The sequence below is a fragment of the Molossus molossus genome, unplaced genomic scaffold (assembly GCF_014108415.1).
Source record: "Molossus molossus isolate mMolMol1 unplaced genomic scaffold, mMolMol1.p scaffold_m16_p_4, whole genome shotgun sequence".
In the NCBI taxonomy this organism is placed as follows: Eukaryota; Metazoa; Chordata; class Mammalia; order Chiroptera; family Molossidae; genus Molossus; species Molossus molossus.
Window position 1 is genome coordinate 94,313,693 of NW_023425377.1, and position 141,248 is coordinate 94,454,940.

Genomic DNA, 141,248 nt, shown 5'->3' on the forward strand with positions numbered 1-141,248 from the left:
TAGAGATGAGTATACCTTCATCACTGACACGTCTGTGCCATTTGGTGCTGATGTAGATGGTACAGAAGACTTGGACATCACATAGTTGCACAGGTCTTTCTAACTGTAGGAGCTTGCACTTCCCATATAATGTATAATCCAAGTCAAACACTTTTGAGAGTACAAGAGGATTCCAAAGTAATTGAAATGATATAACTCATGAAATGTTTCATTTCTTTCTAAGAAGATGGTTTTAGTGTATAGTGGATATGCATTTATTTTCAAAATATGTCTATCTTCAAAATCATTTTTTTCTTCAATTAAAATAATATTCTGTAAAAATTAAAGCACAATGGTAGTTTAGTCTTTTTATATTGAATGTCTTGAATATAACATAAGTAGAACTTATGGTTTCAACTCTGACATGTAAAAACTTGGAAGTTGCCACACCCACCTTTACAAGAAGGAAAATGCTGGACAAACTGAAAATCAACTACTTATTTTCATATTTATTTTATCTAATTAATTGATTTTTGGAGAGGAAGGGTTTGGGGGGAGAGAGAGGGGGATTGATTTGTTGTTTCACTTATTTAGACATTCACTGGTTGATTCTTGTGAGTGCCCTGAGCTGGGATCAAACTCACAACCTTGACATATCAGGACGACACTCTAACCAAGTGTGCTACCCGGCCAGGCCTGCAACTACTGTTTAGATCCCCCAGATAACTGAGTGGCATAGAAAACCACAATCTAGAGAGATGGGAGAATCCAGAGAATCAGAGCTAAGATCTGATTAACAACAGCAGAAACCACTGCAGACATAAATGGTAATTTGGATGAATTTCTGGATGCTGACAATAGACAGGGCTGAGAGTGAGAAACTCCTGCAGACCACAGTCTTAGAAGGGGCCCCACACTTTTGTGGATTTTACCTCCAGTAGTCCTATCAGATTCTCATAGTAAAGATCCAGAAATAATGCCCCCCTAACTGTGGTTGGGGGAGATGCAAAGAAACTGAACAAAAGACATTGAGAATTAAACAAACACAGACACACATACATATGTAAATATAAATGTATGTTATATATAACAGAGTAATATGTATTATAGATAAAGTTATATGTTTACATATATTGAATTATGTTGTGTTATGTAATACATTATGTTTTATATATAGTGTGTGTAGAGATCAAACTGTCATTTCATTGAAGATGAACTTAGTTTTTTTCTGGTCACTTTTAAGATCTGTTTAACTTTGGCTTGGTCATTTTATCAAACACATTTATGAGTAGGTTTTTAAAATTATTTGTTTATCCCTCTTATGAATTTTGAGCAAACAAGAGGATGGATGATTCAATTAAGTTCTGAAAAATCTAAGGTGTTGTGCCTTTCAATATTGTCTCTCCACTAAATCTCTACTCTCTCCATAGTATCCTGCACACATCTTAACCTATCCATATTTCCACCCAACTCTATCTAAATTGTGATGATTTCTTTAAACCAATTTTCCAGTTTATTAATAGTCTCTTTCCTTGTATTTAATCGGCTATTTAACTCCTCCATGATATTGTATTTCTAATTTTATTTTTTATTTCTAGAAGTTCTCTTTGGTTACAGTTTCAAGCTGGTCAAGTTTTAAATTGTTTCCTTTTTTATACTGTACATACATTTTGTTTTAAAAATATATTAAACACACTTATTGTATATTCTATTTTGAATCATTTCTACTTTTGTAGTCCTTGCAGGTCTGACTTCTGCCTAATTTTCTTGTTTCTGTCATTTATGGTGGCATTTTTCCACATGTATCGGGTGATGTTCTTATTACAGTCTCATCTTATCTGTAGAGATTATCTGTAGACTTTCCGAGAAGTGGAGTCCCTAGGGAGGATTTGTTTGTTTCTGCCAGCCTCCTGCAGCATTTCCAACACATGACCACTTTAACATAAAGGTTCTGCCTATGGATTTTCAAGCCACTGAATTTTTAGGAATTTTCAATCCAAAATAGTGGATTGAGATCAGGAAAATGCAGGAGATATTTGTTCCCTCCCCTGCCTCGTTCTCAATCGATACCTAAGGAGAGAAAGTGCCTTGTGTGAAAATAACCCCCTCCAAGATTTTTACTAACTGTGTTGTCATTTCCTATTTGTATTTGGTTTTGCCTTCTTTTTTTGTATAAAATTTTCTTTTTTAAAAAATATGTGTTCATTGATTTTTTTAGAGAGAGAGGGAGAGATGGATAGAAACATTGATGTGAGAGAGATACATTGATCAGCTGCCTCCTGCACACCCCCTACTGAGGATTGAACCCTCAACCTGAGCATATGCCCTAACTGGGGATCTAACCGGGACCTCTCAGTCCTTGGAACAATGCTCAATCCACTGAGCCACACGGGCCAGGCGTGTTTTGCCATCTATCTCCCCTGCACCTGTTGCCCAGTATGCCAAGCTCCTGCCCACCAGCTATAGGCAGGTGACCTCAAAGAAGTTGTGGCCACTGTGCTTGTTTACCAGTGAAGCCTTCTTAGTCATTGTTTCTAGTCTCACCTTCTCACCCTCAGTGGACACCAGCCTGGTGAAGCCTTAAAATTATGTGTCAATGTTTACCCAGCATCATCAGGTACTCTCTCCTGGGGAGTTTCTCTGCACATCCGCCACGTGTTGGAAAAGGAAGAACCCTGTTGTTACTTGCATTACTTTCATAACCACTCCAAAATAAAATACTCTTTGAAGTAAGAAGAAAGATTGGGTAAGACACTAATTTCCCTTAGGTGATATTGTCAATGGTGCAAACAAAATATTTTATAAATAAAACAGCAGCAGCCATAATAGTCTTTTCCATAAAATGAGATTCCAGCAAGTCTGTCTCTGCATAATTTGCCTTTTCTTTATGTCAAAACAGAGTTATCTTTACTATGAAGAAGCTTGAATCAGTTTTTTTTTTAAACCAAGATGCAGGATATGCCATTTGGGCCCCTCATGGAAGAGCATCTCAATCTCCTTGGCTGCCTTTTAGTGTTAGGATCTGTGCGCCCCACTTCTCCCAGAAGGAGAAGCATCCGTGAAACCCTTTTATGAGCAGGGCTCAAAGGAAGCATCTCGACTGGAATTCAAGTGAAAACCGAATGCCAAGTTAATACCCGTGAATGAGACGTTTCTGGCACAGACTCATTAGCTCATTAGCTCAGCACATCCCCAGTTCCGTCCCTCGTGAAGAATAATGAAAACCGCCAGGCCTTCCTCCTACCGGGCTGATTAGTGTGTGTGTGTGTGGGGGGGGGGGGGATTCTTATACCAGCTTTAAATTATGAAAGTATAACAGGAAGCAGAAAAAGTTTTATCTGCTACAATATTTAAAAGGAGAGTGGGCACTTTATTAACATACACTTCACATTTCTTTCACTTGAAACATTGCAAACGTGTCTTTTCGCGCAGATGTCTCTCTCTTCTGTAGATCAGTAGGCAATGTTGCCTTGGAAAGCTTCTCGTGAAACGAAAGGATGCATAGATGGTCACATATTTGTATTCACATACAAAAATTCTTCTCATTTTGATGAAATGTTTTCCTCTAAAAGTGGTATTCTACTAGGGCTGTGGGTTTTTTTTTTGTTTTTTTTAAAATCCTATTTCGACTCAGTTTTGCTAGGAACCCCTGAAATAGTAGACTGCCATCCTATTAAGTAATATGCTTAGGGACTTCACCTACAGGAGTTTTGGGGTTGTTTGTAAATCCAGTGCCTAGAAATAGAAAGTGTTAAACATTTTTTAGCTCTCTAGGCATACATTTAATCAATAATTATTTTTGAGCATGTTTTACCATGAAAGGAAGGAGGAATAAGTAAACCTTTATGACATTTGAAGAATAGGGCAAAAGTTACCTGAGTGTATTTCCTAATATTTTCATCTATAAATAGCTTTATTGACTATACTTTCAATGCTTTGTCTACCTGCTTCAGTAATCTTCCTTCTTTCCCTCCCTTCCTTCCTTCTTTTATTCTCTCTCTCTCTCTCTCTGCATCACTAAATAAAAACACACTACCACTATTTAGTTAACCATTCTATGAGGAAATAAAGCTAGTGAAATTCACATTCTCCACTGCATACTTGGTAGCTTCAAGTAATGTCAAGCAAAGAAATTAAGAGAATATATAAATAGTTCAAAGTGCAAGCATTGAAAACCCAAGCCTGTTACATAACGGTGTCAGGAATGTGTACCTGCCAAGGAGTTTCTCAATAAGACAACTTTACTACCTTGAAATATTTAGTGTTTCTGAGTATGATCCTCAACCATCAGAGTGATTTACAGAGGCTAGTTAAAATGCAGGGTTCTGGGACCTGCCAGTACACAAAGAATCTGATTTAATAAGTCTAAACTGGGACTCTTTATTTTGCATAATTAATAAGCTCATTGCAGAATAACCGGAATGATTCCTACCCTAGGGTGATAGGACAGACGGCCCGAGTTTGAGTCCTGCTATTGCCACTTACTAGTTGTGTGATTTTGGGAAAGTTAGTTGAACTCCCTATATCTCAATTTTCTCATACGTTACGCAGATATTATAATAGTGCTTACTCGAGGAAGCAAATGGTATAACACATATCATATTTAGAAGACTGTCTGGCACTTAATTAACATCCCACAATGTCAACAATTATAATTTTTTTGGCAATTAAAATGTTAGAACCTCAGAAAATAATTCATTTGTCTTTCTAATAACCTGGGATGTTGTTGTTGATGTTGATATCAACTCTTGTTTTAAAACCAACTTTACTGATATAATGCCCATCAATATACCCATTATAAATGTGCAGTTCAGTGAGTTTTTTTATTATTATTTTTTTTCTGTATTGATTTAGAGAGAGAGGAAGGGAAAGGGAGAGAGAGATAGAAACATGGATGAGAGAGAACATCGATTGGCTGCCTCCTGCATGCCCCCCACTGGAGATTTGTCCCACAACCTGTGGCATGTGCCCTGACCAGGGATCAAACCAGTGACCTTTTGGTGCATGGGTCAGCACTCAACCACTGAGCCACACCAGCAGGCATGTTTTGATAAGTGTATATACCCTCATAACCACCACCACAATCATGAGACAGAACAATTTCCATCACACAAAGTGTTCCTTGGGGCCATTTGCTGGTAACTCCCCACCCTGGCTTCAGGCAACTACAAATCTGCCCTTTGTTATTACAGATTAGTTTTGCTCTTTCTAGAATTTCATATAAATGGAATCATGCAGTATATACTCTTATACTGTTTTTTTTTTTTTCTTCAGCATAATGTTTTTGAGATTCATCCATATTACTGTGTATATTAGTAGTTCCTTCTTTTCTGTTGCTGAGTAGTATTCCATTGTACAGATGTACCATAATTTGTTCACCCACTCATCTGCTGCTGGATATTTTAGTTCTTTTTAATTTGGGCCTGTTATAAATAGTCCAAATAGTTTATTTCTTGGAAGCTAGTGTTAGTTTTCTATTTTAAAAAATACTAATGTCAAGACTCAGGGTGTGTTCTCTCTCCCGGGAGCATGCCCACACCTTTTTCCCCCTCAGGCCTGCATCTCCTAAGCTCTAAGGGTCCTCAGGAAACTTGCAACCAGGGGAGCAATGGGCAGAGGCTGGCCCCAGGTTAACCCCCTGCAGCTGTCTCCAAGGCCCCCTTTTCTCTGACTTCTCAGTAGCAGCTCCGCCCTGGCTCACATCTGTCACTGTGAGTCTGATTTCCCAGTGAGCCAAAGCCACCCCACCTCGGCTCCCCTTCCACTTCTTCTTTCCTAAGCCCTTCCTCATTTCACGGTCCTCGGCTTTAATAAATGTAGTCTCAAAATAAGAAATTTTAAAAATTGCTTCTCGGCCTTTTGGTTAAGATCAAGTGTAGTGTCTATTTTTTCCCCCTTTATTGACTTTAGAGAGAGAGATAGAAACATCAATGAGAGAGAACATCAATTAGCCGCCTCCTGCATGCCCCCCACTGGGGATTGGGCCCACAATCTGGGCATGTATCCTGACCAGGAATCGAACCAGTGACCTCTTGGTGCATGGGTCCATGCTCAACCACAAAGCCGCACTGGCCAGGTGATATTCTTAATATCTGATATGTCCTCTACCCGAGGACAATATATTCGATGTTTGGAATTGGGAGGTGGGATGGGAGCTTGCTACCCCATTCTGCACATTGACTGGGATTGCAGTTCTTCTCAGACAGTGCACAAAAAGAAAAAAAAAAAAAAAGACTCGAAATGTGTCTCTATATGGCCAATTATTTTGGAATGACTAGAAATCTTGTAAAAGCAGGGTGGGGTTGGAGGACTAAGCTAGAGATGGAAAAGCAACACTGAAGACTAAGTGTGTTTTTGACAGAGCCTTTTTTTTTTTTACAGACTTCATTTCTTTGCATACTTAAACTGTTCTTTCTTTTTTATTTTATTTTATTTTTTCTTTGTTGAATTTAGAGAGAGAGGAAGTGAGAGGGAGAGAGAGATAGAAACATTGATGAGAGTGGACATTGATTGGCCACCTCCTGCATGCCCCACACTGGGGGTCAGGCCCACAACCTGGGCATGTGCCCTGACCGGGAATAGAACCAGTGACCTTTTGGTGCATGGGTCCATGCTCAACCACTGAGCCACACAGGTCAGACTAAATTGTTCTTTTTAAACTTGTCAATTTGTATTCATGTGAAATATCTTTAACCGGATAGAGAAAACATTTTTATACTCAACAAATACCTTTGCACAAGGTTCACACATCTTTATTTTGCAGTATCGATTAGCCCCTTCATCTTAGGGGCTTTTTATGTCATTGTCTCATGGTATGCTTTTTTTTTCCTCCAATTTTCTGAAGTCAATGTAGTTGTAGGTTATTCCTAGCAGGAAGCCTTTTACAACCATCATTAAATATTTTCAGGTCTATAGGATACCAGTATGCTCTTCTTTTGAAGCAAAAGTTATGGAATGCCAGTGCTATGTAATGATATTAGGGATAAAGGTATCAATAGAATTACTACTTTAGGACATAAAATAAAAATATGGGGATCTGTTGTATTTTTTAAACGTGAAAATCAATAACATCTCCCAGTATTGCCACAGTACAAGGATGTTATGCTTACCTGAATAAGGATGGCGTGGCATCTTTTGCAATCTAAATAAGCTGAGGCTTTTCTAAATCACCAAGCCCTGGCTCCTTTTTGCTTAATAGTTCTTCCTTCAATCTGTTTCCTCTCACTTTTTAAAATAAGCAGAAAGAGGAAACCAGGCAATGCCTTCAACACTTTGCTTAGAAAGCTTCTCCTTTAAATATGCAAATTCATCATTTCTGCATATGGCAGACTACAATTCAGCGAATATCTGCCACTATATAAGGAAACCTTTTCCTCCAGTTTCCAATAATGGGGTCTTCGTTTCCATCTGTATCCTCACTTCTAACATTCACATGTCTATCAGCAGTCTCTTTATGACATATTAAGTATTCTCTAAGAGATGTGGGTGTTCTTCTCCAGGGCTTCCAATTCTCTAGCATGCTTCTGAATCCTTACCAGCAGAGTTAACATCCATGTTCTTTCCAACACTGCATCCAAAGTAAGTAGGGTTTTAAGCCCTGGCCAGTTTGGCTCAGCGGTTAGAGCGTCGGCCTGCGGTCCGGAGAGACCCGGGTTCGGTTCCCGCTAAGGGCACGTACTTCGGTTGCAGTTTGTCCCCGGCCCTGGTTGGTCGTGCGGGTGGCAGCCACTCGATGTGTCCCTTCACGTCGATGTTTCTCTCTCTCTCTCCCTTCCTCTCTCTCCCTCCTACTCTATCTGTACAAAAAAAAAAGTAGGGTTTTAAAATATCATGCTCCACAAAATTTGTCTAGCCTTTGCCAATTCCCCATCCCAAAGCTTTCACATTTTGGGTACTTGTTGCACCAGCACCCCACTTTCCAGTACTAAAGTCTGTATTAGTTTCCCATTGCTGCTATAACAAATAGCCATAAACATAATTACTTAAACCAACACATGTGTATTATCCTACATGTCTGGAGGTCAGAAGTTCGAAATGACTTTCTCTGGACTCAAATCAAAGTGTTGGCAGGGCTGTGTTCTTCCTGGAGGCTCAAAGGGAAAATCGGTTTTCTAGGCTGATCTGGCTTCTAGAGGCTGCCCACGTCCTCTGGGATGAACTCCCATCTTCAAAGCCAGCAATTACAGATTAATTCTTTTTTTGTATTGCATCACTCTGACTCTGACCCTGACTCTCCTGCTTCCATCTTTCATTTATAAAGATCTTGTGGTCACAACGGGCCCACGTGGATAATCTGGGGTAATTTCCCCATCTCGAGGTCAGTTGGTAACAATCCCAATTCTATGTACAACTTTAATTCCCCCTTGCCATGTGCCACATAACATGATGTATTCACATGAGGTTTCAGGAATGAGGACATGGACATCTTTGGGCCAAGGGCTGCAGGACATTATTCTGCATACCACTCTATTTAGGTTTAGCAAACACCACTTGTTTTGAGAGAATATAGTGGACAACATTTCTATCACCATTAGAATTTCTTCAAGTCCAAGTTTCTTCATGAATGTCCTACCAGGAATAGAAATTTAGGGACTCCAACCTTACATGGTCTGCATTTTCTGATTAAAACTTCACATTCCAAAAGAAACATTTTGGTGTGCTAACACGGTCCCAATAATTACAAGTTACCAGTGTAAAATGTATCTAACTAGGTGCATTTAAACCAAATTGAAAGCCAATAACTTTAAGAAGAGGAATATAAAAGAATAATAAAGAGGAAAGAAGATAATGAAGTTTATCTAATCTTTCTTGTGTCTGACAAGTTATCCTGATTTAATAAATAGTTCAATCAGTGGTTTGTTAAAAAATAAAGAGAAGTTCTGCCCCTGACATATTAAAAAAAAAAAAAAATCAATAGTGTACAATGTTCCTCTCATTTCTTCCTTTCTGCTGCATTGCCCCTCACCATTTCTCTCAACTCCTTTTGGTTTATAAACTCGTGCTTTTGGTTTATAAACTGCACCAGGAAGCCAATAAAGATAAATCCATTAATCATATAACTTTATTTGAACTGATGTGGCAATAATATCCCAGGAAAAAGAGAAAGAGAGAGAGATGCTGGTTCTAAAAATCCCTAGGATTAAAAAAATTCATGCAACCCACTCCCAGCATTAGCATATTTTATGAGTTGATTGCAGATCAGTTCTTCTCAAACTTGAACATGCATTGGAATCAAGGGAGGATTTTGTTAAATGATTCAGTAGGTTAGGGTGAGACCCGATGGTCCACATTTCTGACAAGATCACACAGGTCATGCTGATACTGCCGTTACATAGACCACACTCTCAGTACTGAGTGTTAGATCACATCTCTGGTTGGCATTGTCATTGGTAAGTGTGGCATTTGTACTCTTGTCATTGTGCGCACAGGAATAACAATGCATCTTTTTTTGGCCTGGGCTGACAAATTGACCCAGGATTGCTTTAAACTGAATACTTGTCCTTGTTAACATTTTTGTTAAATTGGCATGACAACTCTCCTATTCTCAATAAAGTGGAGGAAAATAGATTTCAACCTACACATCATCTATAAGGCAGAAGAACGGAGCTGGAAAGATGATGACATTCAGGTATTCATTTATCCACTCTACAGTCATTCTACTGAATCCTTAGGCCACTGAGGCGGCAAAGATTATGAGTGCAAAAGATTACTTTTCTAGTGCAAAAGTACTGTCAGTACTTTTTCAGGGCATATCAAATATCCAGATGAGGGAATGTGGTTCACAATCACCTTTTGTTGGTTCCAGCCACCCTTAACTCTCGATGGGTTGCTTTCCCTATATACCCCACACTCACAAAGGATGTGAGAACACAAAAGTGTCTCTAGCTGACAGTCGACCCTTTGTAAAACTGAGTAGCCCCTGGCAGAGATCACTGAGGTTAAATGCAATACTAACGAAGAATTTGGGGGTGTGCTACAGAATGTGAAAATGGTAAAAACAGAAATTAACAGCTTTAGCAAATCTCATTCCAAGATGAAAGCAATATTGACAAGAGTAATGCCAGTAGAGAAACACCAAAACAAAAACAAACCAACAAAAAAACCTTTGCCAAGCCTATAGTGCATGACAACTAGAGGCCATTTGGACCCAATGGATGTTTGCACATTATCTTCCTATATTTTAAAAATTTACTTTGTATTTTTTAAAAATCTTTTTTTACTGATTTTTTTTTTTTAGATAAAGAAGGAAGAGGGGGAGAGAGATAGAAACATTGATGAGAGAGAAACATTAATTGGCTGCCTCCTGCACACCCCTGACTGGGGTTCAAGACCGCAACCTGGGCATGTGCTCTGACAGGGAATCAAACCAGTGACCCCTGGGTGCACAAGATGATGCTCAATCCACTGAGCCACACCAGCCTGGCTACTTTGTATTTTTCATCAAATGGTACCACTTCCTGTTTCTTGAATACCTATGTCATGGCTTGCCACCTCCATGCCTTTGCTCAGACTGAAAAAAAACTAAGCAAAATAAAAACAGTTTTGCCTTTTTCCAAATGTGACCAACTTTTTAAAGCTTAACTCTACTGCTGCTCCCTTATTAAGTATTTCTCCTGTCAAAAAATATCTCTTCTTCTGTGCTTTCATATCATTTAATTTATTTTTAAAATATAGCATGAGATTCTCTTTCAATTATGTGTTAGTGGGTATTTCATTTTCTATCCTTCTAGGTTTAAAATTCTAAGTACCTTGAGGAGAGAAACCCTACTGACCTAAGAGATGATCATGGGTTGCTGGGTTGGGAGTAGAGGAAGATCAGGTTTCAGAGGTGGCAGAACCAAAACATGCAAACTTATAGTTGCAAACTTTTGGCTGCTAATAGGGCAAAGTTTATTGAAATGCCCTTTTTCTTATTTAAATGTCTTTGCTGCTGTTGTTGTTGTTGCTTATTCTGACTGATGTTTGCCATAAGAAGAACATAGTAGACAAAAAGGGGAGAATAATTTGCAAATGTGATGAATCTATAATGGGACCAGATGATGTGGTAGGTTTGGGGAGAAATATAAGGATTGGAGATAACTATAAACAATTCATATTAGAGTTCCTGAGTTTAAAGAAAGATCACATAATCATGATTAATTGTGAATTCACAGTGAAAAAGCATAATTATATGTACATATATGTGTGTGTGAGTATATATAAATATAAATATATATATATATACATATATATATATATATATATATATATATATATATAATTAGGAAGATGACTCAGATACATCAGAACTTATTTTTCTGTGCTGGAATACACACCACATGTACACCCCCCCCCCAAACAACAACAAATAGAACTAAATATACAGAACCAAGCAGAATCGGGACCTTACTGGAAAGAAGTAAATGTCTGCAACCATAGGGCTGCATTTGCAAAAGAGGAAATGGACTTCAAACGGGAAAACCAAGTCGAGAAAACCATCCATTCAGATATCAACTTCCCAGCAGAAATGTTGGTCTGGTAAACTAGTTTTTTGGGACCAGAGTATAGTGGAGAAGATTTCTTTTCTTTTTTAAAGTAGGCCAAAATTTTCCTGAGTTCTTTCTTTTTTTTTTTTCTTTTTCCTTTCTCCTCTTTTGTCCCATCCCCTTTTCTTTGTCTCCACAGAGTAACTGCTGGGATGGCGATTGGGTAGCTGCAGGGGCCAAGACTCAATTCCCCTGCACTAGCCGGGGCGTAGTGGGTGGGACTCAGCCCAGAGTTGGTTTTCCACAAGCAGATTTCTTTGCAGTTTTCCTGCACTTTCGCCCAGCGAGACCCAAGGCAAAAAGCAGACAGCAGCTGGGGAGTCGTCCCTGGCGACCTACCCCTACGGGGAGAGGGAACGCAGCGGGCTGCCGAAGGACCCTGAGTGACCTCGCCATGGTGGGTTACAGCCGCTACTTTCTTTTTCAGTTTTTCCCCGCAGGGAAGGGGAGGGGTTCTGAAAAGAAGTCGAATGCAGTAGGGAAAGGAACTGCCCGGGTTCTTCTGGGGTCATCGGAGAGAGAGTCGGGAGACGCAGGGAGGGACCGCTACCAGAACCGATTGGATTCTTCGGTGCAGCGCGGGATCGGGCTGGCGAGGCAGGTCCTGCCCAGCCTGTTGAGCAGGTAGACGGGGGTGAGCCCAAGGGGAGCGCTGCGGCCGCGTGTGCGATGGGTGCACGGGCGCAGGGACCGACAGGTGCCACCGCAGGGTCCCCTTTCCCACCCACCCCCTCCTGCCCCTGATGCCCACTCTTTCTGCGTTCACAGTGCGGATCTGCAAGGCGCGCCCTGGAGCTACTGGAGATCCGGAAACGCAGTCCCGAGCTCTGGGAGGCCACCGAGTAAGTGGTCGCTGCACACCCATGCAGGTCGGGGCTCCCCAAAGGGGCGGCTGCCTTCTCCCGGCCCCCCAGCCTGGGCTTGCCCTCCTACCCCTACCCCCACCCCGGGAAGCCTTCCTGGCGCTCCAAGCTGCCCGGTCCCAGCGGGCGGGGGGCGGGGGTGGTGGCTGGGGCCCGGTTCCCACGCTAGGGAGGAGCAAGGGAGCAAAGGAGACGGCGCCCGGGGGCCCGGCTGAAGGCCCGGGGGACCTACGACGTTCGAAGGACAAGGGCTGACGGGGGTGGGCGCCGGGCCGACCGCGCAGGCGGCTGCACTCGTGGAGCGGGGCCGTGGGAACGCGCGGGGCGCGTCGGGGCCGCTGCTCTCTCACGGCCGGGGTGCTCGGGCCGCTCAGTCGGCCAGCCCCGCGCCACCCGGTGCAGCAAAGGGACACTGGGACCTTAGCGCCTGGGCTTTACCGCAACTTCATCCCGCTTGCTACGGCGGGGGTGAGCGATTCGCCCTCCTCGAGAGCAAGCAGCTGCAGTTGCAGGATTGCTTAGAGAAAGCAGCCAGGAAACTTACAGTGGGCTGCTCAGGGGCTCGACCAAAGTAAGTGTGCGTGTGTGTGTGAGTGTGTGTGTGTGCATGTGTGTGTGTGCGCGCGCGCGCCCATGTATTAATTACTGCTTGGCAGTCCAATTTTCGTTTTCATTATGACTGCCACACCTGGGGAAACTGTGGGCAAGGGGTCATCGTCGTCTGTGCGCGTGGGGTCTGTGCCTGGAGCCTGTATTCAGTGGGCTGAGCCGCCTCGCTGTGACACTGGTGTGAGGGGCTGCCATGCAATGTGGTCATGTGATTTCTGGCTTTGCATTTTAAGCGTTCTTCTCTTGCTCACTTGTTTTCGCATGTTGGTTTCTTCATTTGCACTTGATAAGCAGTTTACATCTTCTGAAATAAACTAGAAGGCAATTGTACATCTCGCTTAATGGTGACTGGTGGAAGGCATCTTGGTGTCTAATGTATTGAAAACCCCTCTGAGTGTGTGTGTGTGTGTGTGTGTGTGTGTGTGTGTGTACATACATATTTCTATTTGAAACTGTATGTTAAATTAGAGCTTCATTTTAAAAATATAAGCAGTGATTTTTCAGGGTTAGTTTTCTGATGATTAAATGTCTACCTACTTAATAGAACTGAGCTTGATAAGAAAATTGTTAACCCTCTGGTTACATACATAAAACGTTGAAGCACTTAATGATCGATATAGACATTTATATCTTGGCTCATAAGGTAGAATTAATCTGTTGCTTTTCCTAATATGGTCATATTTTTTTCCTTCAGCTGTGGTATTTCAGGTACTATATTTTGAAGAGTGGTAAAAACCATTAACAACATAAAAACAGCATGAATGTCTAAAATTCCAAACCCAACCTTATTTGTCGAAAATCCATATAAATTTTATTACTTTTTCAGTGGAGGTTGTCTGTGTAGGCTAGCTTTGTTCAGTTACCAAACAACTTGTTCTGTGGAGTTGCTTCAAGGGGTCATGAAGTTCCTGGAATTGTGTTCAAACATCTGAGTTACTGCATTTTTAGGGAAATAGTCTAAAGTCCTCAGATAGCCAACGAGATCTGTGACTCAACAGAAAAATAAGAACCACGAAATTAAAATATATAAGGTACACTTTTTCTTGTCAAAAGAGTAGGCTTTCTACATAAAGCCTTGTGATAGAATAGTAGGGAAAAATCTAGAATAATTAGTGTTACAATAAGAAACATGTTATAGAAAATAGACCCACTTGTATGTTTTTAAACATACCAGATAGGACATTTAGGTTGGTGAAATGTATTTAGTAGAAGCTTATAATGAATAAATGGGTAGCTTCTGTTTCTTCTTGTTCTGTGAAATCTCTTTCTAGTGTATGACAAATAAATAAAATTATATTTCTCTCTTTGAAACCCAACAAAAATTTAATGCACTTATGCTTGCTATGGTGTTTCATAGTGTTTGAATGTAAATAGTCCCGTCAAGGCCTTGTTTTTAAATGTCCAGAGAGAAAATAACGGGTCTGAAAGAGCTGTCATTTACAGAGTGCAGAAGGAAATGCAAAGATATTTTGGTTATACCTGGCAACACCAAAGGAAAGAGAAATGTGGAAAACTCCCCAATACTTAGCACTAATATCTCTTGTAACTATGGTTTATTTAAATGATCGTGCTTTATGGTGTTATTTTGAAAACTGTCGTAGTTAATATTATATTATACTAAAACTAAAGGAGTATTAACTAAAATTAAAATTATGAATATGTCAACAAAATATTTTATGACTAAATGTCAACAGTTTGTCATAGACTGTTTCAAACAAAAAAACCTTTAACATTATTTTTTTTATATAAAGATACTGTATAACCTTAAATTTTGTCTGAAACCATACTAGAGAAATTAAATTCTACATTTACATTTGTAGGTTGCATTTGCCAACAGTTAATGTGACTATAGGGAAGAGAATACTGATTTTTTTTACAAGTTAGTTTAAAACAACATATGTACCCACAAAGTTTCTATTTAAACTTTTTTCAGAAATAGGTAAAACTCAAATTAGCCTTAAGAATGAATTTCTCCAGGTAAAGAAAAATGGAAATTTAAAGCAATATTTGAAAATACCAAGCCAAAAAGTATGTTATTGATGGAACAAAATTTTGGAGAGAATTGTTTATTCAGAATATATTCTATATGTCAGATTTTCCAGATAGTTTCTAAGCTTTTCTTTTATTTGCTACAATGTATAACTTTTATGTCACTGATTTTTATACCACTTAAATTATAAATATTTGCCCAAGCAACTTTTCTTAAACATTACTATTTATTACTTCTCTGTATATTTGTAAAAACTGATATTTTTAATTCTAAATTATCAATAATTTCAATGCGTGTTAGTCTCTAGACAATCTAGATTTATTCAGTAGGTATTGATCCAGTGCCTGTGCAATCGTTTTGTTTTGGATATCTTCATCTTGACCTGATAGATGAAGAGGTTTTGACAATTTTTAGGTCTTTGGATGAACAAATATAATTGCCTATAAACTAGTTGACTTAATTGGGGTTGAAGTAAGTTTTCGGTTAAGCTGACTCACATGTGCTTCTATTTCTCTCAAACAGTTTGGAAGTATCTGACCTATTTCATGTTTTTTCTCTCTTTGCTGGATTCAGGCCAATAGGCTTTATCTTCCTATGGCCTTGAGGCATATAGAGTATGGGTAGAATTTTTTGGAAGGAGTGAAGCACTTTAGTCTACCTTATAACACTTGAGGGTCTCTGGGGATCTCTCCCCCAACCCTTACCATAAAAAGGTGATTCTCACTACCCTTAGTTACTAACTTTACCAACCTGGAATGCTTTCTGGCCATTGATAATCTTTTATTAAAATGAACCCCCCTTTTTAGAAAATCAGAGGCAACTCAAATTAATTAACCACCTCTTTCTTCTCACCATAGCAGGAATTAGCCAGAAGCCAACCGAAGACAATGGCTTTGGGGAGTGAACATCCTGGGGAAAGAAGTTGGGCAGACCAAGGAAAACTTCTTAATCCTAAAATTAGTCCCAGGTCTGACCTAACCTCCATATTTCTTTTGGCTATGCTACATTACATTAAAAATACCTGTTAAGGCATCTGTATCTTTGACCAAACTTCAGTCTCCCTCAGGATACTCGTCACTGGACTCAGTACCAGGCACGAAACAGGTGTCTAATATGTTTAATCTTGTGGTCTTTGTAATTATTGAATTACATGTTTTATGCCTTGATGGTATATGTTGTCCCAGTCAAGAATACATTTTTAAAGAACAATATTCATTTTGCAATGACCCTCCGTGAAATATTATGGTTTTCTCTCAGATGCCTTGCTGCCCATTCAGAACTGCTTGTAACATATTTCTTTCATTATCTCCCAATTACCTACCCTTTGTCTTTCTAAGTTCACGTCCTTCACCAGTGTGATCTATCTTCTCCCCATTCCCAATGCTCACTGACCTGAGCATTCCACTTGCATTAGGAATCTCAATAATGGAGGTTTTTCTTTCTGCATTTTAGTCAGCTGACATTGTTCAGGACTTCATTCAACACCTGCATGTTCGGCTTTCACAGGACCTTAACCGGCTGCCCTTCCCTTTGGGAATCCACCGGTATTCACCTACTTGGGCCTTCACATCAAAGAACTGTCCCGGCTGAAAAAAACAGAGCATCTCACATGCTCTTTCTGACCACAGCCGCCTATCCTTCCCACAATTTCACTCACTCACCATGACCTGACACCATCCTCTTCCTTTATTTTTCTTTGGCCTCCTTTAATTTTCTAATTTTTCTCTCTTTTTGCTTATCACAATGATCTTAGACAGCTCCAACTCTGCTCCAACCCTCAAATATCTTGTCACTAGATCTTGATTCACTGCCACCTGATGCAGTTGGAGGGATGGTTAACAGTGCTAGGAGTTTATTTTATTCTTTCTTGGGTAATTACATATCAGAATCTCCATATACATGGTCCAGATTTTTCCATGTTTTCCAGTCCACTAAAATTATCCTTATTCTTTTCTTCCTTAGCAGATAACTTTATTTCTGAATTCATAGAGAACATGAAGATTAATTTAGGCAAACTATCAAGATTGATCTACAATCTAGGAGGTTTTTTTTTTGCTCTGTTCTTAGCATAAGAACTCATTTCTTATATTGAACTATATAATTTGCCTCTATAATATTCATATCTTGATTTTTACCTCTTAGAATACCTGCACAAATGCTTTTACTTATGACAGTTCTTCTAGTCCTTATGGTAATATTCGGTTCCTTCAAATCGTCCTGAACTGGCTTGGTTTGAGAGTCTCATTATCACCAGGGAATTTCTCCTTTGGATGCATTCCTGTTTTTCTTAAAGTGTGGTCCTCACACTGGACCTAGAGGAGTGGACTAATATCATTGGATATATTGGGTTTTCTCCTCCAGTTACCACATAGTTAACCATCCTAAAATTTAATCTGTCCTCTCCACATTTATTTTTTGCACCCACACTACACCGTTTAATTATGCATCACTTTGCTTCGTGTTGTACAAATATACTTCTTCTCCACAGTTGTATATTTGGCCATTTGATTTGTGACTTCTAAAAATACGTACTGCAATTAAATTTAATCTTTACCTTTGGTTAGACTTTTGTTTCGAAAGGAAGGTCAAGGTATTTTTGGACTCTGATTCTACGATACGGATTAGCAATTCTTCCCAATGTAGAGGCAGATTTGATCAGGACACAATCAATAGCTTCATCTGAGTAAATGTGTAGAATAGAATGCAGAACTGAAGGAACATTTGGCATGATCCTGGCCACCTTCCTATTGCTTTTCATGAGTTCATGAATTAGTCTCTTTTATAAGGCTGTTCAACCAGTTATATAGTCAAATAACTCTCTTTCCTCCGAATTTACATTCTTTTGTGTGGCCCAGGAGTATACTGTGACAGACTCCGTCAAATTCCTTGCTAAAATACATTTCCACTTTCTGCAGAATGGATATCAAGTAACCCTATTAAAACCAAAAGGAAATAGCACTAACTTGTGGGTAACGACACTTCACATTTTGAATGCTCACATTCCATAGTTTTAAGAATCTCTTGGGAATCATGCCTGGAATGAATGTCAAGCTCTCTAGACTAGAGTTGTTGGAATCCACCTTCTCTATTTTGAAAATTGGGGAAGTGGCTGGATTCTCTGTTCTCTGTCATCCTTCTGTTCATCATAGTATCTGTAAAGGCAATTTTAGCGATTCACTTACCTTACCTGCAAATGCTTTCAGTACTTTGCAGTATCATTTCTCCAAATTAGTGCATTCAAACTCATTTAGAATATTTAATGTCATATTATATCGTGTGCCTTTAAATTTGTTATTTTGATTTTTGTCTTACTTTTGCCAGTATGAGTATTATTTTCTTAGGAATGGAAATAAAACAGAACAAGAATAAAGCAGTTCTGCTTGTGTGGTCCTATACTATTATTTGAATTTTTTCATCCTCCATCAGTGAAATGTTTTTTGTTTTTGTTTTTTTTTTAATATGTTTTCACTGATTTTTAGATAGAGAGGAAAAAATCAGGAAAGAGAGATAGAAACATCAATGAGAGAGAAACGTTGATCAGCTGCCACCTGCATGCCCCCTACTGGGGACCTAGCCCACAACATGGGTATGTGCCCTGACCTATAATCAAACCTGAGACCTTTTGGTGCATGGGATGACACTCGATCCACTGAGACACACTGGCCAGACTGAACTCTTTCTTTATCTAATAAAAATGTCATTATTGCCACTTTGTCTAGCAATATTAATAAGAATTAAAAGAACATTCTTTTGAGCTTGTAATTTTCAAAAACTTAGCTTGCTTTATGTTTTATGACACCCTTCTCAGAGGTTTAGTCACCTTATTGTACTTCTCGCAATAAAGTTTATAATGGATTATGTTTGTCACTGACGGAGATACAAGCAAAGTTTACAACACAGTCCCTGAATTTCAAGTCTGCCCATGGAGATAACAGAACCCAGAAAGAGTCTTAGAATTATACACGTCAGCAGTTAACAATCAGCTTAATATTTTTGGTGCAGTTTTGATAACTTCGAAGCAACTTGAAAGAAGGGAAAGAGTTCTGCAAGATGAAGATATTAAAGGAGGCTTTCCAGAGAAGGTAGAAAGCCTTGCTGACATTTAAAACAGGACCAGAGTGTTGGACGTTGCAGAACCTGTATAGGATTTAAATATAGAGAACAGTGGAAGAATGGTCTAGACAGAGGAAAGGAAAGAGGCACACCAGAAAGCTAGTGAGAGGGGCGTGTGTGTGTGTGTGTATGTGTGTGTGTGTGTCTGTGTGTGTGTAGGCGTGTAACCAAGGTATGGAAGGAGAAAGAGCAACACCGAGTCTTCTTAAGCCACAGATCGGAACTATTCCTTTGTGGAAAATACTACCACCCCTCCCCCTTTCCTAGACGTCCTTTTCCCCTTGCTGGACCGTCCTTTAAATCTGAAACTAGGCTCTACTTCTCAGGAACGTTTCCTGATCTCCCAAGTCTGAATTGACGGCCTTCTTAGGTTTTCCTTCAACTCCCTGTACTTCCCGACCACATTATTCTGTTCTATTACAATTGCTTGCTGAATTGTCTATTTTCCTCCGTGAGCTTGCTACTCTATGGGAGGAAGGACTGTTTCTGTTTAGTTCTCATTCTCTTCAGACACCTAATAGAAATGCTCCATGAATCATAAGCACTCAATAAAAATGTGTGAGATGATACGGGCTTGTTTGGAGCAATAAGGTTATGCTGGAGAATATTTATAAAAAGACTGAAAGCGAGGAGGGGTTAGATTACAACAAGACCAGCATGTCAGGCCAACTCTGCTTTATTAGGTCATGTGGAACCAGTTTGGTTTTTGAGTTTGCAGGAAGGATATGGCATATATATTACTTTTAATTAGACCTTCATAAATCAGTTCTAACTATCCAAAGTTTGATAGGCATTCCTAGATGTAACCAGGAAATTATTTGGCCCCTTACCTGTATCAGGTGTTTCTATTCGAGAGGTCGAGAAACCCTATAACTTAAAACACTGCAAGTTTTTATTAGTAGATGATTTATTTTGCAAACCTAATTTTATATATATGCACTGAAATTGTTAGCTGCTTATTTTTCTCAACTTTTAATCATTGTGCATTCAAATGTGCTTTGTTATAAGTAGTTAAACATGTGGTTTATATATTTAGTTAATAAAACAGGACAAGGAATTTCAATGTTTTACTAAGTTGTGTATTTGTGAGTGTAAAGTTTAATCAATACACATTTTTGAAGTATTTAGATGGTTACAAAGGTAACATGGCAGAGATTTAGATAACACAGTAACGTTATCAATACTTGATATGTCAAGATTTAAAAGAGGATGGTCTTAGACTGGATTAGCATTGTACAATTTTATTTATTGATTAAAAAAATTTTTTTTCTTTATTGATTTTAGAGAGAGAGGAAGGGAGAGGGAGAGAGATAGAAACACCATTGAGAGAGAACATCAATTGGCTGCCTCTTGCATGCCCCCTACTGGGGACCGGGCCCACAGCCAGGGCATGTGCCCTGACCCCTGACCGGGAATCAAAACCTCTTGGTGCATGGGTCGATGCTCAACCAATGAGCCACACTGGCCGAGCTGCATTGTGCAATTTTAAATGCAGTTAGCAAAAGGCAGTCCTCCCAGGGACAACCCTGCGGGTATAATTCCATTTTTATAATGTTTTAAAATATTTGCCGTCACTAAGTGCAAGTAGCATTCCTCTTTGTCCACTTCTACCCCAAATAGCAATTTAATATGCCACAATGTTTATTTCTGGTTCTTTTCTGTGGTGACTGAGAATAATATTCTTAAGCTCTTCTTGTGTCATCTTATGCTAAAAAATACACACTGGCGATATGTAGAAGAGCTGTGATATTTCTTGATGGAGTCTGTAGCTTGGTTAGGTAGCAAATTATCCCAACTGAAGTTGCTTCCTTTTTCCTCTCCTCTTACCCCTCACACCCTTGATGCTATCAGAGTTTATTTTTATTTAGACTGAGTTACCACCGAGAGCTCACCTGCTGGCTTGGCCAAGAGCGGGAAGGTCATAAATGAGGGGTGTCACAAGGCCGTCCCCCACAAACGTTTCTCTCCCACTTGCCCTGCCTCATGGCCTAACACTCCTTCGGATTGCTGCAGGTTTTTGTGTTGTGTCTCTTGGAGGTCGTGGACAACTGTTTCATTGAAAAGAGCACCACAGCCTCATTTGCCCTACAGAGAAAAGCACTTTCATCATGTCAGCTTCTGCCTTCTATGAAGAGTATGGCTTCTTGGACATAGACTTTTTAAAGATTAGAGAAAAAGGTAACCAAAAGACCCAATATGTGGGCCGTAGACAAGAAAAGTGGCCACAAGTAAGGGACACTGGGCAACATGACGGTGCTCAGCAGGAAGAGGAAGGTCAGAAGAAAGGAGAGAAGGTCCTGAAAAGAACGGTTCTTTAACCTTTTGTTCTTTATTTTCTTCATTGCTAATGAAGAAATGTCCCGGGGGGGGGGGGGGGGGTAGAACATTTTTTTCTCACCAGCAAATTGTGGCCTTCATTATCTATTTAAATCAAACTAGAATAAGATTGGTTTCGTTACTTTGATCCTACTATGGGTCTGTTTCCATGCCTAGTGGAAATTGGTAGCTGCATGTTCTCACAGTTCGTTTACACGTGGCACAATGGTGCCTGGCTCCGATTCTTTCCGTTGGCTGTCCTTGGTAATGATCACTGGTCAGTGTTGACTACCAAGAATTTTTGCTTCATACTGTGTGTTAAGGCCATTTGGAGCAGCTCAGGATCATGTGGCCTTCATACCTTCCAACAGGTGTTCTGATGGCCATACCTGACTGCCCACAGTCTCCATCATTCTCCTACTTGAATACTATGTTACAGCCATATTGTCTTCAGTGGAATTTGTCACCTTGCTCTTTTTTGTTTCTGATGTCAAGCTTATTATATACTTTGTTTCCAATATTGTATTTTTCATTTTAGCATTTTGAGGTGTTTTTTTACTTTTTTATTGAATGTATTGATTGGGGTGACATTGGTTAATAAAATTATATAGGTTTCAGACGTACAATTCTATAATACATAATCTGTATATTGCATTGTATGTTTATCACCCCAAATTATGTCTCCTTCCTTCACCATTTATCCCCCCTATACCTTCTTCTCCCTCCCCATCCCCTTTCTTTCTGGTTGTCTATGTGTATGAGGTTTTTTTTTTCTTCCTTGTTTTTACTTTCCATTTCTCAATGGAAACTCCCTAATTATGTATGCTCTCCAACTCTGCCACTGGATTCTGTAATATATTTATCATGATTATTTTTAAGTTCCTATCTGATAACAACAACTGGGCCATTTTTTGGTTGGTTTCTATTCATTTTTTTTCTCTTGTTCATGGGTCACTTTTTTCTTCCTCATGTGTCATATATGTGTCAAATGGGCATGTGTGCCTGATCACACATGTGTTTTAGGCTGCAAGTACAGAAGAATGAGTCCATCCAAGTTAGGGAGCTTCTCAGGATTCTAACCTGTCCTACATCACTTCAAAGTTTCACAAACATTTAACCAGTTTCTCCTGACATCTGTCCATGGGAGAGTCTGTCCCTTTCTGCCACTTGATCAGAACTGACAATAACTGTGGCTTTCTGTCTCCTAGGGCCTGTTATTTATTTATTTATTTTGGAACCTAGATGACTTTGGTTTCTTTGAGTCCTCAACTGAGTTTTTGTTTTGTCTTGTTTTGTTTTTGTTTTTTTTGTTTTTTTTAATGACTTGGCTAATGTATAACTTATATACAGTAAACCTCACTTATAGAAAATATGCAGTTGAGTAAGATCTGACAGATGTGTGCTCTGTGAAACAACCACCACAATCAAGATACATAACATTTCCATCACTCCTGAAAGTTTTCATGTGTCCCTCCCCTTTCCAATCAGCTCCCCCTCCTCCTCTGTCCCCAGATAATCATTGGTCTCCTTTCTGGACTCATAACTTTGTATGTAGTAACCAGATTTTATATAAAAGTAATATTACTATATGTACTATTGTTTGTGTGGACTCATTCAGTCTGTGTAATTATCTACTTTGTTGCAATATTTGCTAAGTGATAGTTCTTTACATGTATGGCTGGCTATACAACATTATTTTTTTTCATTTACAGGAAAAGACATTTCAAGAGTTTCTGTGTTTTAGCTATTATAAATAAAGCTGCCATGAACATTTACATACAAGTCTTTGTTAGAATATATTGTTTACCGTTCTCTTGGGTAAATACCTAGAAATGGAATAGCTAAGTGACAGGATAGGATATATTTAATATTTTCAGAAACCACCAAACTCTTTTCCAAAGTGATTATATTTTTTTGCAGTCTCTCCAACTGTGTCAGAAAATTCCAGTTATTCAACATCATCACTAGCTCTTGGCATTGTCAAACTTTTAAATTTTAGACATTCTAGTAGATTTTTGCCTCATGACTAATAATATTGAACAGCTAAAGAGTTCTCTATTGACTATTCGCATGTCTTTTTTAATGAAGTATCTGTTCAGATCTTTTGCCCGTTTTTAAATTAATTCCTTGTTTTCTTATTTAGCTCTAAAACTTTGTATATTCTGGATTTAATTATTTTGTTGATATATGTGTGGCAAAGGTTTTCTCCCATTGTGTGATTTGCCTTTTTGTTTACTCAGTGGTACCTTTGGAAAAGAAAACAATTTAAAAATTTTTGTGAAGTTCAATTTATCATCTTCTTTTAGGTGTATGCTTTGTTTTCCGTATTTAAACATTTTTGCTTCATACAAGGTCACAAAGATATAATCCTATTTTCTTCTCCAAGTTTCATAATTTTAACTTCTACATTTAGGTCTGTGATCCATTTGTAATTAACTTTTGTGTATAATCTGAAGAATGGATCGGAGTTTATTTTTTCCATATGTATATTCAAGTTTTTCAACATTATTTATTGAAAAAGCTTTCTCTTCCCAGTGCTTTGATACACTCATTTAATTGAACAAACAAATGTGAACCTGTTTGGGGGCTCTTTATTCCATTGATCTCTGTTAATTCTTTCAAATCAATACCAAACTTATTGATTACTGTATTTTTATAATAAGTTTAAATCAGATGTGTGTCTTTCAGTGTTGTTTTTCTTCCTTAGCATTGATTCAGCTATTCTGTGGTTTTCAATAAATCTCAAAAGGCTGAATACTAAAATGCTAAATATTAAAAAGCTGCCTGAGATTTTGATTGGGATTTTATTAAATGTTTAGATTATTTGGGGAAAACTGAGCATGGTATATCTCTCTATTATTTGGCTTTTCTCAATTTCTTTTACCAATGTTTGTAGTTTGGCAGTCTTGCAAGCTTTTGGTTAGATTTATTTCTAAGTATTTTATATTTGTTCACATTATTATAAAATACTTTTTAAAAATACAATTTTTAAATTGTTTACTATGAGTACAGAAATTACAATGGACTTTTTTTGTATTAGCTTTGTATCCTGCAACCTTGCTAAAATTACATTTTAGTTCTCCTTGTTATTTTGTAGATTCCCTTGGAAATTTCTACATATATATAAAATAAGTGTTTACTTCTCTCTTTCCAATCCCCCCCCACCCCCACCCCATAACTGCAGCCAAACTCATGCCCAGGTCCAGGGGCCAGGGATCCAGAGCCCCTGAGCTGTGGAGCTTGCTGGGGCAGACAACTGTTGCCTTTTATTTTCTTATTTTCGTGACTAGGACCTAACATCAGTACAATATTGATTAGATGTGAGAGGTGGAATCCTTGCCTTGTTTTGGATTATAGTCAGAAAGTGTTCAGTCTTTCACTTTGAAGTATGACTTTAACTGTAGTTTTTCAATATATTTCCTCAGATTTTTTAAAACTATGATCATATAGTTTATTAAGTGAGTTCTCATTAGGGTTGGAGTGGAGGTCTCCTGTTTTATACAACCCAGTCAGAAGTGGAAGTCTCTGTACTTTGATTTTGTTTGAGCTAACTTTGTTCACTGTGTAGTAATTATTCCTGTTTAGAGAAAACTACAAATATATGTAAATCAAGAGATTTCTATTCTCAAAATCCTTCTTTCAAACTTGCTATTCCTCTTACTGTAACTGGCCATAAAGTAACCTTTACTCATTTACACTATAATATTTCCTTCATAACTTCTTATTTTTTTTTTCACTTTTACTCTGCTAATATTCTTGAAATTTGTCTCAGAAAAGTCATATATATTTATAATCTAAACGTTAAATGATATTTTCTCAGTCTTTTTGCTCTAGACTGAATTGTGCCTCCCCCCATGCATTTGTTGATGCCCTAATCCCCACTGTGATGGTATTTAGAGGTAGGGTCTTTGGGAGATAATAAGATTTAGATGAGGTCATGGTGGGGAACCTTCTTGATGTGATTAGTGCCCTTGTAGGAAGATACGCCAGAGAGCTTGCTGTCTCTCTCTCTCTGTGCCATGTGAGGATGCAGCAAGAAGATGGCCATCTGCAAGCCGGGAAGATCGACCTCGGAAGCCTCACCAGAGCTGGTGCCCTGCGCTTGGACTTCCGGCCTCCGCACTGGGAAAATGAATGTCTGTTGTTCAAGTCGCCCAGCCTCTGGTATTTTGTTATGGCAGCCTGAGCTGACTAACACACCCCCTTACCCACTGCAGACTCTCAATATACACGCCTTTTCTCTTGTGTTCTCTTCTGTTTACATTCTGATCATATTTACCTGATGGCTGCTTCTCCACATTCATCGTAACATCTTCTCCAGTTCTTCAATGTGAATTTTCCCCAGAGTACTAAACTTGGCCATCTTCTCTCTCTACATGCAGCCCTTGGACATTGAACAGATTGTAATAAATTGAAATAAACTCCTTAATTTAATGGCTTCCTCTAGGTGGAGGACCACAGATTTGTATCACTAGTCTGCTAAACCCTCCTTAATTAAAGACTCCAAGTACCAAATGCGTCTCTACGTAGGTACCCCACTAACAGTTCAAGATCCTTGTGTATAAAACAGAATTCCACATCCCTTTTCTCAAGCCTACTTCCGTTACCTCTTTCTATTAAAGGCACCATTATCCTTCCAGACAAACCTCAGAGTCAACTTGTTCCTCAGATCTAGTCCCTTGCCACACAGTGACAACATTAATTTCGTAGTATCTGTAGCACCCATCCCTTCCTGCCCCTTGCCACAACTTCCTTCATTCCTCGAATTTCTGTACACTGTTCTCCCTCTGTGGCATGCCCTTTTACTAATATCTGTATGTCCAAATTGTAGTCATTTCAGAAAATAAATTCAGCCCTGGCTGGTTTTGCTCCGTGGTTAGAGCGTCGGCCCGCAGACCAGAGTTGCATGTTTGATTCTGGTCAAGGGCACGTACCTTGGTTGCGGTTTGTTCCTGGCCCTGGTCAGGGTCATGCAGGAGGCAGCCAGTTGATGTGTCTCTTTCACATTGATGTTTCTTTCTCTCTTTCTCTCTTTCCCACTCTATCTAAAGATAAATGGAAAAATATCCTCAGGTGAAGATTAAAAAAAAAAAAGTTAAAATTCCATACATTACAAGAAGCTTTTCCTGGTCATTCTTTTGCTGCCTCAGCCTAAAAGTGATATTTATTATAAGCATCATTAATTCTCTTATATTCTCCACTTTTTATTATAGTCATTTAAGAATACACACACAGACACACACAGTAGACTTTGAAGAAAGTTAAAGGGAATAATTTTATTCTCTTTAGAAGCTCAGAAATATTGATTGGATTATAAATGAATTTGTGAATAACATTACAAAATTTCTTTCAGAAAGCAAAAACAATCCATAGGCTCCAAAGTAGCCTCATTTTACTTGTATTTTATTGGGGTTTTTTGCCTGTATTTTGACCTATATGTATTAGTAGCCTAATATTTTATTGATATTGGTTAATAAGTATCAAATGTCCAGTAATATGTGCTCAGTGCTTCTGATAAAACCCCATCCTGAACTATAGGAAGAATGTGTGCTTTTCCATTGAAGCTAATGTCACAGTGAAGTGGAAAAAGACAGAGAACAATATGAGTGAGCATTTTTGGTTTCTCTGGCAGATCGGAGTCATCTGTATAGAGTGATATTTTTCCCTTCCAGAAAGGTTAAAAAACAAATAATAAATAGAAAGAAAAAGAACTGACAAAATAATAAAAATTAGATTTAAAAAAAGCTAATAAAATAATAAAAGGGAAATAATAGGAAAACTTTTACAAAATATTTTCTTCTCAAGTTTTGTGTCAATTACATATATGTATTTGTGTCTGCATAAACCACATATGCCAAAAGTACAGGGGCAATAAAGGGAGAAGATTGGGTAAATCTGACAATAGAAAGGTAAGCTGCCCATACCTTTTCCATGTTTGTACCAGATGACTTCCAGCTAGTAGTTCTTTCCTTTAATTTCAGCATAAAATAAGTTACTAGAAGTCCAAAGTTGGATGAGTTGTGATCTGCACTGGCTAGTTTGATTGAGGCTGAAAACATGCCTAATGTTCAATGAAGTGGCAAAGACAGCAGATTGAGTAAGGTTTAGAAAAGTGTTTAGAAAATATGTTTAGAAAAGTGAAAAAAGATTACAGGTGGCTTCTTGAGAAGGTATAAATGGTGAGAAAATCATGGAAAAGAGTCTGGGGAAATATTTTAGAAACTACAGACAGCCAAAATAACTTTATTGTGTGTTTTAATATTAATGTAATATTAGATGAACCAAAGCCTCTGATGGGACTCCATCAGATTAATATTACAAACAATTAAGGGTGGGACTTAGGTTAAAATGACTAAGTGTTACATTTTTCTCAAAGCTGTAACTACAATTGTTGGGGCTACACAAAAGGAGGAGGGTTTCTCTGTATTTCAGTTGAGGAGATGATCAGACTTTATTGGGGTGAACTCTGGTCTCCTGGTGAAAACTGCTTGAATCTTGTCTGACCTCTGTACCTCAAGAGCTTTGGGGTTTAGGCTGAGTCACTAAAATCTGGGCTTCTGTCATCTGCAAGTGGAAACTATTGTAATATATACTCTTCTATGACTTCTAGTTCTAAACTTCTATTCTGAAAATGCCTGTGTCTTTATGTAGACTTTTATGTGAGAAATACTAAAAAATTATTTGGGGTTTACTGTGAACAGGAATTTTTTTTTCACTTTCCCTATTTTAAAACAATCAGAGAAGCAAGAAGGCATTAGTAGAATATGGCTGTGTTTTTGGATTTAATGGGAAAGACCTCAGCACAACATGAACGTTGTGAGTATCCAAATATATGCCTGCAGAGTACATGTTCAGAAGCCAAAATTCATTTCTGATAATGATTCCTTCTAATTATTATGTAAAAACCCAGATCTACTTAAATGTCTAGAACCAGAGAGGCTCAAAGTATTATTTTGCAAAAGGGAATCTCCTCAGAACGCTCTGGAACACGGAAGGGTCTTTCATTCCAGCAATTCCGCAATATCAAGGCTTCATTCCCTCAGGTGACACGGCCAACAGTCTGACCTTCCATTTTCTTCTTCTATTTTAGCAGATGCAGTTAGTCTTTATATTCCCAGATTGTATTTATTCGTAGAGGAATGTGAGTAATAATCACTATGGTGTACAAAAAGCCCCTCATCTCAAGACCCACCCAGAACACTGGCTCTGTAATCAGACAGGCCCAGGTTCATTTCCTGTTCCTGCCCCTCACTGGGACAAGTACTTAATCTACATTTTAGATTCTTCTTGGGAAAAAAAAAAAAAATTAACACATGCACACACATTTCCCCATAGGACTGTTGAGATTACGTGATATTTGTAAGTTCTTCGTTGCCCTTTAAAACAGAGGTCAGCAAACTAACTCTGTAAAGGACAAGAGAATAAATATTTTAGGCTTTGCTGGCCATGTGGCCCCTGTCACAATCACTCATCTCTGTTGTTGCATTTCCAAAGCAGCAGCTACAGGCCACTTGTAAGTGAATGAGCCTGTAAAGGTAAAACTTCTGTTTTTTCTTTATTATCAGTACTTCTGACAACAAATGTGTGTTTTCCCCACCAAGTAGTTTTCCAACACCAGTTGCGTGTCCTTCAACCTAATTTAATTCTGAATTGTACTTAGAGGTAGTGTCAGGTCCCATAGACTAAGGACTCCATCCCACAAGGGTGCTCCACTTGCCATGTCTGGGCACCTGGTACTTCTAACCAGCTATAAATCGAAGGTTCCCAAGGCCTCCTCTCCGAGTTTGATTATAGGAGAGCCCAAATTCAGGAAAACAGTTTACTTATTGGATTACCAGTTTATTACAAAAGGATAAGCTGGGGTACAGCCAGATGGAAAAGATGCATAAAGCAAGGTATGAGGAAAAGGAATCCGAGGTTTCATTTCCGCTCTGGACACACTCCCCTCCCAGTACCTACATGTTCAACCTCCAGCCCCTCCCCGCTCCCTGGAGATCTGGGTGAGATGGGAAGTTCCCACCCTGTCATCACTTGGATGGTTCCCCTGGCAACCAGGCCCCATCCTGAAGGTATCCAGGAGCCCCCAGCCTCTGTTACCTCATTAGCTTACAGAAAGACACCTGTCACTTTGGAGATTTCAGGGCATTTTAGGAGCCATGTAGCAGGGAACAGGGAAAGAGAGAAGGTGGGCAATGGTCAAATATACCTTCCTTATAATGTCACAGCCTGGCTGTGTTGCAGTGCAACTTTAGTTACGGAAATTTGAATCTCATGGTGTTCATATGTCAGGAAATGTACTTTTTTAATATATTTATTCAACCATTTCATTGTGGAAAGACCATTTTTAGCTCAAGGGCTGGACAACAACAGCAGCAGGTTGGATTTGGCCCACAGGCCATTGTTTTCCAAGCCCTGCTTTCGAGGGACCTGAGTGTCTGGTGCCCTCCTCCGTGGTGATTTAGCCTCGTCCGACTCTCCCAGTCCTGGTCCAGTGCAGGCCTCTCCTCCCCAGCCTGAGCCTCTCCTGGCACATCTGTTCCTCTCCTTGCTGTTCTCTCTGATGGTTTCTGTGTGGCCTACACTTCTTAATTAACTTGTTCTTGCTTAGGTTGGGCAAGGTGCTCTCTCCAGCCGTGCTTACAAGTCTTAAGTTTTCATGGTTCTATTAGTCTGTGTTTTATCTCAAGGACCTTGAGAAAAGTTCCAGGGGCTAGAGTAGAAGAATCAGGAGGATCACTATTGTGTCTTCTTCCAGAATCTTCTTTCTAAATGTCACAGCTCTGACGATGTAACTTGCCTTTACCATAGGGTGAATTGTGTGCTCATAATGTCACCCTTCCCTTTCCGTCAAGGATGAGGCCACCTTGATGTCTCCTCATTGTTCAGGTGCTAATTCTAATGCTGCCCAGGTGTGACAGCCAGTCCTTTCACTCTTGTCAGATGTCCCTACATCTCCTGTTTTCACCAGACTCTGGTGACTTACCCCGACTTCACAAATATCCTCAAATTAACGTGCCCGTGCGCGTCTCATTTTTCCCTGCCCTCACCTAAAACTTTCTAAAAAATAAGTAAACATTTCGAAGGTAAGTAGATAAAAGAGTTAACACTAAATCAATATTGAGAGCAGTTTGCTTGTAAAAGCAGTGATTGGAGATAAGATTCTTTCTATAACAAATACTAATTATTTGTCAATCTTGTGTTCTAGGAAAAGAAAATCAGATACCACAGAATTTCCATTCCAGCTTGATTATTAGGAGTTTATCTTGTTTGAAAATGTTTCCACATTGGAACTAATGTGGATTTATAGAAAACAGTATGCACTCCAATAACATAGGCTTTCTTGATTTAATAAGAGGTTTGGTTTAATGAGTAGAAAAATAGATTTAAAATCTAGCATAGTCCCTCAATTTTTATTCTAATATTTTATTAAAGGACTTTGGCATGCAACTTATTAGCTAATGGAATTGCATGAGATAAAACCAAAATAGAATCTTACTGCTCTGGGATGTGTTATAAATGCTATTATTTTGTAATTCGATTAAAGGAACCCTGATTAATGACAAAGATATTATTTTCTTGGTATACATTCATGTTCTTCAAGTGAAGAACGTTTTCTCTGTTTGTAGGGCACCAAACATCTGCTATATATCAGAGTTCCCCTGGCTCTAGAAAGTGATAAGAAAGAATGCCATGGGTATAAAACATTTCTGGGTTTTTCTGACAAGATGGAATATATGTGTCAATCATTAATTAGTGACTTCTGTTAGCATGATTCTCTTGTATAATGTCTTTGTGTATATTTTCTATAATCCTTTATATATTCCTGTTTCATCACCATTTTACCATTTTGCAAGTGAGGTCACAGAAGCTCAATGAGGTGAGGTTAAGCAACTTGTCCAATGTAACACTACTGCTAAGTAGTACAGTATTTATGATGAGCAGTTGGGAACCCACATATGTGGAGGGTCGACTAGTTGTATGCAGATTTTTGACTGTGTGTGGGTCTGCACTCCGAACCCTGGCATTGTTCAAGGATCACCTGTAATTGTGATAGTCAACATTCATTCATCAAGTAATTGGTGTCAGGTGCTTTCCTAAATGCTATATATTTATTGATGTTTACTTTGACAACACATTTATGAGACAGTTGTTGTTAGTATCCCTATTTTCCAGATGGTGAAATTTAAGGTGAAGTTAGGTTATGAACTTGGCTAAAGTCACAGAGCTGATAAATGGTAGAAGCAAGAAGCAAACACAGTCTGGTCCCAGAACCTGAGCTCTTCACTGCTGTACTAACTCCACTATATATATATATATATATATATATATATATATATATATATATATATATATCTGATTATGGATGTGTGTGTGTGAATTATTTTAGAAGAGGGAGAGTAAGGGTGTGCATATGACATCGAAGATGTGCCTCCAGGGCTTCCTGACTGGCCAAAATGTGAAAGAAGAGAAAATGGAAATTTATGATGTCATTAGTCATCAGTTTCATTAGGGCCACGTAAATGAAATTGCTCAATCAGCCCAATTGTTTAATCATCATGGATTTGTTTCTATTTTAGAAGTTGCATCAGGTTATATCACCTAAATCATAATGAACTCTGGAGTCTTAGAGAATGTAATCAGATTGGGTGATTTCCCCAGGTAATTGAGTAGGTTTTTCACCTTACTTGCAAATTGGAATCAAACCCGGAAATCTTTGTATGCTGCAAAACTATGAACTGAAAATAAAAGTACTTATGGGGAAAAACTATGTTAGGGTAAAACCCATCAACACTTATGAGCACTAACAAATGCAATTAAAAACATATACGCGTATTAAAAAGGTTAAAACCTAGCAAATGCTGCTACAGTAATTATAGGCCTAATTTAAGGGGAAAAAAGGTGAAAGTAGCTTGACGGAAACAGACAATAAGTAGGTGTTGAACAGCCTGTTGGCTTGAGGAGACAAGGAAAAAATAAAGGAAAACTGTGTAATAAGTACTTTTAAAACAGGGCATATGGTCGAACTGAGTGAAGAGGAAGAACATGGGGTGAGTGGGTTCCTCGCTTGACTGGTATTTTATAGCAACTTGTTCCCCTATTTATAATTGTGTATGTGCCAACTCACATTACAGAAATAGAGAAAAACAAAATGGCTTTTTATAGGGTAAAAAGGAATTACATTTCTCCCTTAACTTCTTTCATAATGTTTATACATTTCTCCCTTAACTTCTTCTGTAATAATTGTGTTTTCAGTAAATACATTTTTAAATGGCTAAGTCTCTGGAAGGAACTGTTTTAGCAATATAAATGTAATGGGAATTAGAAAAGTTGCTGTAGGAAATAGTTTCATGTGGTTCAGGAACAAAATATTGAAACATGTGTCTGATTTCCTCATGACCTAATATAAGCGGTAATGATTTTTAATTTGAAGAGATGCTAAGTGCATGTATTGAAATTTCAGTGATTATCACACTCGAGTTTTAAAAATATAGATATGTATTTAGGATTTATAGCCCCAAAGGTTTTGCTCTTGCTCTTTAGTTATAAAATCTTCTGCAAACATTTTGATATAAAACTGAGAATCACAAAATGCTACTTCTTAGAGGTACAATATCTCTGCTATAGCATATACTATTACTTCAGAGATCTCAGAGAACTGGTCCCTAAGTCCAATGAAAAAGACTGTGGATCACATCCACTTTATTTTTAATGAAGAATGAATGTAGTTTATTAAACATAATTTGTGTCCCACGCTGTAGCTTTAATGAGGTGGTTGCCATCAGAAAAGGGGGTATTCCTGGTGTTTCGGGTCCCTAGAGGTGGGCTGCCATCCCATTTACAGTTAACCTCTTTGTTTTGGGAGGGTTACCAGTATAGCTACAAAATTTAAGATAAGCACACTCCTCTCTTCTGGAAGATGGATGGAAATACCTTATATGTGCACGCAAATGCAGTCGTTGGGCAGGCGAACGCTCTATTCTGTCATATAAATTGGGGTCAGCTTTCCCATGTCCGAGCTTTTTTAAGATGGAGAAATTTCTTTCTAAAAGGAGATTTTTATCAGGAGAGTTGGAGCACGCCAACTCTTACAAGGTGTTATGTAATCCTGGAAACCCCAACTCTAAACCCCAACTCTGAGCCCAGTCATAATTCAATAACCAAAGCCATGGAAAATGCATTATGGGCTATTCTTCTGATGGTTTTGCATGGCTTGAGAGTCTTCCTTTGGCTGTGGTATGGCTGTGGTATGCATTCAGAAGAATGCATCCTCCCTTTTCTTTGGCCCCCATGTCTAGTCAGTTGCTAAGGCTTGTGGACTCCTCCCTGACATACTTCTGGATTTGATCTACTTTTTCATTCGGGTCACTCTTAGTCCAACCCAGATCAGCCACCTATCCAACTCTGGCCCATTTCTCATTCTGCATTCCAAATAACCTTTTAAGACTCCAGTTGAATCTGTTCACTGTATTACTTCGTATTTATTCAGTTGGCTGCCCTTAAAAAGAGTTTGTTTGTTTAACATAGTTTGCACAGCCCCACAAATCCTGACCTTTGCCTCTCTCATCTCTCACGACCACTGCCTTCTTCTCCCTGCTCCCAAGCTTTAGCCAGGCTGGAATTATTTCAGTTCTTAGAACACGGCTAGGGCTGTATTGGCCTCCAAGCATGCTGTTCTGTCTGCAACTGTCTGTACCTGGCTCAGTCACAGTTCAGCTCAGATGTTTCTTTCTCCCGGGACTTGGTTTGGATCCTTGATTTGCATTCTTAGTGCACTACATGCCTCCCTTTTGGTACACACGTCACACTTGGATCTGATGTGTCTCAAATAGTTTTTCTGTTGCATTGGAAACTCCATGAAGGCAGGTGAAATCCTTTACTCAATGCTCTGTCCTTGCATTTGGAAGAATGTTTGACACATAGTAGCCATCCGTAAATATTTGTTGACTAGAATGAAAAGTGAATGAATAAACAAATGAATGAATTAATGAATGAATGAAGTAGAAGGCAATCTAGTGTATCAAAGAGTCTATGGCAATGGAAATTATTTAAAAAAAATTCAAATGGCATGAAGAATTCAACTATTAAGAGCCAAAAGATTCTTGAGGTTTAATTTTCGGCAGGTTTCAGTAACAGAGTGGAAGCAAAAGCTGGAGAGTTGAAGACTTAGGAATGAATGTTGTTTAAGAAAGTGAACAGAGCACATAAGGTCTGCTCTTATACGAAGTGTGACTCTCAGGGAAGCAGAATAATGGTAAAACTAAGGAGAAGTGATGGCCTGAAGGAGTCTGTCGTTGGCTTGTCTTTTCTCTCAACTATGAACTGGAAAGACTTGGATATTCTCACCAGTTTCTCTACTACTTTCTCCTGCTTTCCTGGTATATCATAGGGGAAAGTTCTATAAATATTCCCTGCTGCAAAATTAAATGAAACACATTTTAAAAGCCTGATTTATGAGATTTTATTTAATATTTTTTTCAATTTTGAAGGAATGAAAATTTTTTAGATTTTCAAACTACCTGAAAATTAAGCTGCTTTCTTGACATTTGTTTATGAAAATGGTCACCACCGTTGTACTGGAGTATGCACACTTTATCCTTACTCAGGCAGTTTGTTTTGACGTTCTCTTTTCCTTTCAGCTACTCTTAAAAATCTGGACTTTGGAATTTCATCTTAAAACTCATATTTTTTAAAAATTGATTTTAGAGAGGGGAAGGGGAAGAGTGAGAAAAACATCGATCTGTTGTTACACTTATTTATGCATTAATTGGTGGACTCTTGTATGTAGCCTGACCAGGGATCGAACCTGAACCTGGGTATTTTAAGATGATGCTCTAACCAACTGAACTGCCCAGCTAGGGCCACTTATATCTTTTTTTTTTTTTTTTTAATCCTCACCCGAGGACATTTTTGCATTTTTTGTTCAGATAGAGCGGGAGGGAGAGAGAGGAAGAGAGAGAGAGAGAAACATCGATGTGAAAGGGACACATCGAGTGGCTGCCACCCGCACGACCAACCAGGGCCTGGGACAAACTGCAACCGAGGTACGCGCCCTTAGCGGGAACCGAACCCGGGTCTCTCTGTACCGCAGGCCGACGCTCTAACCGCTGAGCCAAACCGGTCAGGGCCACTTATATCTCTTTAGGCACAGATTTTGGCGTAACTAGGTGCTAGATCTGACACTAATCATCAGATATATGTATTTGCTTTTACTATGGAAGTTTAGTTCTCAGGCTCCCCTCATAAACACACAGGCACCATTTCTAATTTAAAACCTTCCCTTTAAGACCTGCTGTTGTAAGAAAAGGGCTTTCTCTGTCAGTACCTGTGGGGTGTTTTCCTGAGGTCATTTTACTTGTAGAAAACAAGATTCTTGTGCTTAATTAGCTCCTAGAGTTGAAATGATGGAAACCCCCCCTTACCCGAACAATCAGGCATCCTGGTTATTAATATGAGACCAATAGCTGGGCCATTATTCTCACCATTGCAGTTAATCAATTACTAGTAAGAGAGACAGAACATCCAGTGTATTTGGAGGCTTCTAATCATCAACTTTGAGAATGGCAAACATTTCTCCGAGTTTCTGAGAACACGCACGGCCGCTGTTCACAAAGCCTTGGTCACCCCATTTATTACTTTAATTAGTTTGTTTTTTCCTTAACATGTGACTGTCGTTCCTGCCGCAAGCCACGTATGAAGTGGCAAGCGACCAAGCCGTTTGTGAACTTCCCGCCAGTGCCGAGGAAAAGCACGGAGGGCGAGTTGAGGCAGCGTCTGCATCCCTGGCGGGCCCGCGCGGGACCCACGCGGGTTTCCAGGACACGCTGCGTGCCTGCTGCGCCGTGTAATTTCATCAGCCGAACAGATGAAGAATGCTAATTAGTTTGTTTATACATTTGTGATTTATTGAGACCGAACACTTAGCTGATCTCAAAGTCAGTGCAGCTTGATTCCGGTGGCTGTTTTTAGTTTAATTAGAAACAGTGTTGGGCACGTTTTCTGGAAGTTACAGAACTGTGTGCTAGGAGAGAATCTCAAGGAAGGAGCCTGGGCGGCTGCATCCTGCCGCAGTGAGTTTGAACGGGAAGATGAGAGCAAAAATACTGGGTTTCGGGACAAGAATTGAAATCCATGGTTAATGAGAAGATCAGGCTGATGAAGACTTTATTATCAACTCCGTTATATCAAACTGCTCAATCCAGGACTAAAGTTTTAATATGCACCAGAATAACTTATTTGAGGAAGTAGTTCTCTCCCTTCATTAAATTCAACCTATAATGGGAATTCTGTTTTTTATTGCTTTCATCCCTTTTGAGTACCCTCAAAAAATTCTTACTCTTCTTCCTCTAATTTTTTTTTTTTCTTTTCTAATTCTTGTATATTTTAATATAACTGAAATCATGGCATTCGGTGAATACAGCTCTTCTTCCTGAAAATTAATACAAAATAATGCAATTATAGTTTTTATAAATCAATAGGTATTTCATAATATCTACTACAGTCTCTTTTATGACTTTCATGTTGTGCCAAACTGGATCTGCATAGGCTGCTATATTTGGGGAGATGAGGAAGTAACTTGCCCTTTAGTCAAAATTCTATTTGGATTAAAATGCTTCAGTTAACTTGCTCAGCTTTTTCAACCAGAGGTCAGAAAACTATAGCCTGTGGATCAAAGCCACAGCCTGTTTTTGCGAGTAAAGTTTTATCAAAAGACATCCATGTTGGTTCCTGTGTATATGAGCTACGGCTACTTTGGTGCAGCAATAACACAGCTGAGTCATGGACAGAGACCTGCAAAGCTGAAGATATCTCCTTTCTGACCCTTTACGGAAAGGCCTGCTGACCACTGATCTAAACCACACATGAGGACAGGAGGTAGTGAATAGTGGTCAGGTTATGCTGAGCTGCATTAAAGCCTGAAAAACAAATATTTATGAAATTGAGTTTTCAAAAAATTGCAGTTGAGAGCTTTAAATTTTTAGGTCTTTCTGAATCCAAGTAACCATTCCACCTACTGCCTGTGGGTCACTCAGTAGCCTGCTAAGATAGACAGCTCTCTATTCTATTCGGGCAGAATGTGTTTTCTGCTCATGCATGTGTAAGATTGTCCTTGTACCTCTTGAAGATTCATAAGTTACATGTGATCATGTATTTGGGGTATGATTTTAAGTAATAGAGAATACTGGCAGCTTCTTCTGGCCCGTCAGCATCCACAGTCTTCACCCTTACTTAATATTCGTGAGACCCCAAAGTTTGTCAGATGTTAAATTTAGGTGTCTTATTTGTTTCAGTTCAGAAAATAAGTTGTCCATTGCTCTAAACTTATTAGATAACTTATCTGTGACAAATTGCAAGCTGTTGCCTATACATATTAAAAACATATTAAGAACACATAGATGCCTAGGAAAGGAAAAAAATAATTGAACTTTAGTTCTAAAGACTGAAGTGTGAGGCTCTATCCTGGATGATATAAATACTACCAGCCAATGAGCAGGAGAATTATGTACTTGTTTGCTTTTTAATATAAACTTCTAAGCCATATCTTTAAAATAAACTAATCCTAGCTTCTAAATGAATCCTAGTTTCTAGTATAATTTGGTAATATGAGTTTGGGTTCATGGAAAATGCACTGGAGTGAGATGGACCTCAGTTGCACACAGCTCTGCCACATTTCAAAGGAAAGAAAATAACCTAAACTTCCGAGCATCTGGTTGATTGGGAATAATAACACCTGTGCCATATGGTTGCTATGAGAATTACAGGATTCCTGTGAGGCTTAAATGTAAGACAGAATCCCCAGGCATATAATAGGGGGTAAGTAAATGTAGGTTCTTTTCCATTCTTTTTTGTGTTTTTAATTTTGCAAGAATGATAAAACCATTTAATCAAGATCATTAGCATTGTTGATAAGCCAAACTCACAACCAGACAGTGTTTCAGATCTGGAAACATATGCTTAGGCATCAAATATCTAAATACTTCGGGGTATGTTTGGGAGACAGTGGTTTATGCTATGCTGCTTAATCAGAAATGAAAGCATAGTGAGAATGTAGTAGTATTAACACGTACATTTAGACTTGGCTCTGTCCTAACACCATAGTGTTCCACTTGTGTGTAATCAAAGTAGACCAAATGGGTTATAAAAATGGACATCAGTAGTTTGTGTTAATAAGGACACTGGGGAAAATTATATTCCATTTGAAATATAGTAAAAGCAAGTATTTTACTAGTGGGCTAAAATGCACACATCTTAAAGATCTTTACCAAATGTTCCATCCATTTTACAATTGATGTTTCCGCCAGAATTTGTTTTTTCACTTGAAAATACAAAATGACTGTATGATCTTTGCTTATTCATCCCCGTCTTTTTCTGTTTTCCTAAGTGTAACAAGTCACTCTCTGTTCTCACTTTCTACTGCCCATAGACACTCCAGTCACCAGTGTCCTTGATCTGATCGTGGCTTCTGTCTGTCAGTCCCTCATAAAGAGCACCTCACCAGGACAAGATCCGCAGCAGAGTGAGGCCACCAACACCATGTTCTGTACGAAGCTGAAGGATCTCAAGATCACAGGGGAGTGTCCCTTCTCCTTACTGGCACCAGGGCAGGTTCCTAAAGAGCCGGCAGAGGAGGTAGCCGGAAGCGCAGAGAACTACGAAGCCACTCTGCCCTGTCAGGACGCTCCTGAGAAGAATGTCCAAGGAAGTCTTCCTCAAAGAAAGACCAGTCGGAGCCGGGTCTATCTTCACACTTTGGCAGAGAGCATTTGCAAACTGATTTTCCCCGAGGTGAGGGCTGATCATTGCGGGATTCTACTGATACTTTTTAAATTGTAAAAAAAAATGTTTTTCTAAGGAAAATGTAAACACTTGCTTTCTCACTTTTACAGCTATGATAGATGTTTCCTGGAAACATAAAAACAAAAAACAAAACAAAACAAAAATTCCTTTAAAGCAATCACAGTCTTAAATTGTGTTTATCTTAAAGTGTTTGACATCTTGAATTCTTTTCGAAAGGATCCTGCACTCTGACATCTTCATGACTTTGAGCAACTGCTTAGTCCTTTAGCATCAGCTTTCTTATGTGTAAAATGGAAACAATAACAGTCTCTACATTCTAGAGTTTTAATGAGCATAAAATGCAGTGATCCATACCTGTCGTCATACCATAGATGCCCAGTAGTTGTAAACTGTTATTTTAAAATTAAGTTCCTTGCAGAATAACTTATTTTCTGCCATGTTTTCTTCTTCCAACTCCAGAGAGCATCATGTATCCCTTGATCATTTGTTGAGGTTGGAAAATCTCCCTTTTCGTTCTGGTAGTGAGTTTGAAATCTCTGCTCAAGCCTGGCTTGACCTGCTCCTTCGGGTCAGAGTCATGGGCCTATGATTGCCAATAATATCTGTGTTGCTAGCTCAGACATCCCTTGAAATAGCTCTGAGAGCTGCATAGCCTAATGCCATGTTGAGATAGGGAGCACCTTCTGTTAACCTTCCTGTAAGAGAACCCTGGGAATACGGCTTGTACCTAATTAGGTCAGATATCTTAGGAATAGAAGGGACATGGAGAAAGCTCCTCTTCCCCTGAAGGCTACAGGAAACAGCAGATGAAAGTCTCCATGATGTCTTTCTCCTTCCATCAGTGTTCAGCTTTATAGAAACTCACTTAACCTATGAGATTGGACATTGTTATAATTAGACTCCAACTATCATAATCCACTGGTAATATTAATTGACTCAACACCAAAGCACTGAAGAACCACAGAGTTGCTGACTTTTAAAACTAAAAGGAACTTCAGAGGTAATCTTGTTTCACTCCCAAGGACTAGGGGAGCTAAGTAACTTGGCCAAAGTCACACAGCTTTAAGGGTAGAGCAATGTCTGCTGTCAAACAATATGGGCTCGAATGACTAAGAAAGAAGAGGATTGAATTGAAGCTTGCAGCATGGATAAATTAGAATCAGCAGAAAACTGAAAGAGCTAATTTCAAATATACTATCACCACAAAAGTACTTTGGTTAATAGCCTTTGAAATAGAAGTATTTCATTATTTTCACCCTACTTGAGTTACTAGACAGCCAGCTTTGGCTGGGATAAGGCAGGTAGCCCTTGTCAGGGAGTTGGTTGGCATCACTGTCTGGGAAGTGGTTGGTACTCTCATTTCCCAGAACAGAGTGAGGTGTTTAGGGAGAAACAGATGGGGGTGATGAGGAAGCTCGAGAGCCTCTATGCTTCTCCTGAGTCTTGTCATTATCATGTTGGCTTTGTTATTTTGTTTGATAGATTTCGAATTCCTAAAGTAAAAGTTAGACACATGTTAAAACATTCCAAGTGCCAATAGAAATGATGTTTTACTTTTTTTTTCTTTTTTCTGTTTGGAAGAATCTCATAGGAGTGGCATTAAGGTTTGGCTACGCTGTCATGTAGCAGACAGAGAAGGCAAGGCTATAAGAATTCTAAGAGGGGGAAGGGGTATTATTGACTAGAATCCCTTTGTGACAACTGAGGCCATTTTCCTTTTAAGCGTAAATGTCCTAATGTTGGATATATTTGGACTGTGTCATAATTATCTAGACGATTTTATCAACTGTATCCAGTGTCTAAACATCTGCATGTCTTTAATTAAATAGCACTTTTAAAAATTTTTAAGTAGACACTTAATTCTTATCATTCTATTTAGTTTCAGTTCTGTTAGTAACCCAAAGGAAGAGACTCAAAATACCATTTGACAGCATCATAGTTCTCATTTTAGAGGATTAATTTTCACTCCCTAATTTATGTTTTTATGGGGAGGGTGCTTTAAAATTCATCATCCTCAACATATTTAAAGTAGGAGGTGCATTCCAAAGTAGTGGAATAGTAGAGCTTAAAAAGAGTTCGTATTCTTTTTTAAAAGGCCTTATTGACCATCTAATACAATTTTTTCATTTCTGTGTGAAGAAATAAAGGCACATAATGTTAGGGCACTGGCTTTACATAAAAGAAATGACTGGAAAGATGGAAAGGTCTGTGCATCTCATTCATAATTCATTGCTCTCTCTATTGTAACAGCGTTTGCTCATTTTCACGGGTGTCGCTCCCTGAACACCCTGCAAGCTCTTCAGGCACAGTGTCGTCAGGAGCTTGCAGTGTGAGAGAGCCACAGTGGTGACCCTGCAGAACCCTCTTACTGAATTGAATCATATGAATCAGATATGCCTAAATAGATGACATTTCCCCAAATCAAAGATCTCGCGAGACTAAGAGAATCTGAGGAGCATCATAAAGTCTAAATGTGTTTCAACATACTGGGTTATAAGAAGGAAAAACAAAAACAAGAAAACAGAACTATAACTTATCCTATAAACAGAAATATCTTTAGTTTAGAAAATTATGGAAAACTGCAGAAGAATTGAACATCAACTGAAATAGTTAAACCATACCAATGAAATTCCCTTCAGTGTTCACAGAAATAGTACATCAGATAGCAGTTGTACCTGAAGTATTTATAGACGGTCTCTTTGTCAGAAAAGCACGAGTCTTAACAACGAATACATATCTATCCTTTGTCAAGTCGAAAATAATTGTTAAGTGAAGAGAAACAAACTTGAGGTCAACACTTGACTGACTTTTGGGGACAGGTGCTCCCTCTGTAAATCAGAAGTTCCATGATCCACAGCCCTTCAGGGTCAAAGGATGCTGGGTATAAGCAGGGCCTATTTTTCTAAAACTCAAGATGGAGGTTTTCCCAAGTGAAAGGGAGTTGAATGCCAGTCAATTAAAAAGCTGCAGAAGACTAATGCATAGTATTTGTGCATTTTAAGTTGTAGGGAATTAATTTCGGAGGAAATGTTAGAGTTAGTCCTAAAATACCATACTGGACTAAAAAATCAATATATACAATTGCTGGGATGTGTAGCATCTTGCTGACCTTCCTAGAGTCTTGTGGTGGCTGTGACCAGTCTCACTTCAGGTTGAGTCCTGCCTGTGACTTGACTGTGGGCTTGTGTCTTCCTAGGGTCTAGGTCAGGGTGTATCACAGGCGCTCCAGTGCCAAGGCAGGAAACCAGGCACCGGCAGCCTTTACCAAGAAATGTTTTGCCAAAAAGTCTTGCGAGTTGGTTTTCTTTTGTTACGTTTGTTAACTTATAACCATTTTCCAGAAAAGAAATAGCATATTATGAAAACGGTTACAAAAGTCTGTTAAACTCCTAACATCGCTAGCACATGCTACTGAAGCTTTGCTAGACTGTAATACCTTTTTCTTTAGAAAAACAAATTCTGATTCTAAATGGAAAGTGGAGAATACATGTGTTCCACCAACCCCAGGAATGGAGAGAGGAACCCTTCCTCTTCCCCTCCCACCATGACAGCATTTGCGGTACATGGAAAGGACTAGAAAAGGAAGTTACTGGTAAGAGTGGATGGAAGAGAATGGAAGGCCAAGAAAGATCTGGACTGAAAAGGGTAGAAGAGCGTGATGGTTTCATCCGAAAGGTACAGGGGGAGGATGATGTCTCCACTAGCATTTGTGAAGAGAAAGAAATCATTCCTTTTTTAAAAAACAAATTGTTTTTGAAGTCGCAGTTTACTTTCAGTATTATTTTGTATTGATTTGAGGTGTACAGCGTAAGAAGGAAACGTTTTCAGTGGCAGAATTGGATGGGTTTTCTTTCCTCATTGCCCATCAAGTTTCTGGTCAGAGCAATGATTTCTATATAAGCAAATATAATTCAAATTATTCTACATTGGAAACAATCTAAATGTATTTGGAAGTAAGCTAAAAGGGTAACACCTCTGTACTTGACTCTGTTGCTTCATGAATATAATTTTGTAGATTAAGCCCTCATGACTTTGAATTGCTGGCGGGGGAGTGCCATTCATTCATTCATTCATTCATTCATTCATTCCATCCATCCATATGTACTGAGCATCTCCTATGGCCATGCACGTACTAGGTGCTGGACATATAGTGATGAACAAAGCAGAAATTCTCTGCCCTTTTGGAGACTCTACTCTAGTGAAGGAGAAATAATAATAATAAAGGGAGGCAGCAAATGCATGAAGGAAAACTAAGAGCTCATGTACAAAGGCAATGACCTTCATTTTATTGATAAGACGTTTGCCCATCTTATTCTGTTTTGCAAGAAGAAGGAACTTACAGCAACCCATGCTCTCAGAGTTTTAATCCACCTGAGTATGTTGGTGTGAATAACGCCAGGGTAACTTTCTACAAAGTAAAAGGCCCTTGAGGAATTAAAGTTTTTCAAACACCCTGGTTGATCCAGTTCATTTACAGTCTTCTATTTAACGTTCCCCTTTCCTCAACATAAAAGACTGCAGAGAAACATATGCATGTTTTCCCTTCCTAACGCATTCCTCATCCTCCAGGCATCCTGCCCTTTGCCATCATATAGGTCCCCAGGACCCTACTTCAAATCTGCCCACCGGACAAGTCTGCCGCCTTTCCTTCAGCCTGAGGCAGACGCGTCCTCCCTCTCTTCATCGGAGCAGTCAGGAAGGTTGTTCTACATTGTAAATTTAAGTTTCTTTTATTTCTTTTCAGCACTTGCATTTTTTTTTCCTAATAAACTTCAATATTTTTTTCCTAAGCTCTCTAAAACACATTAAAACGGAAAGTCCCTTTTGTAACTTATTTTATTAAAACAGAAGCTTGGTCTATTTTGTCGAACTTCACTGCCTCCCTTGACCAGTGGAAACTCTAAGAGAGATATAAATAGTGCTTAAGGAGAAAGGAATTTCCCAACTTGGAACATAGCCAGAAAATTCTTCACTTTCCTCTGGGTAAACTACAGAAAGACTCAAAGGTCATATATACCCATGTAGATACAGATGCTTTTTACATGGAGAGCAAAAAAATTGGCCTCATTACTTACCAATGTTCCCTTTCCCCTTATTAACTAGAGACAAAAAGCTGTTAAGAAAAATTAGTAGCTAGTCAACAAGTATTTATATGTATATATATTTTCTTTATTGATTTGAGAGGGAGAGAGAGATATAAACATCAATGAGAGAGAACATGGATTGGCTGCCTCCTGCATGCCCCCCACTGGGGATCTGGCCCACAACCTGGGCATGTGCCCTGACTGGGAATCGAACTGGCAACCTCTTGGTGCATGGGTTGATGTTCAACCACTGATCCACACCAGCCAGGTGATAGTCAGCAAGTATTTAAAAGTATGGACGCTTATGTGCAATATCTTGCTGTATAAGAAAAGTCATGAAATCAATAAAAGAGTAGAACTATAAGTGTTTGGTGAAGATTATCAGCTCCAAGAAAGAAAATTAGTACACATGGGGGGAAATCCAAGATTTGTTTCAAATCTGTGGTCAACTTTATCTTGGTGACAGATTGGATGTAAGGGGTGAAAGAGAGGGAAAAAGCGCCAGAGTTTTCTAGACCAGGAGATGTAAATGGTACATGAAACAGAAACATGCATTGGAGTTAAGGATGGAAAGTCACTGGTGTAGCTGGGTGTGAACACTAGGGCTTGGCTTGGCTGGAGCCGCACTCACATTGAGCATTTGCAACACATCCAGGGGGGTATCCTGACCCAGCGGAAGTGATGTCCAGGATTCCTTCACGGAAGACCTGCCTTACCACACCGGAGTCTTCTCTTTGGATTCCAGCTCCCCTTGACCTTGTCCTGGGGCTGTCAGTGAGACTGCCCACCGAGGGCAAAGCCAGTGGTCCATGACCCACATCCAGACTCAAATGAGTTTGAGCTCAGTGTTTCCTCCCCAGTGTGGAAACCCCATGGAAAATCAGCTCCACTCTCCAAAGTGTAAATGCATGACACTAATTATCTGCTTCCTCACAGGAAACTTCCAGGATACATTTTTTAAATACATCGTAAATTATTATTTCAGGGAATGTCTACGACTTTTCTTTTCAATTTTCAGGTCGAGCGGCTGAACCTTGCACTTCAGAGAGCACTGGCAAGACACAAAATAAAAGAAAGCAGGTAAACAGAACCGTTTCTTTTGCACGAACTTCTCATCACCGTCACCGCTACCTCTGCTGATAACCCATTTTCTGAAAGGATCCGCGTATTTCGCATCATGGTGGTATGCCAAAAACTGAGCGGAGTGTTTTAGCTGCACTTCCGAAAAGAAGTGCATTTCTCTTTCGCATTCTATGCATCACTAAGCTCACGTTTAGAGAAAATGTTCAGGATTTTCCGGGGGTTCAGGAAAAGGCAGAACTGAGCTCCCACGGGTCTCTTCTTTCCTACTAAGGGGTCATTTCTAAAATACCCAGCAGGTAAGGCATGGACACCAAACACTCAGTGCACACTCCTTGCCTGAACGATACTGCTGACAGGTTGGAGCAAGGTTCCAGTGCCCCTCCGCCCCCACTTCTGCCCCCTCCCCCAGGTTAGACTTTTAGGTGCTGCATCAGGAAGAGAGGAAGTGGAAGGGGGTGACTTGGGGGGCTTGTGCACTGGCTGAATATCAGTTCTGTTTACACTTTTTTTTCTTGTACTGTGTCTTTGAAATTTTCTTTAAGCTCGCTTTCTGCAGAGGCTTCATACATAAGGTGATTTTTTAAAATAATCTGATTGATATAGTTCATTTTTCAACTGTATCTCGGCACACTTACTGTGGGCAGATAGCTTGATTTGGCCTTGTTTTTGATTCCCTGAAATGCCGAGGATTACTCTATCTGCAAATGATAGAATGAATTCTTGAGTTCAAATGTACAGAATTGAGCACTGAAGTGTTGCACACCAATAGCACTGTCAGAGATAGTTTGTAAATCCATTCATCTCCCTACTACTCATGAGTGAATTATCTGTTCTGTGGATTATCTGCGCCTAATTTTTCTTGCTGTCTCACTGGCCCCAGACTGCAGGCAGCAGGCTGCCAAGAAGAGGTCACAGGCGGGTGCAGAAGGAGAGAGTGCGAATCCCCGTGTCTGACAGGAGCTATGTTTACAGGAGAGATACACAGAGCATTCCAGGAGGCCTCTGACCTCCATTCCCAGTCAAGCTGATAAGATGGCCACAAGTCATCATGGCTCTGCTACTGTGTCTGTCTGCTGAGGTCCTTGGCAGCCAGTTGACGCGGAATTTATTCTCAGGGCTTTGTGCTCTGAATGTTCCTAAGCTAGATGCGGACATTCCATCCGGATGTGTTCCCAGCAGTGTATCTCTTTTTAAAAAAAATCTCAAAACGTAACAGAAATACATATTTTATTTGGAAATCTTGAAAAATCTTTAACCCCTTCCCTGACCTCTCATAGAGCGGATCATACTTTTACGTTGTCCTAGTGGTAATTATTCAGTTACTGGAATAAGAGGAGGGCCTTTTATTTTTTTACTCCTGAGAGTGCATGTTGACATGCCTAATGGCTTCTCTCTGCTTTGCCTTTTTATTTTATTTTTATTTTTTTATCCTCACCCGAGGACATTTTTGCATTTATCTTCAAGATAGAGTGGGAGGGAGAGAGAAACATCGATGCGAGAGAGACACGTCAACTGGTTGCCACCCACACGACCCCAACCAGGGCTGGGCACAAACTGCAACCAAGGTACATGCCCTTACAAGAACCAAACCCTGGACTCTCTGGTCCGTGGGCTGATGCTCTAACCACTGAACCAAGTCAGCCAGGGCTCTGCTTTGCCTTTTTAAATTGTTGGGTAGGCTCCTCATTTCTGGTCTCCCCCCACAGCATCTTTTTGGCAAAAGGGAACTGCCATTTCTGTTGCTCTCATTTTGCCAACTGCTGAACACACCTGACTGCCTTTTGCAGATAGTTTATTGTCTTATGTGACTTGAAAAGCAAAACACCAATATATTAAATAATAAACTGTTTCTAACAGGAGGACACAACTTCCCACCCATCACCATCTTTTATTTTGTTAATCCTCACCCGAGGATAGTTTTCCATTGAGTTTTAGAGAGAGGGAGGGAGGGAGAGGGAGAGGGAGACAGAGAGAGAGAAAAACATCTATGTGACATCAATTGGTTGCTTCCCACAGGACCCCAACTGGGGCTGGAGATCGAACCTGTAACCCAGGTATGTGCCCTGGACCAGAATCAAACCTGAGACCTTTTGGTCCATAGGCTGACACTCTAACCGCTGAGCCAAACAGGCCTGGGCCCACCACCTGTTTTTTAAGTGAATGAGTGTTAGTAGAACCATTCTGGTATCTCCCTGGGTGGGTTGCATATAGAGCTTTGTTTTGTTTATTTTTCTATGACCTTTTGTTCATGTCATCGATATTTATGAACTCATGCCTTGTATGTGTATGTACAAAACACACGCACACACACATTTGCTGGTGTACATACATGCTTATACCTCCTTTTTTAAAGATAAAGATATACAACTTATTCTGAATGGCACTATGCGCTGTTTGGACTCACTTTGCTAGAGTATCATGTCAGGTGCTGGGAATTGGCAGAATTATAGTTCTCTGAGCACATTTGCTCTCATGCTTTAGAAAAAGAGTAGAAGTTGGTTAAATGACAAAAAGAAGCAAATTAAAGATTGATTAATACAAAACTATATATATCAAGGGAAAGTAGACTAGACTTTGGGTGGTGAGCACACAATAGGGTACACAGGTGTTGTATTGTAAGAAGCACTATATGTCAAGGCGTTTGGGGGGTCTCTAAGGTCAAACTAGATAATACCAGTTAGTGCTCCTCAACCCATTAAAATAAGAAAATATTTCCACCTAGTATTTTGAATATTTATAAACACTCTACCTTTATGTGATAAAGTAGTGCACTGAGCAATTTTCCTTCCTGGAAATATTTCCTTTTGTAACTTCTCTACACGTGTCATGTTCTTTGAAATCAGTTAAAATTTGAGATGTGTGCCTGTTTGTAATCTTGGTTTGCCTAATGGCAAACGGAACCACAAACAGAACTTGGATGTCTTTTAATATGCCTCCGTAGTTTGGCAACCCGGCTCATCATCGTTCATCACTATCAGAAATCATCAACAGAAAACTGGGCAGACATGAGTCAGCAAGTTTTCCAGTGCAAATCACTAGGGCCTTTCATTAAATTAAAATGTATACTTTACATCATCAACTTCTCCTCTACAGAAGCCAGGGCAGTACTTGAATAAAAAATAGATTTATTTCATTCCTCATTTTTATACAAAATCAAGGATAAAATGTAATGTAAAGGTGTCTGAGAATTAAATATACAGGATTTACTGTATTTGCTTTAGGGAAAAGAAAAGTAGTGATACTTAACAGTGAAATCCATCAGTATATAGGTTTTTCTTCTTGGCGGGGTTACCAGGAAAGCTCTGGGCAACTTGATTGCCATTCCCTTGTGGGCCTTTTCACACCTGGTTCTCTGCCAGTGTAGACCTCTACAGTATTAGCTTAAGTACAGTTCAGTAAGGTAAGGGCTCAGCCCTGGCCGGTTTGGCTCAGCGGTAAGAGCGTTGGCCTGCGGTCTGGAGAGACCCAGGTTCGCTTCCTGCTAAGGGCATGTACCTCTGTTGCAGTTTGTCCCCGGTCCTGGTTGGGTCCTGGTTGGGTCCTGGTTCGGTCGTGCGGGTGGTAGCCACTCGATGTGTTTCTTTCGCATTGATGTCTCTCTCTCTCTCTTGCTCTTTCTTCTTCCTGCTCTATCTCAATAAAAAATGAAAAAATGTCCTTGAGTGAGGATAAAGAAAAAAGGGGGCTCCATCGAAAGGGATGACACACTCCGTATTCGGGCATATTTTGGGTTTTTCTAACATTGACTTGGGTTGTACACATCACTGCTTCTTTCCCATACATTTGACCGTCAGGATTAGCCTCTACCGAAAAGGTAACTTAAATTACTTGTCATGATTTCTTGTTATAATCTGACATTTCAGCATCCATTTGTCCATGTATAATTTAAGATATTTAAATGCTTTCAGGAAATCTGTGGACAGAGAAGACTTTGAAAAAGTAATTGCGGACCAAGCCCTCACAGCAGGTAATGAAATTGTTTCAGTATACATAATGAAGAAGTAATTGTACTTACAGAACTAATGTTTTATCTGCAAACTAATATATTCTATTAGTAAAAGATATTTACCCGTAGAACTAACATTTTCACCAAAAATATTTATTTTTGTTAGCTGGTAACTACCAGTGTGAAGTGTTCAACGTTATGTATTGTGTTAACATAAAGAATAACTCTTTTTTATGTTATATAGTTTTGTTTGACCTAAAACATTTCCTCTTCTTACAATGTTTATTTGCTGAGAATTAGATAAGGCTACATGGGAAGCTGACTCATAGACATTTACACGCTTTGGTCTTGAAGTTAACTAAGCGTTCCTTCTTTATGCATAAAAAAACCCTACTGAACAAAGTAAAACAAAGAATGTTTTTAAATAATTTTTTAAAGAAGTTTGAAACAATCATGGGGAAAGGAGTTAACAGTATTCTCATGTTAACAATTAGTTTAGGGAAACAAGTAGATGAGTAACTTTGTTGTACTGTCCTTTTCAAAGTGTGAAAACATGAACCAAGAAGTTGAGTTGTTCTAAGAGTATAAGATATTAAGAATTCAATAATAATAATGAAGCTGATGGTGACTATGGCTAACTTACATTGGACCCTCCTGAGAAGCCAGGTGCTATTCTAAGCATCATCCCCACACATCACGATACTGCTATGAAGAGGGCACTATTATGTTCTTCCTGAGTCATTGATGAAAAAAGATATGGTACACGGATTTTGAGAATAAAGGAGGTTAGGGAAGAAATTGCAGAAAGTAAATGATCTATTCCAAACACATATTCATTAGAGGAACATTAAGCAATAAGAATGCTATTATACTCAGAAAAAAAAAAAAAAATGTCATCTCTAAAGAAAAATGACAAAATTGGGTTTCACAACCAGTCATTTCAAATTAATTCCTGTGTCTGCTGTGTCAAACTTATATGCCTGGAGGTCGTGCCAGGGGGGCAGGACTCTCATCCTGTTACCAAGGTGAGAGAGCTTTTTCTGAAACAGGCCAGATCCTGCAATTCCAATTGCTCTTTCATAGCTAAGTTGATCATTCTTTTCTTTTTAAATAATAATTTGGGGTTTTTATTCATAATTACCAGAATTTTAGTAACTAATCTGTGTAGATAGTTTGAATATATAGGTGGTCAGTTGGGTTGAAATTCTCACTGCCAGATATCAAGGGAATAAAATCATCCAATAAAATAGTGCTCACAGCACAGCTGTACCAAGATGACCCACCTGACATGGCAGAAAATGTGTTATGTGTTTTCAGGAGTTCCCGTGGAGATCATTAACGCATCTCTCGGTGAAGAGGTTTTTAAAATATGTTACGAGGAAGATGAACACATCCTGGGTGTGGTGGGAGGAACCCTCAAGGATTTCTTGAACAGCTTCAGCACCCTTCTCAAGCAAAGCAGCCACTGCCAGGAGGCAGAGAAGAAGGGCAGGCTGGAGGCTGCCTCCATCCTCTGCCTGGATCAAGATCACGATGTCTTAAACGTGTACTACTTCTTCCCGAAGAGGATCACGTCCCTGATTCTGCCGGGCATCATCAAGGCGGCTGCCCACACCTTGTACGAAAGCGAAGTGGATGTGTCCTTGACACCTTCCCGCCTCTGCAACGACGGCAGCGAGTTTGTCAATCAGCCCTATTTGTTATACTCCGTTCATGTCAAAAGCACCAGGCCCTGCCTGTCCCCAGGCAAGCCCCAGTCCTCGCTGGTCATCCCTGCTTCTCTCTTCTGTAAGACGTTTCCGTTCCATTTCATGTTTGACAAAGACATGACGATTCTGCAGTTTGGCAATGGCATCCGGAGGCTGATGAGCAGGAGAGACTTCCAGGGGAAGCCTACGTTTGACGAGTACTTTGAAATTCTGACGCCAAAAATCAACCAAACTTTTAGCGGAATCATGACTATGTTGAATTTGCAGTTTGTGGTCCGAGTGAGGAGATGGGATAACTCTGTGAAGAAGTCTTCAAGGGTAAGAGAAACGTAATGACAGTATTTTGAATGTGACGTCAATTATTGCATAATTAAGGACCAGAGACAAAAATAGGTACAAATCCAAATGCCTCGCTTCAAATGTTTGGATAAAACATTTATATTTAAAACAATTCTAAAACACCTTTAAGGTTGGAATAAATTGAAAACAAGACCCTTTCTGTATGCATTTTTTTCTTTTCTTGATCCTTACTTCACAAATGTTCATTGAATGCAGTCTACCTTTTAAAATCTTCATGAAGTCTTTTGTAACTGAATTATAAAAAATATTTCAAATAGCTGACTTAATTTGGAATAAGGTATTTTTCTACAACAAACAAACAAAAACTGCTTTTTAAAATAGGACCCAGCTAAATGGATTTTAACTCAGCATTTAAAACCTAATAATTTGTTTGGTTAATTTTTAGAGGATGCGGGGGCAAATCTGTCATCTCATGGTAGAGAACTTTGCTAATGATTTAGTCTTAGGCTACAAAGTTTGCTAAGTCATAGCTGATACTACAACAAACCTAATAGAAAGGCTTTTTGATGTGTATCAATTTTAGTCATGCATAACCCAAGCAGACACTGTTTATTCCCAAAAATGAAAACAGCTTTATTAGTTTTGTCATAAAAATTATGTAGCTGAATGTTTAAAAAATTGCAGATACTTAAGGGCATAGAGGGGATAAAAAATGATGAAAAAAATCAAATCAAATAACATTTGAATTAAAAAGTTATTAATGCTTAAAGATGTCCACTGTAGTAAAAAAAAAAAAAAAAAATCAAAGACATTAGTTATGTCCATTTTTGTTTAAAGCAAAAAATATGTATATTATTTATAACTTCCTTTTTATCACCAAACAGTATATTTTGGCCATCCTTCCATATCATTAGATATATGTCTATTTCAGTTTTCAACGGCTGGGTAGTATCTCATTGTAAGGTTGTCCTCTACTTAATTTAAGCATCCTCTATGGAAGGACATTTGGCTTGCCGTTGACTCCTGGCTGCAGTGAACACATGTATACATATCTGTGCACATTCATCCAGTAAATCCCGTGATCCAGGGTGATCACTTGAAGGCTCCCTTGGTGCAGTTGTTTCTGCTGAGCGCTACTATCAAAATAACATTGTCACAGACACAGCAGTGTGCCATTGAGGCAGCCTTGAAGGAGGAATTTTTTGGACTGCTTATTGAGCATTATGATTTATGTGTAGAGTGTACTCTTCAAGTGTCTGCGCACATTTTAGAACTCATAATAAATTGGAACTGTAAGAAAGCATATTGTTCTTGGTCAGCACGTAGAAAGAAGTCCAATACAAAGGGACTATCACCGCATCTGCTTCCTCTCCTTTTGTCTTCAAAAGGTGTTGGAAACTTGAATAAACCACAGCGACTGGTTCTCCTTTGCTTCACAGGTTATGGACCTCAAAGGCCAAATGATCTACATCATTGAGTCAAGTGCGATCTTGTTCTTGGGGTCCCCCTGTGTAGATAGATTAGAAGATTTCACAGGAAGAGGCCTCTACCTCTCAGACATCCCGATTCACAACGCGCTGAGGGACGTGGTCTTGATAGGAGAGCAGGCCAGAGCTCAGGATGGCCTTAAGAAGAGGCTGGGAAAACTGAAGGCCACCCTTGAGCAAGCCCACCAGGCCCTGGAGGAGGAGAAGAAGAAGACTGTCGATCTTCTGTGCTCCATATTTCCCTGCGAGGTGGCGCAGCAGCTGTGGCAAGGGCAGGTGGTGCAGGCGAAGAAGTTCAGTAACGTCACCATGCTTTTCTCGGACATTGTTGGGTTCACCGCCATCTGCTCCCAGTGCTCGCCGCTGCAGGTCATCACCATGCTCAACGCGCTCTACACGCGCTTCGACCAGCAGTGCGGAGAGCTGGATGTCTACAAGGTAGGGATGGAGCGGGGCAATGCCCATTTTCCAGGCAGAGATCACTGAGCAAACCACTGCAACTAGGATCTGAGTTACAATGCAAAGGAAAGGCTGTCTCTGCAGGGCCATCCCGGGAGCAGGCATCGTGTGTTAATCACATGGTGTTCCCCAGCCAGAAATAGCTCTGAATCTGAGCAGAAGCAGAAATAATGATTCCACGCAAAGACTGCCACATTGTCTTCTCGAATAATAGGCATAGAATGGGGAATGATAGGCTGAGTGGAGGGTAGGGTGTGGGACCCATGAACAGGTAACGTTTAGAAGTCGGTGAATATGACGTTGGACTGTGGAAACAGTTGAGTTATTAAGCATGATATAATTCAAAGTGTGGCTTGTACAGGGAAAACGTATCCTTTGTACCTGTAAAAGTAAAGAAACATGAGGATTAGACAAATCGTATTTATTTAAATAGATTAATTCAATTCAGAGTTAACATGATACTTTTTATGGCAATTAACAGAAATCCAAATTACCTACCTTTGGCTTTATTGTAGAGAGGTCGAAAAAAGAGATACCTGAATAAGAGCCCTGTCTTCAAATCTTGTCTTCACCTGATATATGTCATTTCTGAAACAGAGAACATATTACCCACCCAAACAATTTATATGCATAATCTTTATGAACAGGATTGTTATAAATATTATGGTAAATAGTACCTGTTATTCATCAGGCAGAAGGATTTTTTTTTCCATTGATTTTTAGAGAGAGTAGAAGGGGGTGGAGAGAGAGAGAAACATCAGTGTGAGAAAGACACATCAGTTGGTTGCCTCCTGCACGCACCCCAACCAGGTCTGAAGATCGAACCTGCAACTCAGGTATGTGCCTTTGACTGGGAATTGAACCCAAGACCCTTTGGTCCAAGGGCTGGTGCTCTGACCACTGACCACACCGACCAGTGTGCAACAGGGTTTTTTGAGTGCTGAGAACGTATCAGGCATCATGCTAGGCACTGAGGGTGCACAGTGATTGTCCCCAACATATAATAAGCTATATTTTTAATGTTGCTATTACCAAATAAGAGAACTAATAAAGAGATTTCATGTTCCGTTGTTGCTTTGTAGAAGTCAAACATATATATATTTTTTACTGATGTAAAGTATTTTGAATTGTTTTAGGCATCAACATTAAGAACAGAGCATGATTGTCATTTGTGTGGCTTGAAATCAACTCTTAATTTGCCACATAACAATCTGGCATTTCAGAACTTAGCCCAACACAAAATAGATAAATGATTGAGGAGAAAACAAACCTTATTTATGGGAATATATAAGCCCTTGCTTTTTTGTTGTTGTTGTTGTTGAAAGTATTACAGATGTCCCCCTTTTATCCCCATTGACCTCCTCCTTTCCGCTCCCACCCCGCTCCTGCCTTCCCTAGCTTCGATGCTAGAAGTAAAAGAAAACTTCCTTTTTAAAATTTCTAACAGGAAATTCCAAACAGAGCTCTGATCCCTTGGGACAAAAATAGGTCCATGGATAATTACAGATAAAATAATTGGCTTTGGTTAGGTTAAGCTTGATGGCCTCTTGTGGAATCTACTGTATTTATTTGTAGACAGTTTCTATCTTAAGAATGTCTCCTCTCTCAGAACTGTGAGAAGAAAGTCCTGTTGTTTTTTTGCAGACTACTGTGATTGATAGCAGAAGAAGTAGCCCTCTTCTTCAAGTTTCAGCATAGTGAAACTTGAAAAAAAAAATTGGTTATTTTTATCAAGGATTTTGAATCTACCTTCCTTACTACAAGGATGGTAGCCACAGAGTTCCCTGATTTACCCCCTGCAGCCCTAGCTAATCAGTCACCCTCTTTACCTGTTTTTATGTCTTCCTTCTCTCCACTTGTGATTTTTCATAAAAATACCTGGAAATAGTTATAAATAAATAAGGGAGGGTCCTAACCATTAAATAAATTTAAGATACACAGAATGTATAATCAGCCCTGGTTGGTTTGGCTCAGTGATTATAGCATCTGCCTGTGAACCAAAGAGTCATGGGTTCGATTCCGGCCAAGGGCACTTACCTTGGTTGCGGTTTGTCCCCGGCCCTGGTCAGGGTCGTGCAGGAGGCAACCAGTCAATGTGTTCCTCTTACATTGATGTTTCTCTCTCTCTCTCCCTCTCCCTCTCCCCCTCCCCCTCCCCCTCCCTCTCCCTCTCCCTTCTCCCCTCTCCCCTCTCCTACCATATCTGAAGATATTTGAGAAAATATCCTTGGGTGAGGATTAAAAAAAAGAGAGAATGTATAATCATAGGCTGACCTACGAGTGTTATGGCTTCCAAATAATAGTCAAGTTTATTTATTCAGGGATCTGATCATACCAGGACTTCATTTAATTTTATTTTTCATCTTTCAATCTTTTGGCCATATTTTTGTGTTAGTATTCATTTATCCATTGTTTTAGCAAATATTTACTGGTTATCCAGCATTGTCCTGCATGGGTGGGCACAATCCCTGTGAGAAGAGTTGACGTGTGTCAGGGAGAGATGGGGCTGAATTGACAAATGCTGGATTTCCATCTGACAAGACGGAAAGTCGCTCAAGTTCTGTACAGGTGCTACGATAGCACAGAGACTAGGCAGGAATGAGGGCAACACTTCTCCTAACTAGTAACATTTACTGAGCACTTGTGATATGTTAGCCTTTCTGTTAAGCACTTACGTATTCACTGCCGAGGAAAAGCTTAGGGGAGACATTGTTGCCGGGTTCATTCACTGGTGAATGTACCAGGCACTGGTGATATAGGAGTTCATAAAATAGACAAACTCAGAGCTTATGTTCTACTGGGGAAAACAATAAACAAATGAGTAAACAGAGTATTTCATGTGGTGTAATATTTTGGAGGAAAAATAAAGCAAGTGAAAGGGGAGAAATGGAGAGGTGATTGCTATTCCTTAGAGGGTGCCATTTCTCATAAAATGATGTTTTGTTTTGTTTTTTAAAAAAAAAATCATTGATTTAAGAGAGAGAGGAAGGGAGAGGGAGAGAGAGATAGAAACATCTATGAGCTGCAACATCGACTGGCTGCCTCCTGCATGCCCCCCACTGGGGATCAGGCCCACAACCTGGGCATGTGCCCTGACCAAGAATCAAACTGGCAACCTCTTGGTGCACTGAGCCACACCAGCTGGGCATAAGATGATGTTTTATAGGAGCTAAAGGAAGTAAGGGACAAACCAAGTGGTTATCTGCAGAAAAATTGTTCCAGGCAAAGGAATAGCAAGTGGGAGCATGTTTGGTATGTTTGAGAGAAAACAGGGGAGGCCAGTGGCATTTAGACAAAGCGAACAAGAGGGAGAATTAACAGATAAAGACAGGAATTAGCAAGAAAGCAAGTCAAGAAGAACTTTGGGTACGTTATAAGGGTTTTGGCATTTATTCTGTGTGAAATGGGAAATTACTAGAGGTTTACGTCTCTTTTTTCTTCTCTCAGTGGAAGCTTTGGATAAGAAGAATGAGATGATCTGATAAGTTACAGTAAACATTTAGAGGAGGAGAAAAATGCAACTATTACAGTTTGGTGGTTTTACATTAATTGGTAGCTTTTCGTAGCCAGAACACCAAGATTGGTACTTTATGATTCTTAGCTTCTGCTACATGTTATAGGCTGTGATTCTTCCTGAGCTGTTATTTGTAATACGGAAAATCTATTGTGTGTAGGTGGAGACCATTGGCGATGCCTATTGTGTGGCTGGGGGCTTGCACAGAGAAAGCGATACCCATGCTGTTCAGATAGCGCTGATGGCCCTGAAGATGATGGAGCTCTCTGATGAAGTCATGTCTCCCCATGGAGAACCTATCAAGGTAAAGTGGATCATATACTGTCCAGGAAATGAGAGTAATGCTTATTTGTTAGCTATTAAAAGAATGATGTGTCAGTCGGGGTTTCGTTGCAGAAAGCAAACTCTCTCACTTGTTGAAGCAGGAAGAAATGTACCGCATGGTATTAAACAGTTTACAGAGTCATTGAGAAGACCAAAGAAGATATCTATAAGTTGAGTTTTTTAAAAAAAGGCTCCCAGCCAAGCCTGTGTGGCTCAGTGGTTGAGCATCAACCCATATGCTGAGAGGTCACCAGTTCGATTCAGGGCACATGCCCAGGTTGTGGGCCCAATCCTCAGTGGGGGACATGCAGGAGGTGGCCAATCCATGTTTTCTTTCATTGATGTTTCTATCTCTCTCTCCTTCTCTCTTCCTCTCTCTCTTAATTAATAAAGGGGGGGGGGGGAGGCTCCCAAAGCCACATTTCAGAACCACTACTTTATCCTTGGCCAGGAAGCCGGCTTCAGAACTATACCACCATAGCCACAGTCAGGAAACTGTGTTCCAAAAGCTGCTGCCTCTGCTCCCGGCCACAGAACAAAACTGCATGCACTCGACTTGAATCAGCATCATGGCCCTCACAAAATGAGCAACTGGCAACTGGGTGCTCCAGGAATCATGCCCCAGAAAACCCAAAGGCATTCCCAGGAATGCTCACACTCCTGAACATGAGAAGTGCAGTCACCGCAGAAATCCTGGCTTCCAAATCTCTCGCACGTGAATCTGAGTCACCCAACCTAAAGGCAACTAGGAACTGCCATGGAGTTTGGAAAACGAAATGTTCCCTTTTCCAGTACCTGCAGGGGAGGACGTTACAGTAGAATGAATGTCTGTTGATCCACCAATATTTTCCAGGACACATAACATTCTAAAATGTCTAGATGAGTCAGATTCCAGAATAATATCTTATTGCAGATGAGAAAATAAAGTTAGCACGCTAGGCATTGGTTTAATAGGCAGGACATGAGCAGATTATCTTTACCTGTGGCACTGTAGCCAATCTGCCACTTAATTTTTACAGAACAGACCTCAGTTGATGACTCAGAAATGAGCCTTTGAGGTGACATAGAATCCTATCTGATACACTTTAAGATATGTAGAGAAGAAAGAAAAAACTATAATATTTAGCAGTTTAGTCTCAGCTCTCTTCAATGTTAATAGACAGCATATATATCAGTCATCATATTGGTTTTCCAAGTCGACTCTCCTCACAGTTATTCATAATTGTGTGACACACTTTCGTATATTTAGTGCTAATAAAAATACAAACCATCTGTAATGCATGGATTCTGTATATCAGTAAGTAGATAGGCATAGCAGGGTTACCTCATCTCTGCTCGCATTATCTGGTACCTCAGCTGGGAAAATTCAAATGCTTGATGGCACTTGTAACAGTTGGCTGTACCACGTGGAGCTGGAGGACCCATTCCACGATGGGCGCTTCACTTCCATGCCTGGTTCCTCGTGGAGATGGCTGAAAGGTTGGGCTCTGCTTGGACTGTCAGTCCATGTGCTTACATGTGATGTAGACTCACACTTCTTACACGGTGGCCTATGTCCCAGGGAACAAGATTGGGGGAAGGTGCACAGCCTTTTATGACCTAGCCTTAGGAGACACACAGTGATGTTTCCACTGTGTTCTGTTGGTCAAGGCAAGCATCAGCCTACCCAGAGGGGAGGAGATGGATTCCATGTCTCAGTGCAGACAGTGTGAAATAAGGTGTGACTGTTTTAAAAACATCACAGCATCTGACTTTTTCAGACTTAATTTTTGTAATTGTACTTTTTTAAAAGGAGAATTATATTTCTCTCTCTCTCTCTCTCTCTCTCTCTCTCTCTCTCTCTCTCCCTTTCCTTGCTCTCTAAAACCAATAAGTATATCCTCCAGTGCAAATAAATAATAAGAAGCCAATCCTGCATCTTACAGATGAAGATATAATTAGAGGGAAATAAAGAGACTTACAAAAAGTCAGACTCCCCATTTTAGTAGAACTCGGTTTAGAATGCAAATCTCATGAATCATATAGATTGCTTTTGTTTGAAAATTTTGCAGAATTAACAATTTGACATCTTGTAAATAAATAATTTGGGAAAGTTTCCAGCAGATATTAGAAATGAGCTATAAAACAAGACAGAACTCAAGTCTTATGAATTCTCCATTATACCTTAGTTACTGAGTACTTGGCCTTTGTTTAAAATTCATATATCTAATACAACTTATTTTTAAGTTGTCAAATGAACATGAATTGGAAAATAATAAACATGGCCTTTGTCATTTTAAATATTCCCACTTTAACTTGCTTTGTTGTAGCAGTAAGACTTAGTGCATCTCTGAGATCATCAAATATTCAGATCTTCTAGAAGATCCTAGTTTAAAACATTCTGTCCCAAGAGCTCTCTGAATCACTGAGAACCTTCAGAGTTCCTAAGCTTCCGCTCCGCCATATCCCAGACTGCATCTTATACCTAGATATGGTGCAATGATGGTTTTCCACGAACCCAGATGTTTTAAACCACAGTGAATATAGTCACTATAATCTGGGCCTCAGCAACTGCTTCCTGTTCCCTCTGTTATTTTTTACTTAAATATTGCAATTCCTTTCCTCGAGTTGTTAATCGTTTGAATAGTGGAGTCGTGTTTGGCATAAAGTTCATTTAAAGCAACATTCCCCCAATCATACATTTTATACAATGAGAACTAGCTACTTTTGCCCAACCTGACACTGTTTTGGGAAACAACTGCTGTAGTCCAGGAGGTATGTCAATCATCCTCACTTGATAGACAGAGCAGGTTCACACAAAGAGCCCATAGACTCTGTCTTGTCACTGTGGTGACTGTGATAGGTATGCATGGAAATTTGTCACAGATACTGAAGAGAGGTGAAATAACAGTGCTTTGTGCAATTAACCTAATTGCATAAACGGAGAAGAGTTCCTTTTTAGTCAACTGTGAGGAGCAGAGAGAAGTTGGTGGAGGTTTTGAGGAAAGAGAGAACAGTGTGGTGGGAGCGATCAGTACAATAATTGAGACAGAGCATCAGACACCACTGACAAGTGAGAAGTGTTTTACCGACAACCAGGAACACGGCGGTGCCTTTTTGCTTTCAGATGCGAATCGGACTGCACTCTGGGTCGGTGTTTGCTGGAGTCGTCGGAGTGAAAATGCCGCGTTACTGTCTTTTTGGAAACAATGTCACCTTGGCTAACAAATTTGAGTCCTGCAGTGTACCACGGAAAATCAACGTCAGCCCCACAACGTACAGGTACTGATTGCACTGATCACCCGAAATCTGTCATTTTACTGTTTTATTGGGGGAAGTGGTATCTGGTCGAGAGAGAGTATACATAATTGTCTACCCAGTGTAGACATTGGCACTGCGACTTTTGCTGCTGTTCTTGGATCTTATTGCCACCAAGCTTACAATGGTTTCATTTCCAATCTTTTTTTCTTATAAATATTTATCCCTTTTTTGAAGATGAGGTAATGAACATTTCTCACTCCATGAGACTCTTAGTTTATTTGTAACTTTTTTAAAAAGCTTGGGATTTGTATTCAGAAGACATGTCTTACAGGTTCCAAATACAGGGCTTACCTGATGTGTGATCCTGAGCAAAGCACTTAATGAATTCAAGTGGCATAAAGGTTATGATTTTAATGACCATATTAATAGGAGATGTTGGGCTAATGTGGACAGAAAAAATATTTTTTAAATTTACAATTCACCTATAGTTTTATACATTTTTATTTATTTATTTATTTATTAAACCCTTACAGATATATATATATATATATATATATATATATATATATATATGGAGAGAGAGAGAGAGAGAGATTTTACACTTAATTTTTAAACATTTCAAGCAATATAGAAAATGGAATCAAAGAAAATATGATACCCATGTAACCAATACTAACACTTAACAAATGTCAAGATTTTGCCACATTTGTTTCAGATCCCTGTTTTATGAAAGAAATAAAATATTACAAGCCTCTGGCCCCTGTTTTCTGTCTGACACACTGGGCGTTCTCTCCCTTAAGGTTTATAGGAATATCTGAGAATATGTATTTCCTGACAGGTAGGCTCCCAAAGAGAGAGGCAGGAAGGCACTGAGTACAGCAAAGATGTATGTTGCCTTTGTTTACCAGGAAATTAGATGGGCAGAAAGAGGCCAGGAGTATAACCCTCATCATTTAGGTTGCTCCTGATGAAAAAAAAATGAAGTCAGAGAAAAATAGATTTTCACTGAAACTATTCATTCTTTTTACAATTTGCCTTGAATCCACTCAACATTATGCTTTTGAGATTTAATTTTCTTGATGAAATATAAATCTTGTTCCTATAAATCTAATTCATTTATTCAAGCTATTTCTAATGCAGTGGTGCGCCAGTAAACCAGCTTTGGGGAGCAAAGTGGAGAATCCCTGATTTCTAGCATTTACCAATTTCTATGGTGTAAACACTCCCCCCTTGGTGGGTTTCAGGGCCGAGATGGTTTGCAAAATTCCTGAATGTTTAATGGTTCACTCTGATGAGCAAGTGCAAGCCAGATCAATCATGTCACTATATGTGCCTGTGATAGATTATGTATTCTAGAGTATGAATAAGTCGGAATCTTTCTTCTAACCATGATTAACTAGAGTGTATCAGTTTTTTATTATTATAAAAGTGACTTGATAAATATTCTTATACATATAATTATACCTATAAATGGTATTCCCAGATCACAAACTATACCCAGTTTCAACTTTACCAAGCTGTCCAAATTGCTTTTACCTATTTGCTTTCCACCAATGGCATATAAAGGTTTCTCTTCCCCACAGTCTGATATTATCAGACTAATTAGTTGTTAGCAATATGATGGGTATTAGGTAATATTTGATTGATATTTGATCAGTCTTTTGTAATTGATTTATTTAATTTTCACAACTGTCCTAGAAATGTGTACCACTATCCCCATTTCCAAAGGTTAGAAATCTGACATCTTTGTTGCCATTCAAAACTAAATCAACCAGAGTTTGAAGCTTATACTTTTGTTATGGGATTCTGTAGCTTTTCATTATATATTACCAAATATCATGCCTTATAAATACCAGGCGAAAAATACGTATGAATTCATGACTAAAGCATCATTTTTATTAGTTTTATTATTTTGCAGTTTACATATTTGTGGGTACACTGATAGAAATTAGTTAATAGAAGACTCACACGTTGTATTCTACTCCAGGTCTGTCTTTCTTGAGACCCGAATTTCTACTCAGTTGATTTCTTCAGTGTAAAGAAGAATGCCATAGTACCGAACTCTAACGTAGCACCATCATGCTATTTTATTTAGACGTGGCGTTGCAGGCTGGCGAGTAGAAGGCCGTGATCTGTGCACACATGTGATGAGTAATTTCTCTAGGAGTTGCTTTATATCCCAGAACTAGTCAACATTTTTCATCGATGGCCTAAATAATAGATCAGAGAGATGCTTATTAAGTTAGCACTTGACAGAAAGCTAGGGAAGCAAATAAGAAGAGCCAGTAACTTAATCAATAGGATCGGAATTTAAAATGAGTTTAGCATAATGGAGAAGTGGTTAGTAGCAAATTAAAAAAAAAAAAAAAAAATGAGCAGAACAAATAAATTGAAGAAGGAAAAATATCACAAATACCAGAGAGAAAGTAGAGTATCAATATGTACAATTAAATCTCATTTTAGTCCTATAAGTCTCGACTTTGTAAAAAGTTATTCTTATAGTATTTTATATATATGCATATAGCTTATGTAGAACTTTCTCTTTACAACTTCTTGCCCATGATTACGTCTCAGTAATATTTTTTTTTTATCTTCATCCGAGGACATTTTTCCATTTTTTGTTCAGATAGAGTGGGAGGGAGAAAGAGAGAGAGAGAAACATCGACGTGAAAGGGACACATCAAGTGGTTGCCACCCTCACAACCCCAACTGGGGCTGGGGACAAACTGCAACCAAGGTACGTGTCCTTAGCGAGAACCGAACCCGGGTCTCTCTGAACCGCAGGCCGACGCTCTAACAGCTGAGCCAAACCGGCCAGAGCTCTCAGTAATACTTACAAAATGAATGAATTGATAAATGGACAATGTTTGAACTCTTTCCCCTTAGGAAGCTTTATTCTATAACATTATATTTATGTTTGCTTGTTTCTTTGCTTTTATGAGACCTTTGGATTATTTGCATTTCCCTCCCCCACTACTATGAATTATACTGTTATACAGATTATATATTATATCTTTGCAAAAATATTTTATAATTAATTTTTTTCTGAGTCAAATGCATTATTTGGTAGAATTTTCTTGTTATTGTGAATTGCTTTTCCATTGTTTTTCTTTGGCAAAGATGTCTGTTTGCATCATTAGGAGCTGTCAATCACAGTGAAAATGGTTTATTAATATTTTGAGGAATATTCATTTAGTTATATTGTCTTTTCTTAAGTAAACAGTTCTGTCAATATGACATTTTATAACAATCTTTTTATTTCAATCTTTCAGATTGCTCAAACACTGTCCTGGTTTTGTGTTTACCCCACGATCAAGGGAGGAACTTCCACCAAACTTCCCCAGTGAAATTCCTGGAATCTGTCATTTTCTGGAAGCTTATCAACAAGGAACAAATTCAAAACCATGGTTCCAAAAGAAAGATGTTGAAGATGGCAATGCCAACTTTCTAGGCAAAGCATCGGGAATAGATTAGCAAAATATGTACCTGATGTCAGCCTTTGGGGCGTGACCCCTTTGAGCGTCTGTGGAATCTCTGAAAGCACTTTAGCATGCAGGTGGTTAAGAAGCAGTATTAAAATTCAGGAGTAAGTCTCGATCTACTTATTCTTCCACTTAACATGACAAAAATGTATTCACTTCAATACTTCAGCTCTTCAGTGAAAATAAAAAAGAAACCTCTAAAAGTGACTTTTAGGGGCGATTTCTGTTATATAACAATCACTTATTGTTTGTATTCAAAATTTAGCACATTGTACCTATATCAGGTAATTGTAGCAACCTGTGCAATGTGATGGAGTCACTTGCAATCTTGTGTCCTGGTGGAATGCCATGGTTATTAAACTGTGTTTGTGATAGCATTGCTTTATAAAAGCTTTTGGATAGAACGTATAGTCTTCGATACCGTAAGCCCTTTGAACCTTTCAACTATGAATTTTTTTCCATTTTCTCATTTAATTTTTAGCATATATAACAAAATAGATTGAGGTTTGGTTTTCATTATTTTTTTCTGTTGCACTTTTTTTTCCCTATTTTTAAGAAAATAAACAATTATGGGTTAGATGCAATATGAATATAAAATAGGTCTTCTGTAAATATCAAAGATGATTTTATAAAAATATTCTCCATAACATAAGTTGTCATTAACAATAAATGTTTCCTTTCGTTTGACATATTTTTTTCCACATATGGTAAAGGCTATTTTAATTCCTATTAGCAATTTAATGCCTATTAATTTATTTCTATGTTATAGTATTATTCAGGATAAAAGAGGCTTATAGGCTATATTAAAATGCAATAATATCATTCTGACTTAATTTAACCAAAAGCAACATGGAAATAAAGTAGGCATTTAGGGAACATACCATAAAGTACAGAAATAAAATATTTACACACACACACACACGGAGTAATTTGGGTCTATTTCAGCAGACATACTCTATTGCCGTGCTGAGCCATATAAAATTCCAATAAGAAAATCAAAATTCAGAAGTGGGAAATAAGACTTGTTCTTTTTCTGACAGTGAATTTTTTACTATTTGTGTTGAATATTTTAGTGTGTGTATATTTCCTAAGAATCATCAGGGTTTTATTTTGTGTGTGTGTGTCTCATTAAGTACACATCTGTGAATGTTTTATTCTAGTTGAAATATCTCAATGATATTGTTTAAAGAGAATATTAGTGTTGATGAAGAAGATTGTGCTGTGACTTTATGGAAAATTTTAAACATTTTTCTGGAGCTTGAACTTTAATTTTTAATGATGTTAGTCTAAGATCTCTAGTGAACTAAACCTAAATAAGGCTTTGATTTTAAAAGAGCTCAACTTCAAAGCAAGAGAGATGAACATTATAATTTTAAAATCACTATTAGCAGAGCCATAGATACCCTGAACTCTTATGTGGGGTTCTAAAAAAATAATTCAATTTAAAAGTTATTTAATTATCTTCAGTAGTCCCCAGGCTATTCTATGACCTCAGGAATAAAAAGTAATCACTGATTGGCCTTTAATATCCCATGTGTACTATAGATATTACAATGATTATTAACTATGTCATATGCAATATCTTGAAGAACTGAATGTGTGTCATTAAACACCAATCCTAAACACCTTCCGAAAATACCATGGGTGTCTGGAAACTGTAGTTACAATATCATAATTATATGAAGTTAATAAAAACACTTAAAGACAAATACATTTTTATTTCTGTAATTGAACCCTTATCAGAGGGAAAATAATAGGAATGAAAGGAAATTAACATAAAATAAAATATTTTATAAAAATATTTAAGCAGGCCCCAGTTTGGTAATAATTTGTTTTCTTAAGTTTTTAAGTTAATTAGAATTCAAAAAAATGTTTGTTTGTTTTTCTCCTGTGTGTATTTGTGTATGTGAGTTTACACTCAAAACCCATAGAGGAAGATATAAACAATCTGAGGAAAAGCTATATGAGAATTCCTTGTACAAACCTTTCTGTATGTTTGACATTTTATCTAAATAAAACGTCAGCCAACAGGTATTTTTCCCAGAGAAATGAAATAATCTGTGACAGCTTCCCCAGGCTAGCCTACAAAGGCTCACCGATTATGGAATACTTGGTGGACCTTAAGCAAGATGAACATACAGCATTTCCATGACAGAATGCATTCAAAACCCACAACTGGATGCTAAAATCTTTAAGGAATTCTCATTCCCTCTTCATCTTACTCAATTTGGAGGACAGGGGTTATGGATACATTTTCAGATCTACACCACTGATGGTAGCCAGGGGCAGAGAACCTGGAAGTTCTCAAGGAAACAAAGGAGTGGAATAAGGGCTCTGTTTTAGGAGTGGAATGAAGGGTGGAGAAAAGAGTGGACAGAGAGGGCCTATGGTGGGGTTGGGGGCTAAGAACTGTGAATCTTGTTGCCAGATTAACTATCCTAAAAAATAACGTGGGCTCCCAAGACTGTGTTCCTATCAGATTGCTTTTCCTGAGAATTCCACAAGCAGTTTCTTCTGTTCTGATTTTATTATTTTCATGTATGGCTTCTTGCCCCATTATTTTGTGTCCAGTACACAAAATAAATTTGCTCGTTATACCTATTTCTCAAGCAAGCATAGAATTCTGTGGATGTTTTCTAAAGCTATGTGCATCACGAAGCAAAGTAATAGAGGTAAAAAGTCTCTTTCCTTTATTTCTCATCTTTTTATTTCCATCTAGACTTTGTAAGAAAAGGCAAAGTTTGAACCTAAATGCAAATAGATCCACTTACTAATTTTCATTTGTTCAATCATCATTTCTTGAGTGATTATTATGTGCCAGGAATAATGCTGTTTTCAGAATTCAAAGACAAAGGATGGCCCATTCTATCAAGAAAGAAAAATTTTAAAATGAACATATAAATAATTTTAAAATTTTGTGGGAGCACAAAGCAGGAGACTCAGTGCTTGGAGGAGTATTTTGGTCTTAGAGGAGTAGATCAAGCAGAGGAGGAAGGACTTGGTCCAAGCAAATAAGCAAGCACAGACAGAAAAAAAAAAGGAGTCTTGGCCCTGGCCAATGTGGCTCGGTTGGTTGGAACGTCATCCCTTATAGTGAAATGTTGATTGTCCAATTCCTGGTCAGGGCATAGGCCATGGTTTTGTGCTTGATCCTTGTAAGGGGACATGCAGAAAGCATCCAATTGATGTTTCTCTCTCTCCCTCTCCCATCTTCTCTCTCTCTCTCAATATATATATATATATATATATATATATATATATATATATATATTTAAACATGGAGTCTTGGAGATGCATAACATCTGGATGGCAAGTTGTTGCCTGGTATGAGTTAGCAGTGAGGAGAATAAGGACAGAAAGACACTTTTAGATACAAATCTGAAGAGGGCTGTTTTTCATGTTAAGATGTGTGACTTCGATGATGATGATGATGGTTGATCATCATTATTATGAATTTCCATGGAGCCCTTCATTCAAAACAAATCTTATAAAAGAAAGAAGCAAAACAGGAAAATAAGCAGATCGCTGGCTTCTGCCTCTCTCCCCAACAGTTTTAAAACTAGTAGGCAAGGGAGACAACAAATGTTAAAAGAAGAAAAGGTATGATCATATGTGTGTGTTTTTTTGGGGTTTTTTTTTGTTTTATCCTCGCCCGAGGACATTTTTCCATTTTTTGTTCAGATAGAGCGGGAGGGAGAGAGAGGAAGAGAGAGAGAGAGAGAGAAACATTGACGTGAAGGGACACATCTAGTGGCTGCCACCCGCATGACCAACCAGGGCCGGGGACAAACTGCAACCGAAGTACGTGCCCTTAGCGGGAACCGAACCCAGGTCTCTCTGTACCGCAGGCCAACGCTCCAACCGCTGAGCCAAACCGGCCAGGGCCATATGTGTGTTTTTAAAAAGCAGTGTAAGAAACAGCATGGCTAAGGGTGAATATTTACTTGCACAGATGACCAAATGAATATTCTTCTATATCTCAGGAGAAAATGATTCATGCTCTATCCTGGGTATTTTACCCAGAGTATGAACATAAAGCTGGGATGTCGGACATTGGAGTTTCACATTGCTCTCAAGTCCTTCATATCCTTCACTGGGAAGGAAGAAATGTTGCTTTAGCATTTTACTAACCTTTCCTTCAAATTCTTCTCTGTGATATCAGTCACGCCAAGGCAGACCCTTCCAGGCCTGTCCTATGGTTAAGTTAGAAGCTGTCCTAGGACGAAACGCAGTGTTCTGTGAAGGGCCTAGCAAGAAAAAGAGACTGTGTTTCATATAGCTCTGGAGACAGACTTGGCCCCCTGAGATTCCCTCACTGGGTAGGTGCCCAACTGGAGCTCTACATACAAAGCCCAAAGGAACTCCAGGGCTATTTAATGCTTGAAAGCCACATTCAAGTCCCTATTAAAGCAACAGTTAATAGCCTCAAAGAGAATGAGTTAATGATTTATTATAGTAGTTTGGAGTGTATGGATTTTACCTGGAGAAATCATTATTAATAACAAAAAAGGAATCTCTTTGATACACCGTGTTGGGGTGGCTTGCTAGATCACTGCCCTTCACTGAACACTAAAACACAAAGGTTTGTTTTGCCCGGGTGTGCACTTTGATGCTGTGTCACTCTTAAAGAGTTGTACTTTGCAAAGTTAAATAAAGGCAGATTTGAAGGGTGGAACGATGGAGGTATATGACGGGGCAGGTGGGAGGCCAGTCCTTCGAGAGGGATAGACCAGAGGTGTTGCAATTCCTGTAAAGAAGGACTAGTCTACAGAACAAAAACTCAGTGCTGTGGAGATGATAGAAAAATGCAGTTCCCTCCTGTAAACACAGGCTGAAAGAGGGACAGCTTGCTTTATTTAGCAGAGAACCTCCAAATGCAATTTTAAACCGAGGTTTACAGTGTTGCAATGTGCGTTCTTTGTTGGGATTCTTCTCAGCTCCTGAGAAATCTCGGTATCTTGTAGTGAGAGGTGGAAGAATCCATCCCGCTGTGAAAGCCAGGAGCTTGAGATGCATTTAGTCCCTTGTCCTCTTTGTTGCCTTGAGGACTCTTCTCTCTGAATGTTTGCTTCCAGATGTTCTATACAGTGTGAGTCCCTTTTAAATACTTCTTTTATTATGCTGATGATGTGCTCGCCTTTGGTATTTTACTGTAAGCCACTTGAAACATTTTGCATTTTATTGCCATCTCTATTTCTCTGTAAACAGCTTTTTTTTTTTTTATCCTCACCCAAGGACATTTTTTCACTTTTTGTTCAGATAGAGTGGGAGAGAAAGGAAGAGAGAGAGAGAAACATCGACGTAAAAGGGACACATCAAGTGGCTGCCACCCACACCAGGGCCATTGGGCACAAACTGCAACTGAGGTATGCGCCCTCAGTGGGAACTGAACCCTGGCCTCTCTGGACCGTAGGCTGACGCTCTAACTGCTAAGCCAAACCGGCCAGGGTGCTTTTCTCTTAACCTGTCACACCTGCATCTGTTTTGGCAGGTTCACACAATCCACAGACTTTTTCATCCTAAATTATTCTCTTCCTTTCTTCTTTATGCCCCTTTCTTCCAATATTCAGTGCGTGCCAAAAATAAAAATAAAAACAAATAGCGAAAGCTTCATAAATTCATAGATTTTGATTTTGATTTTTTTTAAAGCAAAAGGGAAAATAAGTGATATTCTAAAAGCCAGGTTTCTTTTATCATGGGTGTAGATTCTTTTCCATCCGAATATACTTAGTTTCAGGAAAATGTTAAGATTTTAGATTTAAACATTGTAATAGAAACCAGGACAAAATATAAATGGCAGATCTAGAACTTAATTTCAGACACTTGTGGTACAAGATTTTGGATGTTTGTACTACCTTTCAATAATTTTAGCATTCAATGTCACAATACTAAATTGCCGATAAACCTTTCCATTTGTGGAGAAAAATGCTTGGCAGAAAAGGATTTTGCATAATGCCCAAATCTTCAAGTATCTGCCAAGATGTTTGTTTAGTCTGAAATGTTGCCGAACCCATCTGTGTTGATTAAAGAATTATGAATTAGCTTCAGAGAAAACTAAAACAAAAAGAAGAGAAACAAAAGTGCTGTTACGGAGGCTGGATGATAGAAAATATTCTACACCTGGAATAAGAGGAACAAACTTGAAGCCTTTGGGAAAGTTAAAATGACAATGGTCATAGAATTTTGCGCCTTTATAAATAGTGAAGCTCAGTGACTCAGGAAGGTGCAGCATCCAGGCACTGACCCTCACAATGAGCTGCCTTCCTCCCCCAATAACCTGTACCTTGCAAAATTGAAGCAAATAAAAATATATCCGTATTTGGGAATTTACTTCTCCTTCACGTCTTGCCCCATGTCAATTAGACGCCCTACAAAATTTTATAACGGAAATGATATACACTAATCTGAAGTGGTGCTCTCCAGCTGTTGGGATTCCTGCACACCATGAGTACAATGTTTTTAGTACACTGACAATATATTATAAATATAAAAAAATAATTATTTATAATATAAATATTATTAATACTTATGATTAATAAATATACTATGCTGCTTCCAAGCCTATATACTATGATATAATGGTAAAGCTTATTTTTTTTGAGCATGAATATGAATAGAAATTTTAGTATTTCCTTCTCTTACCCCAGTGTATCATCTTTATGTTTTACTTTGGGAACTGCTACAATTGGCCAGTGGGTCTTCACTTTCATTGAGTTGTATCACTTTGAGAACTGGATAAAAGATCAAAGATATAGACCATCAAGCCACCCAAAATGTGCAGATGACTGTCTAACCCAAGATTTGTAGACAATTCAGAGGTTTGGGGGCTTCCTGGAGTCTATTCCTAGGTCACCCCACTGAGGCAGCATAGACTCTCAAACTAAGAATGTTCTATTTAGAAGGGAAAATAGTAAATAATGTTCAAAATGAGAAGAGAATGAATAACTGGGAAAAGTCTGTGACTTTTGGTTTAGATGAGACCACTTTTGATTTTTGAGGAATAGTGAAAATATGTGTTTTGTTTGTTAGTTTTTGTCTTTGTCTTATTCTGTGAAATGATACATGGGTCTTCACATATAGGCACGTAAAGTTTGGTTGTTTCTTGTTTCAGCAAATATTTAACATATCTCTCAAAATATTTTTCTCTAGATGTTGGTAAATGTGTATTGCTATTAATATCCCCCAACCTCACCTCCCCCCTCCCCCCCTTTTTTTTCTAATTTAAGTACTTCCTTTTTTTTCTCTATGTGAAAGAGGATAGCTATTGGACCTTGCATTGAAAATGTTTTTGATACTAACAACACTCCTTTTACTATAACTTTCATCGTTGCTTTAAATAATGTTTATTTTGAGTCCTGCTTCTGGCAGAGTTGCAAAGTCTATCAAAAAGTTATCCTGTGTCTCAGAAACTTGTTAGATATTGCTGCCACATAAATATTGTAATAAAAGTGTTTAAATAAAAAGCTTCTTAAAATTTAATATGAGTCCTTTGTAGAAGAAAAATGAGCCATTGGACAAAATAAAAACAATATTGGACCAAGACATATACATGCATTTGTTCTGACGTAGGTTTTGCTGCTACAGAGAGAGGAAACTTTCAACATAATGATGTGGAAACCCAGGACCACCAACCGTTATTGCAGGTTTTCACTGTGTACAGCTCACTGTATTTCTAAAATCTATTTTCAAAATTCTTGTTAGTCTGAGGAATACGGTAGACCCAGAAACATGGAAGTAGGGCACAGACTGACATCCCTCAGAAGAGGGGGTGGGGGGGTAGGAAGAGATAAACCACAGAACTTATATGCATGTATGCATGACCAATGGACATGGACAACTAAGCCGGGGACGGGGCGGGGGCGGGGTGGGGAGGGGGGTGCCAATGGGGTAAAAAAGGTGAAATATCTGTAACAAAAAAATAAATAAAAAAATTAAAAAAAAATATTGTTAAATAAGGTACTAATATTACTAAAATATTTTTTTTAGGTATGTAAAACTTTGATTTCCAATAAAACTCATATTCAGGTTTTTCAAATCACGCATAAAATCAAAATTGAAAAAAGAAATACCATAAATTTAGAAATAAAACTGTACTCAGCTTATCCAGGTATAATTGTTAGTAGCACACGCTTTGGGGTCAATTTGTTTGTCTCAATTACAATCTATCGGGAGAAAAATTTCTATCACTTGCATTTTTGTAGAAAATAGGTGTACTGACTACCTTGGTTCTACTCTATATTTTAAAAGATGTTTGTAGAGGAAATAACCATAGAAAATAGTGTCTCCCTCCAGAGCAAAGGGCGGGCATGCTTACTACCCACTGTGTTCCTAACTTAGGGCTTTTCTTCTCTAACATAACCCACTGTGTGTTCAGGGGTCACTTGGCCCTCTTCACATTGTCCTGTGATTGGGGCCTAGAGAACCAACAATATAAAGTAAGGCTAATGCTCTCTGTCTGCTGCTATAGTTGTGAGTAATAGTCTTTTGTCTCTGACCCAAGAAACTTGTGTTTTCTGCCAGCATCCATGAAACTGTGACAGTTTTACTTGTTAACTTGCAAGTAGAGTAAATCTCAGCCCCTTCATAGTTATTCATCATTAGTGACAGTTTTGGCAATGAGCATGGGATGTTGACAGAAACGTGGCTTCCTAGAAGAGAAAGGATGAGGGACTTGTGGGCTGATTAACAGGATTGGAGGAAAGAGTGTGTTCGCATCAATAGCAAACATGGTGATTCAACTGTGTGTTCAATAGGGTGATAATGCTCCACCCTTTTATTATGTGTCAGTGAGGAAGAATTAGGGAAGGAGCAGCATGCCAACTGTCAGAAAAGAAGGACAAAGTCATTGCCTGAACAGTGGCTTGGTTGTTCTAACATTTTTTTGGGGTGCCACTCAAGCTGCCAGTCTCAAGTCTACCTCATCATCATAACTAGTACAAAGAACAGTCCTGGGTTAGAGGAAGGTCCTAATCCTCTTCAGACAAGAGGAATAGAGATATACATTTACCCTCAATGCAAAGAAAGGAAGTCTGCATTTCCTATGAGCAGAAACCAGGTGAATTATTAGAACTTGGGCTAGTCGCTTGGGAGATGAGTATGCCAGATACATAATGCTAGTTAAGGAAGAATTACAACAGCTGGGCGGTCTTAAGGCTTAGCCCTTGCTGTAGTCTTTCATGCCAACCTTAGATCTTTTTAGAGATGACAGCCTTGGAATTTTTTCAGTAGTCCTTGCTGCCATAAGGGAGTGTGGTTCTTTTCTGGAGATTTTCCTGTTGCAGGCAAATTTCCATGGAAACCATTGCTATGGGTAAAACTGTGTTACCTCAGACTTATACATTGAAGTCCTAGTCCCTAGTACCTCACAATGTGACCTTATTTGGAAATAGAATTATAGCAGATGTAATTATTTAAGATGAGGTCATACTAAAGTGGATAAACCTTTAATATAATACGACTGGCATCCTTATTTTTAAAAAGGGAATTTGGAATACAGAAACACACAGGAAGAATGCCATGTGAAGATGGAATTGGAGATCAAGGTGATGCTTCTACAAGTCAGGAAATATAAATTATTGCCAGGAAACAACCAGAGTCTGGGGGAGAGGCATGGGACAGGGTCTTCTCACAGCTCTTAGAAGTCAACCCAGCTGACACTTTCATCTTGTCTTCTGTAATAGGAGACAATAAATTTCTGCTGTCTGAGATGCCCAAATACTTTGTTTCCTCATACAACAGAGACATAACAGTTTGGTTTCTTTCTCTCTCCTTACAACCTCTCCCCCATCCTCATATTCAGATAGGTGCTTAAGACCTTCGAATGTGTATGAGGGCAAGGAGAACTTGGCCAGCCTTCATGGCTGGTAGATAGACACCTTCCGGCTGTGTCTTCACATAGCAGACTCTTCCTCATATCAAGACACTAATCCCATCATAGAGACCCTACCCTCTAAATCTCATCTAAACCTAATTATGGCTCTAATTCCTTCAAATCCTATGATTTTGAAGATTTGATAAAGCTTCAACATTTGAATTTTAGGGGACACAAACATTTAGTCCTTATCAAAGTTTCTGAGAGATCTCAGATTGTAGTTCAGAAAAGACACTCAGCGCACAGTGTTAGTATCCTGTCATTGCTATAACAAATTACCAGAAACAGTGACTTAAAACAACACAAATGTATTACCTTATAGTTCTGGATGTCAGAAGTCCTCAAACCAAGGTCAGCAGGTCTGCATTCCTTCTGGAGGCTCTAGGGAGGAATCATTTCTCTTGCCTATTCAAACATCTACAGGCTTCCTGCATTCCTTGGCTCATGACACCTTCCTTACATCACTCTCACCTTTGCTTTTAATATCACACCTTCTCTGACACTCCTGCCTCTGTCTTATATTCACCTTTGTGATTGTCAGAAAATCCAGGATATACTCCCCATATCAATATACTTGACTTAATCACAGGTACAAAGTCCTTCTTGCCCGGTAAGGTAACATATTCACAGGTCTAGGGATTTGGACATGGACATCTTAAAGTGGAGGTGAAGGGTGGGGAGAAGAAGACATATTTTGTCTATCATAGCATATCTAGTGCTATATATGTGGGAAGATCCACATCACAGCTCAGAATTTTCCAACTCAGCTCACACTCTACTGTACTTTTTTTTTTTTAAATGTGAGAAAACTCTTGGCTTCACTAAAATCAATTCTACCTAAGTTAGACTGGAAAAACCACAGATTTCCATACCAGAACCAAAAAGTAGGTCTGAGTAGCCTTGAGCATTATGGCCAATTATTTGTGGTCTTTCTTTTACTGGTTTCTTGCCAGAGATGAAAATGAAAGCAACAGAATACAATGAAGAAATAAATAAGAGCAGTTCAGTCAAGTGAATGTGCATTATTTTGGTAGATAGAACAGAAAAAACATACCCCAAGATGATCTGACTTTCATTCACTTAGGATAATGAAATGGAACAATCAAGAGCAGCTTTATTCTGCTGACTTTGACTCCATTCTGTGGGGCTGAATTGATAACAAAGGAAGAGATCAGGAAACCATGGTTTATATTCTCTGCAATGTCAGTATGGGAGTTATGCGTTATCTTAATTCAAAGTCAGCACCTTTGAAAATGGACTGTTTACATTATTACAAACACATTTTTAAATGGATTATTAAGTTCACATTTGGTGAGTATCTACTATGTGTCAAACACTGTAACCCATCTTTACATATATTATCATATTTCATCTTCATGATTGCCTTATTTTCAGAGGTTTAGAGAGGTTTAGTAACTTGTTCACTACAGGGCCAAAGACCAGAAGTCTTATGAATCCCATTGTCTCATCTCCTTCATGGAATTTTCTCACATGAAAAATATTCAAAATTTATATAATTCAGACAGAGAATTATATAATAAAGATAACAAATCCAATGTACATTAAGTTGTACTATATATAAAATGCATTCACATATATTAACTCATTTGATCCTTACAGAAAACCCCACAGAAGGTATAAAAAACTCTACAGAAGGTACGCTAGGGGCGCATACCAAAAAAAAAAAAAAAACCCCAAAAAATTACTATTTATAATGTTCTTGTTTTACAGACAAAAAAATTGAAGTTTAGGGAAATCATTTGAATTCCCCCAATTTACATAACTATCAAGTTGTAGATAACTTTTCTTTTGTTATCTATCTACTCTATTAGGCATTAAACACCAACTGTTTAAACACATAAAAGGAAAGAATTATATTTAAGGGAAGAGTTATGGGTTTGAGATCAAAGACTGCAATAGGGTCAATGAGTTAAAGGATGGCCCTTAGTGATGTGTGAAGAGTCCCTCACTCCTCTGGGCCTCATGTCCTCGTATCCAAAAGGAGCAAAACACTAACTCCCTCATAAACAATGAGATAATGAAAAGGAGACAAATTGTGTGAAAGTACTTGGTAAATTGCAAAGGTTATTTAGAAATAAGGCATTAAAAAAAAAAGCAAAACACTAATTAGCACTAGAATTATTCCATTGGAGTAAATATTGTTTCACACTCTAATCTTTTCAATCTCAAGTGAAGCATCATTAAAGGCTCTTTGAATCTGGTTAAACCAAATTAGGTCTTTTTGTTTCTGTATTTCAGTTTGATGTTCTTTGTCATGTGAGAGAACTGTCATATAGAGACACCAGAAATCATAGTTGAAGATCCATCAAAATGCATTCTAAATTACATTTTATTAAATATGTATGTTTTATAAACATACTAGTTGGTGCACTCAATGCAATTGTTTTTTTCAAATGTCAATAAATGAGTAAGATTTTATCACATCAGCACAAGCTAATTTCAACTTTTTTGTTGCCAATAAAGTACCCATTCAGGGAAAAAAAAAAGAGCTCATGCTCTATGTAAATGGATTAATGGACATTTTACTTCCTTTTTATTATTTTTACTCATGATTCTTAGAAAATGTATAATATCATTATATCACTTAGTTAAGTTTGGATTTTATTTTTAATGAAAAAGAAAAGGGCAGAATTATAAATGTGAAAGGTAGATGTAGCCAAGAGATTGTCCGATTGTCACTTGTCACTCTATGCTTCATGTGTGAGTCCTCGGCTTATTCAGTTACTAATTCCATACAGTCAGTATCAGATATGTGTAGGTCTTTAAAGTGTATGAGAAGCTTTCAAACATGTTATCTCATATAGTCTCCCTAGTACCTTTTAATTTGCAAATTAAAAGGATATCAGAATGCCACTTGTTCTATGGAATGTTTTTTCCTATCGATCCAGAAGCATATCATATAACATGTCATTTAGAAGGCACTTTTTGAGTTGCTTATACACATTCTGAGTTCTTTGCTTTATGTACTGAGTGACTGAATTAACAAAAACCATAAGAGGTGTGATGCTTGCCTGCAGGTCCAACATTATCACCAGAAGCTTCACAAAGAAATGATAATCGGACTTTGAGCCACACATATTAAAGAAGTATATGAATATAAAGCAAATCACTGTATAAGCAAATGTTGAAATTTAAAAAACAACAGGCCCCACGAAATGTTCCAAAAATAGAAGTCCTGATTCCATGGTAGAGAAAACTGGCAAAACACCAAAGCTTTGAAAAATATGCACAGACCAGAGAACATCCCCACAAAATGTGCTCCTCTTTATCCCCAACCTACAGTTTGTTATTTTCCCATCGCTGGAAAAGCCTTGAAAACATTTAATACTTAACTTGCCCAACTAATTTATTTTTATTAGCTGAAAATGTGAGTCATTTCAGCTAACATTTCTGAAAACCATGTATTGCCTTTTTATTTATTTAATTTTTATATGCTGGACTGATCTTCAAATAGCTAGGGCTGACTCTACAGCTGGCTAATCCACTCACTAAGCTTCTCTTTTTCTTCCCTGATTCTCTTCTGCTTGGGCCATACAGAGAAAAGTGCAGTTTACTGTTTCTAAGCTTATGGCATAATCTATTTGTGACCTGATTTATTTGCTCCGTTGTCGGTAGTAGAGACATTTACAGAAGCACAGTCACCTCTTTTGGTTTCCTCCGAGGCTGATGGGCTCCCTTCTCTCCTTGATCCTCATTTCCTTTGCAGTATCTTGTGGGCCAAACAAGAATTGGCATCGTTTTAGTGAGCATACCTTCCTTGAGATTCAGAGTGAATATAAGACAATCAGAAAACACAACACAGTATATAACACATTTACAAATGCAAATAGGTGTTGGACAAAAGGGCACCAAGTTCAAAAATGTTACTGAACAAAAATACAGTGAGGGTGGATGGTAGGACTTCAGAGACAGAAAATAAGTTGTCAGGGATGCTCATTCTTCATTTTCTCTCATCTTTCTCTGGATGAATTTTCTTCAATTTCATCACTGGAGAGCAATTTTTTTCCCTATGTTTTTCCTTTAAAACAGTCTAAGGTACAGAAAACATCACAGCTCACTCTACGGCTGTTCAAAGGAAGACAGATTGAGATATGAGAAAAAAGCCTTTTTAACAAGTTAAAAAATTATTACATGTGAATAGGAAAAAAAAATACGGAAGGTCATAATGCAAAAAGTAAAAGTCTTGGTCCCTCCAGCTACTCCTTTTAATTATAGACAATATACATTTTAAAATTTTTCTATGTATTTTTCCAAAAGGTTATGCTTATAGCAACATGTGTGTATGTGTTCTTACTACCCAAATAACACCTTATTCTGTACAACCATAAAAAAAAAAAAAAAAAAATGAGGGTTTCCCTGGTCAGTGTGTCTCAGCTGGTTGGAGCATCATCAAACACCAAAATGTTTCAGGTTTATTGACTGATCAGGGCACATACATAGGTTGTGGGTACAAGAGGCAACCAATCGATGTTTCTCACATCAATGGTTCTCTGTCTCTCTCTCTCTCAAATCATTAAATATATTCTCAGGTGAAGATTTTAAAAAAATTGAGCATGATTACATTCATATGTCATTTGTTTATTTAACTATATATCTTTCTGTATCATTTAAAAATGATTTTATTGATTTTTTTTTAGAAAGAGAGGAAGGGAGAGAGAGAAACATCGATGTGAGAGAGTAACATCGATAGGTTGCCTGTTGCATGCCCCTCTCTGGGGATTGAGTTGTGCATGCACAACTCGGGCATGTGCGCGGATGGGGAATGAAACCAGGACCTCTCAGTTCATGGGGAGGCACTCAGTCCACTGAACTTTCCTAGTTCATCAATTATCTCTGAAAAACAGCAACAGAGACCAAATTCTGGACAGTCCAAAACTTTGGATTTGTGGTTGCTGGCTGTGATGTGGGATCAGGCATCCTCTCAGTATCGAGTACAGATCATTATTGGATCTTGTAGGGAAGTTTAGTGATGGGAAGAGCTGGTTTTGACACCACGCTCATCAAACTGTATTGCTAAAAATTTTAGCCGGCCCACTCAACTAGTCTCATTGACTGAAAGTAAAATGTGTGAAGTTCAGTATTATTAGCTTTCAGTTTACCATAAACTGTTGCGGACTAAGCCACAAAGGAAATATTTATCTGCAAGATGACATTAAACAAGAGGAGGGCGTATTCCTTTTAAGGCTTGTGGGTTGTAAAATAAACACACACAATTCTACTCAGTTTTTGCTACCTCTGAGGGTAGATCTTTGGATAAGAATTTCTTTGGTGGGCCTGCAACGGTAGCATTTTTTCTGTCCCAAAACATACAAGGAACAAAACAGGGGCTTCTCCGCCGTCATTGTTATGGCCTCGAATGAAAGCCTTGTCACTAGGGCGGGGGCGGGAAGGCCCAGCAGTAGTGACAGCATCTGAATTCCCTCCTCTGCCGCTGATTGGTCAAAAACTAGGAGGCAGCGACCAGCCCCCTGCGGCTCGACTTGCCATTGGCTAGGAAGAGGTGGCAATCAAGGCGGGACGAAACCGCTGCGCTCATTCCAGTTCTATGCTGCCGCTGGGGTCCTGTTGCGCTGTCGCCGCTGCAGCCGCCGCCTGGGTCCCTTCGGCCGTGCCTCTCCGTGGGGGCTGCCTCCCCAGCTCCGAGAGCAGACACCATGGTGAGTGCTCTTAGCCGGGTCAGGCTGAATCCTCACATCGCAGCTGCCCCAGGGAACTGGCCGTGCCACCGGAGCTTGGCTCAGAAGGGGACTCGGGAGCACACCTCTGGTTGCGGGAGTAGCCTGGCAGTTTGCCTGCGTCCGGGGCAGGAGAGGTGGGACCATCAGAGGTCGCGGCGGGGACGGTGGTTCCCTTTGCTTCCAAGAGGATCCGCAGTTTTGTACCGCGCTTGGGATTCCCGAGCTCGGGAAGGGGACTGCGGCCAAGCGTGGGGGTTACCCGGCTCAAGCCGGCCCCGCGGGTGTGGGAGGCTGAGAGCCATGGTGTGGGAGGTGCAGGGTTCGTGTCCCCTCTGCCACACTTTCCCCTGCCCAGCCTGCCTCCGAGCCGTGACAGGTGAGCGAGGGTAAGAAGGTGGCATGGGGGTAGGGTGGACGGGGATAGGCTCTGCCCTTTATTGGTGGGGTGCGTTGCGCCCCTGTGATACTCCTCTGTCGCTGCGAGTACCCCGAATAGGTTGGACCCAGAGTGCGGGGTACAAGGTTAAAGCAGCACAGTGGCAGCAAATGCAGCCTCGCCCTCAAGCCCTTTCCATTTACAGCTGGTCCCTGACGCTCAGGTTTCCCTCTTTGCCCGCAGTACGGATTTGTGAACCATGCGCTGGAGCTGCTGGTGATCCGCAATTATGGTCCGGAGGTGTGGGAAGACATCAAGTAAGTAACTGGCTCCTGGAGCTTGGGCCCGGCGCTGGCGCCGCGCGTGGGGAGTCCCCAGGCGGCCCGGGTTGCTGTCTCCCACCCTCGATTCATTCTCCGCTTCCTGCTCAGGTCGCGGGCGCGCATCTCAGAGATGCCTCCGCCCGCCGCTCCCGGCTGCAGCTGCGCTCCCACGCTCCGGAGCCGGGACCCGGAGAGGAGGGGCGGCCGGGGCGGGGCGAGGCTGCGAGGGCGAGAGCCAGGGGAAGGAGCCTCTGGGTCACTGCGGCCTCCGGACCCGGCCTGAGCGTGGGAACGCGTTGCCAGCTCCCGGCGGCTCCCAGGCTTTGCAGGCCCTGCGGCTCCCACGCGAAGAAGGGCCCCGGGGACCACAAAGGCCTCCGCGACGTTCAAATTCCCAGAGTCCATAGAAACAAACGGAAGACCCTGGCTCATTTAAAATTTACCCACCTTATAGACACACAGATAGTGAAGCCTTTCGGTGTGCTAAAACTGACTTCTCCTGAGACTATTTCTTGAGCAACTGTGAATCACATGCATTTATTCATTCTGAAATAAAGTGAAATTGGAATGTTTGCTCTTTCATTTCCCCCAACTCACCTCCGCCCCCCACAAAGGCCCTTTTTGTTTCTTCTATGGCGAAGGCTGTCAATGGTAGGAGGACATCCTAGTTTCAGTCTAGAACTGTGAACCCAGGACTCTAGATGTGACGGAAATACAACAGGCACCTGAAAGTTTAAACTGTTGAAATGATGGGTCATCTCAGCGGCCACATGGAACATTTCAATTTAACAGAGGCCTTTCCCTTTTTTCCCCTCTCTCATTCTGGTGAAATATGCATTTAACTTATTGTATAGATGACCACAACTAACCAGCTACACCAAAACCATAATTATGGATTATCAAATTGGAACAATAATCTTAACTATCATGTTAAGTGGAGATGGTGGGCGTGGTCACTCTTATTTCCTGTCCTAGCTGTTTACATTTTATTGTATCCAGTAGGTGATGTTTTCATGCGGTCTTTTTCCTAAATACATTACACTTATTAGCAATCAGGCTTACTGTACAGTTACACGATGGGTATTTTTTATAAATATGTTTCCATGGATATGACCAGTATTAAATATTAAACACTAAAATGCAACTTTCCTTTCCTTGGGTCTGTGTCATTAAGCAATGTTTCACGATCCATAAGCCATACTTATGTTACCCACAAGGCGCATCTACATTTTATAAAGGGAAGTGGAGATCTGGCAATTATATAGTTAAATGAAACGAGAATCTTGGCACTAAAGCTCACTTTGAGATTTGAATTTTTTGTGAACTGCATTAATGCCTTTATAATTTTTATTTTGCTTAGTGAAGAGTTATATAGAAGGCAGACATCAAGAGCAAGATTTTAAACTGCGACAAATACAGGGTTATTTTTAAGCCATTTTCTTTGAGAATTGATGAAAATATCATACATATTATTCACAGGTTTTCTTATCTGTAAGATAGAAATTCCCAACTATTCTGGTGGATATGCTATGACAATAAATATATTTAGAATTCTGAGAGCACAAAGAAAGATGGCTATATGGTTAAACAGTCATTATGAATTTTAACCAGATTTAGAATGTATATCCTACCCCTTATCAATTTAGATCACTGTTAGATACAGAAATGAAAAATTATGTCATAAAGAAATATCAGAAATGTTTTAAAAATTAAATTATCAATTAATTTGCTTGTATTGTCCATATTTTCTCCAGAGAAGGTCAAAATACCTAAAAATTACACTGATGTGAGAATTTAACTCTGCCAAATCACACTGACGATATTGTTACATTCTACTTTGAAAATCAAATTATTAATTTTAAATTAAACATCAATATTTTTAATGCTCTATTGTGTCTTAAAATAACTTTGAGCAATGTTCTTAATCTGTTCAAATGCTAACTATTTAAATATTTTTTTTCCTGGTAGAATGAAACAAATCATATGGGTATTTTGTTGTTGTTTTAATAAAATGATCTCAAGGATTATGTACCCCTGACAGGGAAATACTATTAGTTAAACTAGCATTTGCAATCCAGGTATTCATTTTGATCCCCCCCTCCCAAATATTTTTAGTGGAGCTCATTTTGTATTGGGTAATGTTTAGTATCTGGACTAGAGAACATAGTTCAGTTTCCTGTATTGAGGAGATTAAAGTAGGTCATTGTTTTCCAACCCAGTTAGTACCCCTGAGGGATTATTACTAAGAGCTCCCTGGAAGAGCTTTTGCTTATCCAGAGAGATTCTCACCGCCTGGGGATAGGTGAGGAGAAGTTGGAGGAGTTTAATTTTAAAATGCTCCTTGGGAGATTTTGATCCCTCCTCTGGACCTTACCCTCTGCTCTAGAGAGAATCACTGCAGTGAATGGTCCAAGATACTTCCAGTTTTACTTTTTTATGAAAAAGCGACTACATGAAAAAATTATTTTGTCTCAGTAAGTACCAAACCCCTCTATCTTCATTTTTGGTCTGTAAGAAACTATGGAAATTGATGTTTATAAAGTTTGCATAATACTTTTTTTTTTTTTAATTTAGTAGAAATGGTCATCCATTCATTCTTCATGAGAAAGGAGGCCAAACATTTAATGACAAATAAAATTCTAAGTAAAAGATTCCAGACAAGAAATTCTAAGTGGATAAGAGCCAAAAATACTTCTTTGTAAACTCAGTATCTACTTATACCCCCAACAATGTAACCATTTCCCAAGAGCTTTAAATTCCTCTTTTTAAGAAAAAGAAAAATGGTCTACATGGAAGGTAGATAGTAAAAGGTCAGATAGCAAATATTTTAGGTGCTGCAGGCCAAGAGTCAACACTGAGGATATTATGTAGGTGCTTATATAACTACTAAAATGTAACCATATAAAAAAAATGTAAAAAACATTCTTTGCTCCTGGACCAGACAAAAACAGGTAGTGGGCTGGATTTGACCAACTGGCTGTAGTTTGCCCACCTCTGATCTAGACCATAAATACATGTTAAAAAGCAAAAGAGACCTCTAAATCTACTTGAAATCTTTTGTTGGATTCTTTTCAGTTTTCAGATGGTCCTTATAAAAGCCAAGTTTCCTAAGGGATGAGAAAAACCAATCATCATTTCAGAAAATAACATGAAGCCAAGATATACATATTAGAAAAGTATTTAAATACTGGATCTAATCATCTCTGTTACTCTTTCATCAGCCTGGAAAAACTAATCATTGGATCAAATTATGGGTTTTGATTTTAGATTTTTTTTTAACTTCATTGTAACATAAAAATGGAATCAAGATAAGAAAAAAAAAACCCTAAAATGTTTAAAAGTCTATTAAAAAGAAACAAAAGCACTTTTGTAAAAACTATTTTGCATAGAGTTGAGCAGGCCAAGGAAGAAATATTGATTTGACATACCTATGTGCAACACAGGGTATTGATTAGCCCTTCTCTGTTTTACTAAAAGATCTGAGAAAAACACTAGGATCAAAATTTTGGTATGAGATTTGAAAATCATATAATGAAACTGTTAGTTGATAAATACTGGAGTAATTTTCTCTAGAAGGCTGTCAATCATCTTCCTTATAAAAATAATACATATATGTTTAGTGTGGTTTTTACCTATAGTAAGGAAGGTATTTATTGATTTATTCAGGTATTGATTGATTTATTCATTAATTTATTCTTTCATTGATTGATTGATTCATTCATTCTCTAGTTAATCTTATTTTTAATGAGCATAGTCTGTGTTATAGACACTGAGGATTGAAAAGTGAATGATATAATCCTTACCTTCAAATAACATCTAGAAACATCAGACTACTTTTAGTCTTATTCTTTTATTTTCCTTACTGTAATTCAAACATGGAAACATTTGACTGTTGGATAGCATATACTAATCTTCTGGTTTTGACATCAATGTATCTACTTGAATTTGCCAATTACAAATGACCTTTTATGGTTCACAAAAGCAAATGCTTTGCTATAAGCTCATTATGTGACTTTCCAAGTTGCCTCATCTTTCTAAGCCTCAACTGTATAAGGAGTAAATAATACCCACTTTATAATGTTGTAACAAGGTAAAGAGTGCTTAACACAGTTCTTGAAAAACGACATTAATAGATGGTAGCTATTATTTTGTGTTTCACTCTAGAACCAAAGTGTTTCAACTTTTCCCTTCCTCAGCTCACCTGAAAGATAAGAAGCTCTCCTTTAAATAACAGTAGCTCATTGCAATCAGTATCAGTCTAAATATTCCTTCATTGCCCTAGGATAAGTAGCAACTTCGTTGTCATTTTCACTCTTTTTTCTTGTTTAGTCGTCCCATGAAGCTGGTACCGGTTGGTTGGTTGGTTTGGTTTGGTTTTCATCCGAAGTGCTGCCTAGATGCCCTTCTTTCATCCTGGCTCTTCCCACGTTCCCCTTCGCTGCTCTTAGAGCCCCACAGCTGGGTCCTTCGTGTCTGACTTGCCCCATCCTCCCCCTCTTCAGGTTCCAGGAAGAATGTTGCCTTCATTATGCTGTTTTTCTGCTCACATTCTACTTTGGAATCAATCTTATATCCTTGGAGACCTCCCCCCCCCAACCCTATTTGTTGTTTGAAAATGTAGCCTATGTTCTTAGTACTGATTTTATCAAAAGAAATTAAATCAAATAAAATAGTGTACTAGGTTTTAATCACATTTTCATATTCATGAGGCTATTTAATTAAATGTCTATACCTTTCTGTACCCTTGCACAAGTAGGTTTTAGTGTATCAATGATACTTTAAGTAATAAATGCTGTTTAGTAATTCCAAAGTCCTTTTCTCTGTCATTTCAGTTGAGTGCTACAGTACCCATTTGAAATAGGAAGGGCTTTTCTAGCTCAGTTTCCTACCCTCCCCCCCTCCCAGCTTTATTGAGATATAATTGACATAACGTGTATAATTGACATAACGTTTAAAGTGCGCAATGTGTTGATTTGACACATTTATAAACTGTGAAGTGACTACCACCACAGCATAAACTACCACCTCCATCCCGACACACAGTGACCATTTCCTTTTTGTGGTGAGCACATTTAAAATCTATTCTCTTAGCAACATTCAAGCATATGACACAGTATTATTAGGTATAATCAATTTGTTAATGTTAGAACCTCAAAAGGTAATGGCTGTCTGTACCTTTGGAGCAACAGTTGCTCGTCTCCCCCATCCCCATGCCCTGGTCACTACCCCAATGCTCTCTGTTTCTCTGAGTTTGTTCTTATAAATTCCATACACAAGTGAGCTCAATTCTTTCTATTTTATTCTATTCTATTTTATTTTGTCAATGTTAAAGCCAGTACTTTTACCCAGCTCTTTTGGGGCCATGTTTACTGCCCCTTTTCAGATAGAAATAGGAGCTGATGTAGTATGCATACAAAAATAAAACTATATTAATTTTCTCACCCAGAAATCTCCTCAATACAAACCAATTCATATTCAGATTTTAAAAATAGGTACATTAGATAATTGTTAGGATCAAGATCTTTTTCTGTAGGAAGATGGGCCAGTTAGGCTGAAAGGTTGAAGAAGGCACAGTAGTAGTTGAAAGCTCACTCACATTTAAGGTTATTCTTCTAGGTAGAAGTAGATTATCTGACTGCAAACCTCTCACAGACCTGCCAGTGAGCTCTTACCTAGGGCTCTCCCAGAATCTGGACCAAGTCTGGTGAGCAGCATGGAGCCCAGGTGATAAGCCAGGCCATTGTCTTCTCTCTGGGGTTTTACTTTGATGATCTGAGGTCACCGTAGATGTCAAGCTGGGTCATTGTTTCCCAAACATTCTGCAATTTTTGAGAATTAAAAAAATCACAAAAGCATTTTTTGGGGGAGTGGGTCAAGAAGAAATGTTAAACATTAAAATGAGCACCAGAGGATAAATTAGAAAATATGTATTCTTCTTAACATATCCAGATGTGCCCTGGCCGGTTTGGACAGCGGTTAGAGTGTCAGCCCTTGGACCAGAGAGTCCCAGGTTCGGTTCCCACTAAGAGCATGTACCTCAGTCGCAGTTTGTCCCTAGCCCTGGTTGGGGTCATGTGGGTGGCGACTACTTGATGTGTCTCTCTCATATTGATGTTTCTCTCTCTCTCTTCCTCTGTCTCTCCTTCCTGCTCTATCTGAAGATAAATGCAAAAAATGTCCTTGGGTAAGGATAAAAAAAAACATACTCAGACGTAGTTATGGCCAACACTAACTAGCCTTTGGTGCTGTTTGCAAGGAACGATGTCCTTTTGACTCTTTCCATAGCAAGTGTTTTTCTTCATTGTGTTGGAAAGTGACAGTTCTGGGTGGATACTCTGGCAGACATCAACAAGAAAACACATTTAAAGACATCTGTATAGCCGGCCTGTTGAGAGGGTGACAACTCAGAAGTGAGTACTTGCAGCTTTTTCATTTGCTACTTTGCCACCTGGTTCATGAAAAGGGAAACAGTGGGGGAAACTTGTGTCTTTGTTTATGTCTAGGAGAATGGAGCATGTTTTTCGATATCAAAGATATTGAGGTTAAAGGAGTTTTGACTCCAGATAAAGGTAAACATTCTGAAGTATTTATTGTACTTCCTTGTTACTGTGGCTTTGCTTCTAGTGCATATTTGGATCTACTTGCCCTTCATCATTGAATCATGAATTATGAAATTGTTGCTTTATTGAAATTCTTTGTGATCAATCTTCAGATCACTCAAACATGCTCAGCACATGTGTTAGCTTTTACATGTGTTAGGGTAACAGTAGCGTGTGCTTAGGAGGGTCTCCTTTCCGTCCCTCCCCCACCCCTTCCATACACATAAATAGGGCACAGCTTTGAGATGGCAAAACAAATGCTATTTCTTCAGCGAAGCCTTCTCTCACCTCAAAAACAGTACTTCTGCTTCACTGTACATGCAACAGGTTAGAATTATGTATTCTACTATTTGATTAACGTCTCTCTAGTCTCATTTGACTCTAGTCTCTATGAAACTATTATAACTATTGCCTAGGGCAGCGATTTTCAACCCTTTTCATCTCATGGCACACATAAAGTAATTACTAAAATTCTGTGGCACAACAAAAAGTATAGCTGACAAGAAAAATAGGTATACTTTTGATTCATTTACACCAGATAGCTCTTGTTGTGTTGGCTGTTGTCATTTTTTTCATTGACAATTTAGAGGAAAAGAGGTCAGTACTCCACACTGTAACCAGGTATTGCATGTTTTAAAAATTCTTATGGTACACTGGAAGCCTCTCTCTCTTCTCTCTCTCTCTCTCTCTCTCTCTATATATATATATATATATATATATATATATGTATGTGTGTGTGTATTTATATATGTATATATATGAATTATGAAAGGTATTTATGAATTTTTTCACATTTTAATTTCCAGAGAATAGAGTACACGTATATTCATTACATACAGATAGATAGATAGATAGCTCCAGGATTTATTATGTCAGAATGGTGACATCAACTACTATTTAATAAAATATAAGCTCTTTTTTGAAATGGACATTTCTTATGTCAGCAAAAGTAGATGCTAGAGCAATAAATTATAGCATTTTCTTTTGGCAGGTTGGAATTCATACTTGGATATAATGAAAGGATTAAGAACACTGCTGTTGTATTACCAGTATCATGTACCAAAAGACAGTTATTAAATTGAATTCAGGACAAGACTGAATCCTTTAGCAAGGGTCTAAAGGCAGATATATGCGGTGATGCTTAAAGTCAGTGTCATAGACTGCAGACACATATTTGTAAAACTGAAAAAATTTACAAGCAACATGAGAAGGCTCTCATTACCATGTCATTCAGTTTTGAGTGTAACAGTTCATGTATGCGTGTGTGTGTATACACTTACTATGTATACATTTATATAGTACTAACCATATCGTTCCACACCTAATTCTCACAGCAATCAGCATAGAAAACAGATTTGTCTATTATTCTCATTTTATAAATAAGAGAACTGAGACATCAATACTTTAAGCCATGCCTCAAACTACTCAGCTATTAATCGTCAGAGCAGGCATATAATGGTCATATCATGTGCTCTCTCCTCAAAGAGAAGGACCAATGACTTTCTCCTTTTCGAAGACAAGCAATTTATCATGGTGACGGACAACAAATATGTGCGTTAATACCACCCATTTTTTGTTTTTGTTTTTCCTGGACTTTTCAGGAACTTGCACAGGTTATTTTGGTTGTCACATTTTTAAAGGTGATTTTATTCACCAACCAGCACATGTAGGAGAACAGAGCCTCAGAAATTTTGAGCAATTAATTTGTTTTTAGAAGAGCAATGACTTGATGGACTCATGAGGCCAGTTAACGATGAAATGCACACACAGGGGTGTCAGCGAATCCATGTGTCTGATGAAGCTACCGAACGAAAAAACCTCGTTTGAAACGTTTGTGCGTATGTGTTCAAAATTCAAGCCATTACTAATGAAACTATCACGTGGTAAGCTGAACACAGAAAAAAATGCAATTATATAGCAAGAGTGATGTTACTTGGCCAAAATCCACGTCGCTTATGAGAGCATTTACTGTCACTGTTTACAATTCTTGGATGAGTGAACGCAGTGCATTGACAGGCCTGACCTTTACCGACTGAAAGAGGGTCCAAGCAGGAAGCCGGCCCTACATTTAAAGGGCCGCACCCCTTGGCGGTGCTCTCAAACAGGAGTCTGCCCTCCAGGGATTCAGACTCACCGGGAATCAGTGGAGTTGTTGAAAATTGAGAGGCCATTAATGCTTCACAACCTCTCACAAAAAAACTCAATATACATTTTTATTTATGGATTATTTATTTACTTTTTAAATCCTTGCCTGAGGATATTTTTTCCATTTATCTTTAGATAGAGTGGGAAGGGGGGAAGAAGGGGGGAAGAGAGAGAAACATTGATGTGAGAGGGACACATCAACTGGTGGCCTCCTGCGTGACCCGAACCAGGGCCGGGAAGAACTGCAACCCAGGTACATGCCCTTGGCCAGAATTAAACCGCGACTCTTTGGTCTGCTGTAACCCCGGAGCCAAACTGGCCAGGGCCACAATAGACACTTTTAATTAAGAGGTTATATATAGTTATTACCTGTGTTTTACAGTGAGAGATTTTAATTTTAATAATGGTTGGACACAAGCCAGCATTCATGATGTCCTTACAGCTCACTGCAGTGGACATTCCAGGACTGATTGACAAGACAACAGCTACGTACTGTCTTTTGTACGGCATGCACTGTGATGATGGTGTTTGAAGGATCAGGACCCCTTTGAACTGTCATTGGTCAGGTTGATTGTTTGATGTATGTTGACTTTTTCTGCCTGACACCTCACCTTGTTTTAAAACTCCTTTTCTGCTGGGTGGTGTGGGTCAGTGGATTGAGCATTGTCCCATGGACTGAGAGTTCCCGGTTTGATTCCCAGTCAGGGCAAATGCCCGGGTTGCAGGTTAATTCCCCAGTAAGGGGCGTGCAGGAGGCAGCCGATCAATGTATCTCTCTCACATCAATGTTTCTATCTCTCCATTCCTCTCTCTCTAAAAATCAAGTGAAAAAAGAAGACTCCTTTTCAACTATTTAGGGTCTCTCATTTCAGAATATACATTTTTTTTATACCTCCACGGGAAATTTCTTTATCTAAATGCCAGCACTTTTTGTAATCCTAAAATTACTTGAAAGGTGTATAATAGGAGGAGCTTAGGTTCAGAATTTTAACTCAATTTTTGTATATCACATTTTGTAATTAAGGAATATCTTCTTAAGTATAGAGTTGTTAGAAATATTGCCTGGATAGTTCCAACAAATTGTATACCTTTTTTTTTTTTTTTTTTAAGAACAATCTGTAAGCTTGAAAACAAAGTATGGACTTTTGCTAGTAATGTTTGATTGTTTGGTTTATTTTTTTATTTATTTTTTTATTCTCACCCGAGGACATTTTTGCGTTTATCTTCAGATACAGTGGGAGGTAGAGAGGGAGGAAGAGAGAGAGAAACATCAATGTGATAGATACACATCTACTGGTTGCCACCCACACGACCCAACCGGAGCGGGAGACAAACCACAACCTTAGCGGGAACCGAACCTGGGACGCTTCGGTCCGTGGGCTGACACTGTAACTGCTGAGCCAAACCGGCCAGGGCTGATTGTTTGATTTTTAATAGGGACTTTGGAAACACATGTGGGAAATATTTTTAACTAATTTCTTCACTTATTTTAAAATGCACATGTTTATTGAACACATGCTCTACTCCAGGCACTTGGGTTAGGCACTAGTGAGTCAAAAACCACAATCCCAAACCACAGAAAACCACCATAATGTATATACCTACTACCTTTGGGGGAAGGGTAATTGGTGCAAATAAGTGAGCAGTTTAAATTCTAACAAATAACCATCTCTAAAAGTAAGTGGGAAATGATTTGCTACTTGGGAAAATTTTCCTTTGTACATACTCAAATTTTAAACACTTATGGTAGCTATGAATACATAGAAAGTGATTATTTGTCATTTCTCCCCAGGTGAGTTTGTCTTCAGTGACAATATGGCCTGCAATTTTTTTACCATTCCATTTTCACCGTAAATTCTCCTGCTGAGTTTAATGTATTCAATCAATTCTCACTAAAGTGTTTATTATAATATCTCCAATTAGCTTTTCCCTATCACCTCATAATAGATTATGCAATTGGAGTATATATTGTTTATTGCTTATTTCTGCCAGCTAAAATGTAAGCTCTGTGAGGGCAGGGAAACTAATTTTGTTCACTGGTATATTAAAAATGCTTAGAAAAGTGCCTGGGCCCGGCCAGTGTGGCTCAGTGGTTGAGCTTCGAACCATGCACCAAGAGGTCCCCAGTTTGATTTCCTGCCAGGGCACATGTCCAGGTTGTGGGCCTGATCCCTAGTGCGGGGCATGCAGGAGGAGGCCAATCTATGTTCTCTCTCATCCATGTTTCTGTCTCTCTCTCCCTCTCCCTTTCTCTCTCTCTCAAATCAATAAAGAAGAAAAAGTTTTTAAAAAGTCCTAAGACTTCAGTTTAAAAGAAGAAAAATGCCGGGGCACAATAGGTGCTCAAATATTTTCGGCAAAACTTTTTTCCTTGGGATGAGTGGAGGGCATTGGTGGGAAAGAATAAAGAGGGACCCAAAACTCCCAAAGATTTTTAAAGAGACATATAAATAAGGAATCCTAAATATTTTTAAAATAATTTTCTTAAATCCTCACCTGTGGATATTTTTCTATTTATCTTCAGATAGAGCAGAAGAGAGAGAGGGAGGAGGAGAGAAAGAGAGAAACATCGATGTGAGAGAGACACATCAATTGACCGCCTCCCGTAGGACCCAACCAGGGCCAGGATGAACTGCAACCGAGGTACATGCCCTTGGCCGGAGTCAAACTTGGGACTCTTTGGTCTGCGGGGCCGATGCTCTAACCGCTGAGCCAAACTAGTCAGGGCTGGAATCCTAAATATTTTGAATAATTCATTAGAATTCGGCATGAAATTTTTTCATGGAAATGATTATTTCCTTTCACGTCCTACTGTTTAATTTATATTTCAACTTCCCTCCAGGGAGCACTTTGGACCAATCGGTTCAGGAAGTGAAGCTTAAAAGATAAAGGAGTTTATTTTATTAAAATGAAAGATAGGAAAGAAAGGGTGCATTGACTCATATTTAGGGGAATTCTAGGGAAGAGGCCATTCCTCTATTTTTTTAGAGGGACTTTGCATTCTGTTTGTACCTCATTCACTTAATGGTTGTTATGGATCGGTGCTTCCAAGAAACAGATTTTTACAGAAATTATGTCATTTGATTTATCCCAACTGGAAGAAACAGAATAGGCACAGTGAGAGCGGGAATTTGTAGTTTATTATTATATATTTAATTAAAATCAATTTACATTTTATTAGAATGCCCTAAATCAGAGACTTCAAAATTCCAATCTGTAAACAATGCTTTTTCATAATAAAATCTTAGTTTCATTTCCAGGCATTTATTCTATTTTTACACAGAAATATCATTTGTTAGCTACAAAATATTCATCGCAACATGAAAATAAAAGCAATAATAAAATAAATAAAAATGAAACCAATCAAAACATTTAGTAAAACTTTAATGTCTATAGAATGCAATTTTATGTAGTCAAAGTATAGACATATATTTACTAACACGAAAACATGTCCAACAAAGAGTGAGTCAAAAAAGGGGGCTTGAAAGCAGTATAATCTGGTGTGTGTTATTCAAATATTGAATACACGTGTTATTTATACAAGTATATTCAAGCATGAAAACTTGACTATAATATCAAGAGTGGTTATCTCAGGATAGTGGAGGATTTTTTAAAGTTTTTTCTTATACAAACAAACCCTGATTTACCAAGGTCTGACTTAAGATGTTTTTACTTTGCAATGGTAGGAAGGTGATGCACATTCAGTAGCAACCATATTTCAGATTTTGAGTTTAGATCTTTTCCTGAGCTAGTGATGTCCAGTCCAGTGCTCTCTCATGACGCTGGGCAGGGGCAGCCAGCCCCACAATGGTGAGCGTAGACAACTGTATGCCAGCGTTGTTCAGATACTGTAGCCATAGATCACATGAGATATTCAACACTTTATTGTAAAATGGGCTTTGTGTTAGATGATTTTGTCCAACTGTTGGCTAGTGTAAGTGTTCCGAGCACATTTAAGGTAGACTAGTTTAGGTGTATTAAATGCATTTTCAACTTACAATATTTTGACTTACATTTTCAACTTATGAAAAGTTTATTGGGACATTTATTGGGACATAACCCCATCATAAGTCAAGGAGCATCTGTATCTTATATTTTTATACAAATAGAAATTAGAATGTATAAGATATGCAGTAGCATTTGTCAAAAAGATAGTCAGTGTTTGCAGTTTATATTGTCATAATTTGGGCTATTTCACTGACTATTACAAAGATGAGGTGTTGAAGGTGTGTTTCTTTCATTTAACAGCTGTGTATGGTCAGCAAAAGGGAGAAGAATTTTACATCTTATATGTAGCTCTTTGAATTGTTGAATACGTAGACCTACAAGTACTACAGTCATTAGTAATACAAATAACTTTTCACACTTTTGCACACTTTACCTCTTTACAGTTGTGGAAGGTGGGATATATTATTGCTCCCATTTTAGAAGAGAAAGGTTTTAATGCTCAGGTGCTTTATTTGATTTGTTCAAGTTCCTTTGGAGAGTGGGCTCTGACATTGAAATTCCCATGTTTACCAAATCATGCTCTTTTTTTCTTTTTCCACATACACCGCTGTGCTTAACTGTGGACAAATAATAGTATGCTCTGAAGGACACAGGGTTTTTAAAGACTATCTCCATCCCACCTGGACCTAAGACATGTCACTGGAACTGTCCCCTCGGGCAGACTTCTGGTATCATAGCCACGGCAGCAGCTGTGATAGCTTCCGAGGGAGAGCAAATGGTTGTGACTCCATGTGGCCGGCCCTGGCAGCATTTAAGGAGCTATTTTGAGCTACTGTGTTGAACATTTACCTAATAATAGTGGCTCGTTTCTCTTGTGCTCTCTTGGCAGCATACAAGGATTTAGAAGAATTGGATTGAGAGTCAGAGATTGATATCCAAGCTCCACGTATTTTTGTGAATTTAACATTGGAAAAGATATCTGGGAGCTTGTCATTTCTCTTCTACAGCTGCCAATATTTTGGACAATGGATGTTCCTTCACCATTTGGACAGTTGTTTGAGAAAAATAATTCAGCTTTTAACAAAATACATGCATGCCTACAATCATGACAACTGTTACAAATTACTATAATGCCCTTTCATTAATACTGTGTATATTTTGAGCTGGCTGTATTTAATAAGCTAAGGATATGTTAGAAGATGTTATCAGTCCACTTGGCACTCAAACTGTAATATGTTTAACACACAGCTCTTGATCTTACTCCCCTGTCCACCTCCAAGCATTTTTCCCAGTTCAGCTACTGCTGACAAATCTATCCAGCTGCTCGGGCCAAACCCAAGTGTCATCTTGTGTTCTTTCCATCCGTCGCACCCCGCATCCAGTCCATCAGCAGATCATGTTGAATTTGCCTTCAGGATGCATCCGAACATGGACCACTTCTCACTCCTTCTGCTGCTTCCACTCTGAGCTGAGTCACCAGCATTTCTCGCCAGAGTGCTGGCAGTAGTCTTCTCACTGGTCTCCTCGCTCTGTCCTGTCCTTTCGGTCCATTCTTCATGCAGTAGCAGGATCCATCCCTTTAACCAGGTCAGTGAGTCTCAGTGCTCATATCAAGTGCCAGTATGCTCCATCTCTTTCAGGTAAATGCCAGAGTCATCCCAATGTCCAACCTTGTCACCTCTCTGACCCGGTCCCTTACAGCTGTCCTGCCTGCCTTCTTTCCAGCCACACTGGCCCCTTCTGTTCCACGAACTCCCCAGGCTGCTCCGGTCTAGCCCTTTGCATGTCCTCAGCCATCTGCCCTCTGCCCCAAACACACTTCCCTAGGTGGCTCGTGGCTCACTCCCAGGCTCCTTCAGACTTCATTCAATTTCCTGCTACTCAGGGAAGCTTCCAGCTATTGTACTTGAACTCCCTATCCCAGTGCCCAGCTTTGTTTTTCTCCAAACAACTTACCAGGATATATGTTACTTATTAGTTTTATGCCCCTTCTGTCTCCGCTCCTGGAATACGTGTGTTCCAGGAGGTCGGGTATTTTTGTTTGTTTTACTAAACACTGTATTCCCAGTGCCTAGAACAATGTCTGGCATATATAGGCACTAAGCAAATATTTGCTAACTATTTATTAAACCAAAAGGTACTTCTTGATTATATTTAATGTCAGGTGTTGTATTGGGTGTTAAAGTATTATATAAATGTTAGCGCTGCTAAAATATACTTACCTATACCACTTTAATTTGGGGAGGTGAATGTGAAATCATTTCTTCTTAATCACTAGACTTTTAAGTACAACACATTGATTTAAACACATTTACCAAAAACAAATTCTTTTTCAGATATAAAACCATTGTTTATACAATCATTGTAACCATAGTACTTATTTTATTCCAGCTTTTATTCTGGTCTCGTTTTTGTTTTTCAGAAAAGAGGCACAGTTAGATGAAGAAGGACAGTTTCTTGTTAGAATAATATATGATGATTCTAAAACGTATGATCTGGTTGCTGCTGCAAGCAAAGTCCTCAGTAAGTTGAATATGACTTTCGTTCTTTGGCCAAGTCACACACAGAAGCCCACTGGGATGCGTGGTCCAAGGTCACATTGTATAGTCATAGTCATACAGGCTGTGCACTGCACAACCCTGGTGGGGAGGACATTTACATGTAACATTAAGCTCAGGCTATGCTGAGTCCTATTTTTTCTTTTACAAACTCTTTAGAGAATAGAGGAGCTCTCTGCCCCTCCCCACAGAAAGCCATGTGTTGGGGAAGAAAAAAATTATTTATTTATTTATTTATTTTATTCCTCACTGGTGGATACTTTTTATTTGTCATAAGACAGAGTGGGAGGGAGGGAGGGAGAGAGAGACAGAGAAAAACATCGATGTGATAGAGCTACATCGACTGGCTGCCTACGCATGACCCAACCAGGGCCAGGGACGAACTGCAATGGAGGTACATGCCCTTGACCAAGATCAAACCCGCGACTCACTGGTCCGTGGGCCAAAGCTCTAACTGCTGAGCCAAATCGACCAGGGCAAATTATTGATTCTTCTTTTTTTTATCCTCACCCGAGGACACTTTTCCCAATTTTGTTCAGATAGAGTGGGAGGGGAGGGAGAGAGAGAGAGAAACATCGATGTGAAAGGGACACATCGAGTGGTTGCCACTTGTACAACCCAACCAGGGCTGGGGACAAACTGCAACCGAGGTACATGCCCTTAGTGGGAACCGAACCTGGGTTTCTCTGGATCATGAGCTGATGCTCTAACCTCTGAGCCAAACCAGCCAGGGCAAATTATTGATTCTTAATGTAAAAAATCAATACTGTAATAACATGTTATGATGTCAACAGCACAGTGATTATACAAATGGCATATGCAGACAATATTATTTCCAAATATCTTTTGTAATAACTTTTGTTAGCTATTGGTAAAAGAGAAAGGACACACACAAAAAAGGCAAAGTTAAAAAAAAATAGCTTCATGAAAAGGGTCTATCTCAAAGTAATGTCTCTTATTCTCAGAGTGCTTAATTTATAACCAGGCTACGTTTTGGAGGGAATAGAAAAAAGCTTTTTAGCTTTGCCAAATATAACTAAAAGAGCAAATACTATCTACCACAGAATATAAGAATTACAAAGAAAAATGGTAAATTGTTAATAAGAAGAAAAATATCCAACCCCATTAGTAATCAAAATGGAAACAAATACAAAATTTTTTTCATGTAAATCTGTCAGTTTTTAAAAATTAGATATCTAGTGTAGTCAAGGATAGAGTTTAAAAAAGAAATCATACACTTTAAACAATGTTTAAATCCTTTGTGGTTTTTCCTAAAGAAATTTATTAGATTTATTTGCATTAAGATTTATGTGTGCTTTCATTTCAGAGTTACATATAGTATCAAACACTGGAAAAGCATACATTTGGAAAAAGATTTATTAAATAAATTGTTGCAGCCTATATTGACTGAGATAGTAATTAAAATTGCTATTACAAAAAAATCTTAAAGTTTTAAGAAATAATAATTGGATATAAACAAAAAAGCAGGATATTAGGGTACATACTATATACAGCCAACTCATTAATATGTATATTTAGTTGAAGAAAAATCATTTTGATCAAAATAATATCATGTACATTCTGGATGATTTTCAAGATCTTACTGTATTTTTCAGAAAAAAGAAGGTACACGTTAAATATACATTTTAAAAAGCTAAAAATTACTTAGTTTGTCATGGAAGCTGAGAAACTGATTGCTTTTCTATTGAGAATAAATTTATAGCATTAACGTGGTGATACATTGTCTTCTCAGATTTCATTGCGTTGTCCTGGCCAGAAATTTTTTCACTTGATGTGTATCCACTAGGCACAAAAATTGAGGATGTTTAACATTTTTTAAATTATACACTTATTTTTAATCTTCCCATTAACAGTAGTCTTCCTATAACATGTTGTGTTTTTGTTATTCTCTCAAACCTATGAAATAGATCTCAATGCTGGAGAAATCCTCCAAATGTTTGGGAAGATGTTTTTTGTCTTTTGTCAAGAATCTGGTTATGATACAATATTGCGCGTCCTGGGATCTAATGTCAGAGAATTCCTTCAGGTAAGCAATTTGAGGTCTTGTAGTTAAAAGCTCTGAATTTGTGATCCTTTAGGTTGTAACCTCCTTTTATTTGGCCAGCTGGATGAGAGCACTTTGCTGCTGAAATGGAATCATGGTGACATTTCTTTTCAAGTCACATGAAATAATAGTCATTAGAAGGTCTTGAGCCCGGCTGGTGTGGCTCAGTGGATTCAGTGTCACCCCATAGACGAAGAGGTCCTGATTCGATTCCCAGTCAGGGCACGTGCCTGGGTTTCGGGCTTGATCCCCAGTAGGGGGTGTGCAGGAAGCAGTGGATGGATGTTTTTCTCTCACATCGGTGTTTCTATCTTTCCCTCTCCCTTCCTCTGTCTCTAAAATCAATAAAGAAAAAAATTTTTTTTAAAGAAGATGCTGAATACATTTTAGCGTTTTTGCTTTATATTTTTTTCTTTAACTTTTAGCTGCTGTAAATATGCAAGTTGTAAATTAATGTTCTTTGAAAAACTCATCATGACTTATTTTGTGGTGTATTCAACTGCCTTTTTTCTTTTCTTTTTTTTTTAATGGTTCTATTTGCTACTAGTTGTGGTTTTATGTTTTGGCACTATAACTTGGTCTTACTATTATTATTATTTTTGTAAAGTATCCCTAGGTTGCATAGCGTAATTAAATAGTACATCGGTATCTATGACGTTCTACCCGGATCTTGTTGTTTCGGAAAAAGCACCTGGCTTTCAGGGGCTCTTCCACCAAAGCAAAATTGAGAACCATTACTCCGAGTTACATATTAATTACTCTTGTATAGAAAGAAAAATAAGTGACCTTGCAAAGTCAATTTCAGGTAAAGGCAAAGATAAATAATGTCACCAAAGGTCTTTGTGTTATATTTTTGTTAAAATTACCTTCAAGTGTTTTACTAGTAAAGTATACATTAGACGAAAGACTATTTTTGGATTGTCTGTCCTATTTTAAGCATAGGCCATTTGTGAGAACTTCTTGAAACGTGTTAACATTGAAAATTATGTGGTTGTTTGTAAAGGATAGTTCCAAACCGGCCACCGAGAGCAGCCAGATCTTGCTGGAAAATGATGTCAGTGCAATAGTAGCTGAACTGAAGCCCAGTTTTGAGGGAATGTAAACGACTTCCAATCCAGCTGCATTATTGATTTAACAGCCAAAATAAGAACTTTGGTGTTTAACCAAAATGTCTGTTGTTTACACAGCGACGTTTTTCTTACAAACTTAAAACAACGTTAAATCAAGATGGAAACTGGTTTGCAATCGCCTGCCGCAGATTTACCGAACTACTGGTGTCCAAAAAAGCTGCCACTTCCAAATGGAGTAGCTGCCAGGAGATGTGGACATTAAACTTGAACAGGCTGTATTTAACTGAATTATGTTCAGTGGATTCAAGTGTGATGTTTAAAAGTATTTTGAGACTTCAGATGGTTGAATGCGTATTATATTTTGTAATACTGTCGCCTTATCAGGAAAGTCTGAACTCCCATTTTCTCTGTCTTAATTCCATCTTTCTCTCAATGGCCACATTTATGTAACAAAATAAGTGTTCAGAGAGTTTCACAAATTGTTTTTGTTTTACTTTGACTCCTTGTGACCACCTGCTAAGGTTGTAATGGTCTGTGTTCCAGAGATGCCCTATTCCTACAAGGTAGCCGCTAACCGGATGGGGCTGAATTCTGAGAGTTCTACCACTTTTCTTAATTTCCCCTACACTCCCTTCCGTGGGAGAGTTTACCATTATCTAGACATTTGATGACGTCCCTGCCTCTCTCATGACTCCTCCAATCCCTTCTCCATTCATTCTATGACTTGAGTGATTTTTCTGAAAGGCAAATATATCTCCTCATATCATTTTTTGTTCTTCTGTTCCTCAGACAGACACATCGATGTGACAGAGCCACATCGACTAGTTGCCTCCCACACAACCCAACCAGGGCCGGAGGCAAACCGCAACTGTCCGAGCCCTTGACCGGAATCGAACCCGCGACTCATTGGTCCTCTGGCCAACACTCTAACCAACATCTAACCACTGAGCCAAAGCAACCAGGGCTCTTCTTCTTCTTCTTTTTTTTTTTTTTTGCCTAAACCTTTCAATGAGTCCCCATTGCTCATTGGAAACGTCAAAAATAGTTAAAATGATTGAAACCATGTTATTCCCCTATCCATCCTGCCTCTTCCTCTCCCGCAGCCCAGCCAAGCAGAACTTTTTTTTTTTTTTTAAATCTTGCTCTCTTTTTCCTCTGAGCTTTTGCATCTGCTCTTTCCTTTGTCTGGAACACTGTTCATGCTCTTTTCACCTAGAGAAATTTTGTTTACCCTGCTGGTCAGACTACTTCTTCTGGAAAGACGTGACTCCTCTCTTCAGTCTCTACGCTCCCCCAGTCAGGGTCATTGGCATTCCTCGTGTTTTCATAGCACATTCATTTCCCAGCCACAATTGTTCCCACACTGTATTATCATTTCCTGTTTGTGGGGCTGGAATGTAAACTTCATGAAGCCACTGACCATGTATAATCTCTTAATGATGGTATCTCCACAGATACAATCTGTCTATCTGGAAATGGATATCCATATATATTCATCCATATATATATATATATATCTTTTTTTTTTTTTTTCATGAAGATTTGCTGTTTGTGTAAAAATAGGAAGCAAATGCACCCATAACTCAAGATTAATTGTTTTATTAAGAATAACAAAAACCCCTTTTCGGTGAAGCCATATAACTTTGTTCAGAGATGAATCATAGATTGAATATGGAGGAGGGCACAGCCACACACTGGACTGATTCCCTTGACTCGGGAGCTTTGAGTACTGGCTACATTTGGTAAGGCAGTACCTGGCCTCTGGGAATGGAACCCAAGTCAATCTACAGCAGGGCTACCAATTTATTTTTAGTGGCATTCCGTTCTTATTCTATTATATATTCTTTATGATTTTACAGAGGCAAAATGAAATTAAAATGAGCATGGAAGGCTGCCAAGTTGACTACTGAAAAATAAACAAGCAACATGCAATCTTAGAGACAAATTAAATTGTGAGTCTGTTTAAATATGCATAGAAATTTCAGTTGAGTAATATGACACATATTCTGTCATAGCTTGCTGGAAACACGGGCTCGTTGAATGGGCAGTTTCTCCCATTCCCTCAGTTCATGTCCATGGGGCTCCTCTGTTAGTTCCTCTGTTCAGCCTGCGCTGGGATTTCCAGCTCACGACAGCTCCAGGTTTTCGCCTCCAAAACACAATTCTGTGGTTTGGCCAGCCCACCAGGAGCAAGCTGGGATTGATGACCGATCTAAAATCCTTCAGTGTTTGTGCAAGGTGTTATTTTGGGAAATATGAGGATTTTCCTGAACAGCTGTGAAATTCTCATACTTCCCTAAATTATTTATAACATTTCTTAGACAAAAAACCACACCATTCATTTTATGTTTAACTTTTGAATTTCCAAAGGACCTGTTTTTTCAACATCCAAAATGTCAATTTCTGTAAACTGCAGTTTTAAAATTGACAAGTGAGGACTTTTAAAGGAAGATAAGTATTTCAGAACTGTAACACTGTTTTCTCTTTGAATAACTGTTATATATTTTCTCAATTTTACATAATATTGATTGTCAAATATAGTATATAAGTGGGATTAAATAGAACATGAGTTTAAAAGCTATAGAATAAATGAAATATTTCGCACAGGTAATTCTATAACTATTTGCTTTTTTTCTTTTCAAATATTTCTCTTGAGAGGATGGTCATGATGGCTATATGTAATTTAAAAGTGTTACCATTTAAATACTTATAGTGACCGATATAATTTTTTAATAAAATTTTTAAAACAAATTTTTTGTATTGCCTGGCCATTGTGGCTCAGTGGTTGAGCATCAACCCATGCACCAAGAGGTTGCCAGTTCGATTCCAGGTCAGGGCACATGCCCAGGTTGTGGACCAAATCCCCAGTGGGGGGCATGCAGGAGGCGGCCAATCAATGTTCTCTCTCATCGATATTCTCTCTCATTGATGTTTCTATCTCTCTCCCTTCCTCTCTGTCTAAAGTCAATACAGAAAAAAGGAAAGAAAAAAAAGAAAAATATTTTCTGTATCTTTTCAGTTGGAGAGCTGTTTTTCAAGGAACCGCTCCAAGCAGAAAAGGCAGAAACTGTAGCATTAACGGGTGAACCCTCCTCTACCCTCATGCTTCTTACACCCTGACCCTGGGGCCTACTGTTCTATAGGGTTGGGTTTTCTAGTTTATTTAGGTTTTGCTTGTTTACATTTTTCATGTTCAAATTCTAAAATGACTTCTTATAAAACTTGAAATGTTTTTTCAAACTACATGACTCTCATAAGTAAATGTTGGTGCTGGTCTTGTTTTTCAGAAGTGTGGGGAATAAAAAGAAAGGAAATGTACCTTAGCCCCTTAAAAAAAAGAGAGGTTTGCAAGGACTGATGTTTAAGATTTCTTCCAGATCTAACCTTCAGTGGTGCTCTCAAATAACACAGACAGCTTCCTCTTTCCCATTCTCTCGAATAAGGATCCTTAGAGACCGAAACATCTCTCTGTCTCAACACTTTCAAGGCAAGGTCTTACTCCACCCACTTACGTGGATCCTTTAGGAATTTTTTTTTTTTAACAATTTTTTTTCTTTATTGGTTTTAGAGAGAGAGGAAGGGAGAGGGAGAGAGAGATGGAAGCATCCATAAGGGAGAACATCGATGAGAGAGAACATTGATTGGCCACCTCCTGCATGTCCCCCACTGGGGATTTGGTCCACAGCCTGGGCATGTGCCCTGACCGGGAATCGAACTGGTGACCTCTTGGTGCATGGGTCGACGCTCAATCACAGAGCCACACTGGCTGGACCCTTTAGGGATTTTTTAAATTAGATGTCCTGGAAGTAAGAAAAAGAAAATTTCTAGAAAGTGTGCCTCTGTAAGTATGTATGAGCTCATTTTTGCCATGCGTATCACAAAGAAAACTTGTGTTTATGTTGAAAACTTCCAAGATCTTTAAAAAAATAGAACTTCAGAGTGTTTCTCAAAGGAACAAGAAATTTTGTTTCCTACATTGAGAATTTCAGTACAGTCTCCCAGGATGCCAGCTCTAGTTCTCCTTCTGTCAATAAGTGCTAGGTGAGAAAAAGTACATTCATTTTGCTTGTAGAACATTAAGAAATAAAATGAAAAACCTCAGAGTATCCTTTTTTGGCATATTGAGGCAAAATAGATAGTGGACTTGCTCTCTATTCCTTTCCTGTTTTCTAACTTCATAAAGCACATTGGAGGTTGTCTTCATAGATTATTGGTAATCTACTTGTGCTGGAATCCACGGGTTCACTTTTTTCCTTATGTTTACTGTGTACACTTCTTTGTAATGTGTATACTTTTTTCTTTGTATACCTCCTTTGATGGGTATATTTAGAAATAAAACAGAATACCACTTTTAATATGACACTCTTGTTCTCCCGAATACATTGCTACAGAGTTGTAGATAAATAATTAGCTTTGTATAGGTGGCATTATAAAATGTAGTCAAGGTTTCTCTTGGCTATTTTGAGAATCTTTTTTATTGCTGTCCTTAATGTCACTGCAAAGGATTATAGACTAACTATGAAGAAGGCACCTTTTTAGCAATATAAATGTACTTGAATAAAATGTGATTTTTAATCATGAACACCATTTCTCATATTAGACAGGCTGTGGTTATCACTTTAATTTTGAAAGAGTAAAACCAAGTAAGGAAAGCTGTAACTTAAGAATTCCCAAGAGTGTTTTTATGTTAGATGCTATCTAAAGAAAATCAATATTACACTAAGTGATGTTAAAGCTTTCATGTTGCAGAAAAGCACTTTACTTGTCCATTTAATTAATAGTGAATTCAATACAACAGTAAATCTCTGGAGGATCGGTTACCACAAACACTAAATGATGAACATTCTGACTTCAGATGTTTTGCTTTCCCACTTGCTTTGAAATGATAAATTTGAGCAACACATTATTAACAACATTAATATCTTTATTTAAATTCAAATGGCTCAGTATGTAGGGTGAAGTACCAATCTCTCTTTGTTTTTAATTGATTTTTATTTTTTTAGAGAGAGAGAAACGTTGATTTATTGTTTCACTTATGGGTGCATTCATTGGTTGCTTCTTGTATGTGCTCTGACTGGAGGTTGAACCCACAGCCTTGGTATCAAGATGACGCTCTAACCAGCTTAGCTACCCAGCTAGGGCTGAAGTGCCTACCTATTTTGACTCATGACATTGCTGCATGTAGAAATGTGCTAATCTAACATGACTCAAGTTGAAAGTAGATGAGTATGAAAGTGATATAGATGTATTGACTTATAAATACTAAGTAGAGGGAAAACAATTTTAAGTATTAAAATGCATATTTCAAATTTTTGGTTGATTCATATTTTTTTCCTTTAAAATGAGCCACAACAGAATAGCTGGGCCTGACGACATTAAATAATTACCTAACAGCAGCAATGAGCTCAATTTTGACTTTGTGGGACATGGAGATAAATATAAAATTCTTTTGGTCATTTATTTTACTGGCCACATTTTCTCATAATATTTTTTGCGACCTCAGAAGTGTAAGGGGTCTTCCCTTCTCAGAAAAGAATTACCCAGAGAAGAACTTGTCAGGAAAAGCCCTTCATACTCAACTAAATAAAATAGTTTGGGAGCTCAAGTGGCTTGCAGTTTATATGTATTAACTTTCAATACCTAGTGTCTGCCATGTTGGATCTTTTTACAGGACAATAGCAGCCTCTGCAGGCAATGAGGATGAACTGATGTTTTTGCTAAGAAAGGAACTGCCTTGATTTTAGTGGGTGTAGTTGGGGGAAGAAATGCTTAAAGGCATTTCAAAAAGAAACCACATTTAGGAGACCATTGACACATTTCTTTGCATCAGAATGTCAACCTTTATGACCTAACTCAGGTCTGATCTTTACTTTGAAATCTTTGGATCCCATTCTTCCAGTCTGAGTTTTTGGGTTCTTTATTGATGCATCAAAAGCCACTCTGCACATCCATTTGTGGAATAAACCATCTTGCTTAAAGTCAGGGTCCATGTCCTGCAGATTGCTAGCCAACTTGCTGCCCTGCCCCCCACCTACACCACGTGATGCATGGTTTGTAATGCGCATGGGATAACTGTACAATGACTGGATGCTTGAATGGGGAGACAGAAAATTAAATCACGGTGCCATAGGTGTCCTGGTGGAGAATTTCTCCAATTTGAGCCCCCATGGAGTTGATTCACTTTCATTCCAGTTTCTTTCTGGTATCTTACTAGATACTTCTGTTTCCCAAAATTGGCCTCTTTGAGACATTTGGAACAAGAACCATAATTCAGTTTTGGCTCATCTGTAGCACCTTCTTTTTAGATACATTCTTTTAGGCTCATGACATTCTGAAATTGTTTTGTTTTTTCACATTTTCTTCAGCAATAATCACCAGTTATTGGTAGATTACTATTTGCTTAGTGTATTTTTTTTATTGCTATCACAAATGTAAGTGCTTAAAACTATACAAGTTTGTTATCCTACAATAGAAGGCCATAACAGATCTCACTGGACTGTTATCAAGGTGCTGGTAGGTGTTTTTTTTTTTTTTTTTTAAATTTTTATTTATTTATTTATTTATTTATTTATTTATTTATTTATTTTATTTTTTTTTTTACATAGTCTCTAAGACACGGTCATTTCCTTGCTCATTCAGGTGTTGACAGAACTCAGTTCCATGTGTTACAGGGCTGAGCACCCATTGTTCTTGCTGGTCATCAGCTGGGGCTGCTCTAAGGTCCTGGAAGCCTTCTCCATCCTTGCACATAAGTCTTCTACATCTCAGAACCTGGAACAAAATATTGTTTTCTCCTCACGCCACCATCTCTTTGACCACCTGTCATTGCGCCTCTCCCTCCTTGTAACCAGGAATGGGTCTTGGTTTTGAAGGACTCAGTCACTCATATAATTAGCTGGGTCTACTGGGGTCATCCAGGACAGTCTTCCCAACTCAAGATCCATAACCATAATCCTTTCTGCAAAATCTCTTTTGCCATGGGAGGGATTGTATTAAAGGGATTTGGGGATGGAAATTTGGGGGGCGCCATTATTTTGCTTACTGCACCTGGGATGTGCTAAGTGTTTTATATGCATCATTTTATCAGAAGAAACCAAATCTTAGAAAAATTGGGTAAATTGGTTGTTACCATGAAACGCCAGTCATACATATACAGCTGCCACAAACTTCTATAAATATATATATCTTTGCTTTAGCCCATAGCTGTGTGGTTGTTTTTTGTTTGTTTGTCTGTTTTTTGTTTTTCTGCTTCTGGCATTCTTTTTATACCCCATTAATTTATTCATCTTTTCTTAAAATGTATTAATAGCCACAGATGTTTGCCTTAATTACTGTACTTGACTTTCAAGTTCTCTGTGGTTCTTGCCTACAGATGTCAGCGCAGCAAGGGAAGGAGGTGCAGGGTGAATGTTGACTCAGTCGATCTGCCCGCTACAGCTCAGACTGAGCCTTCTGTCTTTATCTTGCTTTCCAGAGTTGGCTGCCATTGTGGAAACATTATTTATTCATCACCCTTTCCTCTTTCTCGTAGAACCTTGATGCTCTGCACGACCACCTTGCTACTATCTACCCGGGCATGCGTGCACCGTCCTTTAGGTGCACCGATGCAGAGAAGGGCAAGGGTCTCATTCTGCATTACTACTCAGAGAGAGAAGGACTCCAGGACATTGTCATCGGAATCATTAAAACGGTAGCTCAACAAATACATGGCACTGAAATCGACATGAAGGTAATGATCAGTAATGGAGACACTTCTAAACAGAGATGACAGTACGCTACTAAAAATGATACTCAGCCCTGGCCGGTTTGGCTCAGCAGTTAGAGCGTGGGCCTGCGGACCAAAGAGTCGTAGGTTCCATTCCAGTCAAGGGCACGTACCTCGGTTGCAGTTTGGTCCTGGCCCTGGTCAGAGTCATGTGGGAAGCAACCAATTGATGTGTCTCTCTCACATCAAAGTCTCTCTCTTCCCTGTACCCCGCACTCCATCTGACAATGAATGGAAAAATATCCTTGGGTGAAGATTATAAAAAAAAAAAATGATACTCAGTGAATTTACCTTTAATTATTGTAGCTAGTGGACCTCACCAGAAGCATATATAAGCCATAACAGTGGCAACACCAGAAATCTTTTATCTTTGGCCTTAGAAATCAAAAATATACAGGGATACAGGCTGTTCGCTTTTTCCTTGTGGCAGCAGATTTTTCTTTTTATACATTGCTAAGGCCCCGTGAAGTTTACTTTGTGTTCTCTGTGGGCACACACTAACTGGAGAACAGGAGGGTCTGTGGCTGGTCAGCTGTGTCCTTTAGAATACAGAAAACTCCATAACGTGGATGGCAGATTCTATGATAATATAAAATTAGATACTGTTTTACTGTTCATTGATTTTTGTGGACTTTTTTTGTCTGTTCCTGAATTATCTTTGGAATATCTTATTTTGTGAACTAAAAGTTTTGCTTAAAAAAAAATAGATTAGAAGCCAGGTGTCATCCTTTACAAAGATGTTGCTATTGATAATGCAGACTGTTAGTTTTAAGTGATAATTTCAAGGTATTAATACAATTGTCCAATAAATAGAACCATCATTTTTCTCTTTTTTAATCCAGATAGTCTCTCCCAGTCACAGCTTTTTGTGTGCTCAGCATATTCAGCCCAAAGAGCCATTTTTCAGTGGCCCCAAATTTGAGAAAAGTAGAGAGAGGGATACCTTATTTCAGCCTTATTTTTTATGTATCCTACCCAATTTGGTATTGTAATTTTATTTACTTGCCAATTGATGGACAAAAAATGATATTGCATGTATTTTTAAATATGTATCTGTATTATTTCTTTCTGTACATATTCGTTTTTAACATGTTAAATAGGACTACTTGTATGGTCTGTAGGTCATTCACAATAGAAGTGCCTGGCTGAGGCAGCTAAGCCCACACTTAGTATTTGACCGAGACTGCTTTTCTTCCAAGTCTACCAGCGTCTGTATGGAACTCATACCAGATTCGCAATTTTACTGTAAATAATTATTCAGTCTTCAAATCCCATAAATAAATATCCAGACATCATTTTCTATTTTAGGCACGTGTAGTATTTGATTACATTAAAATTGTTAATTGATCCCTTTAAATATAATTCTCAAAACCAGTTTCTTAGGCACTGTATTTAGTTTTTCTTTTTTTTTTTTTTTTTTTTAATGAATTTTTATTTATTTTTTTGTTACAGATATTTTACCTTTTTACCCCATTGGCACCCCCCACCCCACCCCCTCCACCCTGTCCCCGGCTTAGTTGTCCATGTCCATTGGTCATGCATACATGCATATAAGTTCTGTGGTTTATCTCTTCCCACCCCCCCACCCCCCATCCCCTCTTCTGAGGGATGTCAGTCTGTGCCCTACTTCCATGTGTCTGGGTCTACTGCATTCCTCAGACTGTTATGTTCATTATATTCCGTATATAAGTGAGATCATGTGGTATTTGTCTTTTTCTGCTTGGCTTCTTTCACTTAGGATAATACTTTCCAGGTCCCTCCATGTCGTCTCAAAGGATAAGAGATCTTTCTTTCTTACCGCTGCATAGTACTCCATTGTGTATATGTACCACAGCTTTTTGATCCATTCGTCTACTGGTGGACACTTGGGCTGTTTCCAGATCTTAGCTATTGTAAATAGTGCTGCTATGAACATGGGGGTACATATATTCTTCCTGATTGGTGTTTCAGGCTTCTTAGGGTATATTCCCAGCAGTGGGATCACTGGGTCAAATGGAAGTTCAATTTTTAATTTTTTGAGGTAGCACCATATTGTTTTCCATAGCGGCTGCACCAGTCTGCATTCCCACCAGCAGTGTATTAGAGTTCCCTTTTCTCCACACCCTCGCCAACACTTGTTGTTTGATGATTTGTTGATGGCGGCCATTCTGACAGGTGTGAGGTGATACCTCATTGTTGTTTTAATTTGCATCTCTCGGATGATTAGTGATGTTGAGCATTTCTTCATATGTCTCTTGGCCATTTGTATGTCCTGTTTGGAGAGGTGTCTATTCAGCTCCTCTGCCCATTTTTTAATTGGGTTCTTTGTCTTCCTTTTGTGGAGTTGTGTGAGCTCTCTGTATATATTGGAAATTAACCCCTTATCTGATACATCATTGGCAATGATGTTCTCCCATACAGTGGGTTGCCTTTCCATTTTGATGATCGTTTCTTTTGCTGTGCAGAAGCTTTTTAGTTTGATGTAGTCCCATGTGTTCATTTTCTCCTTTATTTCTGTTGCCTTAGGTGATGTATCAGTGAAAATTCTGCTCCGTATGATGTCCGAAATTTTGTTGCCTACATTTTCTTCTAGAATTTTTATGGATTCACGGGTCACATTTAAGTCTTTTATCCATTTTGAGTTTATTTTTGTGTATGGTGTAAGTTGATGGTCGAGTTTCATTTTTTTGCATGTAGCTGTCCAATTTTCCCAACACCATTTATTAAAGAGGCTGTCTTTACTCCACTGTATGCTCTTGCCACCTTTGTCAAATATTAATTGAGCGTATTGCCTTGGGTCCATTTCTGGGTTTTCAGTTCTGTTCCACTGGTCTATATGCCTGTTCTTGTGCCAGTACCAGGCTGTTTTGGTTACAGTCGCTTTGTAGTATAACCTGATATCTGGTAATGTGATCCCTCCAACTTTGTTCTTCTTTTTCAAGATTGCTGTGGCTATTCGGGGTCTTTTTTGGTTCCATATGAACTTTTGAAGTATTTGTTCTAGTTCTATGAAATATGTCGTTGGTATTTTGATGGGGATTGCATTGAATCTATAGATTGCTTTGGGTAGTATTGACATTTTAATTATGTTAATTCTTCCAATCCATGAACAGGGTATGTTCTTCCACTTTTTTATATCTTCCTCTATTTCTTTTTTCAATGACCTGTAGTTTTCTGCAAATAGGTCCTTTACTTCTTTGGTTAAGTTTATTCCTAGGTATCGTAATTTTTTTGGAGCGATGGTAAATGGGATTGTTTTTTCAGTTTCTCTTTCTGTGAGTTCATCATTGGTGTACAAGAATGCCGTCGATTTCTTGACGTTAATTTTGTATCCTGCTACTTTGCCAAATTCATTTATTAAGTCTAATAGATTTTTGATGGAGTCTTTAGGGTTTTCTATGTACAATATCATGTCATCTGCAAATAATGACAGTTTCACTTCCTCCTTTCCAATTTGGATCCCTTTTATTTTTTCTTCATGTCTGATTGCTGTGGCTAAGACTTCCAGTACAATGTTAAACAAGAGTGGCGAAAGTGGACATCCCTGTCTTGTTCCTGTTCTTAATGGAAATGTTTTTAGTTTCTGTCCATTGAGTATGATGTTGGCTGTAGGTCTTTCATATATGGCCTTTATTATGTCGAGATATGATCCCTCTATTCCTACATTGCTGAGCGTTTTTATCAGAAATGGATGCTGGATTTTGTCGAATGCTTTTTCAGCATCTATTGATATGATCATGTGGTTTTTATTCTTCATTTTGTTTATGTGGTGTATCACGTTTATTGATTTGCGAATATTGTACCAGCCTTGCATCCCTGGAATGAATCCCACTTGGTCATGGTGAATAATTTTTTTGATGTATTTCTGGATCCGATTTGCTAGTATTTTGTTCAGGATTTTGGCATCTATGTTCATCAGGGATATTGGCCTGTAGTTTTCTTTCTTCGTAGTGTCTTTTTCTGGTTTTGGAATTAGAATTATGCTGGCCTCATAGAACGTGTTTGGAAGTCTTCCTTCTTCTTGAATTTTTTGAAATAGTTTGAGGAGAATGGGTGTTAGTTCTTTTTTGAATGTTCGGTAAAACTCCCCCGTGAAACCATCTGGGCCTGGGCTTTTGTTTGCTGGGAGAGTCTTGATTACCTCTTCAATTTCCTTAGTTGTTATTGGTCTGTTCAAGTTTTCTATCTCTTCCGGGAATAGTTTTGGGAGACTGTGTGTTTCTAGAAATTTGTCCATTTCGCTGAGATTGTCGAATTTGTTGCCATATAGTTGTTCATAGTAGTTGTTAACGATCTTTTGTATTTCCGTGGTGTTGGTTGTTACTTCTCCTCTTTCATTTCTGATTTTGTGTATTTGGGTTCTCTCTCTTTGTTTCTTGGTGAGTCTAGCTAAGGGTCCATCAATCTTGTTTATCTTTTCGAAAAACCAGCTCTTTGTTTCATTGATCCTTTGAATTGTTTTTTTGGTCTCTATGTCATTTATTTCTGCTCTGATCTTTACTATTTCCTTCCTTCTACTTGCTCTGGGGTTTTCTTTTTGTTTGCTTTCTAATTCTTTAAGTTGTGAGGTTAGACAGTCAATTAGAAATTTTTCTTGTTTTTTGAGGTAGGCCTGTAGTGCTATGAACTTCCCTCTCAGAACTGCTTTCGCTGCATCCCATAGATTTTGTGTTGTTGTGTGTTCATTTTCATTGGTTTCCAGGAAGTTTTTGATTTCTTCCTTGATCTCCTCGGTGACCCATTCATTGTTTAATAACATGCTATTTAGCCTCCATGTGTTGAAATGTCTTTGCATGTTCTTGTTGCAGTTGATTTCTAGTTTCATGCCATTGTGATCTGAGAAGATGCTTGATATGATTTCAATCTTCTTGAACTTGTAGAGATTTAGTTTGTGTCCTATCATGTGGTCTATCTTTGAGAATGTCCCATGTGCACTTGAGAAGAATGTGTATTCTGTAGTTTTGGGGTGTAATTCTCTGTAGATATCTATTAAATCCATTTGGTCTAGTGCTTCATTTAGAGTCTCTGTTTCCTTGCTAATTTTTTGCCTAGAGGATCTATCCAGTGCTGTCAACGGGGTGTTGAAGTCCCCAGCTATGATTGTATTGTTGTCGATTTCTCCTTGGAAGTCCTCCAGAAGATTTTTAATATATTTTGGTGCTCCTATATTGGGTGCATATATGTTTATCAAGGTTATATCTTCCTGTTGGATAGATCCTTTCAATATTATGTAGTGGCCGTCTTTGTCTCTAGTTATGGTCTTCATTTTGAAATCTATTTTATCAGATATGAGAATTGCTACCCCAGCTTTTTTTTGCTTTCCATTTGCTTGGAAAATTTTTTTCCATCCCTTCACTTTCAACCTATGTGAGTCTTTTGTTGAGAGATGGGTCTCTTGTAAACAACATATAGATGAGTCATGCTTTCTTATCCAATCAGCTACTCTGTGTCTCTTTATGGGAGCATTCAGTCCATTTACGTTTAAGGTGATTATTGATATGTACTTATTTATTGCCATTTTTGTTTAGTGTGGTTCTATTTTTGTTCCCATTTCTACTGCTAATTACAGCAGTCCTTTTAACATTTCTTGCAGTGCTGGTTTGGTGCTAATGTATTCCCTTAGCTTTTTTTTGTCTGGGAAGCTCTTTATTTGATCTTCTATTTTGAATGATAGCCTTGCTGGGTAGAGTAGTCTTGGATTCAGATTCTTGTTTTTCATGACTTTGATTACTTCATGCCATTCCCTTCTGGCCTGTAGTGTTTCTTGTGAGAAGTCAGCTGAGAGCCTTATGGGGTTCCCTTTGTAGGTAACCTGTTGCTTATCTCTTGCTGCTTTTAGGATTCTCTCTTTGTCTTTAATTTGTGGCATTTTAATTACTATGTGTCTTGGTGTGGGCCTGTTTGGGTTCTTCTTACTTGGGACTCTCTGTGCTTCTTGAACTTGAATGCCTTCTTCCTTCACCAAATTAGGGAAGTTTTCTCTCACTATTTTTTTGAATATATTCTCTATCCCTTGCTCCTTTTCTTCTTCTTCGGGGACTCCTATGATGCGAATATTATTACGTTTCCAGTTGTCCCATAGTTCTCTTAAGCTGTCTTCCTGTTTTTTAATAGTTTTTTCCTTTTGTTTTTCTGATTGGTTGATTTTTTCTACCCTGTCTTCTAATTCGCTGATCCGGTCCTCAGCTTCCCCTACTCTGCTTTTTAAACCTTCCAATGTGTTTTTCATTTCGGATATGTCATTTTTTATCTCTTCTTGTTGGTTTTTAATTTCCATTTGGCTTATTTTCAGTGTCTCTATGTCCTTACTCATGCTGTTCAGCTTCCTCAAGATCATGGCTCTGAATTCTAGCTCTGTTAACATGCCTAATTGCTCCACATTGATCTCATCTTCGGTGGAGGTGGTTTGCTCTTTCATTTGGCTTCTGTTTCTGTGTTTCACCATTTTAGCTATCACTCTGGGCTTTGGAGCCTGTCAAGTTCTCCCTGTGGGTGTTGGTGTTCTGCTGTTTGTGGCTCCCTCTCCTGTGTTTAGATGAGCGAGGGAGGACCCGCGTTGAACACCACTGTCAAGTCTTACTTTCCTGGTTAAAGTTGCCAGCCCAGGAAACGTACTGTTATCCTCTAGCTTTTTGCCTGGAAGCTAGCAGTCTAGGTTAATTGATGAGTTTTGGGTTGTCAGTTGATTGAAAAACTCCCTCTGGTGCTCAGCCAAGGGGCTTTCACGAGGGTGGGGCAGATGCTGGTCGTTAGTGAGCCTCAATTAGCACTTCAATGGCCCACAGGGTGGGGTTGGATCTCCGAGGGAGGGGCTGCTGCCTCTCTCAGAGCCCTGGGAAGAAGCAATGTGGCCACCGTCCTGAGTGGCTGCACTCAGCCAAAGCTCCGAGAGCCCTCCAAACCCCGAGTGTCCCGACACAGTTCCAGTCCAGTCTGCCCTCCCTCTGCCGGAGCCCAAGGTGAGTGGCTGTGGCTGTTTCAGCCTCTGTCCCGGCTGCGCTGCGGGGCCGCCTGGGAGTGTGACCCGAGGGCGCCGCTCCCAGCTGAGGCCGCTGCCGAGCTGCAGACCTTGGGCTCCCAGCCCCCTCTCGCGCCTTCGCAAGCCTACCGGGATGGAGTCAGTGTCCCTCGTTGTATGGTCCTCGCAAGCTGCTTTTCTGTTGGTTTTTCCCGTCGATTTGTCTGTGTTATAGTTGTAATTCCAGTTTGGTTCTGGGAGACGGTCTGTGTAGCTCCGTTCACTCCGCCGCCATTTTTCGGTCCTAGTTTTTCTTTTTTAATTAAATTGAAATGCAGACAGTTAATATTATTTCCCCCTTTAACATCCAGGTTATTCAGCAAAGAAATGAAGAATGTGATCATACTCAATTTTTAATTGAAGAAAAAGAATCTAAGGAAGAGGATTTTTATGAAGATCTTGACAGATTTGAAGAAAATGGTACCCAGGAATCACGCATCAGCCCCTATACCTTCTGCAAAGCTTTTCCTTTTCACATAATATTTGACCAGGACCTCGTGGTCACTCAGTGTGGCAATGCCATATACAGAGTGCTTCCCCAGGTAAATGACATCACACTTCCTTGGGGACTGAGACCAAAGGCAATATAGGTGTTGTCACATGTGACCATTTATTTAACCATTTTACTGTGTATTGGGTGGTGTGCAGCACATTGTATATTGCACACATTTAAACGTGAGCATAGTGTATTTAAGCATAATGCTAGCTTTCCTACAACAGGTTTTTGTTTTTTTTTAAGTAGCGCAAGCGAGAATAGTATAATTTTTTTAAATGAGAAAACGGGTAGCTTTCTCGTAACCATCAAGTTTCACTGATTCATTGGCTATTCACTGTCTGAAAATAACTTTCAGAATTGACATTTTCAGAGAAGAGAAGAGAATTAAAAAAAACTAAAGAGGAAAATAACAGATTATTATGGGACTTAATAGAAAAATCAACAAAGGACAACTGTTGGGGCGATGATGATAGTGTACATTTGATTTGCATTATTCTGACCCATTTGTAAAATCCTTCCTTTCTACTCTACCAACTTTTGGAGTTGTACATGACATATACCCAGAGAGACTTTTCTGCTTGTGATCACAGCGACTTGGTAATTGAGGCTTAGCACACGTGGGATCGGGCATAAACCTGTAAATCTGGGCTCGTGTGCTGGCTCTGCCTGTCTCTCACTGTATGGCCTGAAGGTTACAGTACTTGGCTTCTCTCTGCCTATTCCCCTTTGTTAGAACATGAGGATAGAGAAGGAAAGAAGAACATTTAGTCTGGTCCCTTGTCCATCATAAGCAATCAGTAACTGTTACCTATTTTTATTTCTAACCATTTCTTGATAAACTGTGTTTGCTGGTGGTCTTGATATTTAAATTCCATTTTAAGCCCTTGGCATTTAACACCTTATTAAAGCTAAATTTCCATACTTCTTTTAAAATACTTTTTTTTTGAATTTCTGTTAGCCTATATATGAATATTAGTTGTCTGAACCCGTATTAGGTTTTCTGTTCATGAAACAACTTGCTGTCCATTCAATCACCAAGTTGCATAGGTCAAGATATGAGTCCATAGTTGAGATATCTCTCTTACAAAATAATGTATTTCTGAACTTATATATAATTGAGCTGGTTTAACCTAATACTATCAAATAAAAAATGTTTTAAATAATTGTGTTCTTTTCTTTTTCTCTAAATTATAGCTCCAGCCTGGCAATTGTAACCTTTTGTCTGTCTTCTCTCTGGTCCGTCCTCATATTGACATTAGTTTCCATGGGATCCTTTCACACATCAATACGGTTTTCGTATTGAGAAGCAAGGTAATTAAGATGTTGTTTTATTAAATGTGAGGAAGTAAGGTATATTACATACTAGAAATGTTCTGGAGGAAAGAGCAGCTACTAGGCTATTCTAGAAGGTGGAGGTGGTTTAGTGAGATCAAAAGCAAACCTCAAAAGAAGTCTTATTTCAAAGCCAACGTTATCGATTTTTGGTTTGCCCGAGGAACAATGGGACTCTCATCTGATCAGAATTGAAAAAAGTTAATGCTGAGAAGGCCTTGCTGGGACAACCAATATCACATATAAAACCAACATCTTTTCCTTCCTGTATAGCTGCAACATAGTATTTTAGAAATCAGAAAAACTGATAAAGATTCTTTTTAAAAAACTTCACCCACTTTCTAAAAGTGTCTGTTATTCTTCGTTCCGTTTTTGTGGGGGAATCAAAAGAGTGATAAAATATCTGTTTGGTTGATAATTTAGGTAGTACCAGATCTCACAGTTTCTGTCTTTGGGACTGATAGAGCAAAGATGTCCCAGATTACACACTTCATCCTTCCCACAGCCCTTCCAAAGGGCCTGTGTGCACACACTGTATGTATTTGGAACTGTTTCCAGTTACTCTGTGAATGCATGAGTGAGATAATCAGAAACAGACAATTAACTTTTTTGCAGTTTGTTAAGGGAGAACTCCGGTGAAATGCCCTCCTTTGTTCTAACCGGTGAACGTATTTAACCTTATGGTTTGGTGGGAAATGAGGTCTGTGTGTCCTTCTTTTCGCTGAGTTGTTAGGTGGGGAGAAAGCACTAGTTAATGGTTGTATCTTGCCTTTTCAAGGAAGGATTGTTGGATGTAGAGAAATTAGAATGTGAAGATGAACTGACTGGGACCGAGATCAGCTGCTTACGGCTCAAGGGTCAGATGATCTACTTACCTGAAGCAGACAGCATACTTTTTCTGTGTTCACCAAGGTAATACTTCTTAGATTCATTAGAATGAATATGAGTACCCATCTTTAGCTAACAAAGAAATTTAATAACATTTTATTCAATCATGTCTACATATTCTGAAGCATAATTCGATTTCACAACTCTTGTAGTATCGCTCTCTATAACAAAGATGTCATTTAACATTTGTAATACACTCAGAAGAACACATGTATTCTATTTTATCTGCCATGTCTTAAGCAATTTGCTGAGTGTTTATGTCATTAGGTCATCCTATAGTTTATCTGCAGTTAGCTAATTCTATAACTTTGTACCTTCCAAAGGGGCATCATGCAGAAAAGTTATTCCAAAAGCATCTAATACAATGGCACCAATACTGGGTATAGTTGGTACCAAAAATACACTTTCATAATTATTTCTGGATTTGAATTATTTTATATTTAAAATATATAGCTACTTTACTTGGGATGCACTATTAAAACTATATTATTAAATTTGAATTTATGTTATTTGTAATAAATATCAGAGGGAAGTAAAACCATTGGTTGGCTTTTTTCCATTTTGATAAAATATTTTACTAAAAGGTGCACGGGAATTCAGAATACAAAAACAACCCAAAATTTGCTTTAGGACAATTGAGAAAAGAACTGTGGAACTTGTTAGGTGATATTTTGTGTATTTATAACTTTCTATAAACTCAAATATATGCACATTAATTAGTAATAAGCTCAAGAAAGCATGTTTCAGTGAGTTGCTAGCTAAACATTTTATTTAGTCTACCATGATTGTTTTTAATTTAAAGATACTGCCAAAATATCTGAAAATTCTAATGACCATTGTAACAACTTCTTTTAATATATTAATATAGTATTAAAGACTATGTAAGACTAATGATGGTATTTTTTCCCTGAGAATATATACCACGAAAATGAAAAATGACAAAATCAGGGAATATAAACTCTATATTCTTTATTAATAGCTTACATTGTCAATTATATATTTTTCTGCTATCAACAGTGGTTTTTTTCTTCTGCCTCTTTCCAAGTAGAGCATCAGTAGTCTGAGAGCTTCTCAGTAGGGACAGTTTCTATTCATGGCGATAAAGGTTTCTATGGAAACAGAAGCAGAAAATTTGGAGTCTATATATTAACTACCTTATGCAGAAATTGGTCTATAGTGACACATTTGCAGATTGTTATGTTACCAGTCCATGTATGTAGAAAGATTTATACTCACATTGAATTAAAAAAAAAAACAGATCAACTAAGAGCAGTCTTACTTCTAAAATAATTTCAAGATAATTAGCTGAAGTTTTGAAAAAACATGTAGATAGTTTATTAAAATAACAAATACATTTTTAAAACATACACCATTTTATTAAGTTTTCTAACTTAATCTGAGCATTGATAACCATTCATTTTTTATTTTAAGCTTATGATATATTTGTTTTCCTGCTCACGGGCAGGCCTTTGATACCATTTAGCAGATAATCTGGCCTCTTTCCACAGACATCTATTTCTGCAAGTGAGCATTACCTTACATATCCATTTCAACAAAATCTAAAGAGACCATGTGCTTCATTAGTAAACTATTTGATCATTGTACGTTTCCTTATCAGCATGCTTATTTTTGCTTTGGTTTGTGGACATTTCTGCTGAGACATTTTAGTAATCCATAATTCTTCAGTAAAATCTCAATTCAATTATGTAATTTTGGAGAAATTATTATTCTGAATGTCCAGAAATAATTATTTTGAATATAAAGAATTCAAACCGCCCTGGCTGGTTTGGCTCAGTGGTTAAAGTGTTGGATTGTGGACCAAAGAGTCGCAGGTTCAATTCCAGTCAAGGGCACGTACCTCTGTTGCAGTTCGTCCCTGGCCTTGGTCAGGGTCGTGTGGGAGGCAGCCAGTTGATGTGTGTCTCTCACATTGAATTTCTCACTCTCTCTCCCCCTCCTTTCCACTCTATCTGAAGATAAATAGAAAAATGTCCTCGGGTGAGGATTAAAAAATAAATAAATAAAAATAAAAATTATTAAAAAAAAAAAAAGAATTCAAACCAGTAATATAACCTTAAGACATTTTAACCAAAGAACATTGTGCTAAGTGAAATAAGCCAGTCAGAGAAGAGAAGTGCCGGATGATTTCACTCACATGTGGAATATAGTGAACAAACTGAACTACCAATCAAAATAGAGACAGATTCATAGACAGAGAGCAGGCAGACAGCTTTGCGGGGAGGTGGGGTGGGGTAGGGAGGGGAGGGATTGAGCAAAAAAATAAAATAGAGAGAACTCATGGACATGGGCAACAGTGTAGTGATTGTGGGGGAAGTAGAAGAGCGTATGGGGGTGATAAATGGTAATGGAAAAAATTAAATTAAATTTTAAAAAAGAAAAAAGTTGGGGAAAAAAGAATAAAAATTTACAAAGCTAATTTTCATATACCAGATCTTCATCAAATTAATAAGTATTATGTTGTTTCTCATAATAACTTAAGTTGAAAAGATGCATACAATTCACCAAGGTTATATACTGTTTCAAATACTTAGAAAATTAGTCAAAGAAAATAAGAATAGTACAAGAAATTAGAATCAGAAGTAAGAGAAACATATAAAATACATGTCAGAAAGTCATAAATACATAAAATACTTTTTAAAGATGGGTCATAAATCTGGTTGTAAATGTTTAATCCTTATATTCTAAAAGGGAAAGGCAGCCAGTTATAGGAGTCACAGAATCTATAAGGAAGAAACAAACTAATTTCTCAGAAAAAGCACAAATATTTCTGTTAAAGAGGGTAAAGATACATTTTGTTTTTCATTTCTTGATAACGAGGGAAAATGGGATAATAAATCACAGCCTTGTGTTCAATACCTGAGCAGGTTTCACAGGACAGTTTTCTACATTATCTTTCAATTTAGGTTGATAGCTTCAAAAAGTGCATTTTAGCAAAAATGCATTTTTAGTTCACTGCTCTTTGGTAGATTTTGAAATCTCTAGACGAAAGAAGTCATATTCTTTGTATGATTCTCCAGTGTCTTTTTTTTCTTCAGCCTGTGAAGCTTTAGAATGTAAGAGATGGCAGGGTTATAGTCCCTGACATAATCAGGGTTGGTATTGTCCTGTGGATGAGTTGGAATGATCTCACCTCGTTTCTCTTTGTAACAGTGTGATGAATCTGGACGATTTGACAAGGAGAGGTCTGTATCTAAGTGACATCCCTCTGCATGATGCCACACGCGATCTCGTTCTTTTGGGAGAACAATTCAGAGAGGAATACAAACTGACCCAGGAGCTGGAAATCCTGACGGACAGACTGCAGCTCACGTTAAGAGCACTGGAAGATGAAAAGAAAAAGACAGACACGTAAGCCTGTAACTTGGCATGGCTGTTGGGCATCGTATATTGTGACTCTACTATAGTGAAGATTAATAATCAGGCTAAAAAGACATGTGAACCATTGTAGTTCTAGAGTAATAGAAAAACTCTTCCGCATCACTTAAAATGAAATTATGCATACAGAAATCAGTCTTAACGGTGGTGGGGATATATCTTCTATTTTTTACACAGCAAGCTGAAAGAATAAATGCCGATGCATCTCTCTGAAAATCATTAAAATAATTCAAATGCTTAAAATCCGACTATCCATTCATTCTTTTCTTTATACAAGAAATATGTTCTGAGCATCCTCTATGTGCCAGGGGCTGGCCAAGTTCTGAGGGTTACACTGAGCACTGAACTTAGAGTTGGCCATTATATTTGAAAAGATTTATTTTCTTGGACTGAATTATTTTAGGACTTGGCTGACATGAATCTGACAGAAAGCAATGAGATCTGTAATGACAACAATTACATCAGTAAAGACAAACATTAGCAAAAAAAAAAAATCAAAGTATAAAGCTATTATTATTTTTCTATGAATGGTAGATTAAATTGTGAAATTTTGGGCAAGTAACGTGAAGGAAATAGTTCATTTTCAAGTAATGCATTTCCAGACATATCATGCATACTACTTGACCTTGCTTGCCTATATTAATTAGAGGCACTAAGTCACTGATGTTCATCAGATATTTTACCCAGGGCCTTGTCTGTTCAATTTCATTGGTTATGTCACAGAAAAGTATCTTGTTGGAGAATTGAACTCATCTGCCTTACTTCCATAAGGGCTGTTTCAATCTACGTGAGCACCCAGAATCTTGGTAACGCCACTTTCTGTACTTTTCTTGCATTGATACATGTGCATTTGCCTAGGGATGGATGCTGTGCCCACATATACACACATCAGTTAACTATTTATTGACAGCATGGATGAAATAAAGAATGCCATTTAACACTTTTCTTTATCCATAGCTTCTTAATGCATTGTCTTGGACCTTGTATAATGAAGGTGAACGCTGTGTTTAATTTTTTTGAGACCACTTAACATTCCTTACAATCCTAAACTGAACCCCTTAATCTATTGAGGTATTTTAAAATTTTATTAACTAGATAGAACAGGCAGTTTAAATTCCTTCCACTGTTTGTAAAGTAGCTCAAACTGTATGTTTTATTGGTATGCGATACAAATTTATCCATGAAAAATATCACACTTTGTGGAACTCAAAAGACAGTCCTTAGGACTAAGGTTCCAAGTCATGTGGGTTTGTAAGTTTGAGTTACAGTATCCTGCCCTGGCTGTTCTATTAGAAAACCACCTAGGTTTAGTTTTTTTTAAATAGACATTTGTTTCTCAAGGTGGTTTAATTCTAAACCCTTTCCTATTCATTGTCTTTAAAGCCAAGTAGTTCTGCTATTCCCATTTAATATTCAAATATAGCCCTGGTCAGTTTGGCTCAGCAGTTAGAGCGTCAGCCCATGGACCGAAGGGTCATGGGTTCAATTTCTGGTCAAGAACATGTACCTGGGTTGCAGGTTTAATCCATGGTCCTGGTTGGGGTGATGCAGGGGACAACCAATTGATGTGTCTCTCTCACATCAATGTTTCTCTCTCCCTCCATTCTTCCCTCCCTTCCATTCTATCTGAGAAGCAATGGAAAAATATCTTCAGGTAAGGGGGAAAAATTAATATTCACATAAAGCTTTAAAATATTTTATGAAATTTTCTCTATTTGAAAGTTAAAAATGAAAGACTGGGGAAATTCCACTAAGCTCAGAAAAATAATGAGAGCTCAGCTTCATGTTGCACAGTAAATTTAGCACATTATGCCCTCTGACCACAGAGAGGAAAAAGGGACGAGGCTTCATTTTTCCCTGTGAGCCCTCGTGCCCAGAGCCCCTATGTCTCCTGGTTTCTGCTTCTCTCCTTGTCAATCCATCCGCCATCATCATCTGTCACATTTACCACACTTGTCCCCTCAGCACGGTCCCCAAGGCCATTGCAGGAGTCTCAGTATTGACTAGAGAAACAAAATCTTTTCTTGTCTAGATCAAGGTCCGTCCACCTGTCTTACCAGTTTCTTTCACAGAAGAGTGAGGTGAGAATGAGACTGGAGAGAAATCTGCTTGTTTCAATGTTGCTTTGCAACAGTTGAGATCAGTTTCTCATTCCCAGAGATAAACAGCTTCCCACAGTGTGCTCTTCCTGCGGTGTTCTCCGTGCTACCCGTGATGACAATTTCCATACTGTGAATATCAAAACAGCAGCGTCAGATTTCAGCACTGCGAATCCTGAAAACCTGGACTTTTCTTTGTTTGATCTAGCATTTATTTGGCTTATTTTGATTTGTTTTAAATTGATTTGGCCTTCAGCAATTTTATGTAATTAAAACAAATGACTCAGCTGGTGTGGCTCAGTGGTTGAGTGTAGACCCATGAACCAAGAGGTCGCTGGTTTGATTCCCGGTCAGGGCACATGCCCAGGTTGTGGGCCTGATCCCAGTATGGGACATGGAGGAGGCGGCCAGTCGATGTTCTCTCTCACCGATGTTTCTATCTCTCTCTCACTCTCCCTTCCTCTCTCTCTAAAATCAATAAAGAAAAAAAAAATTTAAAAAACAAATGATTTATACTGTCTATGTGTCTTGTTTTGACTTATATTTATAAAGTAATGTCTGATACTAGTTTTAGAGGTTGTCCTATAAGAATCCAGGCCTTCATAGTGCAAACGATATAGATATTCTATGAACTGGCTAGTAGAAGCACCAATCTTATTCCCAGCATTGCTTACCATGGCTTTTTTTTTAATCCCCCTAAACAGGTTACTATACTCTGTCCTTCCTCCGTCCGTTGCCAATGAGCTGAGACACAAGCGTCCTGTGCCTGCCAAAAGATACGACAATGTGACCATCCTCTTCAGTGGCATTGTGGGCTTCAATGCTTTCTGTAGCAAGCACGCGTCTGGGGAAGGGGCCATGAAGATTGTCAACCTTCTCAATGACCTCTACACCAGATTTGACACACTGACTGATTCCCGGAAAAATCCGTTTGTGTATAAGGCAAGTCCGGACCCTGTGGTCACACAGTGCTGTGCAAACCCTGCCTTCCAGAGGCACTTCAGTCGGTTCTCTGGCTGTAGCCTTGATGCACAGTATGCCTCCCTGGATTCAATATCTATCATTGTCTTAAAGAATCCCCTTTTGCTATAAAATGTTGTTTTTCTTACAGCCCAAATGAATGGAGCAGATGATTTCCTAGCTAAAATGAAATGTCCAGCAGCTCGTTGCATTTACGTTAACACATCTGAGCACGCATCACATGAACATAGCTTTCGTTTTAGCGCTGTGCAAGAGATGTGCTTACTGAAATGTATAAATGCTTTGGACGGTGAAGAGGTCATGGAGCGTGAGAAGGGTGCTGGGATTTTAGATAACATCGTTTGAGGATAAACATTCACAAGCGTGTCTGCCCTTGGTTTCAATGAAAAGGGATTGTAATATTGGGAAAATGAAGTCAGTGGAATATTGCTTCATAAAGGAAAGAACGTTCACTGACCCGTCGCTGGCATCTGGAGTAATATAAGTGCCACGAGAACTATTTATTTTATAGTCATTTTCTGAGGTACAGTGTAACAGTTGGTGAGCATATCCTAAAAATAAATTGTTAATGACCGTGAGAAATCATTGAACTTCCCGTAGTGGCTCTTGTCGCATTAAGCCATCACTGTTTTGGGGGGAAATAAGGCCACACATTATTGTACTGAATTATAAGGGTATCTGAGGTGAGAAACCAGGACTTAAAGAGGAAAAATAATGCTGTGTGTACACCTGCCTGTAATCAAAGACCTCAAATACCATGTGTGTAAATTTCAAATAATTACCAAGTTTCATGTTGTTGAGTTGTTAGAATTTTTAGACCATTAAGTGGGAGGAGACTTTAAAGTTACTGATAGCCTTGGACAGATGTTTTTTTGTATAGAGGTAGCAAATGCAGCATTTGTGGTTATGCTAACCACTAAACATCCACCTAATGTAGCACATATATGTGGATGTTTAGTGGTTAGCATAACCACAAACATCCACATATATGTGCTACATTAGGTGGAGACTGTCGGTGATAAATACATGACAGTGAGTGGTTTACCTGAGCCGTGCATGCACCACGCACGATCCATTTGCCACCTGGCCTTGGACATGATGGAAATCGCTGGCCAGGTTCAAGTGGATGGTGAATCTGTTCAGGTTAGTAAATAAAATAGGCATTATAGTAACAGTAGTAGACCTCTGTGGTAGACTGTTTCATATTGTTTAAAAAAATTTTTTTTTTCTTTATTGATTTTAGAGAGAGAGGAAGAAGGAGAGAAAGAAACATCGATGAGAGAGAACATTGATTGGCCGCCTCCTGCATGCCTCCCACTGGGGATCAGGCCCACAACCTGGGCATGTGCCTTGACTGGAAATCGAACTGGTGACCTCTTGGTGCATGGGTCCATGCTCAACCACTGAGCCATACCAGCCAGGCTCAATTCATATTCTTGACCAGGCAATCGTTAAATATGTACAAGGAATGGCATCTTCTCTATAAAGACTAAAGTATTTTAAAGAATCCATTGTGTTACATTCTTTCATAGAGACGGCAAATCTCTCCACCTATCTGAGTCATGAGGATGAGATAAAACCTCCTGTCCCTTCAGTTGTTTGTTTTTTAAATCTCTTACTGTGTCTCATATAAGTCGCCAGAGTCACATCTTTGATATCTTCAGATTTTCAAAAAGGAATGTTTCTCTTGGAAGATAGATTTTGTGGGGGTTTTGATTTTGTCTGTAATACACTTGGAATTTTTCTAGGGAATTCTTATAATTTTTGTACAGTGACTCTGCCTTATACTATAATATGAAATGAGCAAACATTAGTGCGTTAGTGATTAAAGTTACTGAAGCCAAACTTTGATTTCCGCAGATAACAATAGGGATACACACTGGAGAGGTGGTCACAGGTGTCATAGGACAGAGGATGCCTCGTTACTGTCTTTTTGGAAATACCGTCAACCTCACCAGCAGAACAGAAACCACTGGAGAAAAGGGAAAAATAAATGTGTCCGAATATACATACAGGTAAGAGAACACGTCTTGGTATTTACTGATTCAGAAGGAAAATGTCTGTTTGTGTGTGATTTAAGTCTCTGGGTGACTTTGTTACCTTGAAGCGGTTATCACCCTCACTCTTAGGATTGTTTATTGTGTACTTGAGGGGATTGTGTCATTATTTCCACTTTAAACAATTGCACACCATCTCAGAAATTCCTGATATGATCATTGCTTCTAAAATCTTGAATTACCTTTAAGTACAACTTAGAGTGCATCCTTGCTGTCTCTACTGATAACTTTGGTACATGTCACTTTCTCCATTCAACCATTTCCCATAATACTCTCTCAACTCTCTGTCCCCTGTCTCTCAGATGTCTTATGACAACAGAAAATTCAGATCCACAGTTCCATTTGGAGCACAGAGGCCCAGTGTCCATGAAGGGCAAAAAAGAACCAATGCAAGTTTGGTTTCTATCCAGAAAAAATACAGGAACAGAGGTATGACTAAGCAGAGCCTAATTCTTTTTTTTTTTTTTTTTTTATGACAATTTATAAATATGGGGAGCTAAATCATAATCACTGAACATATGTTTCATGTGAAAAGAATCCTTGTTTCCAGAAATAAACTTCTAAGTAAAGCAGCAGAAATACTGCACCATTAATGAGCCAGTTAGAACAATACATATTTCTTAGCTGGTAACTTAATGATTTACTGGCTTTTGAAATTAAAACCAAAAGCACTAGAGGGAGAAGACCTGCTTTTTTGTGCTTTGTCTCTAATCTTGCTCAAACACAACTGAGGTGAGCAGGCTGTGAGGCGGGTCCCCCAGCCTTGTTCCCTCAGCTTCCTAAGCTGTTCTGAGACGACTATCAACGTTTTTTAACCATGAAGCTTTGAGTCTTCTAAGGGCCAACCTATCTCCTTGTAAAGTATTTGGGGATCTCGGGCAATCCTAGTCTCTCATGTGTTTTTGCTAGAGAGAAGAGTGATTTGTAATTTTCCAGAATCTCAGTGATTTGGTAGGGGAGCTTTGGGTTCGTGCTAGTGCTGTGGTTGTATTCCACCCAGAACCCACATGCTAGAGTGGACCTCGGAGCCCTGACTGCCTTTCGGCTTGCAAACACTAAGGTCGTGCCCCGCTTTTTCCCATTCACCGTGTGTTGCATCAGAAACAAGTTTGACACTTTGTTCTCCTATTGACATATTGGTTCTTCAGAGGGGGTGTGGCTTCTTGATTGCATTTATTTTCCTGTATGTATGCATTCCCTAAAAATGCTGTTAGAGTGTTACAAGTCCTAAAAGCAATGGAATGCCAAGTTTTAAAATATGTATCTTTGTCTGCTTTCAGCTGATTTTTCTTTAAATAATTTACTTACAGGGTTGGCATTACACTGATGTTTTCTGATGAGTTAAACTATAGCTCAAGTGTTGGTCACTGTAGTTGGGTGGCCACTTTCACCCAGCGTTAGGGTGGGAATGTCAGAAAACCTGGAGATGTGAATGCAGATCGCACTCTTACAGAAAACGGTGTGTTTCGGGGGGTATTGTGAGCTTTCTTATCACTGAGAACTAATCTCCTGTTTCTTCCGTTTTCCTAAGGAAACGAAGCAAGATGATAACTGAATCTTGGACTGTGGGGAGGAAGAAAAGACTGCAGTCGGCTTCCAGTCATTCCTTGACATACAGCGAGCCTAGGAGCAGTTATTCCCTATGGATTCAACGTTTTGTTTTGTCTTTTTCAATTATCCCCAGCCTTTCTCTTAGGTTTACCTTCCAACTGCAGCTCTGCTTTTCATTCCTTTCAAGGTTTAATACATCATCGAAAGTTCGCCTTTAGATGTGGATGACGTGCACTTCATGTGTCTTACATCCACTATAAGCATTACTAAACATGGTCATTTGTAAGTCGTAGGCACCCAAGAAATATTTGTTGAATTTCATGAAATGAAACTGAACAGTATTTGGCCTTGTGTATACAGACCATGGTTTACCAAATCTGTTTTGTGCTCCATATATATATATGTATGTATATGTATATTTTAATGACTATAACATAACAAAATTTATATCATGGTGGTGTATAGCATTACAGAAATCATTTTCTAAAGGAGTGAATTCTAAGTTTTAGGAAAAACAGAGTGATTTATTTTCGGACTCCCAAAGTAAGAATTAACATATCATGCTAATATATGACTATTTTGAAGTATGTCAATTTCCCTTCTGAAATATAGAGCACATGTTTCTGTTATTAAAACATTTGATCACACATTTAAATAATGTGGCAATTATAATTCCACTAAAATGCTGTCATTTGTATTGTATCCCTTGTATTCAATCTCATTAGCTACATGCAGCGATTATAGAAAACTGAACTGTTTCCCACTGAACTACTATATTAGCTTGGGATACATGTTAGGGACTGGAACCACTTCCAAGAATAAAGCTGGGACACTGTTAATTAGAACCCTCCCTGGCCTTTTATTCTCAGAAATGAGCTTCTTTTTAGTTTTGAAGGATGTGACTACACCTAGGACACCCTGTTCAGAAAACGGAGTTTCATTGTGACATAGAATGCGTTCCTATTGGAATAATCGGCCCGTTGTTCTGAAATGTCTCGATAATTTATTAATACCTATCTTTATAAAATAGAGTGCAACTACTTTTGTGTAAAAATGTTTGTCTTTAAATTTAGTATTTCATATCAACACATTGATATATGTATAAATGTTCCATGGTAATGTGTAAAAGAAACTACAATAAATTATTTTTTCCACTTGTCTCTTGAGAGTTTTTACTGCAACAAAAATGATATGAGTGCTCTTTTTTATTTTCTTACTGCTATTTTTTGTAAATCCAGTTTATGATTTTTACCTATTATAAACTTTAAATTAATTTAGACTCGTTGCTGTTATAAAGTTGAATGTCTCCTCTTAGGCCTATTCCCCAATGCTACTCTTCTTTAGAACTAACAGAATGACGGAAACAAGACTAGACCTGTCGAGCAGGGAGGGGAAGAACACACAGATAAATACGCAGTAACATCAACACTTGAAAGTGCTCACAATCTTTTAGGAATGAAAGACACATATAAAAATAATTTAAAATGTGATATTCATAAAGATAAAGCATAGCCAAGATAATGAAAGACTACACAGAGAATGAGAGACAAGAGGGAGGACAGGGTGGGGTGAGCACAGAAGGAGACAGGGAGGCCAGTGGCATTTTATGATGGTCTCGTTTAAAGATGAATTAATGCCACGGACAGAAGTATCTGCATCTCTTCTAGTCGCTGTGGATGAAAAAGGGGTCACATACTAAACCTGAGAAGCTCAGGGGAGGCATGGCAGGCCTTACAAACTCAAGGCTGAAGGGAACCACATAGGATGGTCTGAACACATGGATTTCTAACTAAAAGCGGGTCATGGTGGGTAGTCACATCTTAAGCCTGTAGCTTCTTTGACAACGTTCTATCTTTACATGAACCTGTCTATTGACTTTTTGCGTGTAAGATAACACACCTTTGAAATGTCAGGGCAGTCTCATTTTCCAGATCCCCAGGGCACACCCACCTCACCAGAGCAAGAGTCCACAGAACCTCTCATTGTTATCTTGTTCCCCAAATACCATCCCTATGTGCTGTAAATGTTAATATTGACTATTCTGAACCCACCAATGTAAAAGAAATATGTGTCTTTCCGTTTTACCTTTTTTCTTTATTTAATCCTCACCCGAGGACATTTTTTGTTCAGATAGAGCGGGAGGGAGAGAGAGAGAGAGAAACATCGACGTGAAGGGACACATCAAGTGGCTGCCACCAGCACGACCAACCAGGGCCGGGGACAAACTGCAACCGGGGTACATGCCCTTAGCGGGAACCGAACCCGGGTCTCTCTGTACCGCAGGCCGACGCTCCAACCGCTGAGCCAAACCAGGGCCCGTTTTACCTTTTATCTAATCCCAGAGACTTCCCTGCTTTGCTTTCCTCCCACACCCTTACTCTACTGCAATAGATTTTGTGGGACCTCCTGAGCCTCCTCCTTGGATTCTAATGCATAAAATAAGCTGCCAAACTGCCCTTCTCCGGAGCATTTTCTCAATTCCTTGGGGTTTTGCTTCCCGGCAATTGTTATTTGGCTCAAATAAATTCTTTTAAGACGTTTTCTTAGGCTGGACATTCTCTTGTCAACATAGCCCACACCCAGTGTCTCTAGTTTACCGAGTGTACTGTTTAACCCTTCCTTGTATGCAACATGGATTCTGCGCATCAAGTTTACTTTGCATGAGGTTGTCTTCCTAATTTCTAAATTTAGAGAACACGAATCCATCTGTTCCGTTGGCCCAGATGACTAGTTAATGCAGACTTTTAAAAACTTCAGCTGCTCTTTTTATTGTTTCTGTGAAATTCTTTCCCACACATTTTTTTTTTTTTTTGGTATTTGAAAACATAAAGAAAAGTTAAAGGAATTAAACAGGATACAACCAGACACCTACACTAGATTTTACAATTATTAAAGATTTCACTTTCTAGCTTTCTGTAGTCCGCCAAATTGAATGTATTCTTTTATTTTTTTCTTTATTGATTTTAGATAGAGAGGAAGGGAGAAGGAGAGAGAGATAGAAGCATTGATGAGAGAGAACATTGATTGTCGGCCTCCTGCATGCCCCTCACTGGGGATTTGGCCCACAACCTGGGCATGTGCCCTGACTGGGAATCGAACTGGCGACCTCTTGGTGCATGGGTCGATGCTCAACCATTGAGCCACACCAGCCAGGTGGATTGAATTTTTTTTAGATACAATTCACATACTATAAAATTCACTTTTTTAAAGTGTCCAATTAAATGACTTTAGTATATCCACAAGGTTGTACACCCACCTAATATTCTCATTAGCTCATAATGACATCCTGTAAACATTAGCAGTCACTCGGCCCCTGAAACCCATTAATCTCCCTTTTGCCCCTAAGAACTTGCCTATTCTGAACATTTTATATTGTGATATTATAATTTATAGTAAGAAATTACAAAATCCCTGGCCTTCCTTTCTGTCCCGGTTTCCGGCACAATTTTCCAAAATGACAAAGGTTCCTTTTGCTATGTTAATGATGACCTTTGGAGTACACCTAAGGAAGGGGTTTGGTCTCCAGTGGGGCCATCCTTGTGTTTAGAGGGTTAGAATTTTCAGGCCCCCTATCCCCACCTCCAACCTCCAGGGAAGGGAGAGAAGTTGGAGGTTTAAACCATTACCAAGGACCAATGATCGAATCGATCATATCTATGCTATGATACATTAATAAAATTCTTGAGAGACCAAGTTGGAGAGCTTCCAGGTCAGTGTGGAAGTGAAGATGCAGAATGGCGCTGGGAGACAGCACGGATGCTGCACCCTTTGCTCCCACCTCGCCCCAGGCCTCCCTTCCATCTGGCTGCTTCTGAGTTACATTCTTTTTTTTAGAACCCTCACCAGAGGACATTTTTCCATTTATCTTCAGATGGGGGAGTGGGGGTGGAAAGGGAGAGAGAAAGACATCGACTTGAGAGGGACACATTGACAGGTTGCCTCCTGCACGACTCCAACCAGGGTGAACCGTGCAACCGGGTGTCTGTCCTTGGAGGAATCAAACCTGCCGCTCGTTGGTCCTCGGGCTGACACTCTCACCGCTGAGCCAAGCCAGCCAGGTCGGAGTTATATCCTTCTAAGTAAGGGAAACACTTCTCTGGGTCTGTGTGCCACTCTAGCACATTGCTCAAACCCAGATCCGGTTGGTGAGACTCTTGGATCTGTAACTGGCGGGTCATAAGCACAGGTGATGACCTGGATTTGTAATTGGCCCCTGGAATGCGACAATCTTGTAGGTCCGCGCTCTCAACCTGTGAACTCTGATACTATCTCCTAGAACAGCGATTTTCAGCCCGTGTACCAAAGCACTTCTAAAACATGCAGCACCTGACTCTTTACATTGACCTCTTTTCCCTCAGACTATCAAATAAAAAAGTGACAACAGTCAACATGACATTAGTCGTCCAGTATAATAAATCAAAATTATACCTAGTACTTCTTTGTCAGATTGGCAAAAATACCTATTTTTCGGTGTGCTGCAGAATTGTAGGTATTCGTGTGTGTGCCATGAGATGGAAAAGGTTGAACCACTGGCCTAGAAGATAGTGTCAGAACTGAGATGAATTGTAGGAAACCCAGCTGGTGTCCTGGGAATTGTGAATGTGTGTGTGTGTTGGGGGGGGGCAATATTGTAAGTGGGTGCAAAATTCTTAAAAAGGAAAAATATTACTTGTCTGCTTATCCGTATGTGCTTCTCGTCTTGCCGCCCTCATTGATGGCTCTTAGACCTCTGGAGGGCAGCAGAGAACGCTGTTTAGAGTGCAAATCTGGAAAGAACTGAAGGACACAGGGTGTCATGCATTTCAACATCTTGCCTCTCAATTGACGGTCAATGTTGTGTGCAACCTTGAATTCATCTCTTCTACCAGCCTCTAGGTTCCAAGGAATGTCATAGAAATAATGATTTCTACCCCATTATGATCATTTGTGTAACATGAAATTCATCCATGCATGCATACTTAGTTAAGAATTTCACCCAAATATTTCCTGTAAAATCTTAGAAAGCCATCCACTTTGTAAGAGAAGCTCTTTGTACAGAATTATTGCAGGCAAACTAAGTTGCATCTAGTTCGTGATAAAAGCTATAAAATACAAATAAGAAAACAGTGTTTATTTTTAAGGAGAAAATTGGAGAACCCCTTATTATGCATTAATTTTTTTTTTTTTCTTACTACTGCTAACATATCAGAGAGAGGAAACAGTTTAGGGTGGATTAAAAAACCAAACCCAAACAAAAACCACTGGGCAGGGAGTCAGGACCTGAGTCCATTTCTGACAAGGCCAGTCCTGCAGTCCTGACAAGTCATGTACCTTCTTAGGGTTCAGTTTCTTGATCTGTATTAAAGGAGCTGCACGAGGTTATCTACAGTTAATCTTCACTCCCAAATCCCATCTTTTTTTTTTTTTTTTGGTAAAAATTCCAGTGCAGTGATGCTATGACTTTGGCCTGGTCTCTTTGGAAACAGTTAGAAAGACAAACTAAACCCTTAACAGAACTCTTTTTAATAGTCCAGGAACACTAAGTAGATCAAGCGAGGTATGTTGAAACTAACTTCTAAGAAATAAACAAATCTGGGGCGAGTACCTGGTAAAGACTTCTGACTCCAAGCTAAAATCAGAATGACTAAACCAGGTTAGTGTATGAGAGTGTTAATGTATGTGTTTCTGTTAAAAATTGGCCCTGTAATATTAATTTAATTATGCTTCCTAAGTTTAAATTCCTTAATAAAGAGTTGTGTTTTTTATTCTCTTAAAATAAAGGGAGAAAGTGTACCTCTATTTCAAGAAATCATCCTTTGGAATAGAAAATAACCTCTTAAAAATAAGGAAGTGTCATATAGATAATTTTTGAATTATTGAAGTATAGAACAGGATATTAAATAATGGGGTGGTTGTAATTCTTTGATGCATTAGGATAACTATGATTTCCTCCAAAGCGCAATGTTTTTTAAAGTCTACTTAGAAAACTGCAAAGAAGGTATATCCATCAGCATGGTTAAATAGAAATATGATGTCAGACATAAATGCGAGTCACAGCTGAGGTAAAATTTTAAGTTTTAAAATATCTAGTAGCCACACTTTAAAAAATAGAAACAGGTGAAGTTTATTTTAATAATATATTTTATTTAACCGAATGTATCTAAAACACTGTCATTTCAACATGTAACCCATATAAAAATTGTTGATGAATCATTTCACATTCTTTATTCCATCCTAAGACTTTAAAATCCAGTGTGTATTTTATACCTGGAGCATATCAATTCAGACTAGTGTTAAAAGACAAACTAAGCCATTTTAGGCATTTTAATAGTTTATTGCAGTGAAAATCCACTCCAGTTGGTCAGTACTAATAGGAACACAGAGAGACTTTGAAAGTAAGCAAATTATTGATTGGCCACAGCTTAAAAGCCTAGGCTGTTTGTGATTGGTTATCCTTTGGTTTCGATTTCCGAATCTCAGGGCATTTACAGGCTCAGAGTTGGGTTGCGTATGTAAGCGGCCCCGGCATGGCATTACCACCCATCAGGCTAAGGGCCTCCTTGTTTAATTACTTTAACACCAGCCACTTTTCTAGTGCTCAGTGGGACACATGAAGCTATCAATGGACAGTCCAGATAGATACACAGGAAACTGATTAGATCCTACATAAAAAATGAGATGTCATCTCAGGTTTTTTTATTGTTTTGTTTCCTCCTTGTTGGCACATTGAATCATATCCTGTTCTTTCTTTCTTTCCTTTTCTTTTTTTATATGTTTTTATTGATTTTTTTTTTTTTTTCAGAGAGAGAGAGAGAAACATCGATGTGAGAGAGAAACATCCATTGGTGCCTCCTGCATGCCCCCTGCTGGGGATCGAGCCTGGGCATGTGCCCTGACCGGAAATCGAACCTCTCAGTCCATGGGAGAAACTTCAATCCACTGAGCCACACAGGCCGGGAATACACTGTTATTTCCAAAACCAACAAAGAAAGTATCTAAATAATTGAAAGTGGAAGCGGTCATTCGATAAAGAAACAGAAAGCATGTGCTTATATTTTTTAGTTTAATTTATAATGTATAGTTTTGAATAAAGCATTTCATTTTAACTTAAACACTAGGTACATATATAGATGGTGATAAAAAGAGTGATAAAGGAGAGTGAGTTCTCAGGGATTTTTAGAAAATAGTTAAGAAAAAGAAATTAGACCTTTTTAAAAATAAGTTATAAACATTAGCAACTTACTCTTTTGAGATGATAAAGTACCTTGCATGTTCACTTGACAATTCTTATGCAAATGTTGCAAAAGAAGCAATTATGAAGCTTTAAGCAGGCCTTTTTTATCTTTTGACAAAACTAAGACTCTTTATAAAGATTTAACACATCATTCAGTTACCACCCACATTCCATTTCTCCTATTCATTTGTATTCTTGTTAAAGGTTGTTTTTTTTCCATCAACTCAACCTACTATGTTTGCACTTGGCAGGAATATTAGCAAAGTATTAACTAAAAAAGAAGAATGCAAAAGATGACTACTAGAGGTGTTGCATGTTTGTGCACACATGAATAATTTTTACTTGATTCGTGCTTAACAGAATGTCCCAGAACTCAGTGGGAGGAAATGTTCCTACGGTAATGTTCCTTCTCTGCGAGTTTACCAGAAGTTCTTTCTAATTTATGAACATTTGAGAAGTGAAATTCTTTAATATAGCTCTTTGCATTTCTTAACATGTAAAGGGCTGTAAAAAAAAGAGTTCTTTTAAAAATAGCATTAACAACACTACTATAAAATTTACAGAATTCTTTTTTAAAATACATGTCTCATTAAATGTGCTGGACTATAACTGCTAATTAAACTTAGTGGGCATAGAAAACTTGGGATAAAAGGTGATCAGAACCACTGTTGCTCCTCAAACTCACAACCAAGTCTACACCACCAGATGGCAATCAGAGAACAATATTAATGTTACCCAGTGCCTCAGCATGCCCAACATTGTTTTGTTTTTTGTTTTTTTAACTTTTTTCTTTATTGACTTTTAGGAGGGAAAAAGAGAGAGGGAGAGAGAGATAGAAATATTGATGAAGGAGAACATTGATTGGCTGCCTCCTGCATGCTCCCCACTGGGGATAAGGCCCTCAATCTGGGCATGTGCCCTGACTGGGAATGGAACTGGCGACCTCTTGGTGCATGGGTTGACGCTCAGCCACTGAGCCACACCGGCCTGGCCCCAACATTGTTTTAAACAATGTTTAATCCTTGTAGCAACCCACTGAGTAATACTCTTATCATCACCTCCATTTTACATAAAAGGTGAAATGCAGCACATAAAGTTTGGGTAACTTGCCAAATGTCAGAGAATGAGTCAAGGGACTAGTAACAAATTATACATACAACTAATGCCAGAGCCTATGCTTCCAACCAGTATGTTCTGATCTTGCTAATGACATGTAAGCCAAAGATTTTCAACCTTTTTGGTCTCATGGCACACATAAGCTAATTACTAAAATTCCAGGGCACACCCCCAAAAATATGTATTTTGCTGATCTGACACACACACAAAAATAGATGTAATTTTTGATTTATTCACACTGGACTGCTATTGTGTTGGCTGCTGTCATTTTTTTATTTGACAGTCTAAGTGAAATGAGGCCAGTGCCTTTGACAAAATAGTCGGGTATTGCAAGTTTAAAACATTTTTTGTGGCATATTGGTTGAAAATCACTGAAGTAAGTAAAACAGTTGGCAAGTGAGCTTCTGGTAAATGTTTTAACATTAGATGATTGCATGTCAGGTAAAGTTCTAGTTAGATAAATAGTCAAGGATTATAGAGTAGATATAACAGGTGGTTTTGCCTCTAAATATCATGGCAAACATGAAAAAACTTTATGTGGGTCACAAGGCAGCAATCATAGGAGGAAACAAGAGAATCCTTATGGTACTGTAGTAGGAGAAAAGTCACAGTAGTAGTGGGCCCGTCTAAGTGTAAAAGGCTTATATGCTGCCTGAAAACCAGATTGACCTCGAGTGTTCAGGTTGTGGGGTTAATTCCAATAGAGAGCGCTGGTGGGCTGGAGAAGTAGGGAAAGAATGTCATTGCCTGTATTCTTCCTCTAAGGTATCACTAACTGGCTCTCTGGACGAAGAGGGAACCCTCGGTAGAAGTGGTTAGCCTCGCTCTCCTGCACCTGCCTCCATCGACGAACATTTTTGTGTTTTCTAGGGATTGCTGATCAAGGGAACTTTCAAAAATATTTCTCCCCTAAGACTTCTAACAAGGCCCCCCAGAAATACAGAAGAAATGTCCCCGATGTCTCATCCTAAGTTAGGTCTGTGCTTCTATAATACCTGGATATAACCAATTGTCCTTCTGTCTGCTGTAATTTTGATGACTTATCTTCTTACCCAACTGACCGCGAAAACCTCATGCCAGAGACTGCATGTCCACTCATGAGTCTCGCAGGCAGTCTGGAGCTTGGCCACACAGTGGGAATTTAGGATGGTCAGGTGTTCTTCTAAATACTGGAGAATCTGTTGGGGAGGGAGTACATTTGCCCTACTCCTAAAGCATCTGTGCTTTCCACATAGCAGCTTGTTGTTTGTGTTAACTGTAGATTTATTTACTGAAACGGCTTTCCCTTCACTGACACATGAACTTCCAAGGCTAATACACTGTTGTTGTAGTTTTAATAAAGCTCCCTTGAAGGCTCGAAGGATGATATCATAGGGGAATAGCTACATAAAATATGAAAAAAAATTAAGATTACTGTTGTTATTATTCTCAGGTTATACATTTCATTGGCTATATTGAAACTTGGTAAGTTCAGTCCCAGCCAAAGTACTGGTCAGCCCAGTCTCTTCGATCTTTTCTCTTCCCTGAGTCCCAGTACCCCAAATTTCTCTTGGTCTGTTTTCATTTTTATTTATGATCTCTGGAAAAAAATGACAACTCTTCATTTAAGGGGAGAGCTTTTAAATTGTTAGCAATTATTTTTACTATCAGATAAAATAGTTGTGATATATATGAACAGATTTCAGCATTCAAGGGTATAGATAGACTTTCTTCTAACTGGTACCATCAAAAGAAGATTGAATTTGCAAAAATCTATATATAGTGGGTTTATTTTTACATAGTTTCAATATATGTAGTCAATTTGACTACTGAATTAAAATGCTATTTTAGAACATAAAGATTTTACTAGTTGTTTTTATTCATTTAAACTCACATAGATTTCCCCATTAATACACGAGTGTGTATGAGTATATGTATTTTAGAGAACTTGCAAAATGTTATTAACCAGATTTAAAATGGTAATTGTATGTACCTCAAGAAATCCGAATCACATTTACATATAGAGATCTGAATTTTAAAGTCTTGAAAATTTAAGGAGACTCAAAACCTGGAATTTCCTTTACTTTTTATTTTTCCTTTAACAGATCTAAAATTAGCATCCTGTTTGTTTACTTGTCTCTGAACTCCATAATAATACTCACTTTGCTTTTGCACTTGGTTATAACAGGAAAGTTGGAAAAAGATGTTAAAATGTCTTGATCTCTGGGCTTCAAATACGAGAGAAAATGCCAGGCAGGTCTCTCAGGCATGTTTGTCCTGGTGTTGGCTTTCAGTGTTAGAAGTCATGGAAGTAAGCCCAGAACCCTAGCAAAGCCTTGCTGCTTAGCATCTGCAGGGACGCTGATTCAAAGGCTTCTTCAGTGTTGTTGTTGTTATATTTTCTCTCTGATTTGAAGGAACTTTAAATTAGGTAAAATTTGTATTCTATTAAATAATCTATATTTAACATAGAAAACAAAGGACAAAAAGGCAGTGGTTCACTACCTTTAGAAAACATGAGATCTCAATAGACACTTAGCCTGGTTAGCACTTTAACTGGTGTTTTGTACATACAAATATTTTCTTGTATTCAATCTTTTGTTTTTGTCCAAAGGAAAACAAAGTCTTGGTGACCTTCATTCTAAACTAAAGTGTAAATTTTAATTATCTGTTGTCTTCTTCAAAATTTTAAAATGTGATGACCTGAATTTGCCAATTTAGTCTTTATTTTTTCCTTGGCCATTTTTGCAAATGTTTGCCATGAGCAACCACCACTGGAGATGACAGGATAAAGCATACTGCCCTTCTAGTTGTTGCTCAGTGATTTAGGAATTACACATTATTTACCTGAGGTTGTATATCTTTATCCACATTTTACTGAATACATTTAAATTGATTTTTACATTCTAACCCACATTACAATGATGTTAATCATTAAAAATAAATTTTAAAGTATTGCTTATTTGAAAATTAAAGCACTAAACTAGAAAAACAGAACAAAAATATCAACATTTTAACATGACTAACAAATAATATTATTTTCATAACATAAAAGTGCCATTTTTCCCAGCTTACGTTATTTATGCTGCCAAATGACTGAAAACAATGTCCATGACCCTGAAATATGAAATTTTTATTCATTCTTCTGGTGTTTTATCATGTTCCAAGGGAAAAAAAGGACCTGATTTCTCCAGTTATTTATACTATGAATCCAATTTGAGCAGCAAAAAAAAAAAAGACAACATTGGATTATAACCCAAAGTTTAAAAATACTTCCTGAATTCACATTAATATAAATAAATGACCGAAAACCTTAAATAAATGTGGTGGAAGGAACAACGCTTCCTTACAGAATAATGCCAATAGGAATACATATGAAAGGATCGGCTACATGGGGAGAGAAGAGAAGAACCTGGAGAGTCTGGGTAATAGATCTAAAATGAAGTCAAATTAACTAACAGGTACCTGGAACTAAACTCTTCCATACTTTTAACTAGGAGATTCTCTTTACTATTAAATATAGTTTCAGTACTTAACACATAGTTTGAGCATTGTGTTATGCTCTACTTAGCATGAAGTTAACATGACAGAAAATTTCCTTTTCTCAAAATGTACTCAGGGACAAACATGATGTCTATAACATTTTTTTCCGTTTACATTTTTGTATTAAAAATTATACACTTCTGTATGCTCCCCTTTCCATTCAATATCATATGTCATTATTTTCCTATGTCTTTAATTTTTTTGTGCAGTGGATATATGTTCTCTGCATGAAAGTATGTCTTGTGGATGTACCATGATTTTCTCAGGCAGATTAGCATAGCCAGGCACCAGCTCTCAGTAGTTGGGTAGATTGAGTAATGAGACCCAGTTCATTTGTCTGGTGTGTTCCTTACTACCCAATGCAGCCCCGACTCAGATGAAGTGGAATCTCTCTGTTTATTCGGTACATATTGACATCCCTAGATGTGCTAGACTCTGGTCTGAGAGCATAGGTTCAATCAGTGAAAAATGGGCAGAGTTCATTTTCCCCTGGGAACCCACATTTTAGTAGAAGAGACAGACAATACACCATAAATTCAATATAAAAATAAATTAAATGACAGAGGGTGATGCAGTCTATGGGAAAAAGATAAAGAACAGAATAAGGGGATCTGGAGTGCAGGAAAGGGGCTGGGGCTGCTTGCAATTTGAAAATAAAAGTTGAAGTTGGAATCCAAGAGAGGAGAGTGAGCAAACAGTGCTTGAATGATGTGAGGAAACCGTGCAAATATTTGAAGGAAGAACAGCCCAACAGGGCCTGGACAGTGTTTGGATATAGGGTAGGTTTACGTAACGTGTGTTTCAGAAACCAGAAATGTAGAGGACTGGGAAAAACCAGGCTTTCCAGCACTGTCTACTGTCATTAGCTATGAGAAAAAAAAAATATATGTCCCAGGGAATCTGGTACAGTTTATAATTCTCCTTTGACCCAATGTCATAGACAGATATTTAAAAATACCCATCATAGATTGCTACCTTCAAGCAGGAAACAGCTTTTTTGCAACTGCCTGTTCCTTACCTCCTGGTCATGGCTTTTAATGAATAATTCTTATTTCATTCTATAGGTGATTCACTATTTTTTAATTTATTCTTCTTGGATATTTGGATTAATTCTAATTTTCCATTATTATACAAAATGCTCCAATGGCATCTTTGCTTATAAATTATTGCCCTCTTTATCATATTTGTGGCAAATATTTCCCAGTTTCTTAGTTGTTACTGAATGCTCTTTATCATATTTTTGACATACAGAATTTTTGTGTTGCTAAATATATTATTTTTACTTCTACGATTTTTCTTTGCCTTTATATGTAGAAAGCTTTTAACCATCTGAAACTGTATACATATTTCCTTATATTGTCGTTTACATTTTATTATTACTTCTCTTGCATTTATCTTAATTTATTTTGTTTATGATGGTATATGATAAGAAATAAGAATTGAATTTGTCAAACCGAATAACTGCCTTTTAATTCAAATAAATATGTATATTTACCTTTGGGGACTTTGAAAATAGTTTAATATAAATATAGATAATATAAGTTTATAATACACTATATAATATCAAAGATAAATTATAGATATCATATATTTATATCTCCAAGGGTAAAGTTGCTGGGTCCTCATTATATAATTTGCCTAAATATTTGCTTTTTAATCTCTAGAATGGTTGTACCTGTTGATATTATTGTCAGCACATGATCATTCCCATATTCTGTGCCAACAGTTGGCACTGCATAGCCTGTTTTCCTTTCTGTCTCCAACCATAATTGCACCACCCCATTCAGGACACGAGAGTGACTATTTCTCAATTTGCTACAGACTATCAATTACCTTGGACAAGAATACAATGATTCCTATACTCTGACGGATTTCTAGTTCAACATATTTCCCTCCCATTTCCTATAATATCCTTGATGTTTGCAAACACACTACATAAATCTGCACCTGTGTGACTTTGCTCCAAGCTTCTTCTGTGCTGAAGGCCTAGTCTTCTTCTCTCTGTTTATCCAAGTTCTCCCAATCTGGTCTGCAGGATTCGATTCTGTTGTGATATCTCCAAAGGCCTGAAGAGTTATTTCTCTTGATCCTCTCTGAATTTGTATTTTTGTTCAGTAAGCATTCTGAAACTTAATCATATATTGGCTTTCTTTTCTCTCTCTCAAAACAAGAATGACATAGTGCATTTTATTATAAGAAAGCTGACTTTGGACTCCAGACAATAAGAATAGTCGAAAAGTGATTTTGATTGCTCTTAATAAGAAAACAACTTTGCCAGTGCCTTAGAAAGGTACACAAATATATTCGGAACATTTGAATGATCACTGATGGAACTAATATTTTATTGAATGGCATACTGTGGTTTGTTAGCATATGAAAACTTTAAGTGTAATTTAAAAGTGGACATTTGAGTCATTTGAACTAATCCTTTGTTTACTTAGTCTTCTTTCTACAGGTGTTAGTTAATTAATGTAGATGTGTAAGATCTGATGAAATAATGGATTTGCACCAAAGTTACAGCTACCATCGGGGGAATAATAACTGACAGTACTGTGGAAATTGTTGCAATGCTTAATTTTCTTTCTTATGTGTTCATAATCCCTAACTCTGAAAAAAATAAAAACTGTCTCAGTGGATTCTAATTGAACTTGGAGATTTAAATCCCTTCTCTTTTCACGCCACAACAAAATAACCCCCAAAGTTGGCCAATACCTTTACTTACTTTAGCCTACCTCTGAGCTGTGTAATTCAAGGTCCATCAGGTCAAAAGGAATAGAGTGTAAGCAGGTCTCTCGGTCCACCGTACTGACTTTTGGCATCAAAATCTCACCAGCAGCTTTAGTATTTTCTGAGTTCAATCAAAGCTACACAGATACCTAGTCATAATTCTGGTCAAATCATAGATCTACCTTACTTTTTTATATTTTTTGTAGTCTAGAGCATCTACACTTCCATTTGCCTCTTAATGTCCACTGAATTTTTATAGCAAAAATAAGATACATATGCATATACATAACATTGGGAAAAAAAACCCACATTATAAGCTAATGGGGAATACAAAATAATGGGGAAATATGAACTCTCACATGTTACTGTTGGTTGTATAAATGGGTACAGTTATAGCAGAGAGAAATTTGGCAACAAATAGTCAAGATGAAAATGCATATACCAAAAAATTCCAGCAGTTTTGTATTTACGAACGTCACCAAAAGGAAATGTACACAGAATTTCACTGCAATATCTTTGCTGTAGATAAACTATTGAAAGTGAGTAAATATGCATTAGTTGGGCAAAATGAATAAATAAATCATGGTATATTCCATATTTTGTGCAGCAAATAAACTATATCTTCATGTGTTAGC

The 141,248-nt window shown here is 38.5% G+C and overlaps 2 protein-coding genes and 1 non-coding gene across 6 annotated transcripts; 2 read left to right on the plus strand and 1 right to left on the minus strand.

The window, feature by feature from the left end:
* The first annotated feature begins 11,373 nt into the window (after window positions 1-11,373).
* On the plus strand, window positions 11,374-63,995 carry GUCY1A1 (guanylate cyclase 1 soluble subunit alpha 1). 3 transcript variants are annotated; one of them, XM_036241216.1, is made up of 11 exons: window positions 11,374-11,496; window positions 11,932-12,128; window positions 12,273-12,346; window positions 38,818-39,179; window positions 45,294-45,355; window positions 49,267-49,325; window positions 50,622-51,331; window positions 52,753-53,238; window positions 56,934-57,077; window positions 60,204-60,358; window positions 63,610-63,995. In XM_036241216.1, exons 4-11 carry the CDS (start codon window positions 38,928-38,930, stop codon window positions 63,809-63,811), a joined length of 2,070 nt encoding a protein of 689 aa, XP_036097109.1. In that variant the 5' UTR covers window positions 11,374-11,496; window positions 11,932-12,128; window positions 12,273-12,346; window positions 38,818-38,927; the 3' UTR covers window positions 63,812-63,995. The 3 variants fall into 3 exon arrangements, with proteins under 3 accessions (XP_036097109.1, XP_036097108.1, XP_036097110.1); XM_036241215.1 differs by lacking the exon at window positions 11,932-12,128 and having other exon boundaries at window positions 11,374-11,901; XM_036241217.1 differs by lacking the exons at window positions 11,374-11,496; window positions 11,932-12,128; window positions 12,273-12,346 and adding an exon at window positions 12,776-12,938.
* LOC118616674 lies at window positions 24,568-24,656 on the minus strand. Its single transcript, XR_004956656.1, has one exon. It is a non-coding gene; the product is annotated as a small nucleolar RNA SNORA5 (small nucleolar RNA).
* A 15,258-nt stretch (window positions 63,996-79,253) lies between the features above and the next one.
* GUCY1B1 (guanylate cyclase 1 soluble subunit beta 1) lies at window positions 79,254-127,195 on the plus strand. 2 transcript variants are annotated; one of them, XM_036240647.1, is made up of 14 exons: window positions 79,254-79,368; window positions 80,009-80,082; window positions 95,203-95,303; window positions 97,267-97,385; window positions 106,005-106,202; window positions 113,547-113,777; window positions 114,926-115,042; window positions 115,842-115,975; window positions 119,123-119,320; window positions 122,151-122,388; window positions 123,430-123,570; window positions 124,288-124,442; window positions 124,787-124,913; window positions 126,016-127,195. In XM_036240647.1, the coding sequence occupies exons 1-14, from the start codon at window positions 79,366-79,368 to the stop codon at window positions 126,037-126,039; spliced, it is 1,860 nt and encodes a 619-aa protein (XP_036096540.1). In that variant the 5' UTR covers window positions 79,254-79,365; the 3' UTR covers window positions 126,040-127,195. The 2 variants fall into 2 exon arrangements, with proteins under 2 accessions (XP_036096540.1, XP_036096541.1); XM_036240648.1 differs by lacking the exon at window positions 79,254-79,368 and adding an exon at window positions 79,378-79,523 and having other exon boundaries at window positions 126,016-127,193.
* Window positions 127,196-141,248: the final 14,053 nt, after the last annotated feature.

Coding starts and splice junctions, on each gene's coding strand:
- GUCY1A1 (XM_036241215.1), top strand. CDS start 38,928: ATGTTCTGTACGAAGCTGAAGGATCTCAAGATCACAGGGGAGTGTCCC. Junction 45,356..49,266: donor CACAAAATAAAAGAAAGCAG/GTAAACAGAACC, acceptor AAATGCTTTCAG/GAAATCTGTGGACAGAGAAG. Junction 53,239..56,933: donor GAGAGCTGGATGTCTACAAG/GTAGGGATGGAG, acceptor TATTGTGTGTAG/GTGGAGACCATTGGCGATGC.
- GUCY1B1 (XM_036240647.1), top strand. Junction 106,203..113,546: donor GCACTGAAATCGACATGAAG/GTAATGATCAGT, acceptor TTTAACATCCAG/GTTATTCAGCAAAGAAATGA. Junction 123,571..124,287: donor TGGATGGTGAATCTGTTCAG/GTTAGTAAATAA, acceptor TGATTTCCGCAG/ATAACAATAGGGATACACAC.